At 41.4% G+C, this 144,179-nt stretch overlaps 1 protein-coding gene and 1 long non-coding RNA gene across 2 annotated transcripts; both read left to right on the plus strand.

The window, feature by feature from the left end:
• The first annotated feature begins 26,247 nt into the window (after positions 1-26,247).
• On the plus strand, positions 26,248-28,812 carry LOC109890168 (uncharacterized). The gene is made up of 3 exons (XR_002255376.2): positions 26,248-26,510; positions 28,330-28,393; positions 28,770-28,812. It is a non-coding gene; the product is annotated as an uncharacterized LOC109890168 (long non-coding RNA).
• Positions 28,813-29,852: 1,040 nt separating this feature from the next.
• On the plus strand, positions 29,853-95,988 carry cntn3b (contactin 3b). The gene is made up of 23 exons (XM_020482140.2): positions 29,853-30,586; positions 45,453-45,589; positions 54,818-54,953; positions 60,193-60,368; positions 64,017-64,115; positions 66,234-66,437; positions 66,936-67,038; positions 75,840-76,024; positions 76,344-76,480; positions 76,992-77,121; positions 77,735-77,885; positions 78,322-78,449; positions 79,557-79,732; positions 81,950-82,067; positions 85,909-86,067; positions 86,163-86,312; positions 86,802-86,872; positions 87,258-87,492; positions 87,902-88,011; positions 90,603-90,789; positions 90,948-91,060; positions 91,524-91,689; positions 92,229-95,988. Exons 2-23 carry the CDS (start codon positions 45,535-45,537, stop codon positions 92,333-92,335), a joined length of 3,096 nt encoding a protein of 1,031 aa, XP_020337729.1. The 5' UTR covers positions 29,853-30,586; positions 45,453-45,534; the 3' UTR covers positions 92,336-95,988.
• The last annotated feature ends 48,191 nt before the right edge of the window (positions 95,989-144,179 follow it).

Consider the following 144,179-nt stretch of genomic DNA (forward strand, 5'->3'; position numbering starts at 1 on the left):
GAGTCTGCTGATAAAAATACGGTGATTGACAGAGTCGAAAGCCTTGGCCAGGTCGATGAAGACGGCTGCACAGTACTGTCTTTTAACGATGGCGGATATGATGTTGTTTAGGACCTTGAGCGTGGCTGAGGTGCACCCGTGACCAGCTCGGAAACCGGATTGCCTATCGGAGAAGGTACGGTGGGATTTACATTTTGGAATTAGTGTTGCAGGATGCAAATTTCTGTTTGAAAAAGCGGGTGACTTAAAAAAGCTTCCCTAACTGAATGTGTATTTTGGTTCCTGACTTCCCTGAACAGTTGCATATCGCGGGGACTATTCGATGCTCGTGCAGTACGCCACAGGATGTTTTTGTGCTGGTCAAGTCTGGAGTGAACCAAGAGCTATATCTGTTCTTAGTTCTACATTTTTTTAAAGGGGCATGCTTATTTAAGATGGTGAGGAAAGCACTTTTAAAGAACAAACAGACATCCTCGACTGATGGGATAATGTTAATATCCTTCCTGGATACCCGGGCCAGGTCGATTAGAAAGTGATGAGGGGTGGTCATTTAACCGCGGACCCATAACAGATGCAGGCAATGAGGCAGTGATCACTGAGATCCTGGTTGAAAACAGTGCAGGTGTATTTAGATGGCAAGATGGTCAGGATGATATCTATGAGGGTGCCTATGTTTATGGATTTGGGGTTGTACCTGGTAGGTTCCTTGATAATATGTGTGAGATTGAGGTCATCTAGCTTAGATTGTAGGACTGCCGGGGTGTTAAGAATATCCCAGTTTAGGTCACCTAACAGTACAAACTCTGAAGATAGATGGGGGGCAATCAATTCACATATGGTGTCCAGCTTCTTGTGTTTCTTGTTTTAGTCCATGTGCCGTTTATGATTCCACTCACCACCTGCACTTGCTTCCCAACTCCCAGCGTCCACATTACAGAATTCTGCCTCACAAAATGGAAGCAGCAGGAAATCAGAAAATCTCCCAGACGGTCGACGAACAGGGATTTCTACTTCATAAGCACCACGACCAGCTGGCGCAACTGGGGACGGCTATGAAAGAGGTTCTTCGCAGACTTCAATGTCTCGAACATGCCAGGAGGCGTTGTCTTTCGCTAGCGAAGGATACTCTGCCACCAGCCGAGCCAGCACATCAGTCCATTCAGCAGTCCGCCCAGGTCAGCGATGCTCGTTTGTTCCTCCCGGATAAATATGAACCCCATCTAAATACCATGGCTTCCTACTCCAGTGCTCCCTCTATTTTGTGCAACAAATAGGAGCCATAACCACTGAGAGGTCCAAGTTTGCCACGGTTACTTCTCTGCTGACTGGGCAGGCGTTGTAGTGGGCTACTGCCATCTGAGAGAGAGGAGAGGAGGAGCTGGCTTCGTATGAGGGGTTCATGGCTCTATTTTTGATCATCCACCAAAGGGCAGAGAGGGGGGTGAGTGCCTATTACAACTATGGCAGGATGACCAGACCACTGCAGAGTACGCTTCACCTTCCGGACAGTAGCAGCATCCAGCAGATGGAATGAGCCAGTGCTCCATACGTTATTCCGAAGAGGACTGCGCAAGGAGGTCCAAACGGAACTGGCAAGTCATGACATCAACCTCTTCTTGGAAGCACACATCGCGATGGCCAAACCCATTTTAGTGTCGATCACACTAGCTGGCTGTCCATCATGTACTGTTTCTAAAGCGCTAGTGTTTTCCAGTGCTTTATTACCCTTGCCTTCTCTCAGAACATCCCCCTCATACCCGCTCTCCTTTCTGGTTCAAGCCATTGATAATCGGCCACTAGGATCCAGAACCATCACACACATCACCACACATTACTCACCCTCACCGTGGAGTCCATTCACCAGGAAAACATCCCCTACATCAATAGTGCTCCAGCTCACAAGATCATCCTTGGGCTCCCAGAGTGATCACTCTGTCCATTGTGGACAGATTTTCAAAATCATGTCGGTTTATTCTTCTCTGGTCTCCCTACCTCTCTCCAGGTTGCTGAGGCACTTTCCCAGCAGGTCTTCCGGCACTATGGCCTTCCAGAGGACATAGTCTCTGACCGTGGCCCTCAATTCATGTCAAGGGTATGGAGGGCTTTCATGGAGAAACCAGGCATCACGGTCAGCTTCACGTCCGGGTACCGGCCTCAGTCAAATATGCAGGTGGAGAGGATGAACCTGGAGCTGGGGAGGTTCCTGAGTCACTGGCAGGACCAACAGGGGGAGTGGGCCCAATTCCTTCGCTGGGTGGAATATGCCCAGAATTCATTATGTCACTCCTCCACTGGGCTTACTCCCTTCCAGTGTGTCCTGGGTTATCAACCGGCCTTGGCTCCATGGACTCCAAGCCAGACCGAGGCCCTTGCAGTGGACGAATAGTTCCGGCACACAGAGGAGGTTTGGGGTAATGCTCATGTGAGGCTCTAGCATGCCGTCCGTCATCATCCTGGTGATCGCATCTGGATCCCCACCAGGAACCTCCCACTCTGCCTGCCCTGCAAGAAACTGAGACCCCGGTTTGTGGGGCCATTCAAGGTCCTCCAGAGGGTCAACAAGGTGACATATAGGTTACAGCTTCCCAGTGACTACCGTATCTCACCTTATTTATATGTACATATTCGTATTCCATCCCTTTAGATTTGAGTGTAATAGGTAGTCGTTGGGGAATTGTTAGATATTACTGCACTGTTGGAACTAGAAGCACAAGCATTTCGCTACAATTGCATTAACATCTGCTTACCATGTATGTGACCAATATAATTTGATTAGATTTTCTTTTCATCTCTCCATTCTCAGGCCGGTGGTTCCTGGTCCCCTAGCTGATGTTGCCCCCCACCCCCCGGATATTGAGGGGAGTCTGGCATATGCCATCAAATCCCTACTGGACTCCTGATGTCATGGGGGTCGTCTCCAGTACCTGGTGGACAACCCCTCATCCTCGGGGTTGTCCATCTGGTTGGAGTCATCCTGCGGCGGGAGCCATGCATCAGGGGGGGTACTGTCACGTCTACTCCCGCTCCTCCCATCCGGCTTTTTGATGTTGCCGGTATAGAAAATGTTCCCACTCTGGTATTGGCATGTGCACTCTAGCCAACAGCTTGCAGATACAGTGCTACTACCAGGTTAGGTTATCATTTTACATCTAAGTAATTTAGCAGAGCGACTTAGTTAGTGCATTCATTTTAAGATAGCAAGGTGGGACAACCACATATCACAGGCATAGTAAGCATGCTTTCCCTCAATGTGGCTATCAGAAAAGTCAGAGCTAGGAAGGGGGGTGACAGGGATCAAGAGCAAGTGTTGGTTTTGTGGAGGAGGGGGCTCAAGGTGAGGTGGGGGATTATTTAAGATACTCTTTGAAGTAGGGTTTCAGATGCTTTCGTAAGATAGGCAGGGACTCCGCTGTCCTAGCTTCAGGGGGAATGGTTCTACCACTGGGGGACCAGGACAGAGAAGCACTTGGACTGGGCTGAGCGGGAGCTGCCCTCCAGTAGTGGTATGAAGGCCAAGAGACCAGAGGTGGCAGAATGGGGTGTAAGGTTTGACCATAGCCTGAAGGTAAGGAGTGGCAATTACTCTTGCTGCTCCGTAGGTAAATACCATGGTCTTGTAGTGGATGCGAGCTTCGACTGGAAACCAGCTGAGTGTGCAGAGGAGCCCCAGTCCTGACGGGGTAGAGAGGAGGATCTGCACGTTCATAGTGTCGAAGGCAGCGAATAGATCTAGGAGGATAAGAACAGAGGAGAGAGAGTCAACTTTGGCAGTGCGGAGAGCCTCCATAGCACAGAGAAGAGCAGTCTCGGTTGAGTGACCCGTCTTGAAGCCTGATTGGTTTTAGTCAAGAGGATCGTTCTGAGAGATATAACGAGAGTTGATCAGAGATAGCACATTGAAGTGTTTTGGAATGAAAAGAAAGAAGGGATACAGGTCTATAGTTTTTGACGTCAGATGAGTCAAGTGTTGGTTTCTTGAGGAGGGGGAGCAACTCAGGCCATTTTGAAGTCAGAGGGGACACAGCCAGTGGTCCGGATGAGTTGATGAGGGAAGTGAGGAATGGGAGAAGGTCTCCAGAGATGGTCTGGAGAAGAGAGGAGGGGATGGGCTGAGCAGACAGGTTGTTGGGCGGCCAGACCTCACTAGTCGTAGGATTTCATCTGGAGAGAGGAAAGAAAGAGGTCAAGGTGTTTGGTAGTTCTGTCTGAGTGGGATGAGTGGACTCAATAGAATGAGTGAATGAGGAGCGGATGTCATCAACCTTCTTTTCAAAGTGGTTGACAAAGTCGTCCACAGAAAGGTGGGAGGAAGGGGGGTGGAGGATTAAGGAGGGAGGATAAGTTGGATAAGAGTTTCTTATGGTTATAGGCAGAAGCTTGACATTTAGAATGATAGAAAGTGGCTTTAGCAGCAGATACAGAGGAGGAGAAGGTAGAGAGGAGGGAGTGAAAAGATGATAGGGCCTCTGGAAGTTTAGTTTTCCTCCATTTTGGCTCAGCTGCCTGCAGCCCTGTTCTGTAAGCTCGCAATGAGTCACTCAGCCACAGAGCAGGAAGGGAGGGCCAAGGAAAGAGGACAACGTGAGTCAAAGGATGCGGAAAGGGAGGAGAATAAGGTTGAAGAGGCAAAATCAGGCGACAAGAGGGAGAAGGATTTAGCAGAAGGGAGAGATGATAAGATACAATAGGAAAGAGTACTAGGAGAGAGAAAGCGAAGATTGCGACATCACATGACCATCTGGGCAGGGGCTGAGTGGCTAGGGTTGGAGGAAAGGGAGACAGAAAAGGAAACAAAGTAGTGATCAGAGACCTGGAGGGGGGTTGCAGTGAGATTAGTAGGCGAACAGCCTCTAGTAAAGACGAGGTCAAGCGTATAGCCTGTCTTGTGAGCTGGAGGGGATTGGGAAAGGGTGAGGTCAAAAGATGCAAGTAGAGGAAAAGGAGAGTTGGAAATAAATGAAATCGCCAAGTGTGAAGAGTGATGAGCCATCATCAGGAAATGAGCTTATCGAGGTGTCAAGCTCATTAAGGAACTCTCCATGGACACCTGGTGGGCGATAGATGACAACAATGTTAAACTTGAGTGGACAAGTGACAGGGACAGCACGGAATTCAAATGACGATATGGACAGGTGAGTGAGGGAGAACATCTTAAATTAGGAAAAATTAATAGCCCTGTGCCACCACCGTGATAACCAGATGCTCTTGGACTACGAAAGAAAACGTAGTCAGATGAAGAGAGAGCAGCTGGAGGAGCAGTGTTCTCTGGGGTGATCCATGTCTCCGTCAGGGCAAAAAAAGTCAAGGGATAGTGAAGGGATGCATGGGTATAGCAAATGTGCCCACTCTGGTATTGGCACGTGCACTCTAGCCAACAATTTGCAGATACAGTGCTACTACATGTTGAGATTATTATGGACAAAAGTGCCAGATGATTTATATTTGCCAAGCATTGATAATCATGTCACCAGAATAAGACCCTCAATATTTATTGAAAGGAGCATCAACCTCATCCCTGTACACTTTCACCACCCTGTGAAGTTCATCATAATTAATTTAATCTCTAGGCAGCCTAATGAACTGCATCCTCTTCCCATAATGTGGTGACATTTTTATCAGACATGTAGACTACTTTACTCGCATTAAAAGGTTGGATGGACCTAGTTCATGTCAAGCCCTTTTGAGGGTGCTGGAATTATATTTTGGATGAACGTGCACATGCTTAGAGGATACGTTTTAAGTAGCCTAATCTGATTAAAACATTGTGACTGGTTGTGTTTATGCCAAAAAGTTCAATGTTAAATATTTTGGTTATATTGAAGCATTAGGTTCGAGGTGAGCGAGGAATAGTTGCTCAGATTGGAGAGGAGGCAGAGCGTGTGCTAAGCTTTCCTGAGTGACTGGGCCTGCTGGGAGCATGTGTCCGTGTTATTATAGGACGACTTGGGAGAATGATGATCTGCAACAGACAGCGCATTCAGTATCAGAAGTAAAAAATATAGCCAGACCGGCCTGCTACTGTAACTTTCTAGACCTTATAGACTGTCGAGAGTAGACCCACAACTGATCCAAATGAAATGAACCATTCAAATTAAAGGACATTTGCGCCATAATTCAAAATACATTTTCACTGCATCCTAGAGTGAAATGTTGTACTCACTTGAAAACAATAATACAATATTGATTGCATTGCAGCGTTGTAGGCTAGTCTAGGCAAGACAATTCTATTGTCCCCAAACAACATCAACATCATGCTCAGTGATGCACCTGGCCTCTCCGCTACCTATCAGCTATTCCTATTAATTATTTTCGATTCATGTAAAAAATTTATGAAGCTTTGAATGTTTTTATGTGTGGTGTGATTGCTAGTTAGCTTATTGCAGATCTGGACAAACGATCCACCTACCACTATTGTCACTATGAATGGTGGATAGAGGGCAGGATAGACCAATATACTGGTAGACTGTACTGACCTGTGGTATAGTAAAAGTTAGCACATGGAAATGGTGCATAAGGGAAGTACCAGAACACCTTTATACAGGGGAGGTGCGCATGAAGCGCACGAAGAAATGTGGCTAGGATGCAAGAAATGACTGTGTGAGTGGGTGTATGTGTGGGTATGTGTCTGGGTATATGAATGGGAGAGTTAGGGAGGGTGCATGGGGATCTGTGTGCGAAGGAGGACGGGGGTTTATGTTGTGTGTAAATGGATGAGTGGGTGGAGGTATAAAGGGATGTTTAAAATATATATATGTTTAACCTTTATTTCACTAGGCATGTCAGTTAAGAACACATTTGTATTTACAATGACGGCCTACCAAAAGGCAAAAGACCTCTTGCGGGGATGGGTGCTGGGATTAAATGTGTTTTTTAATGAAATAAAAATATAGGACAAAACACACATCACGATAAGAGAGACAACACTACATAAAGAGAGACATAAGACCACAACATAGCATTGCAGCAACACATGACAACAAGGCATGTAGTAAACACAACATGACAACAACATGGTAGCAACACAGCATGGCAGGAGCACAACATGGTAGCAGCACAAAACAGGGTACAAACATTGTTGGACACAGACAACAGCACAAAGGGCAAGAAGGTAGAGAACAATACATCACGCAAAGCAGCCACAACTGTCAGTAAGAGTGTCCATGGTTGAGTCTTTAAATGAAGAGATTGAGATAGAACTGTCCAGTTTGAGTGTTTGTTTGCTAGCTGCAGCGAACTGAAAAGACGAGCGACCCAGGGATGTGTGTGTTTTAGGGACCTTTAACAGAATGTGACAGGCAGAACGGGTGTTGTATGTGGAGGATGAGGGCTGCAGTAGATATCACAGATAGGGGGGAGTGAGGCCTAAGAGGGTTTTATAAATAAGTAACAACCAGTGGGTCTTTTGACGGGTATACAGAGATGTCCAGTTTACAGAAGAGTATAGAGTGCATTGATGTGTCCTGTAAAGAGCATTGGTGGCAAATCTGATGGCCGAATGGTAAAGAATATCTAGCTGCTCGAGAGCACCCTTACCTGCCAATATATAAATTACGTCTCCCTAATCGAGCATGGGTAGGTTGGTCATCTGAATCAGGGTTAGTTTGGCAGCTGGAGTGAAAGAGGAGCGATTACGATAGAGGAAACCAAGTCTAGATTGAACTTTAGCCTGCAGCTTTGATATGTGCTGAGAGAAGGACAGTGTACCGTCTAGCCATACTCCCAAGTACTTGTATGAGGTTATTACCTCAAGCTCTAAAGCCTCAGAGGAAGCAATCACACCTGTGGGGAGAGGGGCTTTCTTCTTACCTCCTGTTTTGGAGGTGTTCAGAACAAGCTTAAGGGCAGAGAAAGCTTGTTGGACACTAGGAAAGCTTTGTTGTAGAGCATTTAACACAAAATCCAGGGAGGGGCCAAATGAGTATAAGACTGCATATAAATATATCTACATATACATATAAATGGATGAGAGAGCTTCCGACTGCCTGAGCTATGTTGTTGATGTAAATTGAGAAGAGCGTGGGGCCTAGGATCGAGCCTTGGGGTACACCCTTGGAGACAGGCAGTGGCTGAGACAGCAGATGTTCTGACTTTATAAACTGCACTCTTTGAGAGAGGTAGTTAGCAAACCAGGCCAAAGACCCATCAGAGACACCAATACTCCTTAGCCAGGCCAACAAGATTGGAATGGTCTACCGTATCAAAAGCTTTGGCCAAGTCAATAAAATAGCAGTACAACATTGCTTAGAATCAAGGGCAATGGTGACATCATTGAGGACCTTTTAAAGTTGCAGTGACACATCCATAAACCAGATTGCATACCAGAGAGAACACTATAGACATCAAGAAAGCCAGTCAATTGATTATTGACAAGTTTTTCCAACACTTTTGATAAACTGGGAAAAATAGAAATAGGCCTATAACAATTAGGATCAGCTTGATCTCTCCATTTAAATAAAGGACTAACCGTGACTGCCTCCTCCCAAGCAATGCAAACCTCCCCAGAGAGGAGAGACCGGTTAAAAAGTAGATGGAGAAGAAGGGAGAGGTGGTTAATGAAGGAGAGTAAGGAGGGGAGGTGGTCTTGGGGGGCAAGGGTGGGTAAGGATGGTAGGGTGGGACAAGCTTAGTTTGGGGGCGCAAGGGGGAGTAAATATGGGAGGTGGGGATAAGCTTGGCATGGGTGGGATAAAGGGGGAAACAGGGAAGGGGTGGTGGAGAGGGGTAGATTTTGCTTGGGAGAGGACTTTGATTATATATTGTTGTTATTGATTACTTATAAACCCATGGTAAAATGAATTAAAGTTCTGGGTAGATTATGGTATTGGGAAATGTTTATTGTGTCCACATAACTGAGTATGTGACTAACATTGTAGCTTGCATCTGCGTCCTTGTACAGATAAAGTCCTGCCCAAGAACAAGAAACTATAAAGTTATGTGCTTATCACCCAATGCTTCGGAATTGACTGTCTATACTGTGCTGTGTAACTCTGTTCCCTATGAGCTCAGAAATAAATAATCTTAGTTTGACTTGGACACCAGCAAATCCTTATGTTATAATATCCACCACAAGTCTATTTTTCTAATATACGTACAATGTATGCATCCACAGTCTAATTTTTGGTACATTAGGAGGGGGATTGTTTGCTTTATATTTTGTTGTGTGTTTTTTTGTTAAATGTCTGCTCAGCCCACATGCTCTATACACACTATATATACAAAAGTATGTGGACACACTTCAAATTAGTGGATTTGGCTATTTCAGCCACACCAGTTGCTGACAGGTGTATAAAATCGAGCACACAACTCACTACCGAGTTACAAACTGCCTCTGGAAGCAATGTCAGCACAATTCACTCATGCTGCCAAACATACCCTTGTAAAACTGACCATCCTACCAATCCTCGACTTCGGCGATGTCATTTACAAAATAGCCTCCAATACCCTACTCAACAAATTGGATGCAGTCTATCACAGTGCAATCCGTTTTGTCACCAAAGCCCCATATACTACCCACCATTGCGACCTGTACGCTCTCGTTGGCTGGCCCTCGCTTCATACTCGTCGCCAAACCCACTGGCTCCATGTCATTTACAAGACCCTGCTAGGTAAAGTCCCCCCTTATCTCAGCTCGCTGGTCACCATAGCATCACCCATCTGTAGCACGCGCTTCAGCAGGTATATCTCTCTGGTCACCCCCAAAACCAATTCTTTCTTTGGCCGCCTCTCCTTCCAGTTCTCTGCTGCCAATGACTGGAACGAACTACAAAAATCTCTGAAACTGGAAACACTTATCTCCCTCACTAGCTTTAAGCACCAACTGTCAGAGCAGCTCACAGATTACTGCACCTGTACATTGGCCACTTATAATTTAGCACAAACAACTACCTCTTTCCCTACTGTATTTATTTTATTTATTTATTTTGCACCCCATTATTTTTATTTCTACTTTGCACATTCTTCCACTGCAAATCTACCATTCCAGTGTTTTACTTGCTATATTGTATTTACTTTGCCACCATGGCCTTTTTTTGCCTTTACCTCCCTTCTCACCTCATTTGCTCACATCGTATATAGACTTGTTTATACTGTATTATTGACTGTATGTTTGTTTTACTCCATGTGTAACTCTGTGTCGTTGTATGTGTCGAACTGCTTTGCTTTATATTGGCCAGGTCGCAATTGTAAATGAGAACTTGTTCTCAACTTGCCTACCTGGTTAGATAAAGGTGAAATAAAAACAACAAAAAAAATAAAACAATAACTGTTCGTCTGGAGCTTCATGAAGTGGGTTTCAATGGCCGAGCAGCAGCACACAAGCCTAAGATCACCATGCACAATGCCAAGTGTCGGCTGGAGTTGTGTAAAGCTCACCGACATTGGACTCTGGAGCAGTGGAAAAGCATTCTTTGGAGGGATGAATCACGCTTCACCATCTGACAGTTCGATGGACAAATCTGGGTTTGGTGGATGCCAGGAGTACGCTACTTGCCCCAATGCATAGTGCCAACTGTAACGTTTGGTGGTGAAGGAAGAACAATGGTCTGGGGCTGTTTTTCATGGTTCGTGCTAGGCTCCTTAGTTCCAGTGAAAGGAAATCTTAACGCTACAGCATACAATGACATTCTAGACGATTCTGTAATTCCAATTTCCAAGCGAGGTCCATACAGAAATGGTTTCTCGAGATTGGTAGAACTTGACGGACCTGCACAGAGCCCTGGCCTCAACCCCATTGAACACCTTTGGGATGAATTGAAACGCTGACTGCAAGTCAGACCTAATCACGCCCATCATCAGTGCCTGACCTCACTAATGCTCTTGTGGCTGAATGGAAGCAAGTCCCCGCAGCAATGTTCCAACATCTCGTGGAAATCCTTCCCATAAGAGTGGAGGCTATTATAGCAGCAAAGGGGTGACCAACTCCATGTTAATGCCCATCATTTTGGAATAAGATGTTCTACAAGCAGGTGTCCACATACTTTTTGTCATGTATTGTACAGTATATAATGTAAATACTAACTATTTATACTATGATCCTCCCATTATATGTAATTCCCACCACCCTTATATGTCAGGTCTGTTCAAATGTTTTACTTGGTTCTTTAATGACAGACAGAACGGAAAAGGTTAAGTTATATTCTACATAAGTAAAGACCAACAAAATCCAAATGTACCACATGGAATGTACACGGGCTCCATGATGGGGGAAAAAATGGTTCTCGAAACCTTAAAGAGATGGTCAGCAGATCAAATCAAATTGTATTTGTCACATGCGCCAAATACAACAAGTATGTATATATACAACTTACCATGAAGCGCTTACTAAAAGACCTTAACCAATAATGCAGTTTTAAGAAAAATAACAGTTAAGAAAATATGTACTAAATATACCATTTTTAAAAAAAGTAACACAATAAAATAACAATTACGAGGCTATATGGGGGTACCGGTACCGAGTCAATTTGCGGGGGTACAGTTTAGTCAAGGTAAATGAGAGAATATGTACATGTAGGTAGGGATAAAGTTTCTATAAAAATGTATATGAATCAGAATTAAACAGTGGGATGGATCCCATAGCCTTTTAAGATTCAACAACTCTGAAGCAACCCGGGAAGTCTTCCTGTGGGCTCGGAAGTTGCCCCGGACCACTCCGCGATTCCCACAGAGTACCAGGACATCCAGGAGGTATTAAGTAAGGCCCGGGCCACTTTGCTTACTCTGCACTGACCCTATGACTGCAGGTGTCAACCTTCTCCCTGGCACCACACCACCCGGGGGGCAACTGTACTCTCTGTCAGTGCCAGAGACCAAGGCTATAGAGACCTACAGTGAGGCGTCCCTAGCTGCAGGGTGTATGCAGGGCGTCCTTCTCCCTACCCAACCGGCACAGGGTTCTTCTTTGTGGAGAAGAAGGACAAAACCCTGTGACTGTGCATCGACTGCAGGGGCCTCAATGACATCACGGTTAAGACACGTTACCCCCTACCACTCATCGCCTCTGCCTTCGAGCTGCTCCAGGGAGCCACCATTTTCTCCAAGTTGGATCTGCAGAACACCTACCACCCGGTGCGGATACGGGAAGGGGACAAGTGGAAGACTGCCTTCAACGTGGCCAGTGGTCACTACGAATATCTGGTTGTGCGATTTGGTCTCACCAACGCTCCAGCTGTGTTCCGGGCCCTGGTTAATGACATTCTCGGCAAAATGTTGAACCGGTCCATCTTCGTCTACCTCGATGGCATCCTCGTTTTCTCCCACTCACGTGCTCCATGTCCGACAGGTCCTCCTGCGCCTCCAGCTTTTTGTGAACGCAGAGAAGTGAGAATTCCATCGCTCCACCATCCCCTTCCTTGGTTCCATCATTGCTGCGGGGAATGGATAGATGGATCCTGGAAAGGTGAGAGCGGTGGTGGATTGGCCCCAGACTACGTCCAGAGTGCAGCTGCAATGTTTGCTTGGATTTGTCAAATGTTATCACCACTTTATCCAGGGTTACAGCACCCTGACTTCCCCCCTGTCTGCTATCACCTCTCCCAAGGTCCCGTTGAAGTGGTCCCCAGCTACTGACTGGACCTCAAGCACCACTTCACCACAGCTCCCATATTGGTGCATCCTGACTCGTCCCGTCAGTTCCTGGTGGAGGCCGACACTTCGGATGTTGGAGTGGGGGCTGTCCTGTCCCAGCGTTCTGCCCGGGACCTCAAGTTCTTCTCTCATCGTCTTAATGCCACAGAGAGAAATGATGATGTGGGGAATTGTGAGCTTCTCGCCGTGAAGATGCCGTTGGAGTAGTGGAGGCACTGGTTGGATGGGGCGGAACATCCTTTCATTGTGTGGACGGATCACAAGAACCTGGAATATCTCCACACCACCAAGCATCTCAATTCCAGGCAAGCTAGGTGGCCCCTGCCTTTCACCCGGTTTACCCTCTCCTACCGACCGGGATCCAAGAATGTCAAGCCGGATGCGCTGTCACGCCGCTATAGCCCCATGGCTACACCCTCAAACCCTGAGACCATCCTTCCCACCTCGTGCCTGGCGACGGCACTCAGCCGTCCCTGGTGCCGCCCACCCCTCGGTCCTGAGGTGGGCCCACTCCTCCAGACTTGCCTGCCACCCGGGCTCCCATCGGACCCTGGTCTTTGTGCGACAACACTTTTGATGGCTTACCATGGTCCCTGATGTCTCCGCGTTTGTCCCCACATGCACGATCTGTGCGCAGAACAAGACTCCTCGGAAAGCTCCAGCTGGTCTGTTTGAACCACTTCCTGTCCCTCACCGTCCCTGGTCTCACATATCCTTGGTCTTTGTCACAGGTCTCCCCCCGTCTGATGGCAACACCGTCATCCTGACAGTAGTGGACCTGTTTTCCAAAGCTGCCCATGTCATTCCTCTCCCCAAGCTACCCTCTGCCAAAGAGACGGCATAGCATGTCTTCTGGATCCATGGATCTCCTAACGGGGTCCTCAGTTCTTGTCCCGGTTCTGGAAGACGTTCTGCACACTCATTGGTTGGTGGCCAGCCTGTCCTCTGGGTTCCATCCTCAGTCTAATGGCCTGACAAGAATTCTCTGCTGTTCATCTTGTGTTGCCCCGTACCCTCTGTATACTGTACATCCCACATTTCATGTATCTAGGACTAAACCTATGTCTCACAGCGCTTTGTCTCCCGTTTCCCTGTTTTCCTGGATTTTGACCATTCTGCCTGTCCTGACCCTGACTGCTGTTTTGTACCTTGTGACACTGCCCTGGATTACTGTCCTCTGCCTGCCTTGACCCTGAGCCTGCCAGCCGTTCTGTACCTTTTTAACTCTGCTCTGGATAACTGACCTCTGCCTGTCCTTGACCTGTCATTTGGCTGCCCCCTGTTTTGGTAATAAACCTTTGTTACTTCAAACTGTCTGCATCTGGGTCTTCTCCTGAGCCGTGATAGCCATCCTATGGGACTCCCAATCACGGCCATATGTGATACAGCCCTGGAGTCGAACCAGGGACTGTAGTGATGCCTCTTGCACTGAGATGCCGTGTCTAATAGAGTGTAGCAGATGTAGCAGATATCAGTATTGGTAAACATTAATATAAACTCAATTTATTTGCAGATCGCGTTATATACCTGACCAATATTGAAAACTCAATGCCCGCTTTAGTAAAGATGTTCTCAGAATACTAAAACAATATCAGGTTCTAAATTTAACTTTGAAAAAAACTAAATAATGGCAAAAGGAAATAAAATGAATAACTCACAATTTACAGTAATTCCACAAAAAATATTAAATACTTGGGATGCTTAATAACTGAACAAACAACAAATATATAAAGATACCTTTATTCCATTACTCAAAAATATGACAGCAGATCTGATTAAACGGGAAAAAAAAGAAAGAAAAAATATTTCACCTTTATTTAACCAGGTAAGCTAGTTGAGAACTACAGTATGTTCTCATTTACAACTGCGACCTGGCCAAGATAAAGCAAAGCAGTGCGACAGAAACAACATGGAATAAACAAGCGTACAGTCAACACAATAGAAAAAAAAGAAAGTCTATATACAGTGTGTGCAAATGCCATGAGGAGGTATGGCAATAAATAGGCCATAGTAGCAAAGTAATTACAATTTAGCAGATTAAGTGTGAGTGATAGATGAGCAGATGATGGTGTATAAGTAGGGATGGTGTGTAAGTTTATTTTATTTATTTATTTCACCATTATTTAACCAGGTAGGCAAGTTGAGAACAAGTTCTCATTTACAATTGCGACCTGGCCAAGATAAAGCAAAGCAGTTCGACACATACAACGACACAGAGTTACACATGGAGTAAAACAAACATACAGTCAATAATACAGTATAAACAAGTCTATATACGATGTGAGCAAATTAGGTGAGAAGGGAGGTAAAGGCAAAAAAGGCCATGGTGGCAAAGTAAATACAATATAGCAAGTAAAACACTGGAATGGTAGTTTTGCAATGGAAGAATGTGCAAAGTAGAAATAAAAATAATGGGGTGCAAAGGAGCAAAATAAATTAATTAATTAAATACAGTAGGGAAAGAGGTAGTTGTTTGAGTAGTGATACTGGTGTGCAAAAGAGCAGCAAAGTAAATAAAAACAATATGGGGATGAGGTAGGTAGATTGGGTGGGCTATTTACAGATGGACTATGTACAGCTGCAGCGATCGGTTAGCTGCTCAGATAGCTGATGTTTAAAGTTAGTGAGGGAAATGTAAGTCTCCAGCTTCAGCAATTTTTGCAGTTCGTTCCAGTCACTGGCAGCAGAGAACTGTAAGGAAAGGCGTCCAAAGGAGGTGTTGGCTTTGAGGATGACCAGTGAGATATGCCTGCTGGAGCGCGTGCTACGGGTGGGTGATGTTATCGTGACCAGTGAGCTGAGATAAGGAAGAGCTTTACCTAGCATAGACTTGTAGATGACATGGAGCCGTTGGGTCTGGCGACGAATATGTAGCCAGGGCCAGCCGACTAGAGCATACAGGTCGCGGCGGTGGTGGGTGGTATAAGGCACTTTGGTAAAAAAAAACAACGGATGTCACTGTGATAGACTGCATCCAATTTGCTGAGTAGAGTATTGGAAGCTATTTTGTAGATGACATTGCCGAAGTCGAGAATCGGTAAGATAGTCAGTTTTACTAGGGTAAGTTTGGCAGCGTGAGTGAAAGTTTGGTGGTGTGAGTGGCTTTGTTGCGAAATAGAAAGCAGATTCTAGATTGATTTTGGATTGGAGATGTTTGATATGAGTCTGGAAGGAGAGTTTACAGTCTAGCCAGACACCTAGGTATTTGTAGTTGTCCACGTATTCTAGGTTAGAACCGTCCAGAGTAGTGATGCTAGTCGGGCGGGCGGGTGTGGGCACCGAACTGTTGTAAAGCATGCATTTGGTTTTGCTAGCGTTTAAGAGCAGTTGGAGGCCACGGAAGGAGTGTTGTATGGCATTGAAGCTCGTTTGGAGGTTAGTTAACACAGTGTCCAAAGAATGGCCGGATGTATACAGAATGGTGTCATCTGCGTAGAGGTGGATCAGAGAATCACCCGCAGCAAGAGCGACATCGTTGATATATACAGAGAAAAGAGTCGGCCCGAGAATTGAACCCTGTGGTACCTCAATAGAGACTGCAAGAGTTCCGGACAACAGGCCCTCCGATTTTACACACTGATCTCTACTATCTGCGAAGTAGTTGGTGAACCAGGCGAGGCAGTCATTTGAGAAACCAAGGCTATTAAGTCTGCCAATAAGAATATGGTGATTGACAGAGTCGAAAGCCTTGGCCAGGTCGATGAAGACGGCTGTACAGTACTGTCTTTTATCGATGACTGAGGTGCACCCATGACCAGCTCAGTAACCGGATTGCACAGCGGAGAAGGTACGGTGGGATTCGAAATGGTCAGTGATCTGTTTATTAACTTGGCTTTCAAAGACTTTAGAAAGGCAGGGCAGGATAGATATAGGTCTGTAACAGTTTGGGTCTAGAGTGTCACCCCCTTTGAAGAGGGGGATGACCGCGGCAGCTTTACAATCTTTAGGAATCTCGGACGAAATGAAAGTGGTTGAACAGACTCGTAATAGGGGTTACAACAATGGCGGCGGATAATTTTAGAAAGAGAGGGTCCAGATTGTCTAGCCCAGCTGATTTGTACGGGCCCAGATTTTGCAGCTCTTTCAGAACATCTGCGATCTGGATTTGGGTGAAGGAGAAGCTGGGGAGGCTCGGGCAAGTAGCTGCGAGGGGTGCATAGCTGTAGGCCGGGGTTGGGGTAGCCAGTAGGAAAGCATGGCCAGCCGTAGAGAAATGCTTATTGAAATTTTTGATTATCATGGATTTATCGGTGGTGACCGTGTCGCCTAGCCTCAGTGCAGTGGGCAGCTGGGAGGAGGTCCTCTTGTGAAAAAGCTCTGAGCTTTTCACAAAAGTCTCCACCTCTCTATGTGGAGTTTAATTTTGGATGTGTGATGACATCTGACTGCTTTGTACTCTATCACATAATTTCTTCATTAAATATGCACTCCTGGTTCTTAAGCAGCACAAATTGGATTTGTAACATACGCAAAATTCATATCATATCACATGAAATGGGATGACGTACACAATTGAATTACTTAGTACACAAAAAACAGGGACACGTTTTGGCTCGTGGCACCACTTTTAAAATTACTGACTGAAATTATACAAAAGTTTAGAGGGCTCAAGGGCTGCAATCCATTTTACAAGCTGTTAGCTAGAAATATGATAAATTATTTGACTTGTTGAGGGAATTCAGAGAAGAAGAGGGTGAAACGAGATGCTTGAATCTGCACCAAACTCTGTCTGTGCGGAAAATAGAAGCAAATCAAGTGGGGATTTTTGTGTTTGGAGGTCAATGAGAAATTGATGAATTCGGTCAACATAAAATTGAATAGCTAATTTGATGTGAGGCTTATTTGATCAAATATAAGTTGTCATGTTTAGGTTCTTACAAATGTACTGATATAGGTGCCATTCCGGAAACTTTGAGAAAAATTATTTTATATCAGTTGTCTCTGTTGTTCACACACATAACTGTCCTCTCATTGGCTAGAATGTCCCCGCCTGATCCCGCCTCCCCCTGCCTGCCTTCGGCCTATGTGGGCATTTATTCCCAATGTTATTGCTGCCAGTCCCATTACTCGTCAGTGTAGATCATCTTTGACGAAGTCGATGCAAGATGGCATATGCTGTCATTCACTGCATCAGGATTGTTACGATAAAACAAGAGTCATGGCGATCAGAATTTAAACTCATTGCATCTTGTGGAATTGTTAGTGTAATTATTATTAATTGAAAGTATCAGTATGAGCAAAAGTTCAGAGTACTAATTTAAAACAATTTGTGTTGTCCTTGCAAGCATCAGTATTTATTGAGATGCCCATGGAGGTTATGGGGGATATCTAGTGGCCATCTTCCACACCTCTCTAAGCAAACATCTAAGCTAATTTCCTGACTTCAGGGGGAGTTTTGTCTGTGCTTTCCATCCATGCAATTTCCTCCTTCTATCTCTGATGGGTACCTGCAGTGAATTTGTTTGTTAGACACTGCTGGAGGTGTCTGATGGCTAATATTTCCAAGGCAGTCTAATTTGTTTTTATTAGATCTGTAACTCGTGTCTTTCTACCTCTCTAACCTCAGATGCTTTCTGGAATTTTTTTTTTTCTCTGCATCTTTGGGGGATGTACCAGAGTAGCTTCTGTAATTACTGAACGTCTAAGGGAATATGGAAAAACTGAGTTCATAAATAGTTCAATGTGGGTATTAAAAGTCAAATTTCATTCAGATTGTGCTGCATCTACACACGCACCTAATACGTACATTAAACATTACTTGCTTGCTGATGAAAGTTGTCTTTATCGATATGATTATGAAATTGTGCATTTTATTGGAACATTGACAGTGGACCACAATGAAAGGCTTTACCTTACAATAGCTTTTACCACAGATAAGTAATGATCAACAACACCTGTGAAATATAATACAATTCCAAGTGTGAATTTACTACCCCAACATTGTTGATGCCTCTGGCTGAATCCTGTACCTGTTGTTATCAGAGGGCTGAGTCAAAATTCCTAGAGGCTGCGTTTCCTCTCGAAGTGGCTCTGTTAAAATTGCATGAATACATTTCCACAGTAATATTCTATCAATAATGTCTGAATGAAGAGCCATTAATGATGCTTGAGAAGAACTGAGGAAGAAGTGTCAGGCTACTTCACTGTGTTTTCCAGGCAATGCCATCTGTCATTTTCAAAAGCTTGGCTCCGAAGACAATTAACGGAGTTTAGAAAAGGCAAAATTGTCAATTGTGTGTCTTTACAATGTTCAAAATCAGCAACTCAGCACTTGACAATCAGTAAAGGGAGTGAAGGACCTTATATTCATGCTCAACTCAGATGTGCTAATCTGTTTGGAGAATCGTTATTTACGATGCATACAGTGAATCAAATACAAATGAGGAATTATACAAAGAATCGAGTGACACAGATACGCTATGGCAAATTAGAATATGGCATTACCATTCATTTCAAGAAGGTCTCCTGAAGCAGCAGATAAACCAAATGGGATCTTCCACACCTGCTGCCTTTGATGTGAGAAATCCCAACAGGAAATTCCCCCAAATGAGGGATCAAATTCTGTTTGATGCTGTCTACCACTGCATCGCAACATAAAACAATGCACTGACATGTTGTGATGGGCCACTGACTAGCACATAACCAAGCTTGAAGTATTCCCCTCCGCACATGCACCTGCTTATGACCTACAGTTGCAACTATGACACCACATTCAGGTTCAAATCATGTCATCAAGCCATCTGTTTTAATGGGTCACATTTTGAAATTGAGTGCTCACAATCCATGAGGCTGGTTTAAATGTTGTTTTTACAGTGTTACCAGTTCACATGGTAATAACAATTATTCCTGAATCATTATTTTCTTTCTTTATCCGTTATTTTGCCAGGTAAGTTGACTGAGAACACGTTCTCATTTACAACGACCTGGGGAATAGTTACAGGGGAGAGGGGGACAGTAGGCTACATATGAATCCTAATCATTCATACTATTGTCTTTAGTGTGTTCGCATCTGGTTGGTATGTCAGTAATTCTGTTAGAATTTTTATAGATTTAATATCATATATGAAAGCAGCAACCATGTACACGATGGAAATTGCATTGCAGTGCTCAGACTTATTGTTGACCTGGAAAGCAACATCTTTGCTGGATTACAAGACAGCACCCCAGGACATACAGATACTGTTGAGTGCACATGATGTAAGGGCCGTGGTATTGACCACCCTGTTTTTATTAACCCACTGCCCCCTTTCACAAACATGCCGCATCTCTTATCTAGCCTGCTCTCTTGCTCTGACATGAGATTAGAGGATAGCCTACCCTCGGGCCTTTTAAAGCTCATTGAAGCTGTGTCCAACAAAATGGAATTGTATGCTCAAACCACAATGCTGCCCTAAGTTCATTAATACACTCTTAACTGTAGCATACGCGTGAACTTTATACCCTTAAATTCAGTGCTCTTACATTTACATTTTATTTTAGGAAAACAGATAACATCCTGTATTTCTACACATTCTGCCATGGGGCAGAGAACAAATGTGTCGTTTTATAGACGATCTCATGCCATTTACACATTTTTTTACATGAGGCTGATAGAAAATGTTGCTGTTTTAAAGCTAATTTCCTGCAATTCTAATCATTTTGCAATGGGGCAGAGAGAAAATGTTGCAGTTTTCATATGATCACTCAGGATGAGACTCAGATGCAAACACAGGAGGCAGATGGTTCGAGCCCTTGTTATTTATTAAAGGTTGAGGACAAGCAGTTCATTAACCATGTCAGTGTCTGAAAGGTACAGGGGGGCAGGCAGGCTCAAGGTCAGGGCAGGCAGAACAGGTCGGAACCGGGAGGACTAGAAAACAGCGACTAGGAAAAACAGGAACACAGAAAACTACGCTAGTAGTCTTGACAAGATAAGACGAACTGGCAACAGACAGGGAACACAGGTATAAATACACTGGGGATAATGGAGAAGATAGGCAACACCTGGAGGGGGGAGACAACCACAAAGACAGGTGAAACAGACCAGGGTGTGATATGTAAAGCTAATTTCATGTAATTATAAACATTTTGTCATGGCTTATGACGTGTTCTGTGTACATTTGCTGTTACCTTTTACTGCAGTTGGCTAAATCAGGGCCACAGTGATTCTTGGTAGTCTTAAACAAATCTACTTTGAAACAAGTGTACCTCACACACACATTATGGGCTTAAAAAAAAAAAAAAAAAAAAAAAAAAAGACACCTGTACCACATCAGGTATGTATTACATTGAGTTTACATCCCAATATTACACACTATTTACAGTACATCACAGAAGACTGAAATATAAAAAACTGTTTGACATAGAAACACCGGATTTCCAGCCTTTTGGTCATTGAGGCCTTTTGGTCATCGACTGCAGGAAAGGGCTACAGCTAGAATTCTTAATTGAAACAATAACAAACCGGACACCCAGCCTCTGTTTTGGTATAAAGCTGAGGGATGGGCCCTGGAGAAATGTAGCCCATCTCAAATTCATAGACAGAGCTATGGATGCAAGGACCATCCATGATATATTTAAAAAAAAATCTAGTTTAAACCATGTTGAGACAACAGTGTTTGTTTACAAACATAGGAGTAAATAAAACAAGCTTTTATTTTGGGTTCTCATGGGGTATGACAGTTGAACCAAGCTCATGGAGCATTTATAAGTTATAGTCTTCAAGAATCAATATATCATTCATTTATAAGTCCAACAATGGATGTGGCAACTCAGGATTCTAGCTTTAAATAATGAATGTTGGCCTACTGAATATGACAATATTGGTTGTCTGTGAGTACACACTACAAACTGTTTTTGTACCTGGGTTTTATACCTGGGCACTGTACAATTTACTTTATGTGTTCAGTTCTGGCATGCTTTGGTATTCCGTGTAATATTTGTGACATGCTCAATCATTTTCAGTCACGCTAGCTCATTAGCATAAAGTATTGGCTTGATGTTCTGATCAAAATTAGAACTCACTAGAACGACGTGTTTTCTAGCCAATCCAATTCGTTTGAATGTAGAAATCATAGTGTAAGTACACTTTAAAAGCCTCAGATGTTAATCAAGATCCCCCTTTCAAAATGAGTCATTCATTAACAGTCAACTAAAAAGCTAGCTAACTAGCGGTTTAGCTTGCTAGCACTCCCACTGTATTGATTACTGAGGGAGAAAAAGGTGTAGTCATACGCAGAGCATGGCAGATGTTTAAGCCTTTGCAGAAGGCAGGAATCATGGTCACAGGCAGGCAATGGTCAACCACAGGTAGGCAGTCAAAAAACAAACAATACCTCACAACCATACAAACAGAAAGAACTGAACTAAAATCGGGAGCTGATTTGACCAGGTGAGACACAGGTGAAATCAATAAGAAGAAAAAAAAGACAGGGCTATGTTCCAGAGCACAAAGACAAAGGTTGTTCCGAATGAACAGGCGCTAGAAGTTACAGAACCCAATGAAACGTTGGAGTTCCTTAACAGTGGTGGGTTTGGGCCAGTTACTGGCGGCGGTGACTTTGTTCTCATCCATGCTGACCCCTCCAGGTATCAGTATGAAGCCGAGGAAGTCTACCGAGGTTCATGTGAAGAGTACCTTCCATGTAACCTCGGCCAAAAGCCAGTGAAAATGCAGAGCGCCAAATTCAAATTAATTACTATAAAATCAAACTTTCATTAAATCACACATGTTAGATAGCAAATTAAAGCTATAGTTGTTGTGAATCCAGCCAACATGTCAGATTTCAAAAAGGCTTTTTGGCGAAAGCAAACGATGCCATTATCTGAGGATAGCACCCCCGTAAACAAAGAGAGAAAGCATATTTCTGCCCTGCAGGTGCAACACAAAACGCAGAAATAAAAATATAAAGCATGCCTTACCTTTGACAAGCTCCTGTTGGCACTCCAATCTGTCCCATAAACATCACAAATGGTCCTTTTGTTCAATTAATTCTGTCGATATATATCCAAAATGTCCATTTATTTGGCGCGTTTGATCCAGAAAAACACTGGTTCCAACTTGCGCAACGTGACTACATAATATCTCAAAAGTTACCTGTCAACTTTGCCAGAAACATTGCAAACTACTTTAGGTATTTTTAAAGTAAATAATCGATAAAATTGAAGACGGGATGATCTGTGTTCAATACAGGAAGAAAAACAAACTGACGCTACCTTTCTGGTCACGCGCCTCTATCTAACAGTACACTTGAAGTGACCCTCGTTTTGAACAGGGCTCCTTCGTCATTACACAAAGGAAAAACTTCAAGTGGTAGGAACTGCAAGGAAGTCCTTTAGAAATCTGGATTCCCAATGAAACCTCATTGGGAATCTGAATGGTTAATCCTCAGGGTTTCTCCTTCTACATAAGTTCTGCTATACTCACAGACATGATTCAAATTCAAACAGTTTTAAAAACTTCAGAATGTTTTCTATCAAAATCTATTAATATTATGCATATCTTATCTTCTGGGGATGAGTAGCAGGCAGTTGAATATGGGCATGCATTTCATCCGGACGTGAAAATACTGCCCCCTGTCACCAAGAAGTTAAGGGAGGGGTGACAGGTGTTAGATCAATGTCAAGCGCTTGTACTAGCTAGTGATTGATCAAATGACCTGCTGCTCACGAATCTATCAAGCCCTCTACATACTTAGTAACACCCTTCAGTTATCAATACTGGGATGGAGAATTGCCTCGGATACATTTAGAAATAAGGTCACACCTACCTGCATGGCAGCGGAGGGAACCTTCTCATCCCTCCGTGGGGGCGAACGGGGCAATGGCTGAGTAGATGATCTTTCCCTCCACAGTATAGGCAGAGCCCTTCTTGGATTCGCTTTTGACGTTCAATACACGCGAGAGGAGCATGGCCCAACTGCATGGGCTCTGGAAGACTCAGACGGGATCATGGAAAGAAGGTTTCAGGTTCCTAGGTGGCAGAGTTCTTCGGCGGTCGGCAATTAGGTGGTCGATGGACATACGAATGTATTGATTTAAATCCTGAAGGTCACCGCTACAGGCCAGCGCCACCTGAAGTTCCCGGTTGAGCCCTCATCGGTAGACGGTAAGTAAAGCAGCCTCACTACATCCACTCCCTGCAGGCATGGTGCGGAACGCCCTCGGCAGCTGAATTGTGTCCTTGTTGAAGTTCTATGAGGAGGTCTCCTGTAGGACGACCGGAGGGAGTGATCAAATACCTCTATGAAGAGGGGGTGGAAGTGGGTCTTGGATCCAAGTTCTGTGCTGTTGGCAGTCCATATCGTGGTGGCCCAATCCAGGGCTTTGCCTGTGAGCAGAGACAACAAAATACACCCTGCTCTTGTCAGTGGCGAAGTTAGTGTAGTTGTGCTCAATGTATTTGCTGCATTGTATCAGAAAATCAATGACATTTCCCAGGCAAACCCTCATATTTTCCAGGCATGGGTGTGAACGAAGGAGGGCTATGGGTTTCGATACCTTGCTGGCGGAGAAGATGGCAAATTTACTCCATAAGCTCCTCTTTCTGGGTTAGGTGCTGCTGTAGCTCCACTGAATCCATTCCATTTGTAGGTGAGGTATTCTGTAATGAATACACAGGGAGAAAAATGTGTAGATTCATGCGCAGAGCGTGGCAGATGTTTATTAGGCCTTCGCAGAATCGTGGTCGCAGGCAATGATCAAACACAGGTAGGCAGTCAAAAACCTCACAACCATACAAACTGAAAGAACTGAAATAAATAGGGAGCTGATGAGACCAGGTGAGAAATGAACACAGGTGAAATCAATGAACAAAAATGAAAGACAGGGCTAAGTTCCAGAACAAAAAGAAACAGGGCTACGTTCAAGAACACAAAGACAAAGGTTAACTAAGAAAAGAAAAGCAGAACCTTACACCCACAAACTTATTTTTAAACATATTGACCACACATTATTTTGTGAAACTGTCAAATGAGTAGCAAACAAGCCATAAGTTATGCCAAATATTTACATTGCACCCCGCTATCATCCAGAAGGCTAGGTCAATACAGTTACATTGACCTAGCCATGTAACAGCTGGGACTGAGAGACTGAAAAACAGCTTCTATCTCAAGGCCATCAGACTGTTAAACAGCCATCACTAGCACATTAGAGGCTGCTGCCCTATGTAAATTACTTGAAATCACTTTAATAATTGAACACTAGTCACTTTAATAACGTTTACATATTTTGCATTACTCATCTCATATGTATATACTGTATTCTATCCTATTCTACTGTATCTTTGTCTATGCCGCTCTTACATTGCTCGTCCATATATTTATATATTCTCAATTACATTCCTTTACTTTAGATTTGTGTGTATTCAGGGCCTGAGCTACAGGCAGTTAGATTTGGGTATGTCATTTTAGGCGAAAATTGGGGGAAAAAAGGGTCCGATTCTTAAATTAAACAACATTCTGAAGCTAGGAATCTCCTCTTTTCAACAATATAAACAGCTGAAAATGTATGTTGGGGTCAATACGACTGATAATGATGGAGCAAGTCACATGTATTGCTTTTATTATACAATGGGTGGGTCTATTCCTGGATGCTGATTGGTTTAAACTGCGTTCCAGCTGTTCTATCAGAGAAATCACTGTGCATCCACTGTCCCATCAGCCCAGCCAGGCATAAACTTGATCTACACTGTAAAAAGGCCTTTAGAAAATATTTCCCCCTGCTTTTAACCTAGCATTTGGTTTGCAACAGCAGGGACTTGTATAAACCTTTCAGTCTGGTCTGTCTTTCTGACATCTGCGACGTTGTTTTAGTTTTGAAACGCGATCTCCAACATCTAGAGAGTGAACGTGTCTGGACAATATAGACAGCTTTTTTAAGCGAGGCGAAATCAAAATCAGCATTATTTTTATGAACAAATGCAACAAAAAAATCCAAATAGAAAACAGGTAAAAGGAAACTAAATGCAGCTAGCATGCTGTCTTTCCATCTTCAGTTTGAAGTGATTTCTGTGTAGTTGGCTAGATAACAAGGGAGAAGAGCCTGCATAACAACCATTTTTATTTGTCATAGTAACTGCAAGTAGGTTATCAATAAACGTCACAATAAGGTGCAGAACGTTCGATTTGCCTGTTGGGGGCAAGGCACCGCCAGCTAAAACCATTGTTAACGATTGCCAAATAAATGTCAATATTATTTGGTTGTAATGTGATCACCTCTTGAAGAGCAATTATTCCATTAAAAACAATTGAGCACATTTAGCTCAATATCACAGTTACGCAGCAAATGACTGCATTCACTCCATGATTAGTAAACATAATTTCAGATGTGTGAGTGTAGCCTATCCATTCGGCATGTAGCTAGTCAAAAAAAGGGTTTTAGACATCAGCAAGTAGCCTATATGTTGAGTCAACACTCAGCCTGGTAAAGTTGTCTGTCTGACTAACAGACAAACTATCATCAGTACTATAAGCAAATATAAACAATATTTAGAGATAGGCTATCCAACGAGATTAAGCCAATTTGCCCAAGCGAAAATCAATGGCGTCTATATATTTTTTAGCAAGCTAGCTTCATACTTTTTTCTGACATGCCGAACATGCAGCCTTGTTGATTTAATTTGACACTTCACAGCCACCAGAGTTTGACATGTGACGACAGTTTGCATTGAATTGTGGGTCATATCAACCCCGCAAGTGACCAAAGTTCTTCAAGGCCGAGGGGGAAACGTTTGTGAATTGTACCTCCACTTAAGATGGCAATCAAACTGCATCTGGTTTCGACAGGGATTCCCCGAGGGAAAGTGGCTAGTGGAAGGGCTGAGGGGGTAAAAATAAAATGCTTGGACTGCAGCCCTATAGTACATTTTAGGTAGGGGGAATGGCGCGCTACAGTCACAGTCTGTACATGATCATCACATGGGGATTTACTTCTTTACCGTACCCGAGCTGGTAATGGTGGGACTTTTTTTCTATTACTTTTGGGTGAAGTACGGTTCAATTAATGTTCAGCTCAAGTCGGAAGTTTACATAGCCAAATACATTTCAACTCGGTTTTTCATAATTCCTGACATTTAATCCAAGTAAAAATTACCTGTTTTAGGTCAGTTAGGATCACCACATTATTTTAAGAATGTGAAATGTCAGAATAATAGTAGAGAGAATGATTTATTTCAGCTTTTAATTCCTTCACCACATTCCCACTGGGTCAGAAGTTTACTTACACTCAATTAGTATTTGGTAGCAATTACTTTTTAAATTGTTTAACTTGGGTCAAACGTTTCGAGTAGCCTTCCACAAGCTTCTCACAGTAAATTGGGTGGATTTTGTCCCATTCCTCCTGACAGAGCAGGTGTAACTGAGTCAGGTAGGTAGGCCTCCTTGCTCGCACACACTTCAGTTCTGCCCACAAATGTTCTATGGGATTGAGGTCAGGGCTTTGTGATGGCCACTCCAATACCTTGACTTTGTTGTCCTTAAGCCATTTTGCCACAACTTTGGAAGTATGCTTGGTGTCATTGTCCATTTGGAAGACCCATTTGAGGCCAAGCTTGAACTTCCTGACTGATGTCTTGAGATGTTGCTTCAATATATCCACAAAATGTTCCTTCCTCATGAAGTCCTCTATTTTGTGAAGTGCACCAGTCCCTCCTGCAGCAAAGCACCCCCACGACATGATTCTACCACCCTCGTGCTTCACGGTTGGGATGGTGTTCTTCGGCTTGCAAGCCTCCTCCTTTGTCCTCCAAACATCACTATGGTCATCATGGCCAAACAGTTCTATTTTGTTTCATCAGACCAGAGGACATTTCTCTAAAAAGTACGATCTTTGTCCCCATGTGCAGTTGCAAACCGTAGTCTGTCTTTTTTATGGTGGTTTTGGAGCAGTGGCGGCCTTTCAGGTTATGTCAATATAGGACTCGTTTTACTGTGGATACAGATACTTTTTAACCTGTTTCCTCCAGCATCTTCACAAGGTCCTTTGCTGTTGTTCTGGGATTGATTTTCACTTTTTGCACCAAAGTACGTTCATTTCTAGGAGACCGAGCGCGTCTCCTTCCTGAGCGGTATGATGGCTGCGTGGTCTCATGGTGTTAATACTTGCGTACTAGTGTTTGTACAGATGAAAGTGGTACCTTCAGGTATTTGGAAATTGCTTCCGAGGATGAACCAGACTTGTGGAGGTCTACAATAATTTTTCTGAGGTCTTGGCTGATTTCTTTTGATTTTCAAATTATGTCAAGCAAAGAGGCACTGAATTTGAAGGTAGGCCTTGAAATAAATCCACAGGTACACCTACAATTGACTGAAATTATGTCAATTAGCCTATCAGAAGCTTCTAAAGCCATGACATCATTTTCTGGAATTTTCCAAGCTGTTTAAAGGCACAGTCAACTTAGTGTATGTAAACTTCTGACCCACTGAAATTGTGATACAGTGAATTATAAGTGAAATAATCTGTCTGTAAACAATTGTAGGAAAAATTACTTGTGTCATGCACAAAGTAGAAGTCGTAACCGACTTGCCAAAACTATAGTTCGAACCTCTTTGGGGTGGGTGGGATGCTACCATCCCACCTGGCCAACATCCGGTGAAATTGCAGAGCGCAAAATTCAAATTACAAAAATCGTAATATTAAACATTCATGAAAATACAAGTGTCATACATCATTTAAAAGCGTAACCCTCACCGGAACGCGTTACAAACACTACAGCCAAAATGGGACCCACTAACAAAAACTACAAATTCTATCTCTTTTTTTTTTTAACAGGCCTGAAACTCTTTCTAAAGACTGTTGCCATCGATTGGAAGCCATAGGATCTGAAATCTGGGAGGTATTATTTTTATATTCCCATTGACAGCCATTCTAATCAGTGGTGAGCTGAAAAAATGTAATTCTGGATCGATTGTCCTCTGGTTTTCGCCTGCCATATCAGTTCTGTTATACTCACAGACAGTACAAGTCCAGTAACTGCAGTCGACTGTGCTATTTTGGATGCAGTAATTTCAATGTACTGCAGTGGTGTAAAGTACTTAAGTAAAAATAAGTACTACTCAATTAGTTTTTTTTAGGTTTCTGTACTTTACTTTACTATTTATATTTTTGACTACTTTTACTTCACTACATTCTTTAAGAAAATATTGTACTTTTTACTCCATACATTTTCCTTGACACCTAAAAATACTTGTTACATTTTGAATGCTTTGCAGGACAGGAAAATAGTCTAATTCATGCACTTATCAACAGAAGATCCCTGGTCATCCCTACTGCCTCTGATCTGGCAGACTAACTAAACACAAATGCTTTGTTTGTAAATGATGTCTGAGTGTTGGAGTGTGACCCTGGCTTTCCATAAATAAATAAAAACAAAAAAATGGTACCATCTGGTCTGCTTAATATAAACAAGTTTAAATGATTTATACTTTTACTTTTGATACTTAAGTATATTTTAAACCAAATACTTTTAGACTTTTACTCAAGTCGAATTTTACTGGCTGACTTTTGCTTTCACTTGAATCACTTTCTATTAAGGTATCTTTAATATAAATTTTACTCAAGTATGGCAGTTGGGTACTTTTTCCACCACTGCAGTTATACTGCACTCTGACTGCAATCTTTTTTCGTAAGGGAACTAACACGGAGGTGGACCGGTTAGTACTTAACCATTTCACCAGAGTGCAGGTGATAACAGAGAGTACTGGTACAGCACACCATATACAATCGCCCTCTGGGCCACCATAATCACACCATATTTCAACTGGTCGATCAGTACAGTACCGTTTCCGTTGAATTAAACGTGGAACACAGTTCTGTCGTACTGAACGCACCCCAGGCAAATGCAATCGAGCAAAGCGCCGTGACATTGATCAACCAATGGGTGTGTAAGATACCACCCACACGTTTGCTTGACACCCCCGCATGATAATACTGGAGGAACAAAGATAGATCCAACGGTAGGGAGTGCTGTTTTGTCACAGGTAGCTTGTGCACTGACGAGACAGGACTGTATTTGTTGAATGTAGCCTAGATAAATACAGTTATGTAAACCGTTGAGAGATCAACACAATTTGTGATACATTTTAGTAGACTATTGCATATAGACCTACTTGTAAATAGATCTAGTCTAATAGCCCTACAGTGGAATACATTTGAATTGGGCCTATTGACTTGAACACTGGTCTTAATGGCATAATCATATCAGTGACAATGTGATGCTCATTACATTCCCTATGCAATTACCACGAGGTATTCAAATTACCGTGACAGTCGTGAAAGGAAACTACTGCTGTAACTCCCTCTATCTGGATGGCTGTGACTAATTCCAATTGTGCAACGTATAGCCTATAAATGACCGTGTGCCATATAAAAAGGATAGTTCAGATCATCTTTTTGGCTTTGAATACGTGGAAATTAGAGCAAGCTGGGTGAGTATTGAGCTCCCGACCAGTGGTGCATTTCATTTGTGCGCGTGTTTTCACGTGTCAACAGTGGGCGCTTCACTGCCTCTGTACAACGGGTCTGGAGCAAGGGGATGCGCAGAATGTAAATCTCAGCTCAGAGGTCTCTCTGTCTCACTCTCCGTCCAGACTGGCAGCATTTCCTGGGGTGTCTTCGTTGTTGAAAGACTAGACCAAAGCACCTGTGATTGAGTACAGTTGGCATCCCGACTTCGGAGCTGGAGCCCTGTGACTCCTGAGCTAATTGCGTGGGTGCTTCGGGGATTACAACGAGGAGCATCTCCTCCAAGCCAAGACGAGAGACGGACTTGCGGGGCTCTTTACGAGAAGTGTGGTGCTGCGATTCCGTGGACCAGCGTTTATCCGCAAACTCTCGTTGGGATCCTGAATAAGAGAGCCACGGCTCTTATGAAAATGTTTATTCTTTAGGAAAATACATATAGACAATCGATAAATACCACTGATGTATGTCATTTGGACAGTGGAATCAATTAAATAGACTAGCCTGCTATTTTCTCTGGTCGTCCAATTCCTTGAAGAGGAAAAGCAGCATTCTGTTTAATAACTCGGTAAGTGTTTATTAGTTTACGTTGATTTGATAAGCTTCCACATAAGGTAAGACGCTATTTTAATGTTTCATAATAGTGGTTACGTTGCATGCGAGTCCGAGTGTCTATCAATTCCACAAAATGTCATAGGCTATAGCCTACTAGTATTTTTCGACATCCTGAGAAGTTTTTCTTTATGTTTCAATAATCGAAAAGGCAGTGTGAAATATAACAATTATTTGATAACTGAGCATGCTATGGCAACTACAGTGCAATTCACACGGTGCCTATAGTATAGCCTATTAGGCCAGGGTTATAGTTGGATTTTCTAGCTTGTTCCCATTTCCAAATATGGGAAGTGGCGAGGGTGACACATTTAAACAACACCCTGATTCAAGCACTTATTCAACTTTCTATCTTTTGAATTGCAGAAAAAGCTATTTCCTCAACAACAGCAACAACAACAACAAAAGATGCGTGTAGCAGACATTTATCGAGATAATGGTTGTGCATGATCATCTCATGCATAATGCTGATATAGTACTCCACCAGGAGCGTTGAATGGCTTTCCCAGGCTACTGAGATTTATCTTGCTGCTCAGGCTCATTTTCTTCATCTAGGGCACAAGTCCACATGGGGCCTGCTTTGTGCCATGCAGTCAGGGAAGGTATAGCCTTCATAGCTCTGACTGCAGATAGGCTAATGCTGGTTGCAATACAGCCCCTTCCTCTACATATAATTCAGTCAGGAGCACCTTATGGATCTTTTGCTCTCTAGCTTTTTTTTTCATTTTAAGCTGTGATTAGTCATCCAACATAATTCAATTATGCTTTTAATTATGTTGCTGGCACTATTGTATTTCTCATTGACTCCTCTAACTGTGTAAAATGATTGTCTACATCCCAGGTGGCTGCCCTCTGGGGGACCTTTGTGACCAAAACGGTCTCTCCTTTGTTCTATTTCCTTTAGATAGATACATATATTCATGTCTCAAAACTCTTCTGGTTGGACCATATTTTGAACCCCTTAAAAAAGACAGAACACCAGCTGCAGCAGAATTGCAGATGCTCAGCCAATATACATCTTCAAAGTATGTGCTATTCATTGGGGAATTTGATCCCTCTCTCCTCTATTCATGTTTATTTATAGATTTCTCTAGCATGCTTTGCTCATCTCGTTTTGTGGCTAACAAGCACAGCCAAATGAGAGGTGAAAACATCATAAGCAGCTAGGTGCTGAATTATTCCTGAACACTGCAATATGCCGCTGACATTGCTACAGAGGAAAGGACTGTGGCCCTTCTATTTTAGCTCAAATGGTTTTGAAATCCCTTCTGAAGAACATCAGAGTGGCAATCTTGGTACAAAAAGTGCATTTCTGTTTGAAAAAAATCTAGGCGGTTCGAATATACTGTAGTGCTGTAAATGGATGCACAGATCCAGAGGTCTAGCTCTAATCTAGAAAGCATCTGTCCCTCTCTTCATCCCACACCTTCAACCCAGTGATGTATCTGTGGCTATTGGGATGGGGGTCTGGGGATATGTCACGACGATGATAGGGTGGTGGAACGGATCACTGCTCCCTGTCTCACTCTCTGTTAAGTGCACTTACTTTTCTGACCCCATGGTTTGCAGTAGCTGTGGGGTTCACCGATGCATTGGCCCCTTGGTTAACATCTGAGGAAATCACTGGAGCTTCCTGGTGTCTTTAGAACAGTGAGGCCTTCCAGGAATTCTCCTGTTTTCTCAGATACTAGATCCTTCCCTCTTTGGGTGAAATGTTTTCGACCCGATAATTATCAATCCTTTCACCGTTTGTGCACAGCTGCTATTCGGGTGTTAAACAACCTCTCTCACTCACTGTGTGAAAACAGTTCATATCTCCTCATGAAAGTATCTTGCTTCATGCCATTTAGTTTAATAGATAACATTTGTGACATTGATTGTGTCTTCAAATGTTTTGAGGTTTGGCCTCAAAAAAAAGAAGTATTTTTTGTTGTTTTCAATTCATCCTGTACAGTATTTGCTATACTATAATGTACTGTATAATGCGTAAAACAATTGTGACTCAATGTCACTATGATGTTTCTCTGAGTGACAAAAGTGAGAAACGTAATAACATCTCCCTTGTCTTAGAGCTCAGTCTATGTTAGTCACCGTTGCGTGCTCTGTATGTTTGGTCTTAGTCACAGCCAGTTTGTCAGTCCTAATCACATTTATCTTATGCACGCATGTATGTAACAACATGCCAATCAGACACCTTCATGGAGTGACTCAGTGTTCTGCGTTATGTGATGTGCTTCCATGGCAGCCGCACTTGAAGCGGCTGACAGAGACATCTCAGGAGAGGTATTCATATGATTATGTAAAACCATTCTTTAATTGGATGAAAATGGTACAAAGCTGTACGGAGAGGAAAGGGGGCAGTATAGTAAGAGATTACAAAAAATATTCCAAGTCAGTACACTTAATTGGTCTTGGACAAACATCATTCAGTTTCTCAGCACGGAGCATTTAGACCTTAATTGTGAAACAATCTCAAAGACGTCTTTCAATGCCCTTGTTCGAAGTCTTTAATACCTAACTTTGATATACTAACGTTTATGCGTCCTCGTTGGCCCATGTGAAATTACGTTTACTCAGCAGCTGGATCGCTGGATAAACTAAATAGTGAGGCACAGATGAGATGGGCTCATTATCTTTCTTGGGTAAATCACAGCTCATGTTGGAAGTTAGAACTTAAATCATTCCGCTTGTTCATACTGGCCTTAGAGATTTTCTAGTGGAGGGCAATAATAGTGATTACAGTAATTATATGTATCCTTTCTCGAATTAGAGATAATCTTCAATATGAATGAGGTTTTAGATGCTGCTGTCTTGTGATATGGTGAATAGTCTACCCAGTGTTTCCCCTAGGATTTATTTCAGAAGCATGGGGTCTTCCTGGGGTCTTCCTGCAGGGGGCGGCCGATGGGCTCTTCCTGGGGCATACTTCTATAACTCTAACAGTGCAGTGGCAGCAACGCACCAAAGCATATAGGGGAAACGCTGGCCTACCTATTATCTGTTTTTCTAACTAACTGAGTAACAGTGTCTCCTTTTGAGATGTACACTACAGTCCTTGCTGGGCCATCTTTGTTTACCATAGGTCTTGTTGCATCTGAAAACAGCTCAGCCTCCCTCTCATGTTGTGATAGAACCTCTCTCCTTTTCTCCCACCCTTATTAGATTCTTTGCTATTATGCGTCCCTTCAGGGGGAAACGGACGCCTTTAACCACCTTTTCTATCAATTATGCACCAAACAACAGCCCCTTTAACCAAGAAGTCATGTCATTTACTCAGGGGTACGTTTAGCCAACGACTTTCATTAGGCTTAGCTATTGTGGAGGTGAAACTGTGATGCATCATTACATTTGGCAGAGAAATCTCGTGTTCATAATTTCACTTCACCTCCGCCAGTGCATAGTGATAACCAGCCACCCTTACCTCTACAGTACACGGCCAAATAGAAGACAGACTTGAATGATAATGCATACCTATGGGTCCCGGCATTAGACTGGGAATGATAGGATGGGATGACTGGGATGGAGCAGAGCAAACCAGACAAACTGGGGAATGTTGCACACATTTCTACCCGGGTATGATCTCAAAGCATGTAATCCAATGTGACATGATTTACAGTGGCAAAATGCCCCCTAAAACTTGAAAGACACCAGGAAATCCACTCTGAGACACACTGTGTCCCACAATTACAGCAGATGAGGAACCATTACTGGCACCAGGAGCATGGTGCTAAGCCAGCACTGGCCGGAAGATTATGTAATCTATAACCAAATGAGATCACTCCCCTGAAGAGTGTGTACTGGGCGACAGTAGGTAGCTGCAGGAGGCTGGTGCTTTGGGCTCCTCACAGAATGTGACTCATAACAATGGTTATGGAATAACAGCTATATTCCTCCCCTTCAAACTAAACATACACAGTTCTGTAGCTATTGAAATGACTGCATGTTTTGTTTTGTAAACATTTGTAAGACGACGAAACAATAGTTTTACATGCCATTTTACTACTATATTAAGAAAACCAAAGTTAGTATCCTACTGGGTTAATCTACAAAAAAAATGTAAAGTTTTAAGAAGCTGGAGAAGGGTTAGGAATCTTAATCCTGAGAGGAATATCAGTTACCAGTGGTAACAGTGATGTAGGTCAAAGCATTAGGAAAGAAAAGCTTTTTACCATTGAAATAATGATAGAATTGGAATTATATAACAATAGGCACCACTTCCAGATCCACATTTTTTTAAAGGCCCATTACATTACTTGTCAGACAATATTATGTACCAGGCATTGTGAATTCAGTTCACAGACTTTGCAAGCATGACACAGGCTCAATGGAAAAACGTCACTCAATCTACTGGCTGTGGAACCAGGCTTTCAAAGCTTTGACAATTGAAAACCTTAGAGACGTATCAAATAAAATAAAAAGCTTTTTGTCACATGTGCCAAATACAACAATTGTAGACCTTACAGTGAAATGCTTATTTACAAGCCCTTAACCAACAATGCAGTTTTAAGAAAAATACCAAAAGAAAATTAAGAAATAAAAGTAACAAATAATTCAAGAGCAGCAGTAAAATAACAATAGCGAGGCTATATACAGGGGGTACAGGTACAGAGTCAATGTGCGGGGGCACTGGTTAGTTGAGGTAATTGAGGTAATATATACATGTAGGTAGAGTTATTAAAGTGACTTATGCATAGATAATAACAGAGTAGCAGCAGTGTGAAAGGGGGGGGGGGGCAATGCAAATAGTCTGGGTAGTAATTTGCTTAGATGTTCATACCACACATATCTAAGCAAGTCATTCATGTTATGTATAATTTCAAAGGATCTGGAAGTCAAATGGTTACTGAAATGAAAATGTATTGATCTTGACAGTCAATACCCCATAATGTCAAAGTGGAATTATGTTTCAGAATGTTTACAAATGAATTATAAATAAAAAGATGAAATGTCTTGAGTCAATAAGTATTCAACCCCGTTGTTTTGGCAAGCCTAAATAAGTTCAGGAGTAAAAATTTACGTAACAAGTCATAATAAGTTGCATGGACTGACTCTGTGTGCAAGGATAGTGTTTAACATGATTTTTTAATGGCTACCTCGTCCAATAATCCAGAGGGCGTGATCAGAGAATTCATGCAATCCGCCTTGAAACTTCCTATGGAGACTGTAAACAAGGTGGCTTTCCACCGAGTACACAGACCTGGAGCTCGGAGCAACAAGACCAAGGCTCCTGACCGATCACCGCAAAATTTGAGCACTACCAACAAAAAGAGCTGATCAAAAGCAGGGGATGTGAGCCTAAAGGGACCAAATTGAGTCTCAATTACCAATTTCCAAGGGAGATCAACAAACATCCTAAGAGACTGTATCTGGTACAGAGGCAACAGAGGGAGAAGGGTAAGCGTTTCTTTCTCATTGTGGACAAACTCTTTATGGATGGACAGCTATTCCAAGACAGCTCCATAACACCATGGATGTACTAAAATCTACAGGGACTTACGAGAAAAAAAAGTATTGGAACTAAAAATATCTGAACACTATGTAGTGGCTATAAACACACACGTACTCAATTACATGCTCGCTTACACATACGGATTTATACATACACACCTGATCTCGCGCTCTTCTCTCACTCTCTCTTTCTCTCTTTTCTCTTCTCTCCCTCTCTCACCTCTCTCTCTATTGTCAAACTGTTTGTGTATAATTTAATATGATTCTTGTTTGTCTCTTTTTTTATGTATGTGTCTACATGTTTATAAACTCAGCAAAAAAATAAACGTCCTCTCACTGTCAACTGCATTTGTTTTCAGCAAACTTAACGTGTAAATATTTGTATGAACATAACAAGATTCAACAACTGAGACATAAACTGAACAGGTTCCACAGACATGTGACTAACAGAAATTGAATAATGTGTCTCTGAACAAAGGGGGGAGTCAAAATCAAAGTAACAGTCAGTATCTGGTGTGGCCACCAGCTGCATTAAGTACTGCAGTGCATCTCCTCCTCATGGCCTGCACCAGATTTGCCAGTTATTGCTGTGAGATGTTACCCCACTCTTCCACCAAGTCACCTGCAAGTTCCCAGACATTTCTGGGAGGAATGGCCCTAGAACTCACCCTCCAATCCAACAGGTCCCAGACGTGCTCAATGGGATTGAGATCCAGGCTCTTTGCTGGCCATGGCAGAACATTGACATTCCTGTCTTGCAGGAAATCACGCACAGAACGAGTAGTATAGCTGGTGGCATTTTCATGCTGGAGGGTCATGTCAGGATGAGCCTGCAGGAAGGGTACCACATGAGGGAGGAGGATGTCTTCCCTATAACGCACAGCGTTGTGATTGCCTGCAATGACAGCAAACTCAGTCCGATGATGCTGTGACTCACCGCCCCAGACCATGACGGACCCTCCACCTCCAAATCGATCCCACTCCAGAGTACAGGCCTCGGTGTAACGTTCATTCCTTCGACGATAAACGCAAATCCCGACCATCACCCCTGGTGAGACAAAACCGCGACTCGTCAGTGAAGAGCACTTTTTGCTAGTCAGGTCTGGTCCAGAGACAGTGGGTTAGTGCCCATAGACGACGTTGTTGCTGGTGATGTCTGGTGAGGACCTGACTTACAACAGGCCTTACAAGCCCTCTTGAATTCTAAATATATTGACATTTGAAAGCTCTAATATTTACCCTCATAATACCTCTGATGGCAGTAACTTTACAAGCACTAATTATGGTCAATTTAGACTGAGAATAGTATCTAGTTATGGTAAGGGCTGAAATAAGAATAGCCAGTTAGAATTGTAACGGTTTAACAGATTATGAAAGAAAATCAGTCTCTATGTGGCTAAAAGGAATATAACATATAATGTTTACAGGAAACTCTACATCCTTAGATGAAGTTGCGTGGAAAAAGGAATGGGGTGGTGAAATAATTTTCCGTCATGAACAAAGGAACTCAAAAGGTGTGATATTAATTAGTCAGGAATGATTCGCAAGTAAGGTGGATCATTTTGGATATGAACGTGGTCGAAAAAGAGTTTTGGCTCATTAATCTATATGGTCCAAATCAGGATGATCCATACTTCTTCGGAAATATTTATACCAATTTATTGAACTTACAGGCAACAAATTATCAAATCATTATGGTAGGAGACTATAACACAGTGTTAAGTACCTCAATTGACCGTAAAGGAAATCACTCTTCAAACTATCATCACCATGCCCTTAAGGAAATCACAAATATTATGGACACATTAGAAATAGTGGATATTTGGAGACTAAAAAACCCAGACCTAGTGAGTTTTACATGGAGGAAACTTAATCAAGCTAGTCATCTTGACTACTTTCTTGTCTCTTTCTCTCTTGCATCAAAGGTTCAAAAAGTTTTAATAGGAGACAGAATGCGATCGGATCATAATCTAATGGGCCTTCACATCACTGTTATAGAATTTCCACGTGGTCGGGGATATTGGAAATGTAATCAAAGTTTACTGGAGGACAACTTATTTTTAACTAAGACAAAATCATTTATAACTGAATTTTTCCAGTATAAAATACGTTCTGCAAATTCACTCATTGTTTGGGATACCTTTAAATGTACCTTCAGAGGTCATTCAATGTCCATCAATAATAAAAAATCAGTTTCTGGCTAAAGAGACAAGACTAACAAGGAAAATCCATGAACTAATAGTACAGGTAGATAGCAATAAAAACGATCCTACGGAGATACAAAATAAGTTAGAGGGAAAAGAACTTGAGGAACTTATTCAAGAACGATCTAATGTAATCTATTGCAAAAATAAAGCAAACTGGATGGAATATGGAGAAAAAGGCAAAAAAATATTTCTGAATCTCCAATACAGGAACACTAACAAAATTCATTTGCAGAAACTCATTAGTGAAAACGGAGTCATTTATGATTCTCTGAATTATATTTGAAAAGAGGAAGCTAAATATTTTAGGCAGGTGTCACGTTCTGACCATCGTTCGTATGTGTTTTCCTTGTTTTAGTGTTGGTCAGGACGTGAGCTTGGTGGGCATTCTATGTTGTGTGTCTGGTTTGTCTATTTCTATGTTTGGCCTGATATGGTTCTCAATCAGAGGCAGGTGTTAGTCATTGTCTCTGATTGGGAACCATATTTAGGTAGCCTGTTTTGTGTTGGGTTTTGTGGGTGATTGTTCCTGTCTCTGTGTTTGCACCAGATAGGGCTGTTTAGGTTTTCGCACGTTTATTGTTTTTGTTAGTTTATTCATGAATAGTGTCTTTATAAATTAAACATGAATAACCACCACGCTGCATTTTGGTCCGCCTCTCTTTCACCAGAAGAAACCCGTTACAGCAGGTATATCAAGACTTTTTGATATACTAAAAGCTCCATTGTTAGATTGTTTTAACTACTCCTATAGAAATGGTAGTCTGTCGGTACTCAGCAGGAAGGTCTGATTCCACTATTATTAAAACAAGACCCAGATGGCAAATATAAAGATCCAGTCTATCTAAAAAAACTGGAGGCCCCTTACACTTCAATGTTGTGTTAAAAGGGTTTTACCAGGTATTGTTCATCCTGATCAGACAGATTTTTTACGATTCATTAGATATAATGTATGACAACTACTAGAAATAATTGAACATCATGCAACATCTAAGAAACCAGGCCTGGTATTTATAGTGGATTTTGAAAAGGCATTTGATGAAGTAAGACTGGATTTTATTTAGAAATGCCTGTTTTTTTTTCTTCAATTTCGGTGATTCTCGTATAAAATGGGTAAATAATAATGTATAGCAACCCCAGGTGAAAAATAGTAAATAATGGTTACTACTAAAGTTTTCAATTGTCAAGAGGAGTTAAGCAAGGGTGTCTGCTGTCACCATATCAATTCGTTATGGCCATTGAAATGCAAACTATTAAAATAAGATCCAATAACAATATTAGAGGATTAGAAATCCAAGGCTTACAATTCATTTCAACAGAAAACTTGTAAAAAAAGATCCTGCAACCATGGAGAGGTAAATAACTGTCTATTTATGGAAAAATTGCCCTTATTCACCCCATAGTCATATCTCAGTTTACTCACGTACTTATGGTGCTGCCTACTTCTGATGATTCATTTTCCAAATTATATGAGCTAAAAATATTTTGCTTTATCTGGGATGCTAAACCAGACAAAATATAGCGTGCCTATCTAAACCCTTTTTCAGGACCCTGTCTTTCAAAGATATTTTCGTAAAAATCCAAATAACTTCACAGATCTTAATTGTAATGGGTTTAAACACTGTTTCCCATGCTTGTCAATGAATCATAAACAATTAATGAACATGCACTTGTGGAACAGTCATTAAGACACTAACAGCTTACAGACGGTAGGGAATTAAGGTCACAGTTCTGAAAACTTAGGACACTAAAGAGGCCTTTCTACTGACTCTGAAAAACACCAAAATGAAGATGCCCAGAGTCCCTGCTCATCTGCCTGAACGTGCCTTAGACATGCTGCAAGGAGGCATGAGGACTGCAGATGTGGCCAGGGCAATAAATTGCAATGTCCGTACTGTGAGAAGCATAAGACAGTGCTACAGGGAGACATGCCAGACAGCTGATCGTCCTCGCAGTGGCAGACCATGTGTAACAACACCTGTACAGGATTGGTACATCCGAACATCACATCTGCAGGACAGGTACAGGATGGCAACAACAATTGCTGGAGTTACACCAGGAACGCACAATCTCTCCATTAGTGCTCAGATTGTCCGCAATAGGCTAAGAGAGGCTGGACTGAGGGCTTGTAGGCCTGTTGTAAGGCAGGTCCTCACCAGACATCACTGGCAACAACGGTTGCCTATGGGCACAAACCCACCGTCGCTGGACCAGACAGGACTGGCAAAAAGTGCTCTTCACTGATGAGTCAAGGTTTTGTCTCTTCGTTTATCGTCGAAGGAATTAGCATTACACCGAGGCCTGTACTCCGGAGCGGGATCGATTTGGAGGTGGAGGGTCCGTCATGGTCTGTGGCAGTGTGTCACAGCATCATCCGACAGAGCTTAGTGTCATTGCAGGCAATGTCAATGCTGTGAGTTACAGGAAAGACATCCCCCTCCCTCATGTGGTACCCTTCCTGCATGGTCATCCAGCCATACTGCTCGGTCTGTGTGTGATTTCCTGCAAGACAGGAATGTCAGTGTTCTGCCATGGCCAGCGAAGAGCCCGGTTCTCAATCCCATTGAGCACGTCTGGGACCTGTTGGATCGGAGGGTGCGGGCTAGGGCCATTCCCCCCAGAAATGTCCGGGAACTTGCAGGTGGCTTGGTGGAAGAGACGGGTAACATCTCACAGCAATAACTGGCAAATCTGGTACAGTCCATGAGGAGGAGATGCACTGCAGTACTTAATGCAGCTGGTGGCCACACCAGATACTGACTGTTACTTTTGTTTTTGACTCCCCCCTTTGTTCAGGGACACATTATTCCATTTCTGTTAGTCACATGTCTGTGGAACATGTTCAGTTTATGTCTCAGTTGTTGAATCTTGTTATGTTCATACAAATATTTACACATGTTAAGTTTGCTGAAAATAAACAGAGTTGACAGTGAGAAGACGTTTCATTTTTTGCTGAGTTTATATAATGAATATGACTTGGGTGGAATATGACTTTAGATTATTAAATATAAAAGCACTAAACCTCTCTCTAAAAGCTTCACTTATTCAAAAGTTTACTTGATCCCTAAATGGTTCTCAAGTAGAATTCTAAGAAAAGCTCATCCTTTGTTTAAAATTGGCCTTTTTGCCTTTGTGTAGATTGTCATGTTTCATTTTCGATTAATGGAGAATGATAGTTTGAATTAAGTATCTTTCATTTTCAAACAACCATTGCAGAGCTGGCTACAATTTCACGTTCATCCCCCTGAAAAGATAGAACAAATATTATGGATAAACTCAAATGTTCTGGTTGATAAAATACCTTTATTTATGGGAAATATGTTTGAAAATGTGCATATATACACACAGTCTCATTCAAATACATGCATACATGGACACACACATGGAATAGTGCCAGACATGCACTCAAACATATACAGTTGGCATTGCTGTTATGATTTTAGTTGTCCTTGATGTCCTTTGTGTTTTTGTTGTTTTTTGCGTTGTTTGCTGTTTTTCATTTGTCTTTTTATTTTTTCTCTTTAGTTCAATTTCTTGGTTGTTGGTGCATTTGGGGTTCTTGGGGGTGGGGAATGGAATTGTATATATTTTTTCTTCTTGGGGGGTACTGTTGGAGGGGTCTCGGATGGTTGAGGGACAGCTATTGGGGAACTGTGGTGGGATCTTGGAGGGTTCGGGTTCACGTTTTTTTGGTCTGGTGGGATATCTTTTTATGTGCCCTTGAGAAGGGCATTGACCCTGGATGCTTCTGTGTGTCGCTCTGAATGGGAATCTGTTGGATGACTGGTGTGGTGTAGTTGTTGAGCGGCTTCACTGCAAGTATATTGTCTGTTTCGGATATTCAATAAACATACAAAATAAAAATGTAAAGAGTAACCCCGGTGTCCTGGATAAATTCTCAGTCTGGCCCTCATATCATGGACACCTAATCATCCCCAACTTCCAATTGGCTCCCCTGTCCTCTCCCCTGTAACTATTCTCCAGGTTGTTGCTGTAAATGAGAATGTGTTCTCAGTAAACTTACCTGGTAAAATAACAGATAAATAAAACTGTGTTAGCTACATTCAGTGTAGCCAAAGATTAAAGAGTCACCTAGGAATCACTTATCAACACTTTGGTTCTTACCCTGTCACAATAACTCCTCCCTGGCATTTGCGTTCTTTGTCATGTCAAACAACACTGTATTCAAAGTGCCCACTATTATATTCTAACTGAATAATTAGAATTATGATTATATTTGCATGATTCCAACAGTTCAGCCAAGTGTTTTTCTCTAAATCGCAAGTCAAATCAGAATTTCAAGGCCTAACTTGTTTGCCCATGTCATGTAGCCCTACGTGGCAGTGTGGAAATGATCTCGAATGAGTGCAGGACATGCAGAAATTGATGAAAATACATATTATAATATTTTGTTAAATTTGAATTGAATGGTATAAAACAATCAGAATGGAGAAATACTCATTGAAATCACTTAGAATGTATGTGTTGCCACCCTAGGGTCACACACTACTCATGAAGCAAATGTATTACTTGTATTATTAAGAAACATACCGTAATATACTGTCACAGCATCCATTCCAAATAAAAATACAGTGATATGATATTTGGTCCATATCGCCCAGCGCTATATGTACCCCACAAATACAATCTGTAAGGTTCCTTAGTCGAGGCAGGAATCTCAAACACAGATTCAAGCACAAAGACCAGGGATGTTTTCCAATGCCTCACAAAAAAATGGCAGCTATTGGTACAGCTATGGGTATGCTTGTAATCGTTAAGGACTGGGGAGTTTTTCAGGATAAAAAAATAAACGGAATGGAGCTAAGTACGGGCAATATCCTAGAGAAAAACCTGGTTCAGTCTGCATTCCACCAGACACTGGGAGACAAATCCACCTTTTAGCAGGACAACCTAAAACAGAAGGCCAAATCTACACTGGAGTTGCTTACCAAGAAGACAGTGAATTTTCCTGAGTGGTAGAGTTACAATTTTGATTTAAATCTACATGAAAATCTACAACAAGACCTGAAAATAGTTGTCTAGCGATGATCAACAACCAATTTGACAGAGGTTGAAGAATGTTGAAAAGAATAATGGGCAAATATTGCACGATCCAGGTGTGGAAAGCTCTTAGCGAGACTTACCCAGAAAGACTCACAGCTGTGTTCACTTCCAAAGGTGCTTCTACAAAGTATTGACTCAGGGGTGTGAATATATATTTCTGTATTTAATTTTTCAATACATTTGCAAACACTTCTAAAATCATTTTTTCACTTTGTCATTATGGGATATTGTGTGTAGATGGGTGAGAACCCATTGAATCAATTTTGAATTCAGGCGGTAACACAACAAAATGTGCAATAAGTCAAGGGGTATGAATACTTTCTGAAGGCACTAAGCTTTTCTCATTGTATGGGCTGCACATTAGGCTATATATTAGTATACTGCTAAATGTATTTAGGTTGTCTGCCAGTTCCTATTAATAGGAAAGTAGCTTTTGAGGTCAATTATTTCCAACCCGCCTCTTTCCTCCGATGTAGCAGATTTGTGCTAGTTGCTCAGGTTGACAGGAAATTTACTATGATGGTTTGGTAATGAAAAAACAAGCTCACTTAGCAATTCTTTGTGTCACTATTCCATAACATTGTCCAAGTTGTAGTTCCATAGAATAGGTACTGTTGGGAACCTGTGAGTCATTGCAGCTGAATAATATTCAAACTTCTTCCATGTTTGATATGTAGTATCTTCCTAAGAGTTTGTCTGGACCAGGTTTTATGGTGAACATTTGACATTGTCACAGATGATGGAATAGTGATCATTGGCCTTCCATCTATACCTGGTATTGAAATGTGTACAACTGGGCAAGAGTGTCTAGTTTGAGAAACAGACGCCTCACAAGTCCTCAACTGGCAGCTTCATTAAATAGCAACCGCAAAACACCAGTCTCAACGTCAACAGTGATGAGGCTACTCCGGGATGTTGACCTTCTAGGTAGAGTTGCAAAGAAAAAGCCATATCTCAGACTGGCCAATAAAAAGAAAAGATTAAGTTGAGCAAAAGAACACAGACACTGGACAGAGGAACTCTGCCTAGAAGTCCATCATCCCGGAGTCGACTCTTCACTGTTGACCTTGAGACTGGTGTTTTGCGGGTACTATTTAATGAAGCTGCCAGTTGAGGACTTGTGAGGCACTTGTTTCTCAAACTAGACACTCTAATGTACTTGTCCTCTTGCTCAGTTGCGCACCGGGGCCTCCCACTCCTCTTTCTATTCTGGTTAGAGACAGTTTGCTCTGTTCTGTGAAGAGAGTAGTACACAGAGTTGTATGAGATCTTCAGTTTCTTGGCAATTTCTCTCATGGAATAGCCTTCATTTCTCAGAACAAGAATAGACTGACGAGTTTCAGAAGCAAGTTCTTTGTTTCTGGCCATTTTGAGCCTGTAATCGAACCCACAAATGCTGATGCTACAGATACTCAATTAATCTAAAGAAGGCCAGTTGTATTACTTCTTTAATCAGGACAACAGTTTTCAGCTGTGCTAACATAATTGCAAAAGGGTTTTCTAATGATCAATTAGCCTTTTAAAATTATCAACTTGGATTAGCTAACTTAACGTGCCATTGGAGTGATGGTTGCTGTTAATGGACCTCTGTACGTTTATGTAGATATTCCATAAAAAATCAGCCGGTTCCAGCTACAATAGTAATTTACAGTATTAACAATGTCTACACTGTATTTCTGATCAATTTGATGTTATTGTAATGGACATTTCTAAGTGACTCCAAACTTTTGAACAGTTTGTGTATATATATATTTTTTAATGCACTCTATGTCCTTATTTACCCCCAATGTGTCAACAGCTGTATTTTCCATTACATTTAGGCATCATGCAGTCATCAAAAGGCATACAGTATAATTAATAAAATAATGAATCAACCGTTGCCTAATGGCTGAAATCATATGCATGTGTTGTCTCGTGAGTGGATTTAATTTACATTGCTTTCAGAGTTCTTTTTATTTATTTTTACTTCAAGCCTTCTAAAAACTGTGAAAGAACATGAATAGTGAAACTTTTGTAATACTGTAATCATGTATTGATGTTCAATGCTTGTAATATTTGGCTCAAAATATCTTATTTTACTTATTTGTTTAATTACTTTCCCCTCAGATCAAAGATTCTCGTATTCAGGGGAGAACATTCCATTCACAAGCAATTGGATGAGAGTCTTATTTGCCCTTGGCAACGGAAGATGATGTTACTATGGAAACAACTTGTGCTGCTATCAATCATTGGTTGCCTTGCAGGTAAGATGTTTTACTACACATTTTATTCAGGAAGAGGTATTTACTATTACAATTCTACAAGCTCCAATATGATTTTTCATTCGAAGGATGATTTATGTTTACATTAACATTGTGCAAGTAACAATGTTACTAGGCCTAATTGCTCTCTTTGTTACAAATGAGAAACTGCTCAGCAAACCAAAATTGGTTCTGTGAAAGTTCCCAGAACATTTGTTAGGTCGTGGCAAAAGTTCTCATAACTGTCCAGTTGTGGTGATGATTGTAGAATGTTTGTATAAAATCAAATTAAATTGCATTTGTCACACGCCGAATACAACAGGTGTAGACCTTACGATGAAATGCTTGCTCACAAGCCCTTAACCAATAATGCAGTTCAAGAAATAGAGTTAAGAAAGTATTTGCTAAATAAACTAAAGTAAAAAATAGTAACACAAGAAAATAACAAGAAAAAGGCTATATACATGGGGTACTGGTATCGAGTCAATGTGCGGGGGTACAGGTTAGTCGGGGTAATATGTACATGTAGGTAGGTGTAAAGTGACTATGCATAGATAATAAACAGTGAGTAGCAGCAGGGGTCAATGTAAATAGTCCGGGTGTCCATTTGATTCATTGTTCAGCAGTCTTAGGTTTGGGGGTAGAAGCAGCTAAGGAGCCTTTTGGACCTATAAAACATTTGCCTGGTGTTGCAAGAACGTTACTAAAACACATTTAATCTGTTCTTTAAAGTTTCCCAGAATGTTTCATTGGGTTGTGGGTAAAGTCTGGTGAGAACAATGTAGGGACATCACAAAAGATGTTCCCAAAACACAAAAACTGTCCAGTTGCGAGGATGATTGTACAATGTTTTGTTAGTGTACAAAAACATTCAACTGATGTTACAAGAATGTTCCCAGAACACGGATTATCTGTTCTTTTAAATGTTCCCAGAATGTCTAATTAGGTTGTGGGAACAGTCTGGTGGGAAAATTATGAGAACATCACATAATATATGTTCCCAAAACACAAAAACTGTCCAGTTGCATGGATGATTATACAATGTTTATTTTAGCGTGCAAAACATTTTGTACCTTATATTACAAGAAAGTTCCCAGAACACATACAGTTTGTTCTTTAAAGGTTCCCAGAATGTTTCAATAGGTTGTGGGAACCTTCTGTTGGGAACATTGTGGGGACATCACAAAAATCTGTTCCCAAACAGGGGTGGCAGCCTAGCCTAGTGGTCAGAGTGTTGAACTAGCAACTGGAATGGTTGCAAGATGAAATCCCCGAGCTGACAAGGTAAAAATCTGTTGTTATGCCCCTGAACAAGGCAGTTAACCCACTGTTCCTAGGCCGTCATTGAAAATAAGAATTTGTTCTTAACTGACTTGCCTAGTTAAATAAAGGTTTAAAAAGAACGAAGACTGTCCACTTGCACAGGTGATTTTTTTATACAACTGGTGGGTCTAATCCTGAATACTCATTCGTTAAAACTGCATTCCAGGCGGTGTCTATTCCACAAGCTAAATCTCTGACGTAAAATGTCTATTTACTCGGTTCCATCTGACTGCACAATCCACTATCTCATCAAACCCAGCCAGGCACTTTACAAACTTGATCTCCACTATAAAAAGCATCTAGACATTAACTCACATTTCTTTTAGACTAACATTTAGTTGTGAACAGCAGAGATTTGTATAAACCTTGCTGTCTGTCTCTCCGACATTTGCAACATTGTTTCAATATTCAAATTCAATCTCCTGCTGTCCCATAGTAATGAACGTGTCAGGAGTCGGGACGAGACGTTTCTCAGCCAGTCGAAATCATGAATCAGCTGGCATCAGTTCTATGGATAAATACAAATAAATGTTAATTGAAAAAAGGTAAAATCAAACAAAGTGCAGATAGTTTGCAGTATTTCCAGCTTCTGTTAGAAAATATTGTTAGATGTGTTGTTGGCTAGCTCCTCTGAACAACAGTGTCCTGACGAGAGAGCACATTTTCTATGCCAGGTCGAAATCGTGCCTCATTAGCTCATTGCTATGGATGTGTCCAAATAAATGTCACTAGAAAAAAAGCTTAAACAAATGCAAATGCCACTGCTGTTGTTATTCTGGCTGCACTGTTTGACGTGACTGTAGGTTAGCCATAGTTGGCTAGCTAGCAAGTAAAGGATAAGAACGTTGCGGGCTAGTATTGCAATGGAAGATTTAGAACCAACGACTGGGTCGCGTCCATAGATGTAGAACAAAAAGACTGAACGACTAGGTCGTTCAGCCGAACAGAAAGAACGTGTGACCAGCCAGCTTGTGTTGCAACCCTAGATTTGTGTCGGGACTATATCTTGTGGAAGGATGAAATAGTATGAATAAATATGTTAGTAACCCATTGTATAAAAGTGATAATATTTTAGGGTGCAAAACATTCACCTGATATTACAAAAATGTTCCCAGAACACATTTCGTATGTTCTTTAACTGCTCACAGAATGTTTCATTAGGTTGTGGTAACATTGTGGGGCGATAACAACAGATTTGTTCCCAAAACACAAAAACTGTCTGGTTGTGCTGACATTCAGATAATGTTTGTATCAGGGTGCAGAAAACATTCCTTTAATGTTGACAGAACAGCCTTCCTGAGTTCTTTAAAGGTTCCCAGAACATGTAATTAGGTTGTGGGGAAAGTGTTGGTACATTACAAGAGAGAGGTTTCCAAAACACAAAATATGCTCAGTTGTGATGACACTCATACAATGTTTAAGTTAGGTTGTACAGGACAATTTTGTAAGAATTCAATAAGACAATTTTTATGATGTTCATAGCATGTTTGTTTTAGGTTTAGCTTAATATTCCAGGGCCTCCCGAGTGGCACAGCGGTCTAAGGCACTGCTACGCAGTGCGAGCTACATCACTCCAGATCCTGGAGATCCAGATCCCAGGCTGTGTCTGCAGCCAGCTACGACTGGGAGACCCTTGAGGCTGCGCACAATTGGCCCAGCGTCTTCCCGGGTTAAGGGAGGGTTTGGCCAGCCGGGTTGTCCATGTCCCTTCGCGCTCTAGTGTCTCCTGTGGCAGGCTGTGCGCAATGCACGCTGACACGGTCACCAGGTGTACGTTGTTTCCTCCTACACATTGGTGCGGTTGGCTTCCGGGTTAAGCGAGCATTATGTAAAGAAGCACTGCAGCTTGGCGGGGTCGTATTTCGGAGGACGCATTGCTTTCGACCTTCACCTCTTCCGAGTCCGTACGGGAGATGCAGCTATCGGACGAGACTGTAACTACCAATTGGATATCATGAAATTGGGGAGGGGGACATAATATTCCATTGATATTCACGCAATATACACAGAATATTACAAGTACACTTAGAAAATGTTACGTTTAAGTTTGACCTAATATTACCACAACATTCTCAGTGTGCAAATGAAAGCATAAAAAAGCAGATTGGAATACATCCCCATTATGTTTCTCTACAGATTTAATGGTAATTTGCATTTGAAGACTATATTGTAGAGACACATGGCATTTTAATTGAATTCATAGGACATTTGGACAGCATTTAATCATCCAAACACAACCATATTTTTTACACTTCATATGTTGACAATATATAGCCATGGCAGTATGGTCACACAGGAGTTTCATGTTTCCTTTTCTGCTTTCTTAGATATAACTAACCCAGTGGAATACTGGTAACTTGGTTATTCACCATCATACTCTTTATATGCTGCGTACCCCTAGGCCCATATATAGACTATGAGTACTGATCTAGGTTCACTTTTGCTTTTCAGATCATGAAAAATAAGACAGGAGGACCATATCAAGAACTTCAAAATAGGAATTATATTGGGTGCGTTTTTTTAAAGTTGAACAGTCTATTTTTACACAATGTTTAAAAAATTGTTTTTTTTACAGTTAGTCTAAATTCTACATGTCTTTCTAGATTTATAAATCTGGATGAAATAAAGACATCCTCTCTTTTAGTAGAGTATACCTGAGCCTTAATTTAACATTAATTTAATTTAACATTAATTTAATTTAACATTTTCTTTTGTCCCCACAACGATCTCACAAAACTGCTCCCACAAACTAATGAAGCATTCTGGGAACCTTTAAAGAACAGATTAAATGTGTTTTAGGAACGTTCTTGCAACATCAGACAAATCTTTTATATACAGGTATGTTATGAGAACATTTGCTGTGAGCTAACGAATGTTCCGGGAACTTTCACAGAACCATTTTTGGTTTGCTGGGAAAACATTACTGGTACATTGTGTTATTACATTACCTGGAAACCTAATGAGAACTTTGGGGTAATGTTCTGTGGTTGTTGTTACAGATGTTCTGCACAACAGTTTAAATAATGTTAGGAGAACATTCCAAGGATATTTAATTTAAAAAATATATATATTAATTCAAATATTTGGTTCTGAAAAACATTATCTTAATGTTGTCATCCTAGTGTTAGATACAACCCTAACTATAACTTAATGAGAATCTTAGCTAATGTTCTGGGAATGTTCCCAGTTTGCTGGGTGGTATACCTATTAGGCAACAGTACTGCAATACCTCTCAATAGAGCACTAGTTTGAAGTTGACAGTATTACACTGATGTGTGTGCGCTATGTTGTCTCTTTTGTCTCATATGGAAATGTAGGAAATCTAATGCTTACAGTGTTCCCTACATCATTTTGAAGTGCTTTGGATATTCTCTAGATTCTGCTTGACGTTATGAACTGAAATTAACCATACTGTGCACTGACTACACAATTCTACAGAATCTGTATTGCATTACATTGCATTAGCCTAGATCTAATCTTCTCTTTTGCTGTTGATAAGAAACTGATAGAGACACCCACACAGTATTTGCAAGCAACCGTATTATATTTCATAGTGACAAGGTTAAATGGATTAAAATGCAGTTTTTCATATACGGTAGGCTACTGTTGCCCTTCAGCCATCCCTTGAGCAGCCTACTGCATTTGCACCTCCAGGGACATCTGCGATTCCATTCCTATTCCTGTGTATGACATGTCAGAGATCATTATCAGAATCCTTGGGATGGAACTGCGCCTGCATTTTAGAACAAACCTCTTGCTACACTGGCTCGTTATGCCCTTGTGGTCACCTGGGATTGGGACAGAAATCCATTCTCTCTCTCTCTCTCTCTCTCTCTCTCTCTCTCTCTCGTTCTCTCGTTCTCTCGTTCTCTCGTTCTCTCTCTCTCGTTCTCTCTCGTTCTCTCTCTCGTTCTCTCTCTCTCTCTCGCTCTCTCTCTCTCATTCTCTCTCTCGTTCTCTCGTTCTCTCGTTCTCTCGTTCTCTCTCTCTCTCTCTCTCTCGTTCTCTCGTTCTCTCTCTCTCTCTCTCTCTCTCTCTCGTTCTCTCTCTCTCTCTCTCTCTCTCTCTCTCGTTCTCTCTCTCGTAAGACAACCACAGCAAAGCAGACTTTGAATGTACATATAATGCAGTATACAATAGGTGTATGCTTTAAGGGGCTCAACAAGTATTCAAAACAGTTTTGAACAGTCCATGGAGATGTATTTTATGTGTTAGTGCTATCTTACTGTTGAGGAATTTGTTTTCTCTATTTCTGACACACTGTAAAGTTGGAATGTTTTTACCTTTTATTTTCACTACAAACTTGATTTCAGAAAACATGTCAAATTATTGCCTGACAGATTGTGGTGAGATGTATGGACATCGATGTGCATACAGTATGTACAAAGACATAAAGCCATAGTTTGAATCTAAGTTTAAGGACTTTGAATCATAGTTTATGGAATCCACAGCCTACTGGATTGGAAGATGGCAGATCGCAGGTTAACACTTAATTAATGACCTTTCTTTATTAAAAGAAAATCTAAAACAGTGTTTGAACAATACCCTAATAAAATATCATGATTTAAGAGGATTGAAATTTGTTTCAAAGTTTGGCAACTTTGTATAATACTATTTGTATAATATTACTGTCTTCAGTCACTTTCAACGTGGCACCATCATAGGATACTACCTTTCCAACAAGTCAGTTCATGAAATTTCTGCCCTGCTAGAGCTTCCACGGTCGACTGTAAGTGCTGTTATTATGAAGTGGAAACATCTAGGAGCAACAACAGCTCAGCCGCGAAGTGGTAGACCACACAAGCTCACAGAACAGGCCCGCCGAGTGCTGTAGCGCGTAAAAATCATCTGTCGGTTGCAACACTCACTACCGAGTTCCAAACTCCCTCTGGAAGCAGCGTAAGCACAATAACTGTTTGTCGGGAGATTCATGAAATGGGTTTCCATGGCCGAGCAGCCGCACGAAAGCTTAAGATCACCATGTGCAATGCCAAGCGTCGGCTGGAGGGGTGTAAAGCTCGCCACAGTTGGAAAAGCTTTCTCTGGAGTGATGAAACACGCTTCACCATCTGGCAGTCGAACCAACAAATTTGGGTTTGGCGGATGCCAGGAGAACGCTACCTGCTCGAATGCAAAGTGCCACTGTAAAGTTTGGTGGAGGAGGAATAATGGTCTGGGGCTGTTTTGCATGGTTCGAGCTAGACCCATTAGTTTCAGTGAAGGGAAATCTTAAAGCTACAGCAATGACATTCTAGACGATTCTGTGCTTCCAACTTTGTGGCAACAGTTTGGGGAAGGCTCTTTCCTGTTTCAGCATGACAATGCCCCCGTGGACAAAGCGAGGTCCATACAGAAATGGTTTGTTGAGATTGTTGGGGAAGAACTTGACTGGCCTGCACAGAGCCCTGACCTCAACCCCGTTGAACACATTTGGGATGAATTGGAAAACCTACTGAGAACAGCATGTCACCACATTAATGATCCAAAATCTAGTGGAAAGCCTTTCCAGAAGAGTGGCCAGAAGAGTGGAGGCTGTTATAGCCGCAAAGGGGGGACCAACTCATGCCCATGATTTTGGAATAAGATGTTCGACAAGCAGGTGTTCACATATGTTGATCATGTAGTGTAGGTATTAGTGCATTGATATCAACATTAGCTGAATTTGATTTATTTTTACTATTTTCTACATTGTAGAATAATAGTGAAGACATCAAAACTATGAAACAACACATATGAAATCATGTAGTAACCAAATAACTGTTAAACAAATCAAAATCTATTTTATATTTGAGATTCTTCAAATAGCCCCCCTTTGCCTTGATGACAGCTTTGCACAGCTTTGTTCAGCATATGTGGGAACTCCTTCAAGACTGTTGGAAAAGCATTCCAGGTGAAGCTGGTTGAGAGAATGCCAAGAGTGTGCAAAGCTGTCATCAAGGCAAAGGGTGGCAATTTATAAAATATATTTTGATTTGATAAACACTTTTTTGGTTACTACATGATTCCATATCTGTTATTTCATAGTTTTGTTATCTTCACTATTATTCTACAATGTGGAAAATAGTACAAATAAAGAAGAACTTTAATGAATAGGTGTTCTAAAACTTTGGACCGGTAGTGCATATGAGAGTTACGCAGAAATGTTCCCTGCATGTTGTTTTGAATGTTTTGGATGATGTCTCCATGAACATTAAAAGAACGTTCCTGTACTGTTTTCTCAGAACCAATTTAATTTAATCCAGACATAATTGCTAAAATATGTTGAGGGAATATTTTTGGAACATCATTATGTCATAACGTCACACTGGAACTTTATTAGACCATTGTAGGAATATTCCCTGCTTGTTTTTATGAGTGTTTTGAATATAACATACATATCCATCAACATTAGCAGAACGTTCCTGTAATGTTTCCTCCTAGCCACTTCAATTGACCCGTCGCTAAGTCCCACCCATAAGTTTTGGCAACCAATCGCAGTGCTCCAATGGATAGCAATTGTCGTCGAGTCCGACACCTCTGACAAGCTAATGTTTAAATCGTCTGAAGGCAAATGAGGGCTATGGCAAAAACAGAGAATTTTCTTTAAAAAAATACATGTTTAAATGGATGAATAATTGAACAATGCACCAGGAGTAATTATTAATGTGATTCCTGAGATGCATTAATTTTTTTGATTCCGAAATTATACTTTTGTTCCATTGTTTGCCAGCTCAGCTGGTTAGCTATCTCTCAGTCTCTGACCACCAAATGTAGCTAGCTAGCCACTTATTATAGTTTGTTTTCTCAAAATGTATGTTAGCTAGCTAAGTTAGGAATGTTATTAATACAACTTCCATCTGCTGTCGACATCAGGATACGGTTTTTGTGCAATAGTTCCAAAAGTGGTTATAGCTTTGACTGCATGCTAACAATGAATTCAGAGACATTCAATGGCTAGCTACACTACAAACATAATTTGACCAGGTTCCCATGAAGCAATTGTAATGACAGTCCACCACAACATACCCAAGAGTTTCCTGATTTAGCAAAGGGTGATTGATCCGTGTTCAATTTCATTTTTTATTAGAAACCGTTTCATTGGTCTCAAAAGAAGAAAAAAAACACAGTTTGAGGTTATTGTGAGGGGATTTCGCCAATGGTTGAATGGGGAATTGGTCTTCCTGGAAAAATGTCGTCCAGGTTTGCAACAGCAACCAAGGGGGGCTGGGCATAGCAAATGGTCAATTGATTTTGTTGCGGCAGTATGTTCTAAGAACATTACTGGAACATTGTGTTATTACCTTAACCTTAAGAGAATGTTTTGTGGTAGTTTTTACAGATTTTGTGAACAATATTTTTGTGAATGTTAGCACAACATTCCAATGATATTTTCGTTTGGAAAATGTTTTTTTTTGGTGATCAAAAATGTTGTCTCAAACCCTAACTGGAACTTAATATGTTAATGTTAGCTAATGTCCTGTGAATGTTCCTGGTTTGCTGGATTCACACAGGTGCAATCATGTGACTTAACGTTTCAATGTCACCAAGATTTTTGCAGTGCTCAGATTTGTGCCAACATTGAATAGTTAGGCCAACATTTAAGTTTTTTGTGGATTAGCTATTATAATTATTTGGGTTAGTAGCACACTATTTCATCAAATAATGGTTTCCTTATGTCTATTCCAAATCAAATATTTGAATGGCCCTGTCTCAGTCGTACCGTGTATTACCATGTTGCAATCATAGACATGATTTTAAAAAATGCTAAATTGTCACCAGTTTTTGTCAGGATTCACAAGTTTTCACTGTCTACCTGTTTGTTCAGACTAATTTATTAATTCCGTGTTAGATGACTGAAATGTCACACATTGACAAATGTCAATTGTTAAAGGCCTGAGTAGTACAGCCTGTGTTGATTTTGTTCTCCAGCTCATGCACAAGATGTCCTGTTCCAAGGGCCAAGATGGAGGACAGAGCCCAGTGACCTCATTCTCCCCATCAACTTCCCTGACCAGGAAGCTACCATTAGATGTGAGGCAGAGGGGAACCCCACCCCACAGTACAGGTAAAGGATTCCACCAATCTACACTAGAATTCCACAATTCAGTGTGGAATTGCCATTAGCTACCATTTAACATGGATGTTTAACCAAATATTCAGTTGCTCTCTCTCAAGGCAATCCAACAGGATACTGAGAGCATTGATTGGTATTGATTTGGTGGAGAGCGATACACATTGGGCTTACCATAGTAGCAGTAGGGATACTGTAACATCCAAGAAACAAGATTCACCTTTTACTGCAGTTGGCTAAATCAAGGTTACATATAGTGTTTCTTGGTAGTCTTAAACAAATCTACTTTGAAACAAAAGTACACACCTCACAGGGTATGGGCCTAAAAAAAGAAGACACCTGTTCCATGTCAGATATGGAGTTAAAATGTATTCCATTTTGAGTTTGCATCCCAATATTACACTTTATATACATTACAGAATACTGAAATATAACAAACCGTTTGACATAGAAACACCAGATTTTCCGCATAAAAAAAAGTAGAATATGTTTATTAATGATTCAATTATGACATATTAATAACATTCCACCCATGAGGACACTGGGTCATTTGACTGCAGGAAAGGGGTACGCAGACATTTAATCAGACAGAGAAACTGATTCATATGGTTTGCTCATTCCAAAAAAACTAAAAGCTGTAAATTAATGCAGGCTTTCAGCTATGATTTAGATTGAGATGGGAAGTCAGACAACCATTAGCTTATAAATACTTCAGAGATATGAGTCTAGTTATCTTTATTACAGATTTTATTTAGGTTGCTCTAGGATTGAAGCTAATGTTTTATAATGTGCTGCACTGCTTAGGAAATCATTAGGAATGTAGGGAGATTTCAGTTACTAATTCTACTCTAGATTCTCTGATATCCCCCCGGTTATTCCCCGGTGGTAAGTCTGCCTGAAAATGGCAGCCCGCGTTGGTTTGGTGGTAGATTGTGTTTCGTAGCTTGGTCAGCATCATGTAAATGCACAGCAGGCAGTCGAGAGAGGTAATAACCTTGTGAGTGACATTCTGTTAAATGCTTACATTTCCTCTAATGCATCTGTGCTGAAAACATGGGTCTTAGAGCAGCAGCAGGGGGTATCATTATACTTGTTGTGCAAGCTGAGCGATCCAAGGATGAGCTGAACCATTACAACTTGCACTAACTCTGAAAAAGAAGACGAGTGGACGTGTTCTCACCGTCAAACTGAACAATTAGGATTGTTCTTCTTTTCTTTCTTTTTTACTTAAGTGCACAGGGAAAGCATAAATCGTGGGTTATGATTATGTGTGATAAAATGTGGTCTAGTCATCTGTGCCACAAATTGGAATAACCCTCGAATGCTGTAAGTAGAAGCCTCTTTAGATTTTTAAGTGCTGCACAAAAGTTTCCTACATTAGTAAAGTAACAGTGATATGTTTTCTCTTGATTAATATTGGATGTATTGGAACGGATAACACATTAGTCATCATAAGCAATTCCAAATATTATGATTGTTTTCATGCAGGCTAATAACACTCCAGTTAAGTGTGTCTAATGAGCTATTTCACACGATTAATGTTATTTGTAAAGTCCAATCCAAGACTAATTAAAGACAATCCAAGCTTTCGTTGTGAAATGGATAGAACCAAGTCGATCAAATTGAAAAGTTGGACTTCAAGCACCCATTTTACGTAAGATAAGTGTATTAAAACCAAATGAATACAGAGCACATATCTGAGTAGAATTGAAGTGAATCACTTTATTGAAACAAACTCCCATGGCAGGGGATTGACGTTTATGGGAATACTTTTAAAGACACTGCATCGTTTAGTCCTTGGACTCACTGCAAGTAAAGGGATCATTTGTGGATTTATTTGGGTTGCACCAGAGTGTATGTTTGACACTGACTGTTCTTGACTTGTGTCCCCTCCGGCAAGGAGAGGACTTTTGTCTTGATGATTAAAAGTGAAACAGAAATGTTTAGCAATACATTTCCCAAGCGCAAAAAAAACTCAGGACCTCAAATGCCCCCAATGAGCTGCCCGCGCTGTCCCTCAGAGCCGCAAAGGGACAAGCTTTGATCTCCCACAGGGAGGCATCAACTAACATCAGTCAGTTTCTAGTGAAATTATACTGGAATCACAAGATTTGTGAGTTTTTTTCAAGAGCTTCACATTTTCCAATTCATGTCAAAGTAACCATCTCATATCACTGAAACAATGCTCTTTAGTACTGTCTTTTTTCTTTTCTTTCATAACCAGTCCCACACAACTCCACACTTGACATCACTCCACACCACTAAAGATATTAGTACTTGATATGTTAGAGTAGGGGTAGTTTTTCTCAATATGGTTGTCACATTTGATTTTCTTCCTTGACAGTGACCCATAATGAACACTACATTGGGCAGTGTGTTCTGAACTTACTGTAATGTACTGTAGAACCAAGGGCATAGTGGCCAATGGACATCAATCATTTATTTGTGATGTTCCCTGCCCTCTAATGTGAAATCTGGGAGATGTTGTCACGTCTCTTAATTTATGTAATAGCGCTCCGAGGACACGTTAGGCAATTTGAGTTTCTCATTTAGTCTGGAAGCTATCACAGCATGGAGCCTGAGGAGAGAACTTTGCATCTCCTGCCCTGACAAAGTCTCAGACTACTGAAATATTAATTATTCCATTTCAAATACAACCATGTTCAATGATGATATTCAGTAATATCTGATGAGCTGTTAGTCTTATTCTCTGCCAACCTTCCGGGTTGAGACCAAGGGCCCTCTTTCTCCTGGTCAAGCAATGTGTTTTTTAAGGGCCAATATTAGCTGTGTGTGTGTGTGTTTGTCCTCAGGGGAAAACAGGTGAGGTGCGTAGCTGAAGACAGCGCTGAGTGCGGCACCATTCCCTGCCTGTATTTGATGAAGAGGCCTCATGCAACATTGATGTGAACCTCAAGGTCGGCCAGAGTTCATCCAGACCATGCCATGAGCCCATGGCCTGGAGGCTGTAACAGGCTAGGACAGCCAGAGCAAATAAGGGAGCCATTAGTCTTTGTTGTTGTTTAGGAACCCTACTGTCTGGTGTGTTAAATTCCCTCCATTCACTCTATAAGGCTCCACTAATGCCATGGCCCCAGAGAAATTGTGCTTTTTCGAAGTGCGATTTTTCCATTTTTGTGAAGCACTTCAGTTGGAGTCCTCATCTGTGGATGAGTTAAGACCTGAGGGGGCAATGAAAAGGAGATGAGACCACTACTGTTTAGAATGCAGAAAGATTTCCATGGTGTTGGAGTGCTCATTCAGTTCCTCATTAGTCCTGTGCTGGCAACAGGTTTGAGGGCACAGACTCCTATACAGGTCAGAGCATGCAGTTTGTAACAATCATATACTCTCACAATACAATATAATTGGCGCCAGCTGTCTTATTTCATGTTTTTTGACACCATATTTGAGGTTTTGCTCTCAACCTCACAGCTGGTAAGAAGCATTTTACTGTTAGAGAGAAGGATACACATCACTGCATATGACGATGATGGTGATGATGATGGTGATGACTCAAATACAATATGACTAGGCTCCCATGGATAATTATAGTTTGCATAGTTGATAGTAAAGGATCGTTATGTCCGCATGGGCCTTAATTGGTGGCGTGATCATTTATTATGAGGACAATGTGGAATATCAGTTATATTGGTTCAGGTTTAATAACTCCGCATCTGCTTATGGGTGAATTTACACCAGCAGCAGCTCTGTGGTTTGCCCTCATTGTTTACTCCTACTCGCATGGAATGGGTGCTATGTATGTGACTGGTATTTGATGCTCTATCACCTAGCCTTCATCCCCAGCGGGGATTCATACCAGGCCTTTTCTGGTGGCTACTTAGTGTTGGCAGGTGAGGGGTGTCTCTGACAGCTTGTCCCAGTGTTCAAATGGAGCCGTGGCTTGCTGTTCGAGGTGTTGCGGCTGCTTCTGCTGCTTCTGCTAGATGGGATGGCTGGCTGTGTCGTGCGTAGACACGCTCACACCCAGCAGAGGCAGAGCCCAGCCATCTGCTCCAGGGGTGTCTGATCTGCTCAGCCTGCCTACCGTCCTCTCCCATTAAGTTCAGATATGCTGGGGTGGCTGCAAATACAACCAGCAACCCAACCCCCTCTCTCCCGCTCTCCTTTATTATTTTACACGTCAGATCCTTCGGCTAGGCTGTATACGCAGTGTCACCTCTGCTAAAAAAAAAATCCGGAGGGAAACACTGGTTTACATACGATAACACGATGGATAATATCAGCCATTTGGAACATGCATAAACAAGATGCTCTTGTAAAGGCAATTGAGATTGAATATGGCATCGAATTGCCTCGTTTGAAAGGTTTGTATTTGTGAGCCCAGGAAACATAGGTTTCATCACATCACTTCAAACATTTAAACAATTATTTTGGTATCTGGAATGGTGACAAAATAAGTTTGATTAAGTGAAAGCCGCACTGAGATAGATGAATAATGCAGGCGACAACATGAAAGACAGCTATATCTTTTGTAGTCTGTCAGACGGGAGTCTGGGGAAAGTCATGGCTGGTTTTAAGGCTGTGTGGAGCACCACTTTCCCTGCTCGTTAGTTTGCTGAAAATAAAAAAATATTGATCCCCCCCTCATCATTGAATTGTCATTTCACGGTCCCAAATTGCATTGCTCAAGCTAGCTGGCTCCAAGTCTTATCCTAATCATGCCTAATTTCTTGCATTCTTAAGTGGAAAATAATCTATACTTATCATGCCTCTCAGCTTTGTTAACTTTGGAAAAACAAAAAATCATTTCCCCATTTTGTAAATTGTTTATGGCAACAAATCATTAGAGTAGTAAATAGTCCAAAACATTTGTATGTTGTGCATTCTTTGACCTCATGCTATCTGGGAATTTAACTTAGCTGCTGATGGATGTTTTTAAAGAAGTTAGAAATAGGAATTATAATGCTCAACCCATAACTTCACATGCAACGTATTTTAGATCAGTAATATAAGATAGATGTGTTTTTTTTTTTTACATAATACAATTATGTACAATATTAACAAATAGACTACACAGTGTTTCAAAGGCAACTAGCTAACCCAATACACAATGAAAAGTTTCACACTCAAAATACCAACAATTGCAGCGTGATTATATCCCATATCTTCATTTGATTCAATTGTCTTTATCAAATCGATCCATGTGATACATGTTTGTGAGTGTGCATCTCCAGAGGCCCGGCTGCTGATTGTGTTTACGTCTTTCCAGATGGTCGCTTAACGGAACACTCATTGATCTGGGGAGTGACTACCGGCGTCACATGTCTGGGGGCAACCTGATCGTTAACCGTCTGGACAGGGACCAAGACACGGGGATATACCAGTGCACTGCCTTCAACACATGGGGGACCATCCTCAGCCGCAGAGCCACTCTGAAATTTGCATGTAAGTGACCGGGCTATCCCTAGCACGTTATAGGGGAGGGGTGTGTGTATGTGTGTGTTTGTGTGCATGCATGCATGTGTAACCCTCTCACCAGGCTCCAATTTGACTCTCACGATATTACCTTACATAGAATGTCTCAACAGCATGGGATGCTAGGTGAGAAGGACATCTCCAATAAGAGTCCCTATTGTAAAGTATCTAGGGTGATGACAATTTGGGTAATAACTTCAGATGAAATTATTATAGGTTTCTGTTATTGTATCAGGATAGGCCATCCCATGCATTCAATTACATTGAAACAGTAAATGACTCCACCAAGGCAACATACATAAGGTTCAAAATGTGTATTATTACATTTTCAAAGCACCACATCAAAATAAAATTAAAATAATGAACCCCAATGAGTCGTGCACAACCCATGTCCAAATTATTTCAAGCATGTTTAAACCCGTTGGTGCGCGTTGGAGCTCAAAAAACATGACGACACACATAAAGGCCCGAAGCAACCCACAGTGGTTACTCACTACTCGTAGATATTCCCTCAGTGAAGTATGGCAGTTCCTTTCAGGTTTCCTCACAAAATCCACAGCAAGCACAGCTATCAATGCAGACAGTACTCTTTAGCAGTAACCGATATCCCATGGGAACATGAACTCGTTAAGCCTTCCCAAGCAACTCTCTCTCGGTTTCACACGATGCTAGGCTAACCTCAAGGCTGTCAAATACCTCCACGATACCTCCGTAGCTCCAGTCTTTACTAAGTCTTTCTTAACAAAATTAGAACAACTCTCTTATAAAATCAAACTCGGTAGGTATGGGTTTTGTTCTATTTTTACCGTATTCTGTTATAATTCGTCTTCACCAACGGTCATAATGTAATGTTCATCCTTTTCTCAACGTCTCTCTCCCTCTCTTTTTTCCCAGGCCTCCCGCTAACCAGGTCCATTCTCCCATTGGCCACAGCTTATCAAGTGACCTTATTGGTCAAAACTTAAACTTAAAAGTAAACCAACCTATTCACTTATACATGAAATAAATATTTATTCAAAAGAAATGCATTAACAACATTACAATTCGGGAGCAATTCAATCACCTTTTAAATATAATACCAATTAATTATAACAAATAAACTCAATACTTGGTTTTAACAAGATTAAACTCAATACTTGGTTTTAACAAGAGTATTACACTTGCAATTGTGCACGCATGTTTGTGTGTGTGTGTGTGTGTGCGCTTGTGTTGTGTGTCTGTGGCCTCTGTGTCTTTAGCATTCCGATTTCTTGCTCGGTATGCTTCAAATAGATTTTTTTAAAGGGAAATGGTAATCGAATGAAATGTCAGATGCAACAACCACAGTGGGTGAGGCAGCTTCTGACTGCCTCTGAACTCCATTGATTCTCATTAGTCTCTGTGTTTCCAGCTTTGACAGCGTCTTTGCAACCTCGGTACTGACTGATACTTTGCCAATCTATGCAAGCCTCTGTGATCTGGACTTGAAAGGAAACCTACTCCAATAAAGCTTAAACTTTGCAAACCAGACACAATCATGTTTTACTGTGGAATTGTTTGCCGTTGCAGATAGATCAGACTTGGTTGAACAGCCAGTCTGGTATTCTAGAGAGGGAGATCTGAATATCACAGGAGGTTGGTGGCACCTTAATTGGGGAGGACGGGCTTGTAGTAATGGCTGGAGCGGAATAGGTAGAATGGTATCAAATACATCAAATACACGGTTTGATGCCATTCCATAATCTCCGTTCCAGCCATTATTTTGAGCCGTCCTCCCCCCAACAGCCTCCACTGGTGAATATGAAGCTTTGGTGTGGGTCTCTACCACATAGAGAGCAGACCAATAGACAGTGTAGAGAGACACCTCTCACTGATCATTGATCACGTCCCAGGGATAGAGAGCATTTCCTTCCTCTTAAGAGATGGACTGCCATTACCCTTATGGGCTGGATAATGAATCTCACTTGTGGGGCCTGGGTGAGGAGGGAACTGCTTGACATTTATTGTCTATTTGAATGCTCAGGGGAGGTCTTGGAGATAGATGGGGATTGCTGCATACACGGCTAGATTTTCTTCGTAATAAAGACTCTTCCATAGACAGGGATGGCTTACCGCACCCATTTCCTGTCTACACAATTCAACTGTCAATTCAATTATATATATTTTTGCGATGTGTTACGGCCATCAACTTCATCCAAATTTACATTGAATTTCTGAACAACTGTAACGCAACTGTTATACAAATGTACAAACACTGGTATAATACACACCAGGGAGAGAGAATGAAATGCATTTAAAATGACATTCCCTCTGTACTTGTGACTTGAGTTGCTATTCCTTTGTGGTAAAAATAGAATGAAGAGCTTGCATGGTGTTAGATAGGATACCTTTATATGTTTTTCCTGGCTTCCCTCCTGACACATTCTTATTGCCTCTCAGAGTTGGAGTCTGTGTAGAGGAGACATATTACACAGAAAGCCGTCGTTCTGATATAGACAAGGCAGAGCCAGCTTATAGAGTGCAGCAGTCCCTACTGACAGCAGTCCCTACTGTCTCTCCTTACACGGAGCATTTCTGTGTGAGGGAGAGAGGAGTAGAGAACTGATTCCTACCTCTTAGGAGGTAAGGAATATTATCATAATGATCAGCTGCTGTTTTGGTTATGCTTTCCAACCAGCCTGCACCACCTTTCCCTCGTCTAGATAGCCTAGCCTAACTCCTCCAGCGCTTTAGATTCGGCACCATGTCTGCGAGTTGAAGTTCTCTATGGCTCTATTAGAAGATGGCGTCTCACTGTGTGGCCTGGACAGAATCCTGCTATGCCTTGGCTGTGTTGGATTTCACCACAGTCATCAGAGACTGGCTCATTAATCTTCCATTCACTCTCCCACCCCCCTCTGTAATCCTCCTCTTTTCCCAATTCCTTTTATCGGTCCCATTGACTTTATTTTGTTTGTGTTCGGGGCCCGACTGTAGGGCTGCCCAACCCGAGGGTGCAGAGTCAGTAGGGACAGGGGTACAGTAGTTCACCCATCACTCACTAAACTAGAGTAACATTTCATCAGCCCAGGTACAAGCTCAGTCAGGCAGCTTTTCCTCTTTCATTTGCAGGGATGAATTGCTCCCAGAGTATCGACAGGGAAGCTAGTGCTTTTAAGGGCGAGATTACACTGCATTTAATAATGATGTTGGTTATTGCTCTTGGCACTGATTCCTGTTATTCGTCATGTGCTCCGTGTTTGTGCAGTCCCTCCAACTTCCTCCCCTCTTTTTATCCCTTTGCAATTTAATCTCCTGCTGCTATCACAACGACTGTGTGTTGTGAGGTATCCATCACATACCATAAGTCCATCAGTAATATTTAATGTTACAGTTGCCTTTCTAAGTATTGGATAGCATTGGGGGTGTTCTAAAGCAATCCATTACTGTACCTGTAAATGGTTTTCCTACAGTACATGGATTTTAGCGCTTTAAAGAAACCAAGATAACTGATACAAACTGGGAAACACATTAGCTGATACGGATTGAGTTATCAGCTGTATTTAGACATAGAGTAATATTAAGGTTTGTGCTTTATATTTATCCGTTCTGTCTTCTGTAATAACACTAAAGCTTACCCTTGATTTTTGTGTTGATAAGACCTAGATAACTTCAAGACCCAAACGACACGGAGTGCTGTCAGTGTCCGAGAGGGCCAAGGAGTTGTTTTGTTATGTGGACCACCCATGCATTCTGGAGGTAGGTTTTTATTCCATATTAGAGATATTGATGAATACCTGAAGATGCCTCTCCTCTGTATCCAATTAAAATCTTTGATGCGGTATATGAGTGAATATACAGGCGCTATTTGGTGCGCTCACATTCCTAACCTAATCAGTTTTTTCATAAAACATTATTTGTTAGAGCTCTTGCTAGCAGCCTCAGATGAACTTAATTCACACAGATGTTTGCAGACTAAAGATATGCTTAGCTGGCCTTCTTTTTCATTCTGAACTTTCTTACAATTAGTGCCAAATCTGGTGGCAATTGAAAAAATATTCCTCAAATTGGAGTCTTAACCTGATCATTAGGCAATACGGTCTGAGTAAAGTGCTTTTAATAAAACCTGTATTAGATAATCAATAGTAACTTATCCTAACTTAAATGGAATGCAGAATTCAAAGGGATTTTGTAAACTAATTTACTCTACACCCTATAGAGGGAAAACAAACAGAATCACTTTCTGGAATATCTTATTTATCTTCCATACTGTTTTCAACTTGTACAGAGGAAGTGACTCGGCACATGCGAGAAGGCTATTTGAAGTGATCGCGACACTACTCAATTCCAGTTAGCTTAGTATTGAATAACGGACTTTGCCTACATACAGGCTGACCCTGTTGCAGGACCACTCACTTTTAACATGACATTGTAGAGTGGCTGGTTCTTCTCTAATGTATTGGCCTAAAGTGTGCCTACAGTAGGTGTGTGTATACAGTCTTGTACAGCTGGAGGAGGCGATAATGGCCTGGGGTAGCCAGTGTGAAACACAATGCGACAGCCTCTCACTCAGAAATGAGCTTCTGCCAGGCATGTTGTTGTCACCATAACAGTATTTTTTTGTTTGTTTGAACAAGTGAATAAGACCAAGTAGGTGTGGCACTGTGCTCATTGCACTGTGAAGCATGAATATGCCACACACAAACATGGAACTCGTTGGACCCATCACTATCCACTGACTGTAAGACATCTCTGCAGGTTTTTACTCTGCCTCAGCGGCTTCAACTGCTGGAATAGAGGCTCTCTCAAATGACACATTATATCTCACGTTACATCGACATGGCCACAAAATAAATATTGTTGCTAGCTAAAGTGACTGCATTAGGGCTCTGAGCCATCATAAATATGTGTTTATTCTCCAGGGCTCAATTATGTTTATTTTTGTGTCATAGCTATTGCATGTTTGTAGCGTTGTGCTTGTTACATAAATAGCCATTGTGTTCAATAAGAAAAGAGGTTGTTGCACTATATTTTCATTTTCCTCTTGATTTGTATTTTCTTGACGAATGCTATCACTGTTCATTACGGCCACATAGCTCAGAGTCAGGGATCCCCGGTCTTGCTTTGCTTCGTCAGAATGAATTGGTTTCGGCTTCAGTGAACCGACTGCAAAGATGTGATCCCAGGAGCCAAGGTTTGCGAGGCGTTCTCTTCCCAGGGGGACAGGAGATGAGCGACAGTACGCTGCATACACACCTTTGTAGTTCCGTACGCGCTCTCGCCTCCACGCCACGGTAGATAGGCTTTCGCTACGGTACCTCGCTCCTATGAATCTGTGCACTGGCTCTTTTCAAGATGACCCAGTATTGCTGTGTGGCAGCGCTCTGTGTTCTTTAGCTAGGCCTGTTGGCTGAGGAGAAGTGTGGCATGCATGAGTCAAGCCTGGAAAAAAAAGCCCTGTCCCCAGTTACTCAGGGTAGAGGACAGGGCATGTGTCATGAGAGTGCCAGTGAGGCGCTGTAATCCGTTTTGTTTCGCTCCCTTTCCTTTGGACACTCTTTTTTTTTGTGCACCAATACATGTTCTAATATATTTGCCCTGGTATCTTCTTGGAAGGAAACTGTAATAAGGAAAAGGAAATTGTGTGGAATGCCAACATGATCTGCTTTACAGTGTGCTTTTCTTTTTGTTTTCTAATACAGTATTTCATCAATGGGCAATACCAACACTGTGAGCTATTTAGCATACATGCTAAATTATATTTTCAAAGGGGAATTCTTCAATGTAGACTCCTATGCCTACAAACACATTACTGTGTTGTAATATATTGATACTACTGTACTGTATTTAACACTGTCATATTCCTCTCCCTTCTAGAGCTGACATTTGCATGGATCTTCAATGAGTACCCATACTTTGTTCAGCAAGACAGACGTCGATTCATCTCCCAGGAGACAGGGAGTTTGTACATTGCTAAAGTGGAGCCTTCTGATGTGGGAAACTATACCTGTGTGGTCAACAACAGCATCACTAAGGGGAAAGTCCTCAGCTCTCCTACACCACTGGTCCTGAGGAATGATGGTAAGATCCCATCCTTTAAACAGACACACTGATCAGACAGCACAACCACAAAAAACTGCCCCGCTTTAAAAATAAAATGCCCAGATTAAGCCCCAATTTATAAAACATTGGCAGTCTATGCAGTCTACAATAGACCATTCTATCCAGATATCCTGTAATGCTGATTGTATAAGTGGTCAAAGAGCAAGAGTAATCTTACCCCCTCAAAAGGTAAAGTCAAAGGGTGAAGCTGTTGCCCTCCTAGCAGCTTGAATATAAGATTCAGTCTGAAAAGGAGATTAATCCCTGCCTTCACCCAGGTGTGTCCTTCTTTGAACCTTTTGCAAACCTTTTCCGTTTCTCTCCATCTTACCAACCTCTCAGTGATCGCTTCTGTTCCACACACAAATACCTTTGTTTTTCTGGGCCCATGTTATTGTTGTTTTCCAGGGCGTAAAGCGAGTGTGCCATTAATCATTGATGCCAAAATTTGGTTTGTGTATTGTCTCCCTTTCATAGGAGCAATGGGTGAATATGAACCCAAAATAGAAGTTCATTTCCCTGACACTGTTCCAGCTGCGAAGGGATCCACGGTGAAACTGGAATGTTTCGCTCTGGGAAAGTAAGTTGGAGTGAATGTGCAAGTTTGTGCATATGTCAGACATATCATTGTAATCAAATCAAATCAAAGTTTATTTGTCACTTACGCCGAATACATACAATGTAGACCTGACAGTGAAATGCTTACTTACAGGCTCTAACCAATAGTGCAAAAAAAGGTATTAGGTGAACAATAGGTAAGTAAAGAAATAAAACAACAGTAAAAAGGCAGGCTATATATAGTAGCGAGGCTATAAAAGTAGCGAGGCTACATACCGGTTAGTCAGGCTGGTTGAGGTAGTATGTACTGTACATGTAGATATGGTTAAAATGACTATGCATATATGATGAACAGAGAGTAGCAGTAGCGTAAAAGAGGGGTTGGCGGGTGGGGCACAATGCAGATAGCCCGGTTAGCCAATGTGCGGGAGCACTGGTTGGTTGGCCCAATTGAGGTAGTATGTACATGAATGCAAATTTAAAGTGACTATGCATATATGATAAACAGAGAGTAGCAGCAGCGTAAAAAGAGGGGTTGGGGGGGCACACAATGCAAATAGTCCGGGTAGCCATTTGATTACCTGTTCAGGAGTCTTATGGCTTGGGGGTAAAAACTGTTGAGAAGCATTTTTGTCCTAGACTTGGCACTCCGGTACCACTTGCAATGCGGTAGTAGAGAGAATTATGAGGTTGCTGTTTTTAGGATGCTGGAATATTAGTGATATCACCTATAGTCTTGAAGTCAAGTATCACAAACCACAACCTTATCCTGCAACCAACTCACATTACACAGTGACGTCAACAGAGCGCGACTCATGCTGAGAGCGGAACAGTAGAGAATTTGGTTTGTTGTTTTTGAAAGTTTGAAAGTTTTTGTTTACCTGTTTAGTTTGGATCCCGCGACGCAGTTAGCCTCAGTTGCTGGGACTGCTACTATCTGTCCCGGGATACTGCTAAACCTTAAAGGCTTAAGAGCTGCTGATTGGTGAATTAGCTAGCCTAGCTTTCAAACTAGCCAGGTTTCCTTGAACGTTTGAACACAGCCCGAGACGCAGTTAGCCCTTGTGGCTGGGGCTGCATATAGTCCCGTGCTTGTGGCTGTTTAAATCCCTGCAGTTTTTTGCTGTTTCCATCGGCCCTGTGAGCTGTGCAGGCTGGAATTGCATGGAGTACCTGTGTTAGCCTATGTTTCTACCGTCTGAAAAACCTGTTACGAGCCCAGGTGACCTACCCAGGCCAATAATGGTCCATTTCATAAGGTTCAATGACAAGAGGGCTGTTCAGGAGAGAGCCAAGAACTCGAGAGAAACCAACATCTTCCTCAACGAGGACTTCTCTGAAGCTGTTCGCCAGAGGAAAGAACTTATCCCAGCTATGAAAGCTGCCAGAGAGCGTGGGGGCATTGCTTACATTAGCTACCATAAGCTCATTGTCCACCCTCCCAAAAGCCTGGGAGGAGTTAGAGAGCCAAGCTTCTGGATCAGTAGCTTCAGCCCGACATCACATATGCACAGGCACACATACACCAACTGACACTCACAAGCGCCTGATTGATTGACTGTTAGCTAAACAAGGTTTTATATATACTGAAAATATAAACTCAACATGTAAAGTGTTGGTTTCATGAGCTGAAATTAAAGATCCCAGAAATGTTCCATATGCACAAAAAGTGTATTTCTCTCAAATGCACAAGTTAGTTTACATCCCTGTTAGTGAGCATTTACTCTTTGCCAAGGTAATCCATCCACCTGACAGGTGTGGCGTATCAAGAAGCTGATTAAACAGCATGCTCATTACACAGGTGCACCTTGTGCTGAGGACAATTAAAGGCCTCTCTAAAATGTGCAGTTTTGTCACGTCACAATAACACAGACGTCTCAAGTTTTGAGGGAGCGTGCTATTGGCATGCTGCCTGCAGGAATGTCCACATGAGCTGTTGCCAGAGAATTGAATGTTAATTTCTCTACCATTAGCCGCCTCCAACGTTGTTTTAGAGAATTTGGCAGTATGTCCAACCGGCCTCACAACCGCAGACCATGTGGCACCGTGTGGGCGAGAGGTTTGCTGATGGCAATTTGAATGCACAGAGATACCATGACGAGATCCTGATACCCACTGTCGTGCCATTAATCCGCCACCATCACCTCAAGTTTCAGCAAGATAATGCACAGCCCCATGTCGCAAGGATCTGTACACAATTCCTGGAAGCTGAAAATGTCCCTGTTGTTCCATGGCCTGTATACTCACCAGACATGCTCTGAATCAACATGTACAACATCATGTTCCCTTTCCCGCCAATAACCAGCAACTTAGCACAGCCATTGAAGAGGAGTGGTACAACATTCCACAGGCCACAATCAACAGCCTGATCAGCTCTATGCGAATGAGATGTGTCACGCTTCATGAGGCAAATGGTGGTCACCCCAGATACTGAAAGGTGAGAAATCCATATCCTCATTTAAACCAGGGTATTTAGCAGCCTATAGTTTGTCAATCCAAAAATGTTCCCTTTGGTTTAGCTGTTTAAGATGGTCTCCTTTTCTAATTGAGGTCGGAACATGTTCAATACCCATAGCTTGTAAGGAGGCAGGGTTGCCATAGTGTAAGGACTTGTAGTGCCTTGCCATGGGGTAGACTTCATTGCCTACCCATATGGCGTACTTGTGTTCCGCTAAGCGGTCTTGAAGGTGTCTCGTTGTCCATCCAATGTAGAACACCTTGCACTATTGGACATTCCAATCTGTAGGTGACATGAGTGGTTTTGCAGTTAATGAAATGCTTGACTTGATACTCCAAGATGTGTCAACAAAATATTTTTTCTGTGCAATATTTCTGCAATGGTTGCACTGGTTGCATTTAAAAGAACCCATAGGTTTGTGGTCTAGCCAAGTTTGTTGAGAGTCAACAGGAAGATGGATGTGGACTCATTTGTCATTTAGGGTAGGACAGTAGCGTATCACTTTGGATGATTCCACAATTATTTTTGAATGATTTGTTCTCTGCTTCAGTGCTGTATTTTGTAACAAAGTACACTCTCTCTGATGCATCAGGAGGCACTCCCCTTGCAACAAGTTATTTCTGTCAAGTCACACGTCCCTTATACCTGCATCTTTCAGGACCTGAGCGCTGTAGCCCCGATTCAAGAAGCGATTATCGAATTCAGCAGATTTGACACTGTAATCTTTTTCCTGGTGGCAAATTCTGACTCTTTGGAATTGGAATATTCTCTTTTAGCCTTTTTTGAAAGCTGTCTGCCCTCAGAATGGTTTTCCCATCTGAAGGTTTCCTAAAGATTGATGTGTGCAAACAACCTTTGTTATTTTTACTAATGTCAAGGTCCCAAAAAATGTATGTTATCCTTGCTGTAACCCATAGTTAGTTTGATGTTAGGGTTAATGCTGTTAAGGTATTGGTGGAAGGAAATACGTTCATCTTCTGAGCCAGACCAGAACAGGCAAGCATCATCAATATAGCGTCCCCACTGTATAATCCGGTCAAAATGAAGTCATTTCCCCATTTACCTAAGTACAAACCAGCATAGGAAAGGCTGCTAGCAAGCTCCCATGGCACATCCTTTGACTTGTTTAAGAATACGGTCCTGAAAGATAAAGATGTTATGATTAAGAGTCCATTCAGTCAGTGAGACAATGAATTATGTGGGAGGCATCTCAGTCTCAGGCCGGGTACTCAAGAAATGGTGCATAGAGGGTTTCAAGATTCTTGTGGATTTTTGGAAGAAGATAAAAAATAATCCATACGCCGACTGCCATGGAAAATACATTTGAACTCAGTGTCTGAAACGTAGCCATTCTCCTAAGCCTCTGTGAGGATCCCTTTCAATTTAGTTTTTAGGTCCTCTGTATGGTTCAAGGTAAGAGATTGGTAGAATTCATCATTGTCTAATTGGCGGTAGGCTTCTGTCACATTTGTCTTTACTCCACACTACTATAGCGCCACCTTGCTCTGCTCTTTAAACCACAATTCATACATTTTTGGACAATGATTCAACTGCATCCCTCTCTGTCTTGGATTATGTTGCGTTTGGTTAGAGTCAATTTTACCCTTAAACGGATTCTCCACATCAAAATCCATCTTCTTGGCAAGTGTATTTAGTGTGGCATTCTGGACAATGGGACAAAAGGTGGACTTGGGCTTCAAATGTGTTTTTGAGGGCACAGAAACTGCCTGACCTGAAACACTGGTGTCTGTAGTTGGAGAGTTGTTTTGCTTATATCAGGCCTTCAGATGTAGATTCCTGTAGAATCAAAATATGTCTATCTTTGTATTTAATTCATTTGTTGACTATATGGGGGCAATGGACAGTCCTTTAGACGACCCTTACACAATCATCAGAAAGGGGTTCTCCAGAAGTGTTGATCACAGCCTTGTTCTGGTCCTGCTCCATGTGGTTGGATAGTCTTGATTTCTTCCTCCCCCTCCGTGTTGACCTCTTCAGCGTCCTCTCCCTCTCTTGTTGGGGATCCTGTGTGGCTACTCTTCCTGGAGGAGCCGGCCTCTGAGTGTCTGGGGTGAGCCTCATCGCCACTGCTCATAAAGTTGAAATAAACAGATCTTGTGGGTTGGTTTTCTCCAGGAAAAGACCTTGCCATCTCTGTAGTCTACTGCATCTCTTCTAAATGTCCTTAGCTTGTCTTGCTTCAATGTCAGAGTGAATGTGTCTATTTCTTCTTTCAAAATCTCATCACATTGTGCTTTGTTAGAATTGTCACTGTGTTCTGTAATTTTCCTTTTTACTTCTTCAACTTCTGTTTGGACTACATGTCCTTTATCGCTTCCTCTATCAGAAGTAGCATTAGGTCAAAAGAACACATGTTGAGAATAGCCTCCCATTTATCTCTAAATTCAGTCTTACCTTGTGCTCCATTAGCTGGAAACTTCATAATACGGAGGCCTCTGGGGATTAGGCCTTTTCTCCAATAGTCAGACATGCTCATAGAATTGAGGTCAAGTTTGGTGTCTTTCTCCATAAGATGTTGCAAGTCTCTGTAAGCCTTGTTTAAGTCCATTCCAGTATTCTCTGTGGCTGTCATCTCATCTAGCAACGAGGCAGTGGTAATAATATTTTGACCCTCTTCATGGGAATAGGAAAATCTTGTAGCCTCTTGGGTAAAATCCATAGTATGAGTTGTAAAATGTCCCCAAAACACAGAAAAAATGACTGTGGAGCTGCTTCCTCTAAGCACTACACAAGTGCTGTGATTAACTTGTAGAAAAAGGAGGAAGGGAAGCGCTGCTAAGGTAATAGTAGATTTTGGTAGGCAGAAGGTGCTCTTGTAAAAGGGGTAAATTGGTCATTAAAAAGAAAGGAGGACCAAGGCACTCTTCATGTAATTAACTCAAATGATTTTATTTGTATGGAATGTTCAATGGAAAAGAAGTTTTAAAATTCTGAAGCGTTCTACAGGGATGCTGGCCCATGTTGACTCCAACGTTTCCCACAGTTGTGTCAAGTTGGCTGGATGTCCTTTAGATGGTGGAATATTCTTGATATACACAGGAAACTGTTGAGCGTGAAAAACCCAGCAGCGTTGCATTTCTTGACACACTCAAACTGGTGTGCCTGGCACAACCTGCTCAAAGGCATTATTTTGTCTTGCCCATTCACCCTCTGAATGGCACACATACTTAATCCATGTCTCAATTGTCTCAAGGCTTAAAAGTCCTACTTTACCCTGTCTCCTCCCCTTCATCTACACTGACTGAAGTGGATTTAACAAGTGACATCAATAAGGGATCATAGCTTTCACCTGGATTCACCTACTCAAACTTGTCATGGAAAGAGTTCCTAATGTTTTGTACACTCTGTGTAAATTCAGAGCCATATTCCTATAAAGCTTAGAGAGCTCAAGTCAAATGTTGAAGTTTTGTGATTGCAAGTTCACCTGCCTCATCTAAAGCCTCTTCTTTTAGGGTGCTGCTATAAGCCACCAAGTCGTAACAGTCAGTATTTTGGATAATATGTGTGCAATGCTTGATAATGTGTGTGATGTTAAACAGAGGTCTATTTTCTGGTTGACCTGAATATTGACTGGTTAGCAACTAGCTGTCCTCTCAAGAGAAATCTTTCTGACTGTGACTAACGCCTGCAATATGACCCAGGTTATCACTCAAACAACTAGAGTGCATATCAATAGTGTTGGATCTGTGACATCCACTTGTATTGATCAGATCTTCACTCATGCTGCAGAGCTTTGCTCGAAAACAATATCCGTTCCTATAACATCGTGGCAATAAGAAGGTAAGCCTAAGTGCCAAAGATTGAGCCTAAAGTAATTTACAAGAGATGATACAAAATGTTTTCTCATGACTCTTTTTGTTGAAGATGTATAACATGTCTGTTGGCCTGATGTGTATGAGGAAGTGAACCCAGATGCAACACTGGAAGTACGTGTAACATGATTCATGCACCTGTTAATAAATTGACTGTGAGAGCTGTTGGAACCCTCTGGATTGATGATTAATAGAAAAATATTATGGTTCAAAGAAATTATGCAAAAGAGGTAGCAAACAAGTCAAGCTGCTCAGCTGATTAGTTGACATAGTTTAAATTGAGTCATTGTTGTACACTATATTACCAAACCAAGATAAATGACATAAAACACAATGGGTAAAAACTTCGGCGTACTTTAAGTTATATCATGGGCAGAAAAACCAATTAATCTCCATCGTTCATTAAAGTTGATGGGTCATTTATTTATTTTTTTCAACTTTTGATATTGCCAATCATTTCAATTACTATTTCGCTAGTAAAGTGGAAAAACTTAAGTGAAATGAAAATATTGAACAGTGAACTATCATATTTTTGTTTCAAATATCTAATAATGAAAGAGAAGGAGTGCTGTTTTGAATTTGGTCAACTTAGTGTGGTTGAGCTGGAAAAACTATTGGTATCCATCAATAATGATAAGCCACCAGATATAGACAACCTTGATTGGAAACTATTGAGAATGGTAGTGGACTGTATTGCCACCCCTATTTGCTATATCTTTAACCAAAACCTAAAGAGGTATGTGTACATAGCCGTGGGAGGAAGCTAAAGTCATTCCACTGCCTAAAAATAGTAAAGCACCCTTGCCAGCTCTAACAGACACCCAATCAGTTTGCTGCCTACTCTTTGTAAACTAATGGAAATCATTTGTGTGACCAAATACAATGCTATTTTTCTGAGAACAACTTAGCTACTGACTTTCAGCATGCATATACTGTAGAGAAGGGCATGCACTTGTACTGCACTGACTCCAATGACAGATGATTGTTTAAAATACATGGATTTCAGTGCAGGATGTGATTTTATTATACATTTTTATCAAAGAAACTGACTTGCTATGGCTTTACATCACCTGCCATGACATGGTTGGAGAGTTATGTATCCAATAGAACCCAGAGAGAGTTCTCTCTAACATCAGATATGTACAGTACGGAGTCCCTCAAGGCAGTTGCCTTAGGCTGTTACTCTTTTCTATTTTTACAAATGATTTGCCACTGGTCTTACACAAAGCTAGAATGACTATGCATGCGGATGATTCCACACTCTACATGTCAGCACACGAAGCCAGTGAGCTCACTGAAATTCCAAATAAGGATTTACAGTCCGTATCAGAATGGGTGATTAATAATAAACTGGTCTTAAATACATCTAAAACTAAAACAATTTTATTTGGTTCAAAGCGTTCTCTAAGACCTAAACCTCAACTGGAGTTGTGTACAAATGGTGTGACCATTGAGCAAGTTGAGGAAGCTGAACTCCTAGGTGTAACATTGGATGGTTAATAATCAGTTGTTAATTATCAGTTGTTGTGAAGAAAATCAACTATACTAGTTGTTCAGGCTCTGGTCTTGTTCCATTTTGATTAATGTCCGGTAATATGGTCAAGTGCAGCAAATAAAGAACCAGCAAAGCTGCAGCTGGCTCAAAACTGAGCAGCAAAAGGGCTTTCCCTTAACTGCACACACAGAACTAACATCAACAACATGTATGCCTGTCTTTCCTTGTTGAGGGTTGACGAGAGATGAACTGCTTCTCTTCTCGTTTTTATGAGAAGTATTACTGTAATGAAAATTCCAGATTTTCTGCATAATCAAATAACATTCAGCTCAGACACCCACAAGATGTGCCACCCGGGATCCAAAACAAATCCACGGCAACACACAGTATTATACAGAGCCATGATCGCGTGGAACTCCCTTCTATCTCCAGTTATTGAAGAAAACAGAAAAATTACCTTTAAAAAATATATTAAACAACATCTCATGGAACGGCGGGGACTGTCAGGTGACACAAACACACGCACACACAGACACGATCTAACACACATTTTTGTGGTATTTGTCTTTTTTAGTATGGTATTTTTGAATTGTTTGCATATCATTGTTTTTAAAAATGTGTGTGACTGCTCTTGTCTGTCAGTTTATCAGTACTTTGTTACCTGTCATGTTTTGTGGGATTTTTTGTACCCCAGGAAGAATAGCTACTGCCTCTGCAAAAGCTAATGGGGATAAACAAACAAATATCACAGATTCCCAAGGGGCTACAGAAAGCAATATCACATCGTAAGGATGTGAAAATCAAATGTCCTTTCATACCTCTCCCAGGAATGCAAAGCCGTAGAAATTTGAGACAGTGAAAAATGGATGAGAGACAGATTTGTATGGTTACAGTAATTGTAAAGGTTTTGGCAGCCTCATCCTTAGAGAATAATTGAATTCCATTACACAGTAGAAGCTTCTGTACAGTTAATCACATTTTTTCCACCTCAGACAGTCGTCGTCATTAGGGCTTTTTTTTCATTCCTAATATTGCAGCCCAGTCCCAGAAATAAGTTGGAGGAGAACCAGTGGCGTCCCGTTTCCCAGTAAGGTGAAGATGAAGAACTCCAACGCAGTCCTTGAAATTCAAAATTTCCAGCAGGAAGACACTGGGACGTATGAGTGTGTGGCAGAAAATAGCAGAGGCAAAAACGCTGCACGAGGTCGTATCTCCTTCCATGGTAAGTGATCCCTTTCAAATCCAGAGACTTATGAGTCAACGTGCTGTTGTAATAGATATCCCCATTTTTTTTATGGAGGCTTCCAGTCGGAATACTGGCTGTGGCCTTGGACGTCTGACAGAAAACCTGGCTGTTTGGAATGCTCATTGAGATTAGCATAGTAATTGTGTGAAATGATGGAATAGTCATTCAATGCTTATATTATTTCAGTGGTCCGTGATAACAATTCATTTTCAGTCTTGACTCAGTTGTCCTTTTTATCATCATTATGTCTTTTGAATCCATGTCCCTGGCATTTGCATATTCCCTCTTTTCATAGCGAAGCCCCATTGGCTCCAGACAATGATCGACGGGGCCCTGTCCATTGAGGAGAATCTGTTCTGGGAGTGTAAGGCTAACGGGAAGCCCAAGCCCTCCTACAGCTGGCTGAAGAATGGAGACAACCTAATGGCAGAGGTTTGTATGGAGCCCTGGCAACCACCAGCTCTGAGCATGCAGATTGTTCACCCCCCCCCCCCCCTTCACAGCACTGTGATGGATCCGATCTGAGGGACCTGTCCCACAGGCACATCACATCAACATCTCCACCATAATGTGCCGTGGTTCAGGCTCTCTTAACAGCTGATGGGGTTAAAATTCAGTCTGAGTAAGACATCAGCAAAAAAAATCAGACCTGTCTTAGTGGCTTTTCCAACTGGATGGCCATGGAAAATAAATTGCTTATTAGTGTTCTACTGGTATTGTCAACATTGCTTTTTTTCCCTTTTCATTGAAGCTGCAGGTCAGCATTTTTTAGCCCCAATCTGAGCATACATACTGCAACAGAGGGATATAAAATAAAAAAAGTCTTCTTCTCTCTTGCTTTCTTCGTCTCTTCATAGTGTACAAGTAATTGCATTTGCGCCTGTGGACATATTAGACTGCTCCAGCAATACGTATACAGATCTGTCTGCTTTCTCATCCACAGGGCCGGAGACAAATTGAAAACGGGGCTCTCTCCATAGCAGCATTAAACCTGTCAGACACCGGGATGTATCAGTGTGTGGCTGAAAACAAACATGGCATTATTTATTCCAGCGCTGAGCTAATGGTGTTAGGTAAGATTGCTTTCCTCTCCGCTTTTTATCTGTGTCTATCTTGCTGTGTGTTTGATCATATTCTTAAAGGTACAACTAGCATCCTGCGATTACCCTTTTCAAAAATCACTCTGCTGCCTCATTTAATGCCACTTCGGCTCCAGAAAAGAAAATCTGAATCTGATGGAGTGTCTCATTTTAGTTTCAATCATTTCATTATATTGATTTTGATGCTACAGATACGTTGCATAGTGGCGTCAGAGGGCTTTCTCATGTAGATGACATATCGATTTATTTGGAGAGCTTTGATGAGTTCTATCTGACCTACTGGATGAGAAATCCAATTCTGTCTTGATATTTAATGACACTGGGGGTCTCAGATGATGGCTGACAAAACATGATGATGACAGATGAAGCCAAAAGTTTAGAGAATCTCATACTGTGTAGTGAGGACTGGGGGGGGGGCTTCATCGCTGAAGCCCTGGAGCAGTTCCTATGGAAATAATGGCTTTTATGCCAGAGGGTAGGGGAAGGAGGGAGGGAATGAGAGTCAATCTCAGCTCAGCCCATTTGATCTGGGAGTTGGTTCAAGTTGTCTTCTTTGCGTTTTTTCCACCCCCTGCATCTTCTCTAGCATCACCTCCCAGTTTCTCCAAGAATCCACTGAAGGCCCTGCTAAAAGCTCGCTCAGGCAGTGATGTGGCTTTGGAGTGCAAGCCCCAAGCCTCGCCCCGGGCAATTAGCCTGTGGAAGAAAGGCAATGAGATCGTGCAGAGAAACGAGAGGTAGTGTGGAACTCAGCATGAATTCTCACCCATTCACAAAGTGCGGTTATGTGTGATTAGAATATTGTCAGATGTGTGGATGAATAGGAGTACAGGCTAATGAGAAGACAACAAAGCCCGGTAAAGTAGTATGCAGCATCTGTGCATGTTGAATGCTTAGTATATGCGAAGACTTACATTTCAGTCATTTAGTCTCTTGGATGACAAGCCTGGGTGGAAGGATTGGCATTAGGGCACCAATCTTCATAGGAAATTGAAAAATGCAAAGTCCATTTTCTGAAATGACAGTTGGACTTTCCTCTGGAATAGAAGGAAACATGTAAATGGTGTTGAAAGGAAGGCGATGATGCGTCCTAGCACTTGTTCTGGATTTAGACACGGCACTTCTGTTCTCTACCCAAGCACAAGCTCTGAATCTCTGCTACTCATCCCCCAGGATTACTCTGCTCCCCAACGGGACACTGAAGATTGCCAATGTAACCAGGAGGGATGCGGGAAGCTACACGTGCATCGCTAAGAATCCGTTTGGAACTGCAAGCACCACTGGAAGGCTGTTTATCACAGGTGAGCTCTCATAACATATTCTCCCAATAATCCCTGAGCCATCGCCCCCAAAACTAGGGAGTGTCGACGGATTTTTCATCTTGCAGGCTCGGGTATTCAAACCAGCGACTTTTCGGATACTGGCCTAACGCTCTAACCACTAGGCTCCTTGCAGCCCACACTTCAATAAGCTTCAGTGAAGCTACAAAACTGTTAGTGTTTAACCTTAACGTGACAACAGTACAACACAACGGATGAACAGGAATGACATTTACCTTTACAAGTTGGCAAAAAGAACCATCTGAAACCCATGACCCTACTAAACCACACCTTCTGTTTTCTGCCCCATATCTCAATTACCCAGCATTATTAACCCAGCATCAACAACCCAACCTTGCACTTTTTAAAGAAAACAACCCAGTGGCCCACTGACTGCAACCCAGTAGTTGGGTCATCCAACAACCAAGCATTTTTTTTAGTGTACTGTCTGATATTTGTATGTACTTCTTTGTGTTGATAAATGTACTAATAATTCCAGCCTAACATCTAATGAAAGTGATCCTGACTATTTTGTCTGTACAACTTAACACAGTCACAGTTGTTATTTTCTAATTAAAGCAATTGCAATGGTGCTCAAATAGGCAATAATTTATTGTACTGCAATTAAGTAACGGTCATTACTTATGGATGCGGAGACCTAACGTGCAGATGCAGATATCTGGTACATGTGTTGTAAACATCTGTCTCTACCACCCTTGTTTTTGTCATTCGCTTATTTAAAGTTTTACTCCAACAGCTGATCCCTTTAATCTAATGGAATGTAATTATCCTGACCTTTCCCTTACAAGGCTCCCATAGTCCACTGCATCCAATTCTCTACAGCCAGCATTGGAAATGCATTCTGCTTGCATAATCCTACTTCAAACATTTCCCCCCAAATTGACCATGCAAATACGAAGAGTCAACCAGAAATGTTTTGAAAGTTAAGTGCTAGAACCAAGATACACGTAGCTATGATAATCCTTGTCGTAATGATAGTATGATATAGTTACACTAGAGTTGTTTGAGTGTAATGGTTCCCACCCAGAGAGTATTAAGATGCATACTAAGCTGTCATTGTCTGGACAGAGCCCACCAGAATCACCCAGCGGCCTGCTAACATGGAGATCATTGTTGGCGAAAGTATCGTGCTGCCCTGCCAGATAGCCAGCGATCCAGCCTTGGATGTGTCTTTCTCCTGGGCCTTCAACGGGCAGCTCATAGACTTCCATGGGGATGCCGACCATTTCGACAGAGTAGGAGGGGTGAGTCATCAGGAGCAGTGGACAACTGCTGTGAGGCTATTCTAGGATTGATTGTTTCACACACTGTGTCAGACTGCAAAATAATACGCCTCATTTGGAAACTCTGTATAATCTCTGTATAATAGGTTAGCTACCTCCTAAACGCCCTACCCTCACACTGTAGGCTACTTTATTAAACGTGTATTCAAGAAGAGTACTGTTGGGATCAAATCTTAGCAGCAGTTTTAACATTGAAGCGATGCTTCAGTAGGCTGTATTTAACTTCCATTGCTTCAAGTTATGTTTACTCTTCCATTTATCTTTTAACTCCCTGTCTATCAGACAGACCATAAGAATTGTGATCTTATTCGTAAGACAACATAAAGGTGAAGAGCTGTTTCAATGGTGGAAGAAGCCTGATAAATTAAAAGTGTTTTTACTTTTCATCCCTTAAACTTCTAATTTCTCCACCCCAAGGGAGATCATTTTTTTAATCATCTCTCTTTGCGTTAATTTAATTTACATACCTATTTATGAATCTTGTGCCCTGAAATCATTTGTAGTGAGTTGGCTGGCATTAACCAAGGGCAAGCCTTCGCACCAGTAAAATGTTCATCTGAATTCCTCATGCCTTCAATTAACGATAAGAGACTGACTACTCTTTGGCAAAAATATGTGTTCCTTTTGATAGACGAGCACTGTCATTTGTTCTGCGCTCGTCTCTGCCAAATTGTTTTAGAGAATCATTTATCACTGTTTTATGGATTCATTATTCACCCAAGGTTCATTGTATGGCTATAGCTGGAGAAAAAAATTAATTAATGGATCAAAGTTGAAGTTGATATCAGAGTTGAACCCCTCCCACGTCGTGGTCATGCTAAGTTCACGCCTGCGTGGATAGACAAATGGCAATTACAAATGACATTGACATGTGGACACACAAATAATGAGATACAGTTTTCACATATTCCGTATCCCCATGCCCAGGGAGATTACCAGCTCCTCTCAACAGCGTCTGATGAATTAATTAACATAATTAAACCAGATCTGCCTCATAGCTTCCTGCCTGCCAAGGCATGGAATTTAACCCCTCGCTCTCCAGTCAGGCAGCTGCTGGCTGGCATGTCAGAGGCAGACATGGCATGAGCATGTTAGCCTTTCAGAGGAGAGGAGTGCCATGCCGTCCCTCAGCCACACATAAGTGCCACTCTGCTCCGCTTTGTCTTTGCCTCCGAGAGGTGAGGATCCTCGGGGCGTTCATGCCCAATTGCAACCGAGCCTAGCTGAGCCATGGTCACTACCCAGTGAGTTGATGAAATTTGGCGTGGCTTGAGTGTGTCTAACCTGGCTAGCCCTCAGGTGAATCCTCTCCAGACAAGCACACTCTATTTTAAAAGGAGTCCTGAAGGATGACATGCTGTGTATGTGTGACACACCACTCTACTACGTGAACATTGGCTCTGAATCTTTAGAATGTGAGTCCCACTCCCCAGATAGAGTAATGGGTACCATTGCTATGTACCTAATAGTTAACTACAGATAAAGATGATCCCATTTCACTCACTTTAAAATATGAAGACATTTGAATTTGATAGCTCTTCCACATTGACTTATGTAGCTCCACTTAAGGCTCCATGGCAGATGGGAAGATGAACTGAAGCTATTTCATCACATCTCACTCCTCTTTAGGTTTTTCAATAGTTTATCAGCTTTAGTTTCCCCATGGCATCAAAGAGCATACTGTTTTATTTAGAACAATATTAGCTCTTAGTCTGTAAGTTGTTCTAATTTCTCATCCATCCCTGCTTATGTAATTCTTGAATAATTAGGATCATCTTGCCAATTAGCCATTGTGTGTTTGTTTTGGTGGTCCTGTGCGAGGCTGAGTAGGGGAGCATGCAGTGCCTGAAGCGTAGCCAACAGGACTGTTTGTTTAGAACACAGCTCACGTTCTTGCTGGTTTCCGTGTGTCACAAGACTCTGTGACCTGAGGGGACCACATGCAGCTCCGTACACAGAGCTTTCTCAATTTTAAAGCTACAGTCACACTTGGAAAGAAAATATATATAGCAGCACATGATATTGCTCCGATGTGATCCATGTATTTATTAATCAACCTACAGTAGGATCACACAGGCAGTTGCGCAAGAATAATTATAAAACAGTTCAGAGTGTATTTCCTTTGGATTTCATGATTTTACATCAGATTTTCTTGTGTGTTGTTGTTTTCCCTTGTAGAGCATCTCGGGAGATCTGATGATTCGTAACATCCAGTTGAATCACGGGGGAAAGTATGTCTGTGTTATCAACACCGACGTGGAGAGCTTGTCTGCTTCAGCCATCTTGGTTGTGAAAGGTAAAAGAACCAACTGTTAAGGTTGTAAAATCTGCCTCTATGGAATTCATGTTCACTCTGGCTATGAGATTCACATGTGTACAGAGACTTATTTCTCAGAAGTGATTTACATTTTAGCTTCTTCAGAAAAGTTTGAGTGTCGAAATACAATATAGATCCGGCTGTGAATGTTTGATCATAGAGCTTCCAATGTAAAATCTTGTAAGCACTTTGACAGAATTAAAATTGATTTATGCAATAAATTGGTGCTGGAATTGCAATCTAGATGACATACTTAATTTTATTAGTCTGGGTACCAGTCTGTTTAGCTTACATTCCAGTCATTGTTCTCCATGTCATATGCAAAAAAATTGGCACATGCCATGGAGTGGAATGTGATCTAAACAGACTGGCAACCAGACTATCATGTTATAGGCCTATATGAATAATATTGGTTAATTAGCCTAGCGGTTAAGAGCTTTTGGCCAGTAACCGAAAGGTCGCTAATGCGAATCCCCGAGCCAACTATCTGCCATTGTGCCCTTGAGCAAGGCACTTAATCCTAATTGCTCCTGTAAGTTACTCTGGATAAGAGCATCTGCTGAAAGACTAAAATGTAAAATTTAACCATAAATATATTCATAGTTTGGTGAGAACTCTGCAGACAAATATAATTATCTTACACCAATTTCTTCATGACATGGTATACAAATGTGACGATGTGTGATGTTGGTGTAATGAGAACATTTGTATGACATGTTTTTGAAAGACAATATTTAGCATTGCTAAAATAAAAAAATGGCACATAATGTGACTCTGGTACATTTGTGACAGGAGCTTCCACAGCAGCAGTTAATATCTGTTAAGCGCAGTGTATCATATCTCATCATTGTAACTTATCTCTAGTGATTTACATTGGCATGCATTGCATGCCCATAACACCCTGTAATAGCTGTCCCGGTGTTTTGGAAAGCCATTGTTTGTTACAGAGAATTGCTTTAATTGGCTCATTTACACATTGACAAAAAAACATACAAGCATCTGAATAATGAAACAGAGGAGCAAACAACAACATCTTTGGAGCATATATGTGACCAACCACTTTTAGATTTGGTAGCAAAAAAAATGTATGATGTTTTTTTTACATTGGATAAAAGACACACAGCGCTAGAAAATGTTATCTCATAAACTGCAGTTAAGGAACAATGTGAAAGGAATTCTGCTTTGAAAGTGGATACACTTGTAACCACACTGTTAAGAAAATGGCCCTTGAATTGTTTTATACACCTAATGGAGAGCTCTTCTTTGTCTACACCCATTCAACATCGTTTACACCCTCTTAAACCTTAGTCCCACCCATCTCTTTAAGGATTCACATGTGAGGGCATGTGCTAAACAGAGTGAGTAGTGTAGTAAATATCCAACGTTTTCAATACTAAAAGTGGTAAAAGTAGTAGCCTACAATAAGTAAAATCTCCAGGTAAAAATACACTTTCTCTAGTCCTTGGCCTACATCCTAATCTGACTTTGGTGCAGGTCATGTTGTTCTTCACATTGCCTTCAATGGTATAAACACACCTTATCAAATCAAATGTATTTGTGACATGCACAGGATATAGAAGGTGTAAACGGTACAGTGAAATGGTCACTTGCATAGTAGCAATATCAAAAACAGGAAGTGTCCAGATTTATACAGATATTGTATAAATTTGTTATAATTATTAGATGACACTTACCCAGACACACTTGTATAAATTAATTGTCACGTGAAAGAAATGCTATAACCACCCCCCAGCCACATCTAGCTAAATGAATGGGTCACTATTGTAGAGACATGTACACATGTTCATGAAATACAATAGATGGCCGCAGTCACCCCAACACACCTGGCTGACTTGATGGGTCATGTAATCATCTGGTGAAGTGTAGCCTTTCATTTAGACATGTAGCTAGATAGCTAGCCAGCTAAACAATGAACCCAGCATAATCCCAACTCATACTACTACAAATACAAACATTGTCATAGCTGTAGTATGAATCTGCAAGTAGCTAAAGCTAGCCAACCAGGTTCAATGTTAGCTAGCTAACATTAGGCAGTAACTTGCAATGCAAAGGGATTTCTGGTTCAAATAATATCACTACACAGATCATACACGTACTGTTAGCTAGCTACCAAGCCAGCATGCTAACGTTGGCTAGCTAGCTAACAGTACTCTTTAACTTGCAATGAAAATTACTTTCTGACAAAATTAGACACGTATAATATCTGAAAATGTAGCTAAACTCTTACCAGTGTACATGGATGAACACTTCATGGCAAACTGGAACTTTAACTTGTTTGGCCAGCGTTGTCAAGTCACTCCGGTTCACACTGACCATGGCGTGTGCAGAAAGTAGTCCATCACAACTTTTTCAAACTGATAGCACTGATAGCACCTGGTAAATTCAGGGCATCAATGTTGTTGAGAAAAGTAGCAAAACTTTTGTAATTCTCGATGGCTAACATAATATCTTTAAAAAACACTGTGATAGAAAGGACTATCAACATGTACTGAGCAGCTCACGTTATAGACAGAGGCATGCTACATGGCAGACCAATCCAAACTCATCTCCCGGCATGTCCAGCCCTTCCATTATCTCAGACAATCATGGCTAGCGGGACAGTTCTCACTTTTTCCTTGACTAATCCAACTAGGCTCGTAATTGAGCAATTGTATTCATATTTACAGATGGAATACAAGTTTGTTATTGAGGCACATTAAAGTTCAGATGCAACAGAAGGCATTTCTGCCAAAAAGCGCACTTTGATAAAAATATACACTACCATTCAAATGTTTGGGGTCACAGAGAGAAATGTCCTTGTTCTCGAAATATATATTTTTTTGTCCATTAAAATAACATCAAATTGATCATAAATACAGTGTAGACATTGTTAATGATGTAAATAGACTGACGAGTTTCAGAAGAAAGTTCTATGTTTCTGGCCATTTCGAGCCTGTAATCGAATCCACAAATGCTGATGCTCCAGATACTCAACAAGTCTAAAGAAGGCCAGTTTTATTGCTTCTTTAAACAGGAAAACAGGATAACATAATTGCAAAAGGGTTTTCATATGATCAATTAACCTTTCAAAATTATAAACTTGGATTAGTTAACACAAGGTGCCGTTGGAACACAGGAGTGATGGTTGCTGATAGTGGGCCTCTGTACGCCTATGTAGATATTCCATAAAAAATCAGCCGCTTCCAATTACAATAGATAGTCATTTACAACATTTACAATGTCCACACTGTATTTCTGATCAATTTGATGTTATTTTAATGGACAATTTTTTCAAAAAATTTCTTTAAAAACAAGGACATTTCTAAATGACCCAAAACTTTTGAACGCTACTATATGTTCAAATGCCTCTCCTGTGAAGTAGTGACGTGCGACAAATGCCTAGCTTCCTGAAGCGGGTCACATATTTGCTGTACTTCTCAATCTTGCAGCATCTCTATCTCACTCACTGTCTCTCTCTAACTCACTGTCTCTGTCTAACTCACTGTCTCTCTCTCAATCTCTAACTCTTTCTCTCGCTCTTTCTCTCTTCACAAATATACCCCTCCCATGTCCCTGTTCGGTGTTAGTGATCCTGTGTTCATAATCACTTCTCAGCCTCACATATCACACGTCTGAATTAAAGGCCCCTGTGAAGCCGGACCAAGGACACAGCCCTTAATTGGATGGAGTGTAATGGCCTTGATATGTAACAGGGTCAGCAGTAAAGGCAAGAGCATAATGAGTTGGGAATGGGAGGGGTGGTGGTGGTGTTGTGAGCCTGGTGTGGAGGCTCACTTTGCTAATTGTCTGATTGAGTCAGGTCCCCCCGGGCCCCCGGACACTGTAGCGGTGGAGGAGATCACAGATAGCACAGCCCAGCTCTCCTGGAAACCTGGTAGGGACAATGGCAGCCCTATCACCGGCTACATCATCCAGGCCAGGACACCCTTCACTGTGGGCTGGCAAGCTGTAGACACAGGTAGCTAATACACCTAGCATACAGTACAGAACAGAGCACACCTTAGCCATGCTTATGTAGATGGTAATGTTGAATGCTCACCTTTCCACTTCCAGTTCCCGAGGAAATCAATGGCAACACGTTGACAGCCACTGTAGTGGGTCTGAATGCCTGGGTGGAGTATGAGTTCCGGGTGGTGGCCCGCAACAGTGTGGGCATGGGAGAGCCTAGTCCAGCCTCAGCCAAGACCAGGACAGAGGATGCCAGTGAGTGTCACTCCTCTACTCTCTCTAAAATACATATGTAGACACACACACACACACAAAGTGATATACACAGAACCCTGACATCTGACTTTAAATGCTGGTTGAACCAGTTGCTAATGTGACAGATTAAATGTGATGGACCATTTACTTTGGGTAAATACACATCAGGATGCACATGAGTGATCCGCAAATCTTTTGTGCAGAGCCATGCACAAAACAGTTGTCAAGTAAAATGGCATTTTCTGACTATTAAACTTAACAGCTAAATCAAAAACGAAGTTGTTTATTCATTGTGAGACTTGCTATTCGAGTAGGAGGATATACTCCAAAACATGTTGGGTCGCTCGTATCAAGGGAGAAGTTGTGGTTTGTAAAATGAAAAAATATTCTGGATGCATTTTAAAACTGTCGTGGGGCTAGACTTATAGACCTGTAGTTCAGCTATGTTAACTGCCTTCTAATTGCTTTCCTTTGGGCTTTGCCTTACAGTGCCTGATACAGCTCCCACTGATGTTGGAGGCGGAGGCGGCACAAAATCTGAATTAGTGATAACTTGGGAGGTAAGTCATCTGTCAGGTTTTACTGCTCTCTCCATAGCCTGGTAATGGTTTTGCTTAATTGTGCAGAATTGAATGGAGCAATTTCATGACCTGCACTAGAGCCAGCCCCTCCGTTCTGGGGTCTGGCCTCGGAGTGCCAGCCCCCAACGTGATTCAACTCCGGGAAAGAGATTGTTTCCTTGAAGCCCACTTCATCCACAATGATGTACCAATGCAGGGAGAAAAGGATCTGTGGGTTGTGGTGTAGGGGGGAAAACGCCGCATCTAATCATTGCAGCTCGTGTTGAAGCCCTCTTTGGCGGGTGCTTGAGGACAAAGGCAGGGGTGTCTGTGTCTTTGTCTGTATGCGTTTTAATATCACTATAGTTTTGTGTTTCGCTCCCAGCCCGTGCCTGAGGAACTGCAGAATGGAGAGGGCTTCGGTTACATCATCGCCTTCCGGCCACTGGGTGCTGTCACTTGGACGCGAGTGGTCATCTCCACGCCTGGGGTCGCCCGATACGTCTTCCGGAACGACACCATCCCGGCCTTCTCTCCGTTCGATGTGAAGGTTGGGGCGTACAACAACCGCGGGGAGGGGCCTTTCAGTTCCATAGCCACAGTGTTTTCAGCAGAGGAAGGTAAAGGCAATGGCAGCCAGTGGAACCACGCTCAAACAGCTCCTAATCTTTTGTATTCTGGAGGCACGACCTTGAATAGTAATGATGAAATAAGTTTGTTCAGACACTTTTCCCCCTCTCAAGCTGGGAGTTTCAACTTGATATTAGTTATTGTTATTGCAGAGGTAGATTACAGGAAATCCTAGCTGACACTTACTACACTGGGCTGTCAGTGAGGTACTGTGTTAATTGAATTTGCCGTGAAGATAGTCTTCCCTAATGTCAGTCACAGATCCCATTAAAAACCAAGCCCAAGCAATATAGCTCTCTCCAGTGAAACTACAGGTCTATTCTCTGCCTGCTTCTGCTTCCTATTAGTGTGTTTGATGGTGTTGAGTGAGTGGTGCTCACCAGCTCTCTATTTCTGCAGTCCCCAGTGAGGCTCCTAAGAGGGTTTGGGGCAGGAGTGTGTCTGCAGCTCAAATTGAAGTGATCTGGGAAGCCCTCCCTGCCACTCCTGAAAGAGTGCTGGGTTATGAGGTAGGATTCTCTCAATTTGCTCAATAAATAACCATACTTGCATTCTAAATAGTAGGCATGTGAAATTTCAAGTATTCTTTAAATGCCAGGTTATTACTCATTTAGGCTTTTCATCGAGTAGAATTTGCTGAACACTTTTGAGGAAGAGAATCATCTCTCCAGACTCACGTGTGTGAACAAATGGCGTAAATCAATGCAATTGCGCATTAGATTACACATTCTCAGGATGGGTGAGCCTAGTAGCTTGCTATTTGTTGCTTACTGCATCTGTTTTGACTAAACAGTACGTTCTGAGTAGTATATGGTATGAATAGTACACATTATGTAGTTGTAGTAGGCAATACAGATTTCGGACACGGCCAGACACGTTCTGATGCCATTTCTAATATTTATATGCAAATCAGTAGCTTTATTTAAACTATTTTAAGACGATTCTTGAAATATTCCCTGGAGTGCTGTTTAAATGTAACATTTCACTGAATAAGATATCATGAGAACTTCTATAACGTTGACAACAGCTGGTAAATAGTATAGTATGTTCACTCCTGTACCTATAGGTAACTACAAAAATAATGGAAACACTTGAGTAAATTAGGGATACAGAGAATATTGACAGCAGGTGCTTCCACACAGATGTGGTTCCTAAGTTAATTAAGAAATTAACATCACATCATGCATAAGGTCAAAAATGCTGGGCAGGCCATGGCTATGCCTCATAACAATGCCCCCATCCACAGGGCATGAGTAGTCACTGAATGGTTTTATGCGCATGAAAACGATGTAAACCATAGGGCATGGCCATCTCAGTCACCAGATGTTAACCAAATAGAATGCTTATTTGAGATTCTGGAGCGGCGCCTAAGACAGCGTTTTCCACCACCATCGACAAAACACCAAATTATGGAATTTCTGGTGTCACACTGCTCCAATAGAGTTCCAGACACTTGTAGAATCTATGCCAAGGTGCATTGAAGCTGTTCTGGCTGGTGGTGGTCCAACATACTATTAAGCCACTTTATGTTGGTGTTTCCTTTATTTTGGCAAGTTTCCCAAATGTACATGTGTGTAATCTGTACTGTGTTTGGTGAACTGGAAATGTTATTTTCTGTGTATATCCCACTCCCCCTGAGACACCCTCAGAGAGTGGGTGTTGCTTAAGGGTTTATCATAGTCCAAAACACACAGCAGTGTTCTAGAATATTGGACCGTTGGCTTTCATACTTTTCGACTACTCAAGCAATTTCTCCAACTAGTGTCAAACACATTCAAATGAATGGAGGATGCGTACCAAAGCCGCGTTGGTTGGGAATTGTGGGGAGGTGCCCGTTCAGCTGTGCGTCTCGCTCGGATAGTGTTCTCAGAGCCGCCTAGCTATGTCACATTGGGACACCAGACTATCGCGTCTCAGCTTCCTGCGGACTATGATTTACGCTTTATACACTGCTGCTCTGAAGACCACCCACCAGAGGCTTCTGAAACCTGATGAGGAGAGCTATCATCCATCCATTTAAGAACACATTTTTTCCCAGTGCTCTTTCAATCCCTCTCACCCCTGCCCCTTGGTTGCCGTGGCAACGGCTATATTGTGTAGATACAATAGTGTTATCGTGTCACCAAAAAGGATTTGAGAGAGAGGCGCTTTTACAGTGGAAAGCTGTTGTTATGCATCTTAAACCTTAGCCATTGGGTACAGTGGAGGTCATAGGATTCTGAAAGACATCATAGACAGATGCATTAGTGTTGTTTGTTTTAGTATCCAAACAGGCAGGATAGGTCTAAACTGATTTGCACAATAATAGGCCCATCATCTACAGTATGGAGGTAGTTTTTAACTCCAGAACAGTATATTGTTTTGGGGTGAAAAATAGTATCTAATAGATTCATTTAGTTTCATAGCAATACCAGGAATATAGGAGTGCGGGTAGACTTCACTTTTTCTCTCTAATTATGTTTTGACTTAACTCTGTCACTTAATACCAGAGACTTGAATATTGTATATGACCCTAAACTAGCATTGGATTATTTCATTTGCTTAATCAAAAATCTCTTCACCTGCATCGTTAATTGAAAGTTAATACCCTCAAGGGAACTAATTAAGCACTGTGCCTCGTGTTAGAGAGAATACAATATTCATCCATGCTGTTGCTGGATGTGTTCATTTCTAAGTACAGAAACTGTATTTTAATCATTGAAAGTACATATTCCCCGTGAGGGGAATATATTTTCTTTTACCAAAAAGAGGAGATCTAAAACATAGTATTGACAGAATATTCCTATACTTTGTCACACAAGCACTTTGTCATATTCTACTTTTATGGTTACTATTGGTGCCTTTGTAGAATGGCCATAGGGTAGAGAGGATGGTGTATCAGCAATTGAGAACCTAGATATTGAAAAATGTATTATTCAGTGGGAAGCCAGTCCCCTACTGCACACTAAATGGCATTACAGATTAGATGAGGAGGAGTGAGTTCTAATAATGTGATGAAATTAATCACTTGTGTGAGTTAATAAAAGTCCCCATGGCTAGGATTGAATTTTTCCTGTCTGATGTCTCAACCTCTTGTTGTTTTCTTTCCATTGGTAAACAGGTGGTGTATTGGGAAGATGACACCAAGCCTGACACAGTAGGCAAAGTGAGAATCTCTGCTAACTACTCAGCAGTCAACGTGACTGGACTGAAAGCCAACACACAGTATTACTTGGCTTTGTGTACCTTTAACACTGCTGGGACAGGGCCACAGTCTACACCCATAAATGCCACCACCAAGAAGCCACGTGAGTGAATCTCGTCAGTGGGTTTTGTGTCTATTGTACATTCAACTTCAAAATGTAAGCAGAACTGAAACTCTTTCGTTTTTTCCAAGCATACACACATTGCTGTATATGAGCATCTCTCTTTTCTTCTCTCTTTCTTCATCACTACCCTCTCGCAGCACCTGGCCAGCCTCCTCTGAACGTAGAGTGGACCATGATTGGCTCTCTGCTCACTCTGCACTGGGATCCTGTCACAGCCATGGAGACGGAGGCAGAGGTCATCGGATATCTTGTACGTCTCATGTCACTCTAACTCTATTATTTTGTCAAATACAACACAACCATCTCAAACGCAATCTTTCAATTAGTGCTGCTTTGTGTGGGTTGTTTGATTTGAAAAAAGGAAGAAGCAAAGAGCAGGTAGTTGGTCGGGGGTGTAATGAAAGAAGTGTATTCAATACCATCGCCTCTGGTCAACTCAGCCATATTGATAATTAGTGGCTCATATTGGTAGGGTTGTCCACAGGGACAGAACATCCACAGCTTCAATCAGCCAGCCGCACTGTACTGTCACAAAGCATCAGGATTCATCTTATCATCCAATCAGCAAAATCTAGTCACTCTCCTAGTTTGAATTCCCCCACTCCTCACCACTCATTTTAGCCAGTCTTTCATTTTGAGGTTGTCTGTTTTTGCAAAGTTACTGTGTGTTGCTACATTTTTGTATTTTGGGGGTTTTGCATTGCTGTTTCTAGGTGCTGTTGAGAAGACACCGGGATAATGAGGTAAACAGCATCATGACAAACAAAACCAGGTTGGAGCTGACGCTGTCTTCCAACGACAACTACCTGATCCAGATCAAGGCCCTGAGTGAGGGCGGTGAAGGTGTGGGCAGCGAACCCATCCACATCCACAAATTAAGTACGCTTGCCATCTCCTCTTCCTGTGTCCATTGATCAAGTTTTGGCGATGATTCAACCAGCCGAACAGAAAATTTATTTTGGCCTCGTTGCACCCCTCTTCGACCATGTGTAATATACTTTTTTTGGGGTGCAAGAAAGGCAACCTTTTTAAAAATGCATGTACGGTGCAATCCATCTCTGCCATTGGGTTATTATTCCTTGTTGACTGCACAGCTCGGCTGTGTCTAAAATAGTTGAATGCCCCTCCCGCTGTGCAAAATTGAAACAGGGTTCAGTTTTCTCGAAAGAGATCTGCTCTAATGTGATATAAGCCTTATCATCTCTGTATACTTTAATGGCCTATCCTGTTGAAAGTCATTAATAATGGAGATATGGAAGCACTATATAATTCACAGTTACTCTTTGATTTATGACGACTTGTCAGCCAATTTTTCAGATAGAGACAGAAAATGCCCCGCTTTTTGTTTAAAAAAAAAAAAAGAGTGGAATCTTAAGTTCTTGAAGAGCTTCTCTCTAACTGGTGGTTTATGGTTTCAGGCATGGGCGCACAGGGCTCGGGAGCGTCTCGGCTTAGTCTGCTGTCGCCGTCTCATCTCTCTGCAGTCCTCGTCAGTGCTCTCATCCTCCTCAGCTCCTCCTGGTGATGTCTGGTCACAGCCCTCCTACCGACCCTCCTCTCTCTCCCTCTCCTCTAGGAGGCTGCTCCTGCATTCACCCTCAGTCGGAAGGGGCAACGGGTGAAAACTCTCTGTGGCAGTGCTGGACAGAACAGGAATTTTAAAAGGGCCATGCATTGAGGATTTCAATAACGGGCCGATAGAGAACGGGAATTTGTGTGCATTATATTTTACAGTATTTCCTCTCATGTCATAAGTGCCGTCATGCTGTAAAAACATTTTGGAAGTGTTATTTTGTTTTTGCCAATGGAATATACTTCAATTTGGGAGTAGTGATGTCTACATTCTATATGTTTGATACTGATCCTTGAAGAATACTAATGCCTTAAATCCATGTAGATACCAAAGTAGTTGACGAAAAAAAAGGTTTCATTGTCTTTATTTCATTCATTTATTGGTCTTTCAGTGGTAATCTGAGGTTTAAAAAAATGGTTTTTACCAGGTGGAGGTACAGTATGTTCACATACATTTGTAATTGTAGGGTTAGCTGCTCAATGGAGAGATGTGTTTTGGTTTATATGGGTCAGATGGCCTTTGATATAGTAGCTAACTGTAGATGGCATTTTTGGATTATTATAATAAGAAGTTGAAGAAGTAGAACTTCAAAAAGTTAAAAAACAATATACTAACTAAGTTATGCAGCTGACAACATGCCCAGACTTATTGTAAATTGGCTACTATGGCATATAAAACCAGTTTTACTTGGTGAACCGAATCGAAAAATATTCTATCAAGTGATTTTTGTAACTGCAGCTAGAACCTTACCCTGTATGTTTTGTGTTTTGAGCTTTGTTAACTCATCAGGACCAGGGCTGGATACTAGATCGATTACTTGTGCCTCTAGCCCACTCATCCCAGCATTGTGAAATAGTATTAGGCATCTTACAGAGCTGCTGGCTATTGAGCTTTAGACCCCCTCTATACAACAAGCTGATGGGACTTGGCATTTTGGTCTGTATCTCAAGCTCCTCTAAATAATTGATGCAAATCACAATGAATTCGGTGAAATGTTAAGGTCCCAGAAGGAATAGAATCATGTGGTGTTGCCACTTGTAATATTCTGCATTCAAATGACCTCTAAATGCTAAATAAGTCTTACCGATTATCCAGAATTCAGATCACCGGTCTGCAAAATATATATAAAGTATACATGTTTGAATACAGGACATATTAGTGCCTTCACTGCACATGCATATCTGTCATATTACAAATTGAGGGACATACCCATTCTTTCTGGATCAGTTTTTGGAAATGAATTATCAGACGGATAGAAACGAAGTAACTGAGTGGGGTGAATGTGAAACCCCATTCATGGAAATGGGTTGATGATTCCAATTTTAATTATATACTGGAACACCTGATATAACAATGGGTTGAAAACTTTATAGAAGTAGAGATGGATCCGACTGTATGTAGTGTGGAAGTTTGGTCTACGTTTATGGTCTGGTGAGATCCTGTGAATAATACATCTATGATTGGATCTGCAGCACAATTTAGCAGCTATTAAAGCCTCTAAATAAATGATGTAACGTTAAAGGAGCTTTGACTGGAAATAAAGGAAAAAGGTTGGCTGCTGTCATAATGTCCCTCTCTGCACACAATAAAGTACATCCTGAGCTGCTAGACTAGACACAGTAACTGCTAAAGTACTTCGATTAGCCTGATGTTGAGTGAGAAACTGGTTCCTGTTCATGTTGTTGTCTGATGGGTCCTCCATCATAAGTCATCATTCTGGGGCCACTGGTGTAAGTTTGGACTTGGAGTAAACACTCGACTACTGCTATAAAGAACCGTGCCTTCACTGAACTTGGGACTGATTAGGGCTGGCTGAGCTATGATTACATTGTTGTGAGACTGTCCCCGTCGTCTGCGTTTGCACTCATTTCCCAAAGTCGAATGAAAGCACAAGGAACTGATCCAAGGTGACTGTGTGACTGTGTCCCTGCTCAGCCACCAGAACAGGTGTGCAGTCCCTAGAGGCCCGTAAAGCCCAAGCAGCGGACACAATCAGCCTATCTGCTCCTTCAGTGGTTTCATAAAGGCCTGTGCTCTTTGATTAGACTGCTGCAGCCCAGTCAATAGGATATTGATTTTCCTGCCCCGTTATTGCAGCTGTCACAATTCAGATGCTTGATTGACTGATGCCGAGGCTTCCTGTTGCGCATGTTTTTGTTGGGTACAGTTGGAGATGTTGGAGATGTCCTTCCCCACTCAAAGTTAAAATCATAAGAACACAATGTAATATACAGTACATGTTTGTTTTTATTAAATAAGAGCTGCTATGAGAAACTGGTGTTTTAGGTAACATCCCCCTACTAAGAACTTTTAACGGATTCAAACGGCTCCACCTTCATAAGTGATCTTACTGACTTTCATGTGAAAATGAACAGCATTTTGTTCCTCGTTAAAGCTGAAATCCGCATAAGGGAAAACAGCACCCCTGTTCGCCCCCGGCACATTTGTTATTGTTTTGTTTTTGAAACGGAGGAGAGGAGCATCCAGCATCGTAGTAAAAAATATCGAAACACATACTCTGCTGTTCTATTGTGCGTGCAATGAGGTGCAATGAGAAAACGGTGTTCGTTGTTTGAAGTAACTTTGTTGTCGTTATATCGCAAATGGACATGGCAGTTTCATCATTACGGATTCCAGGTTTAAAGGTCATGTGTTGGTTAAGAAAGGAAGCTAGTCATTTTCCTTTGTCTTTTTGACTCTTCAGCCCTTTTTTTGAAAGAAAAAAAACGTCCATCCTACGCTGAAGATATGCATTGATATAGCAGTGATAGCCTTTGCTTTTTCTCCAAATGATGAACAATAGGCTTTTTAGGTGTCAAACTGTCTGTGGATTAAGCCTGTGTAATAATACTACTATAAAAAAAAGTACAGTGCAATGTCAGTTCATTTCAAGGTTAAAACCTTGTAACACAGTGTATAATACAAATAGTGTAACTCGTAGACCTTATCCTCATTCCTGTACCCCATCACCTGATCATTATTTCTGTATGCTGGTTAGTAGAATAGTGTATACTTACCAGTACACATCCCACACACAGTGCTAGAGTATGTGGATTTACAAATGAGTCCTTTATCAAACTTGGCCAGACTATCCTATAATCTACGTAGCTATAGTTCTAAGTACTTGTTCCTTGCTGACTGTAAAATAGAGGGGGAAATGCTGTACCTTTTCTGGCCTTGTACTTTGTTAATTCATTCTAAATGCAATCTAAGACCGTTATGTTAGCCATCAGGTCAACTGAGTTTGATTTTAAAGGATTCAACTTGATATGATAAACACTGATTATGGTTACTCAAATATTCGCTTTAGTTCTGACAAATGTACTTGGTCTAATGTAAATAGCTTGCATATATATTTTTAAAGCTGGCCTACAAAGACAACCTACTGATATTTTATACAACTTGTGGCCCTTGATTTTAATACTGATATTTAATCCATGATCTCCATGAGATAACTGACCTATAGAACTGCGTTTTCATATTGAAAACTAACTGTTTTGTCTTGTATACTAAAATTGTGCATGTGAATCATTGTTTTGTGAGTTTGTGTTGAATTTTCTAAAATTGTAACTTAATAAACTGTTAAAATGTTTACTGCGGCAAGTTGTTTGCGTTCAAGATCCCCTTCTTTATTTAAAGCACTGCATCTGTGACAGCGTGGTCTTTTCCACTTCCACATTAGACAGTTAATGGTTTTCCAGCACCATTTGACCTTTTAATATTCATCAGAAGGGACGTTTAGTATGAAAACAGCAGGGATTTATTATTTGGCACCCATTTGAGGTTTGATCGTCTTCAGCAGCCCCATTCAGTGCTGTTAACATAGCCATTGTAAATCAATTTGATATCTTGGCACAATTTCAGAGTGGTGATAGAATTACTGATATGTAAGTGCTGGATTATACAGTGTTTTTTTTTTACATGCACTGGTAACGCATATGAATGCCTAATTGGGTCGAAGGCAGTTCCCTCATGTAATCTAATTCAGGGATCGCAAAGTTCAATAAATCTTGGGGAAGCTGTGCTCCAGGGATTCACACATCAATGATAAGCTAGGCTTTTTAGTCAGTGGGATCCAAATAGGATTACTTTTGCCATAGCAAATTATAGAACAAAGTAGTGCTTCTGCATGTAATCACTGTTCACCATCAGGGAGTGAGTACAGTGTTCAATAGCTTTCATTTCTGCCCATATTAACTACTGTAGATCAACACACACACACACACACACACACACACGCCCAATATATTGCTTAATCACTTAATTACTTTGAATTTAAATGTGAACTAATGCAATTCACCAGACACTGTATGCATCTTCATTTTTAGATTGTCCTAACCTAATGGACATAGCGTGGAGATACAAGCAAGTGGAATGTAATCTGTACAAACTAGCTATATACATTACGTCTTAATCTCTTTGCCCTTAAAACGTTTAATATATTAAAACATGTCCTTAAAAAATAAATACATTCATCAAAACTAAATGATACTGTCAAAATAATTGCAAATACATTCATCAAAAGATCACTGCAAAAAGATTAATACAAACATACAGTCTAACCCGACAAAACAGAAAGTTAGTCTTTTTTTTCTTTTTTTATCCAGTAGATCAATATATTTTCTTAGCAGTCACTAAATGATGACGGAATACAACTATCAAAGGTGCAGAATTATGTGAAGTTACTCTGCTTTTATGCAAATGTCACCAGACAATTCCTGATCAAAAAGAAAATGAAAATAAGCGTATTGTGTGCAGGATGTGTTCATCAGTATCATCACAATGCAATTCCATATATTCAATACAAAGGCTGGTCTGCTAAGATATCAGTAGACTTTCCATCGGCAAGCAGAAACACAATCCCCAATAGAAATAAGGAAAGGTGAATACGTAAAGTGGAGGAACACAACTGATATGAATATACTTTCTAGGCTTCAGTCCACGCCATAGCAATGCTCTGTAATAGAAAGTCAACATTTGGGAGATGATGATTTAGTTACTTAGAAGTCATTCAACTTCATTCTCTACATCTAAGCAATGTAAAAAAATATTTTAAAAAACATTGCCTAGATCTTTCCCTATGTTCTACCTGATAAAGCCATTTGCAATTTTGTGCAGTGGTATTTACTGATTGCCAAAAACATCGAACATATTTGCAATATTTTCTCTCCTGATTAGAACAACGTGTTGATATTCTGTGAACGAAACACTTTACGTTGAGTGAATTTTGTATTCATTGATGACAATTCTATTTAATTAACGCTTCTTAAAAGTTGGTCTAAGATATGCAATCAAGGTACAAAGGTTAGAAAATGATCTGACATTCTGCAAACGTATTTAGGCATTTGATCATTGCTGTTCTGACATACTGTCGGTACATTTAACCACAGTTCCAAAAAATGCTTGCACTTGATTGTGAAAATTAGAATTTGGTGCATTGTTTTCCCTGTGACATTTCGAGGGCTTTGGGAGATTCCAGACAATTTTGAACTGGGCTTGGGATCAGGTCATTAATATTGGCAGCCTGTGCTTCCTCTCAATATTGTGTAATTAGTGGTAGGCACTGTGCATTTTTCTAATTAAGTAGAAATGCCAAGCTCGTCAGACAGTGGCCAACGTAGAGTCTGAATGCCAACAACTGCTTCTATTTGTAAACATTGTCAGTAAAGTTAAGTGAGCCTCTCATTTCTTCACACAGACATGTTCACGGCTTTAACTTTAGCTTTCGCTTATGGCATAAGCAATTTATTTAGAATTATTCTGTTTTATCTTAATTTAATGTCAACACAGGACTGGTCCCTGGGTATGAAAATGTAAAAGGTATACATAATGTTGTACCTTCAGAAGTACACATGGAATCTCTCATCATACTGATTGGTACTTTGTAAGGGCACATGTTTGATTGTTTGGCTTATTTATTTTCTGATTGATTGATTGATCTATCGACCAATAGTGATGGAGCTGTGAGCGGGCTCGCACTTCAAAGGTTGTTTTGATTTTGGTGCCAACAGACATGATTGTGCAATGGATGAACTGACAACTAACGAACTAAGAATTGGAGAGCTGTCTGAGAAAGTGACTATAAAGTAGTTTTGGCTTGCTAAAACTACATTTTTTTCCTGATTTGGCAGTTATACAGGCAACTTTAGTTATACAGGCACATCTAGCTGACTAACTGAACTTAGCTAACTAGCTAGCATTTTTAGCAGCATCTAGCTAACATTTTCTCATAGATCACGTCTGCTTACATTATCTAAGACTAATATGCTGGGAAAGTCCTTTTAAAAGTGTCACGTCCGTCGTTAGATTGAGACCAAGGCACAGTGTGGTAAGCGTACATCTTTCTTTATTTGGATGGACACCAAAAGACAAAATGACCGTAAAGTTCACAACAGGTCCACAGATGATGCAATCTCAATCACACTGCACACTGCTTTATTCCATCGGGACAAGAGGAATACCTATGTAAGAATGCTGTTCACTGACTACAGCTCAGCATTCAACATCATAGTACCCTTCAAGCTCACCATTAAGCCTAAGGCCCTTGGTCTCAACCCCGCCTGGGACAATTGGGTCCTGGACTTTCTGACGGGCCGCCCCCCCCCCCCAGGTAGTGAAGGTATGAAACAACATCTCCACTTCGCTGATCCTCAACACTGGGGCTCCACAAGGGTGTGTGCTCCCTGTTCACCCATGACTGCGTGGCCATGCACGCCTCCAACTCAATCATCAAGATTGCAGACATCAAAACAGTAGTAGGCTTGATTACCAGCAACGATGAGACAGCCTACAGGGAGGAGGTAAGCGCACTCGGAGTGTGGTGTCAGGAAAACAACCTCTCACTCAACGTCAACAAAACAAAGGGGATGATCATGGACTTCAGGAAACAGCAGAGAGAGCATCCCCCTATCCACAACGGACGGGACAGTAGTGGAGAAGGTGGAACATTTTAAGTTCCTCGACATACACATCACGGACAAACTGAAATGGTCCACCCACACAGACAGTGTGGTGAAGAAGGGGCTGAATAAATGTGGCTTGTCACCTAAAACCCTCACAAACTTTTACAGATGCATCCTGTCGGGCTGTATCAACTGCACCACCCTCAACCGCAAGGCTCTCCAGAGGGTAGTGCGGTCTGCACAATGCATCACCTGGGCAAACTACATGCCCTCCAGGACATCTACAGCACCTGATATCACAGGAAGGCCAAAAAGGTCATCAAGGACAACAACCACCCAAGCCACTGCCTGTTCACCATACTTTCATCCAGAAGGCGAGGTCAGTACAGGTGCATCGAAGCTAGGACTAAGAGACTGAAAAACAGCTATATCAAGGCTATCAGACTGCTAAACAGCCATCACTAACATAGAGAGGCTGCTGCCAACAAATAGACCCAAATCACTGGCCACTTTAATACATGGATTTAACAAAGGTGTCACTAGTCACTTTAAATTATGCCACTTTAATAATGTTTACATATCCTACATTACTCCTACATCTCATATGTATATACTGTATTTCATACCATTTATTGCATCTTGCCTTTGCCAGACGGCCGTCGCCCATCCCTTAACATTTGTGTGTATAAGGTAGTTGGGAATTTGTTAGATTACTTGTTAGATATTACCGCACTGTCGGAACTAGAAGCACAAGCATTTCGCTACACTCCAATTAACATCTGCTAACCATGTGTATGTGACAACTAAAATTTGATTGGATTTGATTTGAGTTCCCTGCATTTCCCTCTCGTTTGAATAGACAATTTTCCTGACACAAAAGGCTGAATATGAATCCTTGGTTTTGACCCTGGGAGGATGGACACTCCATCAGGCTTGACTAATTAGGAGGGCACCTTTTCAACACATGACAAGGGAGGGGAGACAGGAGGGAGGTTTTGCAATTAATCACTCGGGTTTATTAATAGGGAATGTGCTCCGTATCGCCAGACAACAATATGAGACGTGAACTATCAGAGGCTAGCTCCATCAATCATGGGCTAAACTGTAGACATCAATTGGGCCCGGCTTTTGGAAACCATCATTATTTGTGGGAACTGAAGAATGGAATAAATATTGAACCCAGTTATGGATCTCAAATAGGTATGCATCAGTTATTTTTATTTTACTGGGCAAGTCAGTTAAGAACATATGTTATTTACAGTGATTTCCTACTCCGGCCAAACCTGGACGACACTGGGCCAATCACAGCCGGTTGTGATACAGCTCGGTTTCGAACCAGAGACTGTAGTGACACCTCTTGCACTGAGATGCGGTGCCTTAGACTGCAGCGCCACTCGGGAGCCCACTAGGTCAAAATCAAATCAAATCAAATGTTATTAGTCACATGCCGAATACAACCTTACAGTGAAATGCTTACTTACAAGCCCAATAACCAACAATGCAGTAAAAAAAAAGAGGCTAAATACGAATAAGAATAAGAAATAAAAGTAACAAGTAATTAAAGAGCAGCAGTGAAATGACAAGAGTGAGACGATATACAGGAGGGTACCGGTACAGAGTCAATGTGTGCCTAAGATAGATAAAGTACAGATGAAGTATGGACGTAACACATACAGTACATAATTAAAGACAATGAGGTCGATTTGAAAGGTATCAATCTTCACGCTGCACTTGCAGGTAATGGTAATACAATTATGTTAATTAAGAGGCGGGGAGGTCTACAGTACGTGGTCAGCTCATTAAGGCTGTGAGTCATATTAAGAACAATAACATGAACTATTATAACAAGTAAAACAGTTCCACAAGCAGTAGTTTGATTCCGATGTACACAATGAGCACGTGTCCCTAGTTGAATTCCATCTTCTTTCAGTGGACACTTTTTCTGTGCATAAGCTTGTGATTTCTCTTGATGTGTGTAGGCAGTTTAACATACTGAGAACAATGTCACTTCCTACCAGGATAATTATGTCTGAGACTCCCTTCCACAAGGCTCCTGATTCCCTTTCCCGCTTACAGCATCCAGGCACTAATAAATCAATATAGTGCTGTATGAATTTCACCATAACTAGGCTACATCGATGAGGTCGACAAATCCTGGAAAAAGTATTTTACTTTTTTGTTTTTTCCATTTTTATTCTACTATTCTAATATGTCACCCATCTCCAAATAGATTACAATTAAACAGGGGTGAAATTTGATATTCAAATGATTATTTAATGACCTAACTGTGACAGTTCCCTTATGTGGCTGTATGCCAGTCCTTAATTCATGTTTTGAAAATTTGATGTTCCAGGTGTGATACTCAATGGATAAAGCCAATGGGGCAGTTACACAGCATGCAACATGTTTTTGACATGCAAAGACCTAACTCAATAAAACAGTCCAAGGACATGTCTCAGCTGATTAAGTGTGGAAGGTACTCAATACCTCATTGCTCTGCAGACCTGATGGAACCAAATTATTCTTGCAGACTGCTCATTTTATGTAGTTCTTTGCAATAACTGTGGCTCGGTGATCTTAGTAAGCACAGGCTTTTTCTCTGTTTGTCCTTGTGACTAGTTTGAGTGGCATTTTGACAGGAACCCTCACAGATGCCTATCCAGTGGGTATAAATACGCTTTCACCCCTCTTGATTTTCTTTCTTCAAATTTTGTTGCGTTACAAAGTTGGATCGAAATGGATTTCATTGTGATTTTTTTTGTGTCATTGATCTACGCAAAATACTCCGTAATGTCAAAGTTTTCAAAGTAATACAAAATGTAATAACTCAAATATAGTCTTCAAAAGTGTTCACCACCTTGAGGCAACCCTAAACTAGATCAGGAGCAACATTTGGCTTAACAAATCAAATCACATGGACTGTAAATAACTTACATGTAAAATAATAGGGATTGACATGATATTTTAATGACTACCCTTCTTCTGTCCCCCTGTACATACAACATCTATAAAGTCCCTCAGTCAAGCATTGAATATCAAGCACAGTATGGCTCAGCAACAGTGTAGTTACTCCACAGTAATGATTTAGATGACAGAGTGAAAATAAGAACGCAAATATACAGAATAATAATACTACAAAACGTGCATCCTGTATGCAACAAGGCACTGCAAAACAACACGGAGAAGGAATACACTTTTTGGCCTGAATGTAAAGCCTTATGGCAAATCCAACACAAGACGTCACTGCATAACTGCCTCTTTATTATCAAGCTTGGTGGTGGCTGCATCATGGTATTGGTATGCTTGACATCAGCAAAGACTGGGGAGTTTTTCACTATAAAAATAAATGAGATGGAGCTAAGCACAGGCAAAATCCTAGAGGAAAACCTGCTTCACAGTCTGCTTTACACCAGACACTGGGAGATTAATTCAACTTCCAGAAGGACCATAACCAAAAGCACAAGGCCAAATCTATACCAGAGTTACTTACCAAGGAGACAGTGAATGTTCCGGAGTGGCCGAGGTACAGTTTTGACTTAAATCATCTTGAAAATGTATGGCAAGACTTGGAAATTGCTGTGTAACCTTGACACACAACACTTTCACAGAGCTTGAAGAATTTTTAAATGAATACTGGGAAAATATTGCACAATTCAGGTGTGCAAAGCTGTTTCAGACTAACTCAAGAAGACTCACAACTGTAATCGCTGGGAAAGGTGTTTCTAACATGTATTGACTCAGGGGGGCGAATACTTATCTAATTAAGGTATATGAGTTTTTCATTCATTTTTTTACAGAGTATTTTGTGTATAAAAAAAACACACAATGAAATACAGTTTAACCCCATTTTGTAAAACAATCAAATATGAAGAAATCCAATGGGGCAGAATACTTATGATACCCACTGTATACTGTTGGCTGTAGCATTCACCTCTAAGGTAGGGTTGTGGGTCTTCTAGTCGACTCAAGATGAATGTGTTTGATTGCTCAGGTGCCCCGGAACCCATATGGGTGATGAGGTAAACCCAGCTCTTGAGGGGCATGTCAAAACTGATAAATACGAGCACTCTCAACAAACAATGATTGTATGAAGTTGGTATTCCAACTGAATCAGTCATCATGAATGATGTGTTTTATAGAACTGTAAAAAAATATATATTAAAAAAAAAATAATCCCATGTTGAGCACATGACTGTTCAAATGTCTTTGGGCCATGTAGAACATAAGGATCACTTAACATCTACACCGAATAGTATTATGCTTGTGTTATAATGTGAGCTACAGTATCATAGGACAAAACAGAACACTGCATTTGAGGTGCAGTACAACAAAGGACTTCTCTGACCCTCTATGACAAGACAAATAAAGACCACTTTTATGAAGAACTGTTGGCTTTATACTAGCATTGGCATTGTAATACATTTTTACTGCTTCTCTTCAACAAAATCATTGTGGTCAGACAGATAGGTGTTGCACGTCATGGTAACTTGAATAAAGAGCGAAATGTTATGTGGAACAAAGAAGCTTTTGACAGTGAATATTGAGCCCTTGGCACTGAGTCGTAGGCTACGAGTCAAATTATGGCAGAATTTGACATATCTATGACCTTAAGGGAACGTATCCAAATCTTGGATCGATAAAAAATGAAAGAATTGTGCCAGAGAGGGAATATGCACATCGATAAGTCACAAATTGGATCAGCCTCGTATATTCAAGAGCCCTCAGCAGTTTGCCAACCCTTTTTCATTGCTGTTTGTTTTTGCCAGTGAATTATTAAAAATGCACCTGTCCCTCTCGATGCTAAGAGCAATATCCCTCTCTTCGTCAAGCCAAAGGTGAGATGGGTCTATTTGCTTGATAAGTAGTGCTTTGTTTATGTCTTCATCAGTGACTGGGTTCATATTAGGACTTCTTGAATCATCGATGTTACAAAAGTCTTCTGCCAGTTAGCAATGGTTTTAGGATAAACAATGTGATTAGTGCAGCAATACGAAAACATCATGCTGGGGGTTATTGATTCATCACTGCAGGCTAGGAATATATAGTATGGCTGTTCTGCCGGGAATTTAGAAGAAGTTTATTTAGTAGACGGTAGTATCACCTTCTTCACAGAAGTTGCTATTTATCTGGCTGCTTTGAAGTGTGATTGTGGAAGTGTTGTCTGGGAGAATTCAATAATAATAACAGCACTGAACACAATTCATAATAATATGGTGTTACAGAAGACATTGCCATGGGGGAGGCATCAAAGGTCAACCTATTCAACAGATGCACTCTTTCAATATTCCACCTTGAAAACTTTCGTTGACTGATAGATGCAGCTTGATTTGAATATACTCCAAAACATGACTTTATAGAGTATCTTTGTAAGCTCCTGTCAAACAACCAACCGGCTTTGTTTCGAACATCAGCTGATGACCTTATCTGTGTAGCAGATTGGGATCTCAGCCTGAAGTGTCTCCACTTCCGCTTTCGAATAGCTAGCTTTCTGGTTGTGCGACTGGGTGAGATGCTTCAGGGGGGGGGGCGTCAGGTGTGTTTTGCGAGGCAGAGGTCCTGGGTTTGAGCCCAAGTATGAGCGGAATCAAGAGGAAGCGGTACTCGCTAAGCAAGCAGTGTGCCATCCTTTACATGCGTAACAACAGTAGAGTTGATCCAGTAAAATCTCCACCAATAGACATCATCTACAACAGGGCTCTCCAACCATGTTCCTGGAGAGCTACCGTCCTGTAGGTTTCCACTCCAACCTTAATCTAGCGCGCCTGATTCTAGTAGTTAGCTGGTTGATAAGCTGAACCAGGTTGGTTACAACTGGGGTTGGAGTGAAAAACCTACAGGAGGATAGATCTCCAGGACCAGGGTTGGAGACCCCAGATGTACAAACACCACAACCCAATATCTTGCGTTCAATTTTAAAGCAAGCAGGTTTGACTTAGCTACTTACATTTTCAATTGCTTAGCACAAGCATTTAAATATTTTGTTAAAAAGCCACCTTTTTCTATCAGTCCCAGTGGAGTTAGTATCAGCTCTTCTATGTAGGACTTCAGGGTGTTAGCAACAGCAGCTGTTCTCTTCCCTTTAATAATGAGTGGGGTAATAAAAAAATCTGCCATTCCTAACAACCTATTTTAGGCTTTTGCAACTGGGGAGAGGTTTTTCAGCAAATGACATTTCAGCAAATCTTTTTTTAATTTAAAAGTTTGCAGTCATTCTCATACATCCCTATGGCATTACTGACACATAATTAAGAATTAGAAGGAACTCGGTGCCGTCCAAGACGTTGGTAGAAGGGGTGTTACAGGAAATGTGCTAATTTCATGAATTTGCCCATAACAGTTTCCTGTTAAAAATGCTCTCAGTGGCGTGCTCCAAAAATCAAATAATCAACCTCCCACCTTCAACTGTTCTTTGGACCTAGGTGCTAAACATGGTTAAATGCTGCAGATGCATTTAAAGTGTCCAATGGATGTAAACAGGCAGGACAATTAGTGTTTGTTGTGAATTGAAGGGAATACTAGGCCACCACATTTAAATGAATAGCATAAAACCTGTGGCCTAGGGGATGACATATGTTAATATATTCTTTGGCTACACTCTAATCTGCTATTCTGCACATAACCCTCAAGCAAATTAAACTTGCACTTGAATTATACATGTGTATTAGGAGGAAAATAAAGCAATGAATTGTGAGGTTATTAACATTCATGTCCCACTGCCACATGGAGTCATCAACCACAGCATTTCAAGGAGAATAATGTCGGCGTCCACACGAACCCATTTCATTCAGAGTTCTATAAAGGTCAAGTATGTCCAACACAAAATGTTGTCCAGTGACATTACCATAATCTGACAGAGGGCCATTCCATGTGTTTTCGGTAGTTGTTGTGTAGTTAGGGACCTTCTTCCGCTCATAGTGTCACAGAGTGAAATAAAACATTTATCACAGATTATATTTATTTTGTCTGGTGGTGGTGTCGCATGCCTTTGTAATGATGAGCTGTGCTTACAGCACAGTGTGATGTGCCATTCATATGGAGGAGCTGGAGCTCGGTGGTGTGAATGAGTTGTGGCTCTGGGCACCATGACTCCCTGGGCTGGATGTTGCCTTTCATTGTGGCTTCATTAAGCCATTAAAAGCAAATGTGGATAGTGAATGCTGATCACTATGATGTACACTACCATTCAAAAGTTTGGGGTCACTTAGAAATGTCCTTGTTTTTGAAAGAAAAGCTCTTTTTTTTTTGTCCATTAAAATAACATCAAATTGATCAGAAATACAGTGTAGACATTGTAAATGTTGTAAATGATCATTGTAGCTGGAAACGACAGATTTTTAATGGAATATCTACATAGGCATACAGAGGCCCGTTATCAGCAACCATCACTCCTGTGTTCCAATGGCACCTTGTGTTAGCTAATCCAAGTTTATCATTTTAAAAGGCTAATTGATCATTAGAAAACCCTTTTGCAATTATGCTAGCACAGCTGAAAACTGTTGTCCTGATTAAGGAAGCAGTCAAATTGGCCATCTTTAGACTTGTTGAGTATCTGGAGCATCAGCATTTGTGGGTTCGAATACTGTATTTCTGATCAATTTGATGTTATTTTAATGGACAAAAAAAATAGCTTTTCTTTTCAAAAACAAGGACATTTCTAAGTGACCCCAAACTTTTGAATGGTAGTATAACTACTGCTGTGGACTGGGATTCTGAAAAAAATATACTCACAGGACTTCAGGTAGTATGAAGGGCTTGGGGCTTTGATGGCTTTTCAAGCTGGTGCTGTAGATCATTTTCTGAGATTCAGCGACAGTACGTCACATGACCTTGTGCCACTGTAGACCATAGAGCATATGCTGCAGTGTGTTACGCTCCGTATTGTTTTAATGACCTAAAGATAGTTTGCTGCCATTTATTACAGTGAGACACATGCATTTGAACTGAAATGCTTTCATTTCTGGAACGCTCAATGTATATGTGCGGGAGAATGTATGCATGTGCAATGTATATATGCGGGAGAATGTATGCATGTGCAATGTATATATGCGGGAGAATGTATGCATGTGCAATGTATATATGCGGGAGAATGTATGCATGTGCAATGTATATATGCGGGAGAATGTATGCATGTGCAATGTATATATGCGGGAGAATGTATGCATGTGCAATGTATATATGCGGGAGAATGTATGCATGTGCAATGTATATATGCGGGAGAATGTATGCATGTGCAATGTATATATGCGGGAGAATGTATGCATGTGCAATGTATATATGCGGGAGAATGTATGCATGTGCAATGTATATATGCGGGAGAATGTATGCATGTGCAATGTATATATGCGGGAGAATGTATGCATGTGCAATGTATATATGCGGGAGAATGTATGCGTATGCAATGTATATATGCGGGAGAATGTATGCATATACAATGTGTGTATATATATATATATATATATGTGGGAGAATGTATGCATGTACAATGGATTTATGTGTGAAATGTATGCATGTACAATGGATATGGGAGAATGTATGCATGTACAATGGATATATGGGGGAGAATGTATGCATGCATGCATACTGAATACACAACAACAAAAAACATCTGAGCTTACATTTGAATTATCACTTGAACACTGCCAATACAGTTGATCATTGCTAATCAAGTTAGTTATTTGGGTCTCTAGGCTTGTATGTGGGATCCCTGATCCAGTGTATGTGCTTTGTGGCAGGGCCTGGACTTAGTGAGCCCTGTCTCTACACGAGAATGTAAAATAGGGCTCAATGTTCCTGGACAGTGGTGAGCTGGTGGCTTCATCTGCAGCGACAGGCCAGGCCCTTGACTGTGTGTGATGATGAGAGACAGCTAGGGGTTGGCGCTGGGTACTGGCTCTTCAGCTGACAATGTGAATTACAGAGACCTGAAGGAGCCTCGTGTACATCAGTCCGTCCCCCCCATCCCCCTTGCCCCTGATCTATCCCAGAGTTGTTGTGCAGTACGTAGGCTACAGTACCTCTGTGTAGCCTGGCTGGTTGACACACACGTGTGAAAAACCCCACAATGGGAGTAATGAACCCAGGTTCTCTTTGGAGTTGTTTCTAGTCTGTGCATGTTTTATACCCCTCTCATATTTCTATAAGTGCTAATACATTTGAGCAATGATTCTGGGAGGACATAAATCAATGGGCATACTGTATCGGCATCTTGAAAACACACTTTTCTTTGACAAATATTGTTGTCAAGCTTAAGTAGCCTACAGTATAGGCTACAGTGCCAAATAAATATATATTCCGAAAACAATCCCTGTGGGATAGACAAGTCCCCAGGAATCAATGTGTATATTTGTTCTCTGTGCCTTGTAATGAACCCTGGGACTGATGTCTTGGTCTAAGAGATAGGAAAATGAGCCATTCAAAGAAATCCAAATCCGGTTGCATGTTCTTCTCTAATCCTGCCTTTGGATGATAAGTACATAGCAGAGCTTAGAAACACATACCACCCAAGCTGAACCGCCGAGCACAGTCTTGGGAGTGAAGAAACAATGGTATCAGGCTGTGCATTCTCTCACCCCCTGCCCTGCCAAGTTCACATGCCCACACAGACACCAAACTACTGCCAACGGAGCCCCACACAATATACCAGACTCATAGGACTAAAGGTAGAAATATAAAAGAAGCACCAGTCCTTGACAGACCCAGCTCAAATCCGTATGGATAGATAGTGTAGGCTCCTCGCTTTCCGTTGCTGTTTGCTCCATGTATTCCAGTGTGCCCTGGATGGATGTTATTGTGTAGCATTGAAGTTCAAAGCATTTAATATGCTTCCATTTACAGTAAACATTAAGTGGTTCCAAACAGGTCATGGTCGTCATTTCTTGGATTCAGTTCCACAACATGTGTTCATGCAAGCCTATTTGTTCAAATGGAAATGGGCCAGCCAGGCATATGCCCACTATATGGTGCTCATGTAGGAACATCAATTGAAAGAGTAGTTATCTGTGTGATGAGCTCGGCCGAGTTGCTTTGCTGCCGGATTTTGTAAATGCTGTGGGTTGACTGCAAATAAATGAGTGTAAGTGTGTGTGCATTACACAAGGGACGGATCTGTAAAGTGAGGGAGAGGAGGGAGAGCGAGAGAATGTGAATATGTGTGGTATGGAGAATCCTATCTGTCTTACTGCACGTAATCAGGATTGCTCTAAGAGCCCCGTGGAGGTAGAGGGGTGAGAGTGAGAAAAGCATGCCTATAGCTGATATGCTATAATCTCATTAGTTAGAAACACAAGTCTTTACTATTGGCATGTTGTCTGAGGCAAACACTCCCACACAGCCTGTTCCTATCCGTCTCCAATCCAATATAGTATGATCTACATTTACTGGGAAAGTGGCACAGAGTTATTTTCTGCACACCATTAAAGGTTAGAGTTGGCTTTATGTTCTGAGATTTTTCTACATTACAAGGAGTTGTGGGACACTTTTAAAACAACAGAAAATACCACATTGCCTTTTAGTTGTGCCTCAGTGTAACTATCATTGAATTTCAACATTTTAGTGTTATCCCAATTCTAAACTTTAAACAATGCCACTCTAAATAATGCCACTTTAATAATGTCTACATATCTTACATTGCTCATATCACATGTATATATTGTATTGAGACCCAGTCACTGGACACTTTAATAAATGGATCACTAGTCACTTTAAACAAAGCCACTTTAAACAATGCCACTTTAATAATGTTTACATATCTTACATTACTCATATCACATGGATATACTGTATTTTATACCATCTATTGCACCTTGCCTATGCCGCTCGGCCATCGCTCATCCATATATTTATGTACATATTCTCATTCACCCCTTTAGATTTGTGTGTATTAGGTGGTTGTTGGGGAATTGTTCGATTACTTGTTCGATTTGTGTGTATTAGGTAGTTGTTGGAAATTGTTAGATTAGTTGTTAGATATTGCTGCACTGTTGGAACTAGAAGCAGAAGCATTTCGCTACACTCGCCTTAACAACTGCTAACCATGTGTATGTGACCAATACAATTTGATTTGATTTGAATTCGGGAAATATAGTTATGTATATGGTTCTACGAATATGGTTCTATGAATATGCTCAGATGGAACCTGTTACTGACAGTGAGTATTGTCTGCATGTGGTATGTGGCAGTTAAATTGTATCCCTTTAGTGTGTATACATTGGTTGTATTCACCATGGAAAATTAACTATTAATACTGTGTGATTTAGTGCTAATTGAAGGCTGTATTCAAAGCCCATTGTATTCACCCTCTATATTAACTATTAATACTGTATGATTTAGAGTGCTACAGTAATTGAAGGCTATATTCAAATCCTATTGTATTCACCCTGTATATTAACTATTAATACTATGTGATTTAGAGTGCTAATTGAAGGCTATATTCAAAGCCCATTGTTGTTGCGGTGCAGACTGCTATTTGTGTAGCACTTAGTAACAGTTGGTAAATGTACCGTTATTGAGCCTGTGTAACTGCTTTCTACTAACAGTGTCTTGTTTCTGTTTGTACCTTATTTGAACCATCATCCGTTACCTGTTACCCCGTCTGAAGCCTACAAAGATCAAAGATACAACTTATATTCAATAAAAGGCTATACCCTCTCCCTTGTGCTTTTACAGACACTCCTTTGTGGCAACTCCCAGCCACCCACCTACAGACTTTACGCTATTTTTCAATCATGGCATTTACAGATGTTATGATTATGGTTTGCTGCTGTGGAAACAATGTGTTGTTTGTTCCAAGCAGACATACAGCATCCTTCCTGCACATGTCGTATGTCCAGGATAGATACTGAGCTATAGGCTTATCCAGGCCATTGTGTGGTTCTGTCCTCTGGAAGCTGTCCTGCTTGACTGCCAGTAAGGACAAGATCTTCAGCCTCCTGACTGTCTATCCGTTTTCATTTTACACCGTCATGACTTGATCTCTGATGGATTGAATGAACTCACCCCTATGATGGATATCCATCACAAAAGTAAATCGTTAAAATATCTACCAGATTGATCCTGTTTTCTAAACTCCATATGTATTATTTTTCATAAAACTAGATTAGGCTACTTCATTTAAGTTAGTCACATTATTCCTCTAACCAGCGTTCTGTTTTGACACAGCAGCATCAAATCTTATTAACCCACACCACTTTGACTTTCCCCCATAAATATCTTTCATTTTTCAATCTCTGTCAATATGTCTGTCAAGTCTGAAGTCTACTGCCAAGCCAGAGAGGGCCATGGGATTCAGGAGGAGTGGTCCTGAATAGCACAGCCATTCATTCTGTATATGAAACAGTCCCTAGCCACCACATATGAATCACTGACACAGAATTCACTGGCTCTAGAACTAAACCTGATCTTTGTACCTTGGCTTTAGTTTGAGGCCTGTGGAGTGGAAACATGGAGCTGCAATGAATTATTAACGTCAAGCGCAGAGATGGTCAGAAATAGATGCTACTCCAACACAAACGCACACACCTGACCTCTCTCTACTGTGTATAGTCATTGTGTAAAGAAGGAGAAAATATGAAATGCCATGATACATTTAAAGAATTGTTACATACATTTATTTAGTACACTTACATATTAACCCCAAAGTCTCCCATTTTTAAAAGTGGACCACAAAAGCAGAAGGCAAATACAGTCGTGGCAAGTTTTGAGAATGACAGAAATATTAATTTTCACGAAGTCTGCTGCCTCAGTTTGTATGATGGCAATTTGCATATACTCCAGAATATTATGAAGAGTGATCAGATGAACTGCAATTAATTACAAAGTTCCTCTTTGCCATGCAAATGAAATGAATCTAAAACAAAACATTTCCACTGCATTTCAGCCCTGCCACAAAAGGACCAGCTGACATCATGTCAGTGATTCTCTCGTTAACACAGGTGTGAGTGTTGACGAGGACAAGGCTGGAGATCACTCTGTCATGCTGATTGAGTTTGAATAACAGACTGGAAGCTTCAAAAGGAGGGTGGTGCTTGGAATCATTGTTCTTCCTCTGTCAACCATGGTTTCCTGCAAGGAAACACATGCCGTTATCATTGCTTTGCACAAAACGGGCTTCATAGGCAAGGATATTGCTGCCAGTAAGATTGCACCTAAATCAACCATTTATCGGATCATCAAGAACTTCAAGGAGAGCGGTTCAATTGTTGTGACGAAGGCTTCAGGGCGCCCAAGAATGTCCAGCAAGCTCCAGGAACATCTCCTAAAATTGATTCAGCTGCGGGATCGGGGCACCACCAGTACAGAGCTTGCTCAGGAATGGCAGCAGGCAGGTGTGAGGACTGGGGAAAAGTCATTTTCTCTGATGAATCCCCTTTCCGATTGTTTGGAGCATTCGGAAAAAAAGCTTGTCTGGAGAAGACAAGGTGAGCTCTACCATCAGTCCTGTGTCATGCCAACAGTAAAGCATCCTGAGACCATTCATGTGTGGGGTTGCATCTCAGTCAAGGGAGTGGGCTCACTCACAATTTGACCTAAGAACACAGCCATGAATAAAGAATGGTACCAACACATCCTCCGAGAGCAACTTCTCCCAACCATCCAGGAACAGTTTGGTGACGAACAATGCCTTTTTCCAGAATGATGGAGCACCTTGCCATAAGGCAAAAGTAAGAGGCTCGGGGAACAAAACATTGATATTTTGGGTCCATGGCCAGGAAACTCCCAGACCTTAATCCCATTGAGAACTTGAGGTCAATCCTCAAGAGGCGGGTGGACAAACAAAAACCCACAGATTCTGACAAAATCCAAGCATTGATTATGCAAGAATGGGCTGCCATCAGTCAGGATGTGGCCCAGAAGTTAATTGACAGCATGCCAGGGCATATTACAAAAAGAAGGGTCACACTGCAAATATTGACTCTTTGCATCAACTTCATGTAATTGTCAATAAAAGCCTTTGACACTTACGAAATGCTTGAAATTATACTTCAGAATTCCATAGTAACATCTGACAAAAATATCTAAAGACACTGAGGCAGCAGACTTTGTGAAAACGTTTGGCCACGACTGTATATCTGTTTTGATACAGGACAATGTGATGAACCCTATCTACTGTATATCACCCATGCTAGTTTGAAGGAGCTAGCCTAGTTAGCCTACAACTACATAATAAATGTTGTAGCCTACTTGGTCATACTAATGGAAAGTTGTTTAGTAAGTGACTAAGCATTTCCTTGGAAATAATGTGGAGAAACTTACAAAATCCTCTAGGGTCTCCAGGGGCAGAAAGAGATGCTAAGCATTTCCACTTGGGTAGTCAAGGAATGCTTGAGGCATGAAAACAATTTGTTCATTTTTCGTGTACTATGTTTCAACAGACTCTATACAATAGCTATTGACCCTAGGAGTGGGAACATTCCCCATGGCAGTGTCTACTAAGAGTGTGAGTGGTGTTTGTAAGTGCTGTTTCACCCAGAGGGTGTGCTCTTTCCCCAGGTAATACCAACCATCACTGAGACAATACAACGCGACAAGGGGAGCAGTGACCTGGTGTTGCAGAGCGTCTAAATCTACCAGGTACCTGTCTCATACGATGACCCACATCCACAGTCTTCTGAAAACGCTTTTTTTTTCTTTTTTCTGTCAGAGACACTCAAACGCACAAAGGTATGAATGTAAACGTTTTGTTCTAATGAGGACTGAAAACTGTCTGATTCACTCAGCAACTTCCCAGTTCAGTGTGCTGCTGTGCACTGACACAATGAGGCTACACTGCTGTCACTCCCAACAGAGATCTTTAATGAATACACATAAAACACTATGGGAGGTGCTCTGAAAGTTCAAGCGGTTTGTTGTCCCGCTCCTCTAAGAGATGTAGGTCTAAACGTGGACCAAATCTAGGAAGTTTGGTGAACACTCTCCTTTGGAGCAGTACAGTACAGTCAGCGAGTGACCTGCAGATTAGATACATATGAACAATATATAGTTGTGCATAATGCTGTCTGGGTACTTCTTGTAAGGGACGTTACAAGACTGACTTTGAGTCTTCTGAGGGTGGAGATTTGAAAGCCTACTCATTTTCATTATTTTTCACATTCAAAGGCGAAATATGGCATTGTGAAATTTTAGTTCGATGACATGCTGTATTGAGGGTTTTGATTGAAAGTCAGACAGGTCACCGACAAGTTATTCTCGGGAAATAGGCCAGAGAGGAAGAGTGGGCTTTTTTTTTGTCTCCTGGCAAAATGTCACTTTTCACCAGAGATGAGTCTATATGCCCAAAGTCAAATGTCACTGCACTCTTTGTAAAGCAATGTGATGTGTGTCTGTCTGTCTGAAAGGGACTTCAAAGGTTTCCAATCTATTTCATATTTCATGCTTAAATGCTGGTGTCAATAAAACAGCGTCAGCCTACCAGACAGATTAAACGAAAGTACAAATGGGGCAAAGAGAAAAGTTGTCCTGAAACATAGCATTATTCAGTGTGGTCCATTGCCCATACACTTTCATACTTTCTTCAGCCAAGCCGTATTTCACCTTACCTCACTTGTACCAGACGGAGCTTAGAATGTGAGATTTGATCAAGGGTACGTAGTCTCCATGCAGGGATTGTTCACAGGTTGCTATGGGCATAAGTCAGGCATTAAGGCAGTGTGTTTGTTTTGCTGTGGCCAACACTACTGCTGTCACATGGGGTCCCTGAGCCTCCCTGAGGTCTGACCAGAGACAGGGCCTGTCTATCGAAAGGGCTCGGTCAGCACAATTCCCCCTCTCCCGAGCACTCCCCAACCCCCCAGTCTCTAATATCACTCCACTTGACATGTTAGAAGGGCAGCTTGTGGTAGACCACAGAGCACAGAATCATTGTTTGCTGATAAAAGGCTCACCACGGTGGGTATGGACAGAGAGTCAACCTCCTGAGTGCTAGCTACAGTATGACTGAAGAGCAGGAGGAATACTGCGAGGCAGTCAATGTCATTTTTATTAGAAGAAGATATAAAAGCATTGTGTTGACTGCAAAGAGAAAGTTATTTTTTAGATGCTAATTCTAGGGTTTAGTATTTAGCCAGCACAACTAGTCTTTTTCAAATAAGATAGAAGAGTATTTCCTTCAAGGAAGGTTACTCTCAAGAGACAGACTTTTTTGTAAGAACAGCTTACAAAGGATTACTCTGAACATTCTAGTATTTTCCCATTTTATGTAAGTGAATGTTTGAGTGAACTACAGCTCCAGAATTCTGTGGCACAACCTACATTTAGTCATTTCACTCCATCGTATTTGACCCTATTCTCAATATTTTAAAAGAATAACACAATAATGACCTCAAATTTAAACTCAACTACTACCAGCAAGCATCACATGTACAGAGATACTACATACAGTATATCTTAATATCAGACAATGCCCACGCAATGCCTAAAACAATAGGCTCTGTCAGCTTCCAGGGGAAGGCTTCGAATTAAACAAATTCTCCATCAGCAGGAAATGTGCACTTTGATCAAAACAGCATGGGATGCATCCAACGCTTTTTCCCCAGTTTGAGTCCCTGAAGGCAAAACAGACTGAAGTGGAGGTTGTCAAATTATGTTGCAAATTATGCATTAAATGGCATGTGGCTGGTGAGCTACAGAGGTGGCCAGCAGATTTTCCAGGTGGAAAGTTACACATCCCCCTAACAACCCACTGTCTGGAATTTGGCCATGCAAGCTGGCACCGTTTTAAAGGAGCTAGGTTTATTTTAGCTCAGCTCACTAAAAGGGTTACTACAGATAGAGACAACACAGTGTTAACGGAGCAATGGACTGGATTGACTCTGTCCATGGTCCTGATATCCTCGAAGCACTGGTGCTGAATGGACAGCAGAGAATCACTTTAAACCACACCCTCTCCCATGTCCAATACATATTGTTCCAATACCTATTGTTAAACAAATAATAATATATATATATGTAATACTCCATAAGAAACATAGCTTTAAAAAAAATAATAATAATGGGAGGGGTGTGATTGGTTATTTACCTATAATGTCAATTTATATGTATAATAATAATATAATTTAAAGTACCAGAGAGCCGATGCTGGAAATGTGACGTGTTTGAAGAGTATTTTGCTACAAACAATAAATCTAAAAATAAGCTAAATCAAAAAGAGTACTTTTGAGATATTCATATGAATATGTTTTATGTTTAATACATGAATGTAAACATTTGTATTTCAGAATCTAGACATACTCCATATTTGATAGAACACTATGAGGAGTATAATGTACCAAGATGTGTTATGTCTGTATCATGTAAAGTTCACAGATCATAGGGTCTTTACAGGAGGCATTTAGAGTGCCTTCAAAATTAGTCATAACCCTTGACTTAACCTACATTTTATTGTGTTACAGCCTGAATACAACATTTATTAAATTGAAGTTTTCTTCTCACCCATCTATACATAATACCCCATAATGACAAAGTGAAAACATGTTTTTATACATTTTTGAAAATGTTTTGAAAATGAAATTGATTAAATATCTAATTTACATAAGCATTCACATCGCTGAGTCAATCCTTTGCAGAATCACCTTTGGAAGCGATTACAGCTGTGAATCTTTCTGCGTAAGTCTCTAAGAGCTTTCCACACCTGGATTGCGCAAAATTTGCCCATGATTCTTTTCAACATTCTTCAAGCTCTATTGGTTGTTGTTCATTGCTAGGCAACCATTTTCAGGTCTTGCCATAGATTTTCAAGTAGATTTATGTCAAAACTGTAACTTGGCCACTCAGGAACATTCACTGTCTTCTTGGTAAACAAATCCAGTGTAGATTTGGCCTTGTGTTTTAGGTTTTTTATCCTGCTGAAAGCTGAATCGATCTCTCAGTGTCTGGTGGAAAGCTGATTGAACCAGGTCTTCCTTTAGGATTTTGTCTGTGCTTAGCTCAAATCAGTTTATTTTTTACCCTGGAAAACTCCCCAATCCTTAACAATTACAAGCATACCCATTACATGATGCATCCATCACTATGCTTGAAAATATGGAGAGTGGTACTCAGTAATGTGTTGTATTGGATTTGCCTCAAACATAACACTTTGCATTCAGCACAAAATGTTAATTGCTTTGCCACATTTTTTGCAGTATTACTTTAGTGCCTTGTTGCAAACAGGATGAATGTTTTGGAATATTTGTATTCTGTTCAGGCTTCCTTCTTTTCACTCTCATTTAGGTTAGTATTGTGGAGCAAATACAATGTTGTTGATCCAACCTCAGTTTTCTGAGCCACTAAACACTGTAACTGTTTTAAAGTCACCACGGGCCTTCTGGTTGAATATCTGAATGGTTTCCTTCCTCTACAGCATCTGAGTTAGCAAGGACACCTGTATCTTTGTAGTGACTGGGTGTATTGATACACCATCCAAAGTGTAATTAAAAACTTCACCATGCTCAAGGAGATATTCAATGTCTGTTTCTTTTTCCCTCTCCCATCTACCAATAGGTGCCCTTCTTTGCGAGGCATTGGAAATTCTCCATTCTCTTTATGGTTGAATCTGCGTTTGAAATTCAGTGCTCGACTGAGGGACCTTACAGATAATTGTGTGCGTGGCGTACAGAGTCATTCAAAAATCATATTAAACACTGTTATTTCACACAAGTTCATGCAACTTATTATGTGACTTATTAAGCACATCTTTACTCCTGAACTTATTTAGGCTTGGCATAATAAAGGGGTTGAATACTTATTGACTCGAGACAAAGCAAAAAAGACAAGACATTGAAAAACATAATTCCACTTTGACATTATGGGGCATTGTGTGTAGGCCAGTGACATAAAAAAAAATCTCAATTTAAACCATTTTAAATTCTGGCTGAATCACAACAAAATGTGGAAAAAGTTAAGGGGTGCCTTCTGGATGCACTGTAGGTCTAAAAAGGTTCTGAAATGGCCTCCTCATCCAGATTTGATAAATAATTTTTTGTGATACAAATGTCAAAAGCGTGTCAAACATCCTTCCTCCTATTGAAGTTACTATGTAAGAATTGCCAGAACAATCTGAGATACTGAAAATATTTTCTGGTTCCACTGGCGTGGAATCGTCCTGTACTCATACAGCACAAAAGCTAGATTAGGCACATTTAATTCTGTGTGGGCTTATACGTTCATGAACACAACAGTAACACATCGGCATGCTCCCCCCCCACCCAATTCCCCCAAGTCTGAAAATGTCCTCAGTTTAAGCAATGCCAATGGAGTGAGCCAGGACTGCCTTGTTGAATCACCACGCTCCCCTTTCCAAATCAATAGCAGGATTTATAATGGCATGTGAAGCATGCTTTTACTCTCACCTCCTGATTGGAGGGCGCTTTAATTGCTGAAATCTATTCCACTGATTAGATGTAACTCACATCGGGCTGCAGTGTGTAATTCACTGCTAATTAAAGCATTGAGTTAAGAGACTAGCTTGGTTAATTAATTAGAGCCTGGCTCCCCCACACATATGCAGACACAATCAATGACATGTTCATCTACGTTTATAACCGAGGATATTTGTTTGGAACAACTCATTGAAAATGTGCCAACGTTACAGAGAAAAAGTATTACTATAAAGACAAGGCACAGGTAGCCATGTTTCCATTAACTTGTGCAGAGATTTTTGTCGTTGTTGATGTTTACAACGTTCCCATATAAAATAGATGCAACAATTTCCTGCCAGGATGCATTTCCAAAGAGAGGGAGAGATAAAGAGAGAGGCCCCACTTCGCCCAACAATCAAGGAGTTTTTGTATGGAGTGTTACATTTGGTCGCCATAGAAATGTATGGCTTATTCTCTACGTGAGGTTTATTTTATCGAATAGAACTTTCATACTACTTAGGTTGTTACGAGTGTAGTGATACAAGTAGGACACACGAAACACGGAATTGTCTCAAGATGGCTATGCATATTCATGTAATAGCATCTCTCCATTGAATACAGGAGGTTGACGTCAACAACCCTCATCAAATATTCAAAAAAGTATTGGAGTAATTTGATGTATCCACCAATCTAATGAAAGGATAGGCAGGAACTAGACAGCCCGCTGTGCCACTTTGTGGACAATGACTCCCATTGTTAGGGCAGAGAGACAAGTATCTTGTCAGTATATCAATAATCTTTGGGTGTTATTGTCTGTTGTTCAAAACAGCTGTACATAATGATGTCACACCAAACTTTTTTCTCAAAAACTTACAGTGTTGAATAAAAATGTAGTAGTTGAAGTGTTTCCATTTCCTATTTAGGCAAATTACACATTAATAAATTGGCGACAGCCGGTTTCTTTTACACATGTTGCAATGATTTTTTTGGGGCTATGTACTGCACCTTGAGGGTTTGATGATATTAGCTACTGAAATCTGTTTGCTGATAAGTTATCATTCAAATTGCCGAGCCGTTTGCTCTTCATGGTTAATTAAAGTTAGGAGTTTGGAGACAAATCTCTCTAATTAAGCACTGCAGACATGACCCCTCTCTTTGTTCCTAGCCATCTATCTCTATAAACACGTCAACAAGCCTACACCAAATCGCTACCTTTATATTTATGACTTTGAAAAGGCTCCCACAGCACATTGAACAAACATTAGGAGACAGTGTACTTTTTGGAAGAGCAAAGCAGACAACGATAATAGATTTCACCCACTGCCTTTGAAACCTGATTGCTTTTGGCTTTAAATAATTCATCATGGTATAAGCATCAGGTCACTATCAGGTCTCTATCTTTACCACCAGAGAAATCACTGCTACTGTATTACTGAACAGTATAGGAACTAAGGTCCTCTGGACACCAACAGATTAAAGTGAAACGATAAAAAAGAAAAATGCAAAGTTGAATTATCTGATTATTTGTTATCGTCCTTGTTCAGTTGCAATGAACTCAAAAATGCCTGACCATTTTCTGCATGGCAGAATAACTGCTACTGCTTATTATTTGGAAATACATGATATAGTAATATCAGTCTTGCGCTTGACATGATGTGCAACAACATAGTACGTGACTCATTTTAGGAAACTAGGCATATGTCGCATGTCACTACTTCACAGAAGAGACATTTGAACGTAAACCTTTTTCAAATCAAAATGTGTTTTTTTGGGCAGAAATGCCTTCTGGAACATGTGAACTTTCATGTGACTTAATAACAAACTTGTATGCCATCTGTAAATATGAGCCTAGTTGGTTTAGCCACAGAAAAAGTCAGCAACCTTCCCGCTAGCCATGATTGGCTGAGATAATGAGTGGGCTGGACATGACGAGAGATGAGTTTGGATTGGTCAGCCATGTGTTGAGTTGGTCAGTATGTGTTGGTAATCATGTCTAACACCGTTTAAAAAAATATATATCATGTAGTATAACTGCATAAGTGTTGTCCGAGTTTTGAAATCAGTGTAATTATAGTACATATGATAGCTAAGGAGATGGAGAAAACACCTGTCCCGGATTACATCTTCAAACTAAGGGCAACCATGGCATCTGTGACAAAGAGTAAGAAGCGTCCGTCCGAGCTAGCTACATTTTCATATATTACACGTTTCTAATTTTGTCAGAAAGTAGTTTTCATTTCAAGTTACAGTATACTGTTAGCTAGCCAGCTAACGTTAGCTGGCTGGCTCGCTAGCTAACGTGACGTGTATGATCTGTGTAGCAATATTATTCATATCTCAGAGCCATATGCTTTGAAAGTTATAGCCTAATGTTAACAAGCTAACATTTAACCTGGTTGATTAGCTACCTGAGGATTAATGCAGGGTAGTACTGTAACATCATGAGTTGGGATTATGGTTCATTGCTGAGCGAGCTATCTAGCTAGCTACACGTCTTAACAAAAGACTCCACTATGCAAGAAACCATTTCAACAGAATGTTAATGATGTCATTGCGAAAAATGTTGATAGACGTAGCTGGTAAATTCACTCTGACGATTAACTGATGAATTTACAAACGTTGGCAGAAAAGCAGAAATTGTTGCCTACAGCACAGTTGCAATCACAAACGTTCTGGATAACGTAAAAACAACCTAACCAGCTCTGCTAGGCCGAGTAAAATGGTCAGTGAGCTGATCTCTCATTAGTGTCTGGAAGTAGCTAGCAAGCTAGCCAGCATTAGCCAGTCAGCTTGGGTGTTTGACTGTTGTTGTTGTTAGGACAGAACGCTCGGATCAACCCTTAAAGAGATGGGTGTGGCTTTTTATTTATTTATTTATTTCACCTTTATTTAACCAGGTAGGGTAGTTGAGAACAAGTTCTCATTTGCAACTGCGACCTGGCCAAGATAAAGCGTAGCAATTCGACACATACAACAACACAGAGTTACACATGGAATAAACAAAACATACAGTCAATAATACTAAAGCTAAAGCTTAAGAGGGGGTGAACGATGCTAAATGGGTCTAAACGAAGAAGGGCTCTAGTACAAAAACATTCAAAGGCCATTTTCTCAAAAGTGAGGTTTCAAGTTTATCAACTTTCAAAGCAGAATGACTTTCCCAGTGTTCCTCAACTGTAGTGTATGATATACCATTTTCTAGCTCTGAGTCTCTACTTTTATCCAATGTAAAAAATACAATTTCAAATTTTGCTACACAAGACCGATGTGAGCCGGTCGATCACGTATGTATGTGCATTCATTTCTGGCTCATAACCACATTGATGCAAACTGTAGCCAAATAATAATTCCACCAAAGTATTAGTATTGGGTGGCCATGACCTGTTAGGTATATTTGACGTTATATTGGAATGGATCCCATAGGTAGAAATAATGGCTTCGATTACACAATTATTACAGCTTTATTTGATTACTGTCAGACATGCTTGAGTGCACATTCCCAAACATTGTATCTCCATTAAGACTGGTAGGCACAGCTGTGTATGCTAAAACACATGTGAAACACAGAGGCATCCAGTATTTGTAATGCAGAGAAAGTCATAAGCCCAAATGTTCATGCATTATGTTGCTAGCTGCAGTATGCGTTACAGATAACTGGTGTTTTGTAAATATTAGTCCTGGTACACATTTTCAGGCTGAGTGACTCCATTCATATTAAGTGGCAACAAACAGAAGGGATGCCCGGCCCTGCTCGAGGGAGGTGAGTAGAGGGAGGCTTTTGACTGACAATTCTCTGAAAGATTGTCATATCCCTTCACCGAATGATTGTCTAATGAAAAACAAAGACAGATTGGCTAGGGGGTGATGTTGAGTTCAGTCTGAGAAATATGACTGAATAGGAATACCCTATTGTTCGACTTGAAACGTCAGAGCTACAGATTGCTCTTCTTTGTTTCCCTCAGTAATGATCTCCCAATTATTCATAATGTGTGTGCATCTGAGGAATCACCATTTTGATGTTTTGGTGGTTTGGTGAGTGACGAACTAAAGCAAACAAAGGCTTGACTGTTCAATCCCCCTAGGAGTGGATGATGACAAGTCTTCACAAAGGAGATATCCATGTGTTTATCCATCTTTCCTCCATCCCCCTGTAGCCATCCCATCCTCAGTTCATCAGCCGTTTTGCTCTTTGTGTGAAATTAGTGAGCAGATGTCCAATTGATAGATAAATAACTAAATAAAGAAGACAGAATGAAGACCTGAGCTTTGGTACTACCGTCGCACGTGCCTGCTCAGCTATTTTAAGGGCCTGCTTTCACATGGTGAGTGGACAGGAACAGGGGGGAGGGACGTGTGAAGTGTTGCTGGTATGGCATGCAGAAAGGATAAAGAGAGTTGGATCCGGTTATAACAATCCTGTCCAAGAATCCTTGCGTGCCGCGCTCCCACATAATCCCGGCTCCTCCGGTGTGGCACCGCGGCCTTGCCACCTAATTTACAGGCTGAGAGACAGCAGGTGCTCAAGAAAAAGTCAACAGAGGGGGGGGGGGGGGGGACCAGCAGACTTGCTATTATGAGGCTCCCTGCTGTAGTCAGAATGGTGATGTACTGTATCTGTCTTGGCATGCAGAGGCTGTTTAGCCTGCCCAATCCTGCTCTGGCCAAGTGCTCAGCTGGGCCCCAGGTCATGACTTTAGAGCAGGCTGCACAAATGCTGCTGCTGCGCCCCCAAGGCACCAACCAGCAGGGAAATGAACAGGCAACACAGTATGTTATCCTTCTGTGTGTGTGTGTGTGTGTGTGTGTGTGTGTGTGTGTGTGTGTGTGTGTGTGTGTGTGTGTGTGTGAGAGAGGGAGAGAAAGTTGTCTCACTGCCATCACAATCTCTGCTGTTGCACTTTGCATTGTTAATAAGAAAGATTTATCCTCTTGTTGTCGTTGCATTAGATACGACAACTGTATATGACTTGGACACCATTTAGGGCAGTGCTTCAATTATTTTTATGTGAATGCAGTGATGTTCCCCCTGCTATATAAACAGTGTTCCAGTAGCAGTGTTAGTAGCAGTATTCGAATCCTGTCAGATATCATTGTGTTGGCCTCCAGTCTCTCTGCTGTCTGACCTTTTCCACACTAGGAACATCCTCCCTCTGTTAAATATACATATTTCACTTCGACACATGCTGCTATTTTTTCAACTTATTTAGCTGGCATTTCCATGTGAATCAACATGATTTTAGCTTGAAATGTGCATTTGATGTTTTTTTCCATTCTACTCCAGAGGCCTAAGAAGTTCTTGCTGGCATTTGCCGTCAATATCCGAGTCTATGGGTCTGAACTTGAAGAGGGCTGAATTCATGTCCATGTGATAACAACTCATTTGAACCCATAACAACACATTTGAAACCATACCACTTATTCCGCTCCAGCCATTACCACAAGCCCGTCCTCCACAATTAAGGTGTGTGTGTGTGTGTGTGTGTGTGTGTGTGTGTGTGTGTGTGTGTGTGTGTGTGTGTGTGTGTGTGTGTGTGTGTGTGCGTGCGTGTGCGTGATTGTGATTGTGTACACGTGTGACCGTGTGTTAGATGTTTGAGTCAGACACTCACATCCAGAGTTCAGGCTTTGACAGAACATGTCCACTCATATCTCATCTACGAGACGGCAACAAGCGTTTCCACACTAGCAACTCTTGTTGTCCACTCGACGGTGGCCTCATTGTCATTTCCAGCGGCTATGGACAGGCAACATTCTGTATCCACAGGGACATTCTGCAGGCCATCAAAATGACAGTGGATGGAATGACCACAGGAGTTGTGCGACATGACCAAGAGCAAAGCCATGAAAGGAAGGGTCAAATGAATGGATTGAAATGTGCTGTTGTAGGTCAGAGAAAGATGACACAGAATACAATGATTCATTTGACCATCTGATTTGGTGAACGAAAATATGTTGCTGAGATATGCGTGTGATGAAAATTGGAAGGCTGCAAATTTGTGTTGATTTCAAGCATTCTTCTTTTGCAATCACTGAGGACTTGTATTCCAGAACAAAGATATCTTCCAGCTAGAGAGCACTCTGGTGGGTTTTGCTCTCAAGGTTTCTCAAACCTGCAATCACACTCACACATTTACATTCAGTGTGCATCTTAAACTATATTAAATGGCACAGCCTCCATGCAAAGTGCACCCCTCTCAAAATGTCTTGTCAAGGCTGATTTTCATGCAAGCTTGGGAAATATTGCTTTGACCTCAGCCCACTCAACATATATAAAGTTCAACCAGAACATCCATTTATCAAACAAGCCAAGCGGTCTCTTCGCTTCCTGCGCCCTGGATTTCACCAATTATCATCTCTTAAGTGGCATTGCAACCTCTGCATCTGTGTGCCTTGGATTTAATGCAGAGGACGGCTGTTCAGTATATAAAAAAATGTGTGTTGAATGTTTTTCACACTTTTAAAGGATTACGAATGAATGACAACTGTGTCATGCTGAGAGTTAAGATTTAACGAAAGACTGTCATATTTGCTAGTCAAAGATTCAATCAATTTATCGCACGTACTGCAGAGAACTCCAGACGCATTATCTTATTGTAATATAAGATAATACACCAAATGTTTTTTTAAATACACAAAATGTTTTAAAAATATATATATATATATATTGTATAATATTGTACATGATCATTTATTTGTCAGTCAAACAATGTTTTAAGGTTATGGTCAGGGCTAAGGTTAGGGTTAGGGGCAAAGGTTAGGGTTAGGATTAAGGTTAAGGTTGGGGTCATAAGTGGCAAGTGCATGACTGAAAAAGCTACTCCAGTGAGAAGCATAGATTGAATTGAAAACGTAAATAACATTGTATACAATGCAATACCATACAGTCCATGTCCAAAGTGCAAGACAGAAAAGTATTACTGACTATAACAACAAAGCCAGCTATCTTGACCTGCCATGGCTTAACACCATACCACCCTGCATCCCACTGCTGGCTTGCCTCTGAAGCTAAGCAGGGTTGGTCCCTGGATGGGAGACCCAATGTTGCTGGAGGTGGTGTTGGGAAGCCAGCAGAAGGCACTCTTTCCTCTGGTAAAAAAAAATATCCCATGGCAGTGATTGGGGACATTGCCCTGTGTAGGGTGCCGTCTTTCAGATGGGATGTTAAACAGGCGTCCTGACTCTCTGTGGTCACTAAAGATCTCATGGCACTTATCATAAGAGTAGGGTTGTTAACCCCAGTGTCCTGGCTAATTTCCCAATCTGGCCCACCTAATCATTCCCAGCTTCCTATTAGCTCATTGATCCTCCTCTCCACAAGCATTTCGCTACATCTGCGAAATATTTGTATGTGACCAATATGATTAGATTTTGTAACTATTCCCCGGGTCGTTGCTGTAAAAAAAGAATGTGTTCTCAATCAACTTAAATAAATAAAAACACATGCAAATAGGATGTTCATCAGATGTTTTCCTCTGCACTGTGACCAGGGCTAAAACCCCTGTTGTTTACCAGGATGACCTTCCACCAGGCATTGTATCTAGTCCTACTGCACCACTCCCTCAATACTCTGCTGGGACTTACTGTAGCATAGTTAGTGCATGCTCACCCAGGCAGACGCTTAGCCTGGAGCATGACTCCTGTTCTCTATATATTGCAGCCTCAATGGTGACACGGCTTAGGTCAGTCCCAATGAAGCATCCTCCCATCCACCCCCACATTCCGCTCAGTCAATACGCACCTCAACCTCTGAAGAGCCATGAGACAAGCATGCAGACCATCAGTCAACCAAACTACCCCACAGAGCAACAGCAGAGTCCACTCAGCCATCATTTTCTCCAACTTTATTCCTACTGAGCTGCATATAGTGCAGTGACAGTTATACAAGAAAAGAGAGAAATATATGATGTGAACGTAGACAGTGAGACTGGAGAAAGGCAGATGAAATGCAGAGCCACACATAGAGATACAGAATATAGATGGGTGCTGGTTTTGGAGATGCAGTGTGAGACTCAACTTCGAAGAGATGTCTGTAGCGTGTTGCCAGTGGCTCGACAGTAGCAGATATATATAAATTGATTGGACCATAAATCCCCATGGTGCATGTGATGTGCTATGCTGTTTATAGTGGGGAAGAGATGCAAAGTGAAGTGCAAAAAAACAGCAATGTCTCTCTCTGCACTCGGAGACTTAATTACTAGAGTAACATAGTTCATCAAGAATTTGCCATTTTTCCTTATAGGGCTGTCTCAAAGGACATGGCTATATGGAGGGGCAACTGTCTCTCTTTGTTTGGGGGTTACTTTAAAAAGAACTCATAGCTTAAAGATATGTGTTATGTATGTTAGTCTTTCTCCTGAAATGCCTCTTTTGTTTGTCCTTGTCTACAACTGCTAATTGCAACAACAAAAATCTTTAATCTCAATGATCAATAGTCTGTTTTGGTAAGGAGTTCTCGATTGAAATCAAATTTGAGCACCAACAACATAATGAAGCATATTCACTATTCAACTTATAAAACACATTCAATATTGAAGTGATAATGCCCAAGAAGCCCGTGTTTGGAGGATATATTGGCACGGGTGTTGTTACTATCACTTTATACAACGGGTTACCAACATATTCAAATATTGATTGACATATTTTCATTAAAAACGTTATTTTGATGAATTCATTCATACTATTTCATCCTTCCACAAGATATAGTCCCGAAACAAATCTAGGCTTGCTACCCAAAGCTGGCTAGTCTTCTGGTTCTGTATCTATGGATACAACCCAGTCGTTCGTTCTAAATGTTCCAATGTCATACTGGCTGACAACGTTCTTATCCTTTGCTTGCTAGCTAGCCAACTACGGCTAACTTAAGCTGTTTTCTAGGGACATTTATTTGGATACATCCATAACAATGAGCTAATGAGGCACGATTGAGCCTGGCATAGAAAATGTGCTCTCTCGTTAGGACACTGTTGTTTTGAGGAGCTAGCCAACAACACAGCTAACACAATAACTTCAAACTGAAGCTGGAAACACTGCAAACTTGGAAACACTGCAAACTAGATGCAGTTTGTTTCATTTTCCCTTTTTTCAAATGACATTTATTTGTATGAATCCATAAAAATGATGCCAGCTGATTCATGATTTCGACCGGCTGGGAAACGTTGCCTTTCTCTCTGTCTCGTCCCTACTCCCGACCCCTACACATTCATTACTATGGGACCGTTGGAGATCTCAATTCAATATTGATACTATCTTGAAAAGGTCGGAGAGACAGATAGCAAGGTTTATACAGATTTCCACTGTTGAAAGCTAAATGTTAGTCTAAAAGTGAGATAATGTCTACATGCTTTGTATAGTGACGATCAAGTTTAGAACTTCCCTGCCTGGGCTGATGAGACAGTGGATTGCGCAGTCAGATGGAACAGAGTAAATAGGCATTTTAACATCATAGATTTAGCCGGTGGTAACTTGTGGAATAGACACCGGCTGGAATGTGGTTTTAACCAATCAGCGTTCAGGATTAGACCCACCCGTTGTATGAAATATTAATAGCATGTGAAATTAGCCTTTAAGATGTACGTCTTTGGACAAAGTCAGTCTCTTGAGAAATATAAAATATGCACACCAATTAATGATCGATATTAATCAGAGGTTGAATTGTTATCTTGTAGGTGGCGGCACTGACAAAATGGATTGTCTTCCTGCGATAATTTTTAACAGAAAACTATTAAACTCACACTGTATGCTGTCTCCAACCCTAAGGTGGTGGAACTCGCAATTTAACCTATGATTTAATATTAGGTTATAATTAACGATGATACATGAGGTGCCATTGAAATCTGCTGACAGAGAACACTTACCCCACTAATGAATGGGCAGACTCCTTCATACATTTCAACAGCTGGCTTTGTTTTGGTTGTGTAATGAATTATACCTGTGGTGTGGAATATTTGGAACCCGTTTATAGGTTTGTTATGCTTCATTGTTTCTCCTGGCTCCACACAAGGAGAGTTCCAAATGTCCCCCTTATGCACTATGAAAGTGCTTCCAATTAGATTTGAAATGCCACAGAAACTGGGTCTCCACAGGCATTATATGAATAGGACTCTCCCAGGGCACTAGATGTTATATCTCATTACTAACAGTGCTATTCACCTGGGAGTAAAGTCAGAATAGCTGAGCACTTAAGCAATTGGCTTCTCTCTCGTTCCCTTTCTGGGATTGATTGGATTTATTCTCCCCAAGCACCTCTTTAATGTCAAACACATCATGTATTGACCTCTGTTTTCATGGAAAATGTTCAACTAAACTGTGAACATATTGTACTTAGCAGCGTGTGCACTAAACAGTGACGTAGATTGAGAGTCCGATTTGTTTAATGAAAAGTATACTTTGCATTGTAGTGTCTATTTGAAGAGTGATATGAAAATAGCACTGCATGTTCAATTGGTGTTAACAAGCCGTTTAGAACGAAGGACTCTCAACCCCTCCAGCATAGTCATACATACAGTATTAGCCATTTTGGAGTGGGGTTTTTTGGTGGAATGTACCCCATTGCCAGAGCTCCCAGTAAGCAGTAGGGCTCCAAGTCCTCCACTCCTCATGAAGCCAGTTGAAGCAGCACTCCATGGGTTTAAAGACGTTTTCTTTTAGTAGAAGTAGTTCCGTTTACTGCTAATGAGCCCCATGCAGCCATGTAAGGAAAATAGAGCCTGACCTTCACTACCTCGGGAGAGACAGTCACACAGCACTACTGTATATGGCTAACGGCACACCGCATACTGAGAAGTAGTGAAATACTACCTTTCACTACTACATGCCGTTATGTTTGTCGTTGACTGTAGCAACGTGTGCTTTCTGAGAGACAAAACTGTAACTGCCACCCGGGTACATGTCCTGATTCAATGCATAAATGTTGAAAGTTATCACTGCCTTACTCTCTATGCAAAACCTCCTCTCTGAACAGTGTTGTTTTCTCCAATGTTAGAGCTTCATTAGGAGCTGCATTTGCTTCTGTTCCCATGTGGTCAGGAAACTGTCATAAAGAAATAATTGAGGTTTGAACAAGGATATTTCACTATACAATATTTGGAAGAATATTCGTTTTGCTACTATTGAAATACCTTCCCACAGTATTCTTAAACTTCCACTTTTCATTTGACATGCATTATGGATGTATGTGTTTCTGTGAGTTGAATGCTCTGTTCATGCAGTGGTCATGTTTTCAATTCATTATCAAAGGTCCTTTTATTTTCTCCCGAAATTCCAAGGTTAATGCTCTGGTTTGTGCCCTCCAATCTAAGAACCTCACAAAATATTGGCTTATGTCGAAGCTTTGGTCAATTCCACCGGGCTTTGCGGCGAAAAAGTCTAAAAGTATCACTGTTCTGGCATCTTGTTAATGAAGTATTATTGGTGAAGTTGAGAAAGAAGTGACATGTTCCTAATGGGTGTTGTTCTCTCTCTCTCTCTCTCTCTCTCTCTCTCTCTCTCTCTCTCTCTCTCTCTCTCTCTCTCTCTCTCTCTCTCTCTCTCTCTCTCTCTCTCTCTCTCCCACTCTCTCTCTCTCTCTCTCTCTCTCTCGCTCTCTCTCTCTCTCTCTCTCTCTCTCAATAATTATTGCTGCAGGGACAACACACAGACATCCAGTGGGAAAGGATACCACTTCAAGCTCATTAAATATGTATTTTCTGTTAATTAGTATATATCAATTTGCAGGTACAAAATCCCATTTGTTCTGATTTGACAGTGCACCTGCACTTAATTATCCTATGGAGAGGTCCTGACCAGGTTCATGCAAATCAACTGCCTCTATTCTTCAGAGAGGCCCTCCATTAGGCTGTCTTTTACTGCAGCATGGCGCCCAAGGGCTCTGCAGCATGGTCCTCCTACACTGCTCCTCTCCTCGGCACGTCTCCACCGTCCATCTGAGGAGACAGCCTCTTCACCTCCATGCCCCCTCCACTCCCTCCCTCCTTCTTTATCTCTCCCCCCCCCCTCCCCCCCAGGCAGGCAGCTCTTCAGCCCACACAGGAGCAGTACAACTTTTCAGACGAGACCAACTACCTCTTGCTTTACGGGAATGCCAAACTCTTATCTGTGAAAATGCCAAGAAGGCCCTGCTTAGGACAATGGATAATACACTAAGACAATGTTTAATGTTGTTACAAGCCTACAGTAATGCAACACATTAAACACTAAAACAGAATTGGATTATACAGCAAGCGTCAGTGTGTAACGTGGTGCAGTCTTCAGTGTTAATCAAACTGGAGGTGCCAGGGATGATTATTTAACATTGTTAAACGCTGTTTCATTTTCTTAACATTGTAAAAAGCCAGAGAACGGTAATTGAGAGTTATGTAAACAATCATTTTAAAAGCTTTATTTTACGAATGCAAAGCCCTCAGTTTGTGTAGAGGTAAGTAAATCAACATCATTTTAGGAGGACTGAAGCGAACTGAATGCTAATAAATGTTTTGGTACTGCATGCTTTGATGAGATATACATAAATATTGTGTTGTTTACAGAATAATAGTATTGTATATTGATGGTTTAGAGCAAGATCTGATTCCCTCCTTTAGGCTAATTAAGTTATATGCCCTAGCACAACCACCAAGGTGTCTGCTAATGTTCTTGGCTGAGATAATTAGAGCAAGGCTCCACTTATGAGAGAACATCTATATGTCAGCACTGCTGAGATGGACAAATCAAGGCTTGGTAATGCACAGAGGTAATTATTTGACTCATAGATAGGGGTTGCATGTATGTAAGGCCAGCTCACAAAATAGTGATGAAAATGATCAGATGAATAATGTAAAGTATAGGACATTAAGCAGGGTGTTTCACACACATCAAATAGGACAAGAAAATATGCATTAACATGCAGTTAGTCCTGAATACGGGTGTGTTTAGTTTTAATCAACCTCCACCTGAGTGTTAGGCAAATAGTGGGGAGTGGTGTAAGTTGAGACATTTTTTATGTTCAGCATCACTCCATCAAGGGAAATACCGTATTCATTCTAACAAATATATGTACATATACTTCAGGATGTTGTGTATCCTTGGAAAGAATCAGAATTCATGTAAACATTACTGTTTTGAAAACCTAAAGTGGTCTCTTGGTACCGGGTATGGCGTAAGTTAAGCCACCTACAAATGTATGTACTAAATGAAATATTACCAGTAACTTTTTAATAACAATGTCTATCCTTACCAAACACAATTCAACATAATCACAATTTATTTTTTTGTCTTTTAATCATTTTGCGTCTTTTAACACAGGCTTAACACCTAACAAATACTTTGTACTTTTTAACATAGGCCTTGCCCTGTTGTTACCTCAAATCCCAGTGATAATGCCTTTCATTAAGCCTGGGAAGAAAACACATCCATTTGCTCAACTTGCCCTTGTCTCAACTTACCCCAAGGCAAACATTTAGACTACTGTATATTATCCCAAACAGCGACAAGGATGCACATTCATGCTGGGTTTACGATCTCATATCGAAACTTATAGAGAGCCCAACTGATCTATAGAATAATACAAAAAGTATCTACTTTGGTGTAGACACAAGAGTCAAGAAACCTCAAACACAATAAATGAATTTGACTTGGTGAAAAATTATTTTTTGGGGGGCCTAACTTGCTAACAACATTTTCAACGTGGTTTCTTCCGTTGAGGAAGATCTCTTCCTAAATACAGTATGTTAATCATAAAACGGAGACAAAAATCTCACTACATATGTTGAGGAGAACCGATTGAGGCTTCGAGACTTAGCAGACGGGGGTGATTTTAATGACGTACAGTATTCATTAAAAAGTAGCTCACAGCATCTCTGGAGGTGGTTCCTGTCAGATTAGTCGTGCTGAGATAATGCTGGTGCTGAATGTGAAGAGCCCATATGGTGTGTCTGTTTGACAGAACTGTGACCTAGAACAGATGTGCCGCTTTTCTCTCCCATGGTGTTATTATACTGCTCAGTCACACCTGTGTTTTCCCCCTTAAGCCACACAATAACAACAACAAATAAGACTGTTGGATGTGCCCTTCTAAATGCTGGAGCGTCTTCAACGCTTGCATTGTTGACATCTCGATAATGGTATCAAAAGAGTGTGGACTGAACGCCTGGCTCGCTGCTCTATTGAGAAAATTGGGTGGTATGTGGCTATGTTGAAATACCAACAGTAACCCGCAGTAAAAAAAATGTTTCTTAATGTCACATATTTGCATATTGATACAGTATATTGGATGGCACTCTGCAGTACCATGGATTCCAAGAGAGAGGACATGACTGTTTGGACTGGTTGTCTGGATGTCCAGATGGTTTGCCTTCAAAACTGAAATCTCACTATGTCACTGAGACAAATGATGGAGAGGCTGTGCAGCTAGACTCCATGTCACTGGTGATTTAGAGGGTTATCTAGCCCAGTCAGTCCCGTGGTATACAGCTTATAGCATCCACCTGATAAGATGGCAGTTACTCACACTGGATGGGGAAACAATTTAATAAGAACATACCAGAATGCCAATGATCAGTTTTCAAATATGGACTTTGCACTCATGGCAAATGTCAATGTGCCTGCTGGCAGCCTGAGAGGCATGGGTTTCAGCAGGGGAATGATTCTTCATACAGACAGAAATAAACCATCCATAAATGGGTTACTCCCATTTCCAACCTGGGTATGGCATCCCTTTTCTGCATTCAGGTTTGAAGGTATCAGTAGCAACAATAAGAAAATGACTTCCTGTGGAAGTGATGTCACACACCAGGGGTCCATGAACAAATAAAGAAAGATGGTCTATTTTTTTATGTGAACCTTTTAACTGATGAGGGTCTATAATGCATGTCAAATTGTTATGGATATAAGTGCCTATTATACAGCAGCAGCTGTCTACTGTCCCCATAAAGTCTAATCCGTCTCAGTTGGAAGTAAATGTCAGTTCCTCCGTTATACAGTATATGCACAGGCATAAACCTGGAAGGGTGGAGTGACCAGTAATCACGCCATGGGGGGCATAAGGGAAGAAGAATCTCCTCAGACCCACACTGTGTGCTGCAGCACTAGTCTATCTGCAATAAGAACGAGCTCCATAGAGTTTAATGGATGTCCCCTGGTGAAATGCCATCTGGAGAGAAGCAGGGGACTATGGATTAATCACCTGAGGAGTTGTCCCTACCTTCCATTCGCTGTAACCTTCTGAACAGGTGGGAGGTAAACCGGCCTCTCTGTGGCCCTTTGTCCCACTGATAAAGCCCTGAACCATCCTCTTTCTCTCTCTGTATTAAAAGTGTCTGCTGCTGCTGAAGCTAAGACCTATGCCTGTATGATTTCTGAGAGCAAGACACAGAAAGCAGGACCGTTAATGGATGACCCAGGGCCCACAGGTAGATTAATAGTCCAACTAGAGATGTGGGGGGGGGGGAAGAAGATGCCACTTTATTGGGTATTGTGTTGCAACAGTGCCAGCAGCGAGAGATTTATGATGGGTTGTTAGAAGCACATAGATAAATGATAGTTGGCCACTGTATGTGGGAGATAGTTGTTCAGCTCAAATGTGTCAGGGAAAACAAGAGAAACAGAGGTGTTCTCCTGTCGCGGAGGAGATTCATCTTCTAACCTGTGGGATTGTTCTTTTATAGTAGCTATCCAGATGCAGGTTCTCTTACTGCTCTTGCTATCCTCCAACAATCCATCTAAATAGGACTTTACTACAAGTTCACGAGTGTCATCACCAGTGGTGTAAAGTACTGAAGTAAAAATACTTTAAAGTACAACTTAAGTCGTTTTTTGGGGGGTATCTTTACTATTTATCTATTTGACAACATTTACTTTTACTTCACTACATTCCTAAAGCAAATAATGTACTTTTTACTCCATTCGTTTTACCTGATGCCCAAAAGTACTCATTACATTTCGAATGCTTAGCAGGACATGAAAACGGTCCAATTTCAATAGTTCTTAACCCTTTTTTCTCCCCAATTGGTAGTTACAGTCTTGTCCCATCGCTGCAACTCCCGTACGGACGCGGGTGAGGTGTAGGTCAAGAGCCAAAACACGACCCTGCCAAGCCGCACTGCTTCTTGACACATTGCTCGCTTCACCAATGTGTCAGAGGAAACATTGTCCAACTGTCGACCGTGTCAGTGTGCATGCGCCTGGCCCGCCACAGGAGTCGCTAGAGCCTTCCCCTAAACCGGATGACGCTGGGCCAATTGTGTGCCGTCTCATGGGTCTCCCGGACACAGCCGGGCTCGAACCAGGATCTGTAGTGATGCCTCTAGCACTGTGATGCAGTGCCTTAGACCACTGTGCCAATCGGGAAGCCCCAATTCACATACTTATCAAGAGAACATTCTTGATCATCCCTACGGCCTCTGATCTGGCTGACTCACTAACCACAAATGCTTAGTTTGTAAATTATATCTGAGTGATGGAGTGTGCCCTTGGCTATCCATTAATGAAAATATATATATTAGAATAATCGTGCAATCTGGTGCAATCTCGTGCAATTCTTAGTATAAGGAATGTGAAATTATTTATACATTTAATTTTGAAACTTAACTATATTTTAGCATTTCCATTTACTTTTGATACATAAAAAGAAGACAAGTGCCTTTGGAAAGTATTCAGACCCGTTGACTTTCTCCACATTTTGTTACGTTACATCCTTATTCTAAAATTGATTACATTGTTTTTTCCCTCATCAATCTACAAACAATACCACATAATGACAAAGCAAAAACAGGTTTTAAGAAATTGTAGCAAATTTATGGAAAAAAAAACGGAAATATCACATTTCCATAAGTATTCATACCCTTTAGTCAGTACTTTGTTGAGGCACCTTTGGTAGCGATTACAGCCTCGAGTCTTCTTGGGTATGACGCTACATGCGTGTATTTGGGGAGTTTCTCCTATTCTTCTCTGCAGATCCTCTCAAGCTCTGTCAGGTTGGATGGGGAGTGTTGCTGCACAGTTATTTTCAGGTCTCTCCAGAGATTATTGATCGGGTTCAACTCCGGTCTCTGGCTGGGCCACTCAAGGACATTCAGAGACTTGTCCCGAAGCCACTCCTGCATTGTTTTGGCTGTGTGCAAAGGGTCATTGTCCTGTTTGAAGGTGAACCTTCACCCCAGTTTCAGATCTTGAGCACTCTGGAGCAGGTTTTCATCAAGGATCTCTCTGTACTTTGCTCTGTTCAAATTTGCCTTGATCCTGACTAGTCTCCCAGTCCGTGCCGCTGAATAATATCAGCATGATGCTGCCATCACCATGCTTCACCGTAGGGATGGTGCCAGGTTTCTTCCAGACGTGACGCTTGGCATTCAGGCCAAAGAGTTCAATCTTGGTTTTATCAGACCAGAGAATCTTGATTCTCATGGTGTGAGAGTCTTTAGGTGCCTTTTGGCAAACTCCAAGTGGGCTGTTATGTGCCTTTTATTGAGGAGTGGCTTCCGTCTGGTCACTCTACCATAAAGGCCGGATTGGTGGAGTGTTGCAGAGATGGTTGTCCTTCTGGAAGGGACTCCCATCTCCACAGAGGGACTCTAGAGCTCTGTCAGAGTGACCATCGGGTTCTTGGTCACCTCCCTGACCAAGGCTCTTCTCCCCCGATTGCTCAGTTTGCTGAGTTCTAGGAAGAGTCTTGGTGATTACAAACTTCTTCCATTTAAGAATGATGGAAGCCACTGTGTTCTTGGGGACCTTCAATGCTGCAGAAATGTTTTGGTACCCTTCCCAAGATCTGTGCCTCGACACAATCCTGTCTCTGAGCTCCTTTAACCTCATGGCTTGGTTTTTGCTCTGACATGCTCTGTCAACTGTACAACCTTATATAGACCGATGTGTGCCTTTCCAAATCATGTCCAATCAATTGAATTTACCACAGGTGGACTCCAATCAAGTTGTAGCAACATCTAAAGGATGATCAATGGAAACAGGATGCACCTGAGCTAAATTTAGAGTCTCATAGCAAAGGGTCTGAATACTTTTTCTTATTTTTAATTCATTTGCAAAAAAAATCAAAAAACCTGTTTTCGCTTTGTAATTCTGGGGTATTATGTGTAGATTGATGAGAACATGTTTTTTATTTAATTTTAGAATAAGTCTGCAACGTAACACAATGTTTAAAACCAAATACTTTTAGACTTTTAGTCAAGTAGAATTTTACTGGGTGACTTTCACTTTTTCTTTAGTCATTTTGTATTAAGGCATCTTTACTTTGACTCAAGTATGACAATTAAATACTTTTCCCACCACCGGTCTTCACAAGTATTGAATCATACATGCCTTGGAATGTTATTTTTATGAATGACTCTGGCACAACCCCCCCCCCTTCTCCCCCAATTCCCCCCTTGGGAATCTTCAATAACTATCATTCATTGCAATTACAACTACAATTACAACTACATTGCAGTTACCAATATGTCTGTATGTAATGTAAGGTAAACACACTGTGTTCAACCCAACATTTGTGATATATAAAGTTGTATAAAGATATATATATATATATATATGGTGTTTGGACCTGCAGCTCATCTTAGCAAGTGCATAGTGCCTCGGTTGCTCTTTGATGATCGCTTCATATGGCTATCGCATACTTATGATGGCTATACAATTATGAAGACCTGCAAACAGAAATGGCTCCCACTAGCTCTCTCCGTGTCTCTGTGTGGAATGTAACAAGGTCATCTGGATGGTAAAACTAATGAGTAGAGTACAGTAAGCTATCTGATATTACAGGATACTAGATGCATGCATCTGAACCATGTGCCAGGCTTATCTACTAATTGAGCCCATTTGCATAAGCTCATGTTTCTATATGGCTGACAAAATGTAGCCTAGCTCCATTATTTAGTTAGGTAGACATAATATCATATATCATTGCTTCTCTATTGCCCTATTCTGGTTAAAACATCCCCATAGATTCCTCAGTGGAAGGAATGTCTGGTCTAAATTTTCTAATTAAACTTTGATTAGGTTCCACTAATCAAACTTTGTCCGATTCCTCAATGATCGGCAAAGTCAATTACATCGTATCTATGAATTTTATTTTCTCATTACAATTTTTTTCCCTTCCAGTTTTAAATGAAAGCATTGAGTGCGTTGAGCCTGGCTTCATCAAGAGGAAACCACCAAAGCCCTCTGACTCTGCAGCAGGCAATCTCACTGAGCCCCTGAGCCTATCGCTGTGAGCCAGGCTTCATCAGGCTTATACGCACTGTGTCATATCGGCATTACAGCTGATGGAACTAGCAGCGACTCCATGGAAATAACCTCTGTGTGACTAATGAATGAGGTGAGGTGGAATCTACAACCATTCCGTCCTACTGGTGGTGAAGAGGGGAGAGTGAGAAAAAGACTCCTTAACGTTGTTTGAAAGCACGCTAATATCTTAAATGATGACTGGGATGTAGCCTTTATGAATGATTTAATGGTTGGTGAAAACTAGCATCTGCAGAGGAATACGGGCTGTCAACTGTCTGGAGATGAAAGCCTGGGATACGATTGACTTGCAGGGCTTGATGAGATGCCACCGTATATAGGAGCTCTGGGACAGCGAGTGGAAGGACGAGGGAATCAGGACCAGCTGTCCCAGTCACCACTGCCACCGTCATGACATTTTATGATGATAAGGGGTCCTTGGGCAGTAGAGGTTGTGTGACCTGTATTCGGAGTCATCCAGCCAGTGACTTGAGTGTTCGACATTCCATCGGTCACTTCTACCCAGAATCTTTAATAGCTTCCCAAAAAAAACTTGAGCATGTATTTTTGAAAGGGCAGACCACAGTGCTGTATTTTCCCCTTTTGAAGTGTGTCAAGAGTCTGAGAAACCACAATAAGGGCGATGCCATACGTAAGAGATATGGCGGTGCTCCTAATAAAGAAATAGATTGTATCGAAAGTTGATACTGTCGCCGTCCTGCTGAACAACAGAGCAGTTGCGCTCCAGCTCAGTCCAAAAATGAAACCTCTAACTGCGGGGGAAGTGTGCTGTGCCTGTGCCTGTGCCCTACATTTCTACCCTTGAATCTCATTGGGCTGCAAATGCAGAGGCAGTCGCATTACATTATTGAGATTTGTGTACAATACACACAGTCATACACATGCAAACAGGAACACACTCGCTCTCACACACACAGCCTTTCTCTCTCTCTCTCTCTCTCTCTCTCTCTCTCTCTCTCTCTCTCTCTCTCTCTCTCTGTCTCTCTGTCTCTCTCTCTCTGTCTCTCTCTCTCTCTCTCTCTCTCTCTCTCTCTCTCTCTCTCTCTCTCTCACTCTCACTCTCATTTTCTCATTCCGTTGAGTCGGGTGTGCTCATCTCCCAGACAGTCCCTGAGACTGCACAGATGATTGAGAGGGGAGAGAGTGGTAATGTTCCAGTAACATGGCTAAACCCAGGAGAGGCTCTGTCAAAATCCCATCTAGGATAGGAAGAGAGAGAGATTCATGTATTAGTCACATGCACAGGGTCGTAGATGGTACACCCAGTAGCTAAACCCATCTAGTAACAGGTCGGACCCCCCTTTTCCACCAGAACAGCACAAGTTATTCGGGACAATCGACAAGGTGTTGGAAATGTTCCACAGCGATGTTGGTGCTGATGTGGTGGCATCATGCAGTTGCTGCAGATTTGGCAGAGGTACATTCATGCTGTGAACAGCCCGTTCCATCTCATCCCAAATATGCTCTATTGGGTTGAGGTCTGGGGACTGAGCAGGCCACTCAAGTAAACTGAAGTCACTTTTGTGTTCCAGGCGATGTTTTCCACTCCTCTATTGTCCAGTGTTGGTGATCGCATGCCCACTGGAGCAGCTTCTTCTTGTTTTTATTTATTTATAAAAAAAATATTTTACCTTTATTTAACCAGGCAAGTCAGTTAAGAACAAATTCTTATTTTCAATGACGGCCTAGGAACAGTGGGTTAACTGCCTGTTCAGGGGCAGAACGACAGATTTGTACCTTGTCAGCTCGGGGATTTGAACTGGCAACCTTCCGGTTACTAGCCCAACGCTCTAACCACTAGGATACACTGCCGCCCCAGTTTAGCTGAAAGGTGTGGACAAGGATCGACGAGTTGTGCGTTCCGAGATGCCAATCTGCACCCCACTGTTGTACTGCGCTGTTATTTGTCTGTTTGTGGCCCGCCTGTTAGCTTGCACGATTCCTGCCTTTCTCCTTCTACCTTTCTCATCAATGACCTGCTTTCTCCCACAGGACTGCCACTGACTGGATGTTTTTTGTTTGCAGCACCAATCTCTGTAAACCCTAGATACTGTCATGCGTGAAAAGCCCAGGAGGGAGGACATTTCTGAGACACTGGATCCGGCTCGCCTGGCACCGACGATCATACCTCACTCAAAGTCTCTTAGGTGACTCGTTTTGACCATTATGACGTTCAATCGAACAGTAACTGAACGCACCGATGCCTGTCTGGCTGCTTTATATAACAAGCCACGTGACTCACTGTCTGGCGTGCAGGTAGCTGCCTAGTGGTGGCTATTCAACAACCTGATGGTCTGGGGGTAGAAGCTATTGGCCAGTCTGTCAGTTTTTGCTATGTTGGAAGCGGGGGGGGGGGGGGGTTTGTGGCTCAGGTGGCTGAGGTCCCTGATGATCTTCTTGGCCTTCATGCAGCACCTGGTGTTGTAAGTGTCCTGGAGGGCAGTCAGTGTGCACCCAATGGTGCGTTTGGCAGAGCGTACCACATTCTTTAGAGCCTTGCAGGCTTCGGCGGTGGAAATTCTCTTTCCAAGCTAAGATGCAGCCCGACAGTATGCTCTCAATGGTGCTCCTGTAGAACACTGTGAGGGCCGTCGGGGACAGGCAGAATTTCTTCACCCTCCAGAGGTTGAAGAGTCTCTGTCGGGCCTTCTTGACCATTTCAGCTTCTCAGAGATGTGTACGCTGAGGAACTTTACATCTTTGACCTCCACAGCGGCCTTGTTGATGAGGATGGGGCCGTGCCCAGCCGGGTTCCTCCACAATCAGCTCTTTTGTTTTCCTTCACCACCTGGGGATGGCCCATCAGGAAGTCCAAGACCCAGTTGCATAGGGAGGATTTCAATCCGAGGGCCATGAGATTTGTGGTGAGTTTAGAGGGCACTATGGTATTGAAAGCCGAGCTATAGTCGATGAACAGCTTCCTCACATATGCATTCCTTTTATCCAGGTGGATGAGGGAAGTGTGCTGGCGATTGCGTCGTCTGTCGATCTGCCGGGTGGTAGGCGAATTGGAGAGGATTGAGTGTGTTGGGAGAGAGAGAGCGAGAGAGTGAGCGAGAGAGAGAGAGAGAGAGAGAGAGAGAGCGAGCGAGAGAGAGAGCGAGAGAGAGAGAGGGGATATCTGTGTGCTTCCTGTGCTCGCTCATGTCTCAGCTGTTCAAAGAGAATTGATAAACTAACATCCTCAGGCCTCAGCAAACAGCGTGGTGGCTATGTGGTCCAGGCCTGAGTGCCTCTTCCTCACTGTGCACTGTGCTCTCTTTCTCTCTCTCTGTCTCTCCTCTATCTCTATCCCTCTCTCTCTCTCTCTCTCTCTCCCTCTCTCTCTCTCTCTTTCTCTCTCTCTCTCTCTCTGTCCCTCTCTCTCTCTCCCTCTCTCTCCCTTTCTCTCTGTCTCTCTCCCTCTCGCTCCCTCTCTATCGCTCTCTCTCATCTGTATGCACAGGCTCAGAAGAGAGGAATTCTGTTTGTTTTTCTTTTTCATCAGTGTCCTATCCAAATAGTCTCAAGGGGATGTTGGGGGGGTGAAGTAGTGAGTGATTTCAAAGATGGCGGCACACTAAAGGAAAACTAGATCATCTCAGTATCAATGATGTGCTGTTTATTACCCCTGGAATGTTAGTGGATGTTTATGTTTACTTATTTATGTTCCCAGGGATAAGCATGGATTGATGAAGGGAATGAAGCATCTTCCAAACAACTTTTACAGTTTGTTGTATAGTTTGCAGTTCACATATGGCACTCTAGTTAGTGCTTTAGTAATGTCGTCAGTGTTCCTTGAGAACAAACTTTCATAACTACTATAATACAAATAGAACTCTATGTGAGTGTTGGATCCAATCCATGTTTTCTCCACCATCACTAACAATGGGTTTTGGATGGTCTTTGCCTCTGAAGCTTGTAGTGACAAGTTGAACAAAAGACTGTCACATTACTAACCCCTGAGTGGTAATGTAAAAAATACAAGGCTTGGGGCGAGAGGAATATCATGTAAGGACCTGAGAGGGAATTTTCTGCTCCTATCTATCTGAGCAGATCAGCTGCTCACAGTCTGTATCTTTCTTCAGTAAATTGGCCCTCAGACATACTCCTGGCCCCATTGTCAATCTTTTTTTTTTATCTCCTCACCCAGCTAGCACATAACGTTCTGAGAACAATATGTTTCTTAGAGCTTGGTGAGAGCATGCTTGTTGAATGGCTATTTTGCATAGAACCTTCCCACAACTTTCTGGGAATGGTGCAGGATAGATGTTTAGTTTTGGAACATTTGCAGCACATTTAAGGAACTTGACAAAGAAACGTTATTTCATTACTTTAACAGAATCTTTCCTAATAGTTCAAACTTGGTTGCATTTCATTTCAATTTTGGTTATGTTCTAGGAACTGACTCCAACTGGTTTGATATTGGGATTGTTTTCAAATAGTTCAGAGAATGTTAAGAAACAATGTTCTTCTGTGGGGATTTTAGTACTTCAGCATAACGTTTCCTACAGGTTTCCCCATGGTTCTATTTCAAGTAATGTTCTCAAATTGTTCCAAGAACATTAAGAAACAATGTTCTTCTGTGGGAATTGCAGTACTTTGGCATGACATTTCCTACAGGTTTCATCATGGTTCTATTTCAAGTCATTTTCTCAAATTGTTCAGCGAAAGTTAAGAAAACTTTAGAAGAACTTTAGTAACATTTATAGAACATTCTAAGAATGTTATTTAAAAACATACATTCCGTTCTCAGAATGTTAAGAAAACGTTCCATAAAAAACACACAAAAAAACTACAGTAACGTTCAGAGAACGTTCTAATAACGCGATTCAAAAACTTCTGTTCAGTACATTCTGTTCTCAGCATCAATAAAACTCTCTCTATCCTCTATCTTGTGAATTGTGTTCAGGTGTGTTGGGCATGCTCACTAACTCTTAATGAGTGCTTGTTTCCTTTGAACTAGGGTCTGTTCGAATAAAGTAAAATAAACAGCTTTGTATGCGTAAAACAACTTGCCGTGCTAGCTCCACCCTGGTGGCGCGGTGGACTAGTTCCATGAATAGAGACCAGAAGATTATAGGAAGTTCAACAAAAAAGTGAACCCAAAATAAGCTATTAAAGGTCTTATTGAAACATTCAGTGAAAGTTTTAAGGAAGTTGTTCAAAAAAATCTTTATAAAACCTCCCAGTACAAATCTCTTTCAAGGTGCCAGTGTAAACTGTTATCAGAACCTCTCTGCAACCTAAAAAAAACTTTTGTTCTCAGAAGGATTTTAAAAAACATTCCGTTTTAACAGTCAGGAATTGTATGGCTTCGCTCCCACAACCAATGTGAAACCAAAAACACCACTTCCAAGGAACCAAATGTGCTAGCTGGGTGGGCTCCGTGTGATACACATTGCACACCACAGTGTGATATTCTTTGTGTTTTAGGAAAGGGAAATAACACCATTACTCCCATTATCTCAAAATAAAGAGCCCAATTTCTGCTTTTTTTTAGGCCTGCTAGAAGCAATGAAGAAAGACAATCTTTGACTGAAAGTCTGAGTTCTTGAAAGACTTTGCTTCTCCCTACTAGGGTTATCAGAGGTTGATGGGATGGGATGGGGACAGAAGAGGCTTTAGGCTTACATTACCTGAATGGGACTTTCATTGCCATGGCATCAATAATCCCATCCACTCTACATGATACATCTGATATTTCACATTTCTAGCCAATGCCATTTTGATGCTGTAATGATGTACATTAGAAAATTGAGAAATGATATTGCTGCTGCTACAGTTGTTATGATGATTACAATGTTGCGTAAGTCACACAGCTAGCTAAGTCATTTTAAATTACTTTGCTGCTGCTGATGTTGTATACAGCATCGAGGGGTAAAATCCTGCACCTCGGAATTAATCTCTGGAAATGGACAGTGTAATGGTTGCTTAGCGATGCCTCATGCTGGTTTAGAGCTAGGTGTATGTGTAACCATCTCCACCGGATCCCCTGTAATCACAATACCAATCTGAACTGTACCCAGTACAGTTGAACACTGAAAAGACTTGAAACAGGTGTTTTGAAGTACATCTGGGCTTTGATACAATAAACAATTTAATAGATATCCTGTAAGAGACGATCAATGCAAACAGAGTTGAAGGGCAGCAGTGCACAACCACTCAAGGGAAATTTGACCTGTTACGCTTGTGATTTAACACTGAAGGGAAGTTGCTCTTTTTGGATGCAGAATGCTGAAAAATCAATGCTGCTATTGGATGAATGATGAAAGGACAAACATTAAGTTATTTTTATCCAAATCCCCCGATATATCCAATCCTTTTGGAGTGAAAGTTGTACCTCTGGAAGTTGAGGTTGTTTCA

The sequence above is a fragment of the Oncorhynchus kisutch genome, linkage group LG5, assembly GCF_002021735.2.
Source record: "Oncorhynchus kisutch isolate 150728-3 linkage group LG5, Okis_V2, whole genome shotgun sequence".
Taxonomy (NCBI): domain Eukaryota; kingdom Metazoa; phylum Chordata; class Actinopteri; order Salmoniformes; family Salmonidae; genus Oncorhynchus; species Oncorhynchus kisutch.

Coding starts and splice junctions, on each gene's coding strand:
- cntn3b (XM_020482140.2), top strand. CDS start 45,535: ATGATGTTACTATGGAAACAACTTGTGCTGCTATCAATCATTGGTTGC. Junction 76,025..76,343: donor AGGTCGTATCTCCTTCCATG/GTAAGTGATCCC, acceptor CTCTTTTCATAG/CGAAGCCCCATTGGCTCCAG. Junction 88,012..90,602: donor AAAGAGTGCTGGGTTATGAG/GTAGGATTCTCT, acceptor ATTGGTAAACAG/GTGGTGTATTGGGAAGATGA.